Source organism: Mirounga leonina, unplaced genomic scaffold (genome assembly GCF_011800145.1).
Source record: "Mirounga leonina isolate KUSES-001 unplaced genomic scaffold, KU_Mleo_1.0 Mir_125, whole genome shotgun sequence".
Lineage (NCBI taxonomy): Eukaryota > Metazoa > Chordata > Mammalia > Carnivora > Phocidae > Mirounga > Mirounga leonina.
In genome coordinates, this window is record NW_023270305.1 from 48,873,929 (window position 1) to 49,017,114 (window position 143,186).

The 143,186-nt window shown below is 43.7% G+C and overlaps 3 protein-coding genes and 3 long non-coding RNA genes across 8 annotated transcripts; 4 read left to right on the forward strand and 2 right to left on the reverse strand.

Moving 5' to 3' along the window:
* The first annotated feature begins 7,642 nt into the window (after nt 1-7,642).
* Nucleotides 7,643-35,436, forward strand: RAB1A (RAB1A, member RAS oncogene family). The gene is made up of 6 exons (XM_035001417.1): nt 7,643-7,883; nt 23,344-23,416; nt 28,502-28,597; nt 33,061-33,156; nt 34,854-34,985; nt 35,193-35,436. Exons 1-6 carry the CDS (start codon nt 7,861-7,863, stop codon nt 35,388-35,390), a joined length of 618 nt encoding a protein of 205 aa, XP_034857308.1. The 5' UTR covers nt 7,643-7,860; the 3' UTR covers nt 35,391-35,436.
* A 1,422-nt stretch (nt 35,437-36,858) lies between these two features.
* CEP68 (centrosomal protein 68) lies at nt 36,859-63,096 on the reverse strand. 3 transcript variants are annotated; one of them, XM_035001416.1, is made up of 8 exons: nt 62,957-63,096; nt 51,808-52,201; nt 48,662-50,185; nt 47,159-47,281; nt 44,767-44,863; nt 41,412-41,584; nt 40,163-40,232; nt 36,859-39,080 (listed from the first exon to the last, which is right to left on the reverse strand). In XM_035001416.1, exons 2-7 carry the CDS (start codon nt 52,156-52,158, stop codon nt 40,209-40,211), a joined length of 2,292 nt encoding a protein of 763 aa, XP_034857307.1. In that variant the 5' UTR covers nt 52,159-52,201; nt 62,957-63,096; the 3' UTR covers nt 36,859-39,080; nt 40,163-40,208. The 3 variants fall into 3 exon arrangements, with proteins under 3 accessions (XP_034857307.1, XP_034857306.1, XP_034857305.1); XM_035001415.1 differs by having other exon boundaries at nt 36,860-40,232; nt 62,957-63,095; XM_035001414.1 differs by lacking the exons at nt 36,859-39,080; nt 40,163-40,232 and having other exon boundaries at nt 41,020-41,584.
* Nucleotides 63,097-90,152: 27,056 nt separating this feature from the next.
* SLC1A4 (solute carrier family 1 member 4) lies at nt 90,153-114,543 on the reverse strand. Its single transcript, XM_035001418.1, has 8 exons — nt 113,745-114,543; nt 104,590-104,632; nt 102,333-102,395; nt 100,807-100,973; nt 96,922-97,155; nt 95,554-95,748; nt 95,112-95,246; nt 90,153-93,042 (listed from the first exon to the last, which is right to left on the reverse strand). The coding sequence occupies exons 1-8, from the start codon at nt 114,269-114,271 to the stop codon at nt 92,808-92,810; spliced, it is 1,599 nt and encodes a 532-aa protein (XP_034857309.1). The 5' UTR covers nt 114,272-114,543; the 3' UTR covers nt 90,153-92,807.
* A 337-nt stretch (nt 114,544-114,880) lies between these two features.
* On the forward strand, nt 114,881-123,227 carry LOC118008054. The gene is made up of 4 exons (XR_004678551.1): nt 114,881-115,279; nt 118,073-118,193; nt 122,267-122,398; nt 123,146-123,227. It is a non-coding gene; the product is annotated as an uncharacterized LOC118008054 (long non-coding RNA).
* Nucleotides 123,228-123,645: 418 nt separating this feature from the next.
* On the forward strand, nt 123,646-126,967 carry LOC118008053. Its single transcript, XR_004678550.1, has 3 exons — nt 123,646-123,845; nt 126,076-126,163; nt 126,714-126,967. It is a non-coding gene; the product is annotated as an uncharacterized LOC118008053 (long non-coding RNA).
* Nucleotides 126,968-131,494: 4,527 nt separating this feature from the next.
* LOC118008055 lies at nt 131,495-133,779 on the forward strand. Its single transcript, XR_004678552.1, has 2 exons — nt 131,495-131,801; nt 133,301-133,779. It is a non-coding gene; the product is annotated as an uncharacterized LOC118008055 (long non-coding RNA).
* Nucleotides 133,780-143,186: the final 9,407 nt, after the last annotated feature.

Genomic DNA, 143,186 nt, shown 5'->3' on the forward strand with positions numbered 1-143,186 from the left:
AGGATCCAATCAATGAATATGTTGGATATTTATTAGGTATAAAGCACTGTGCTAAGTGGGGGAGGGATATAGAATTGATAAGGTGTGGTCCCTGCCCTCAAGGATCTCATAGTCTAGCTAGAAACCTAAAACACACACATAAAAAGCTATAACTAATAGTATGTAGTGCTGTCTAATAGAACTTCCTGCAATGATGGAAATGTTCTTTCATGTGCATTGTCTAATATGGTAGCCACTAGCCAATTATGGCTGTTGAGCACTAGAAATGTGGGTAGTGCAACTGAGGAACTAAACTGAATTTTTAACTGAATTTTAACTTATTTAAATAGCCATATGTGGATCAAGGCTTCTGAACTGGACAGCTTTGTATGAGGCATTACATGAGCACTAACAAAAGAGCTGAGGTAGGTAAGAGAGGACAAGGAGCACCCACTTCAGATTGATGTAGACAGGGAAGGCTTCCAGAAAGGTGTGTGATTAGAGTTCGTCCTTGGGAATATGTAGCATTCTGAGAGGATAATATGCAGAAGATAGCACTAGCTTCCAGGAACTTTCAGAGAGCACAACTGGGGGTACCAGAGAGTAACTATTGAACAGAGTAAAGTTTTATTTTGGTTTTCATTCATCTGTTGTGTTAAAAAGATGGTTGGATTTGATGAGGCAATTATCTCTCTTTAGTGCTCTGTGACACTTCTTCTCCAGGGTCTGAGCAAATAATCTTAAGGGCAATAGGAAGAGCACTAGACCAGGAATCAGGAGACATGGATTCTATTCCTGATGTGTCATTAACTCACACATGGGCTTAGTTTTTGTTGTTGTTGTTGTTGTCTAAAAAGGATCAAGGGTTCTTTAGTAAACATTCTCCAAGTTTCTGTCCTGTACCAGTGTTCTCCGATTCCCATCACATTTTAGTGGAACAGAATGGTGCAGTCCAATGTCACCCAACTTAAAGACTTGCTCAGGGTGGAGAATGGAGTTATTGCAAGTGGGGGTTGGGGGACGTATAGGGATGCAAGAGTCTACATCCTCTACACCATCCTGTTTTGGAGGAAGAAGGCAGAGGTGAAGGAGTGGAAACATCACCTCTAAAGTATCTCTCACCTTCTATAGGTTGGGAAAGGTGGGGAAAGTTGGACTAGAAGAAGGGAACACCTTAAACTGAAGTGGGGATAAGTTTAATGTGTATTGGGAGTATATATATGGGGTAAGGTCGGGTATGAGGAGGGGGTGTCTGGAGGGAGCAGGTGGTGGTAACTTGCAAGTACAAGTCCTGGAAACATTTTTCAACTTGACAATTTCTGCTAAGATTTTTCACCATTCCTGCCTACTATTCCCGCAGATCAAATATGGTACTTTAGAGTCATTGACATAAAGGGATGCTTCTTACACAACCACTGGACATCTTAAATTCAGGGCTCTGTCTTGACGAAGACTCTCTTTGACTAAACTCTAATCAGGCTCCTTTGAGCCCTCTTCTCAAGCAGGTCTCAACCTTGGCTTAGAAAAACTACAGACTCTCAACATAAATGATTTTGTCCATCCACATACACTAAGAGATTTGAACAAACACCAGGATAGTTTCTAACCACTCAAGGCCACATCCTTGGGACTATCCAGGCCCCGCTTAGTGCCTGCCTGAGAAAGCTCAATGCTGCCTGGAGAATTTGTTTGTTCTAGCCAAAACATGTTGGCAGGCAGAGAGGTCCCTAAACCCTCTCTTAGAGTAGTCACTTTAGAAAGTTTGCAATTGTAAATCCTTCCCTGCTTCCTGTCTCCTTGAAATGCAAACATTCTAGGAGGTAACTCTAATTCCCAGACCAGTGGCATTGGGCACCTTGCTCTAACTCACACTGCTGCTTCCTATCATAAAGATGCAAAAATTCTGTCTTCTAGATAAGTGCCAGTGAACAAACCCAGATGGCCTAGACACATGGACCAACCCTGTTAACACCTCTCAATGCCTTTTCCTTAGCACATGCCAGCTTTAAAAAGTCTATCTTTCATTTCAGTGACGGTGAGTTCAATTCACACTGGGGCTTCTTCCCTATTGCCATGGTTGTTACTGAGTGAAGTCTATTCTTCTTACCCCTTTAACTAGTATCTAGTTTTATCTTTTTTTTTTTTTTTAAGTCTACACTACTCAGTGCTCATGATGATAAGTGTACTCTTTAAATCCCATCACCTATTTCACCCATCCCCCCACCTGCTTCCCCTCTGGTAACCATCTGTTTGTTCTCGAGAGTTAAGAGTCTGTTTCTTGGTTTCAATCTCTCTCTCTTCCCTTTGCTCACTTGTTTTGTTTCTTAAATTTCATATATGAGTGAAATCGTATGATATTTGTCTTTCTCTGACTGACTTATTTTGCTTAGCATAATACTCCCTAGCTCCATTTATATTGTTGCAAATGGCAAGATTTCATTCTTCTTTATGGCTGAATAATATTCCATTGTATATTTATTCCACCTCTTCTTTATCCATTCATCTATCAATGACCACATGGGTTGCTTCCATAGTTTGGCTATTGTAAATAACACTGCAATAAACATAGGGGTGCATGTATCCCTTTGAATTGGTGTTTTTGTACTTTTTGGGTAAATACCCAATAGTGGAATTACTGGATCATATGGTAGTTCTATTTTTACTTGTTTGAGGATCCTCCATACTGTTTTCCACAGTGACTGCACCAGTTTGTTGTCCCACCAACAGTGCAAAAGTGTTCCTTTTTCTCCACATCCTTGCCAATACTTACTGTTTCTTGTGTTTTTGATTTTGGCCATTCTGACAGAATATGAGGTGATATCTCATTGTGGTTTTGATTTGCATTTCCTTGATGATGAGTGATGTTGAGCATCTTTTCATGTGTCTGTTGGCTATCTGGATGTCTTTCCAGAGAAATGTCTGTTCATGTCTTCTGTCCATTTTTTAATTGGATTATTTCTTTTTGGGTGTTGAGTTGTATCAGTTCTTTATATATTTTGGATACTAACACTTTATTGGATATATCATTTGCAAATATCTTCTCCCATTCAGTAGGTTGTCTATTAGTTTTGTTGCTTGCTTCCCTTGCTGTGCAGAAGCTTTTTATTTTGATGTAGTCCCAAAAGTTTATTTTTGCTTTTGTTTCCCTTGCCTCAAGAGACATATCTAGAAAAATGTTGCTTACAGCCAATGTCAGAGAAATTACTGCCTATGCTCTCTTCTAGGATTTTTATAGTTTCAGTTCTCACATTTAGGTCCTTAATCCATTTTGAGTTTATTTTTGTGTATGGTGAAAGAAAGTAGTCCAGTTCCATTTTTTTGCATGTGGCTGTCCAGTTTTCCCAATACCATTTTTGAAGAGACTGTCTTTTTCCCGTTGTATATTCATTCCTCCTTTGTTGAAGATTAATTGACCATATCATTGTGGGTTTATTTCTGGGTTTTCTATTCTGTTCCATTGATCTATGTGTTTCTTTTTATGCCAGAACCATGCTGTTTTAATTACTACCACTTTGTGGGGCACCTTACTGACTCAGTCAGAACAGTATGCCACTGTTAATCTCAGAGTTGTGTGTTTGAGCCCTTTGTTGAATATAGAGATTACTTAAAAATAAAATCCTTAAAAAATTTACTACTGCTTTGTAATAAAACTTGAAGTCTGAAATTGTGATACCTCCAGCTTTGCCTTTCTTTTTCAAGATTGCTTTGGCTATTCAGGGTCTTTTGTGGTTTCATATAAACTTAGAGCTCTTTTAGTTATGTGAAAAATGCTGTTGGTATTTTGATAGGGATTGCATTAAATCTGAAGATAACTTTGGATAGTATAGACATTTTAATGATATTTGTTCTTCCAACCCATGTGCATGGAATGTCTTTACATTTCTTTGTGTCGTCTTGAATTTCATTCATCAGTGTTTTATGGTTTTCGGAGTATAGATCTTTCACCTCTTTGGTTAGGTTTATTCCGAGATATTTTACTGTTTTTGCTGCAATGGTAAATGGGATTATTTTCTTAATTTCACTTTCTGCTGCTTCATTATTGGTGTGTAGGAATGCAACAGATTTCTGTAGATTGATTTTGGATCCTGTGACTTCACTGAATTCATTTCTCAGTTCTAGTAGTTATTTGGTGGAATCTTTAGGGTTTTCTGGATTTGTCTTTGACAGTCTTCTGTATGTGTGTGTGTGTGCACGTGCACGTGCTGATTCAGAAAGGGGACCATTTCTGGTCGTTCTAGTACTTCCACACCAGGGCAACTTTAATTCTGCCCTCAAACTGCACGGTCTTCCACCTGTACCCCTCTTCAAGGCTTTTCTCTTTTGTTCTCTGACTTTAACTGGGGCCTTGGTTTCCATGCTGGCAGGTAAACTGGATGTCTCTGGGTCACTTTTAGTTCCCCCTCCCTCACCCCCCTCCCCACCTTCAGGTTCTACAACCTGCTCTCTGGAATCTTCCCTCCTTTCCATTCTGGATACAACTACCCTAGGTCAGGACATATCATCTCTTGCCTAAGTGAATCTAATTACCTTTTAGCTAATCTCCCTACCTCCAGTCTCCACAGAACTCCACAGGGCTTCTTTTAAAACACTGACACACACACACACACACACACACATACATACATACATACATACATAAAACACTGAGCTGATCACCTCACTTTCCTTCTCAGAACTTTCCTTGGCTCTCTCCACAACCTACTGAATGAAGGTGAAACTCCTTAGAAGGCATTTGGGGCCCCCCTTACCTTACCTTAACCTAAACATCTCCTACCTTATCTACATGGAACCTGTGATCTCTGTTCCTTAAATACATGTGTATCCACACTTCTAGGGTTATGCTCACATTATTTTGTCATTCTGGGATATAAGGCTCCCTTTTCCCCATTTCTGTCAATGACCAGTATTTTATTTTTTTCAAGGCCTAATTCAGTATCACCTCCTTCATGAAAGCATTCCTAATAGTTTGAATTAGAATTGTTTTGTTCCTCTGTATCAGCTCATATCATTTTTGAAAGTCAGGTTCATAATTGAGGTATAATTTATATGCAGCAAAATTCACCCCTTTCAGGTGTATAGTTCTATGGGTTTTGACAAACAAAATATATAGTTGAGTAACTCACCATCACCACAATGAAGTTATAGAATATTTTAGTGAAACCAAAAAGTTCCCTTGTGTCTCTTTGTAGACAATTCCCTCCTCCCATTCCTAGTTCCTGGCAATCACTGATCTGATTTTTGTCCCTATACACTTCATATCATTTAAATGTATTTTTGCCTTTTCCCCTACAGGCCTGGCAGACTGAGAGCTGTAGTCACTCACCTTTGTATTGCTCATGGTTCCAAGCACAAGTTTCAAACACACTTATTACGTACCAGGTCATAAATATTTGATCAATGGAAAAAGGAAGAAAAGGAAGAAAGGCAGACCAGAAGAAAGGAAAGAAGGAAAGAAAAAAGAAAGGAAGAAAAGAATGAGCCAAAGAATAAATGGACAAATAGCCCTAGGAGAATTCTGATTCGGCAATGGGGCAGCCAACAGAGTGCATGCTAGTTTGATGAATTATTCTGAGTTATTAATCTGAACTCCAAAAACAGTTACTTTTAAACACCTATATAGTGAAGTTGGAAGCAGCAAAACTGACACTCTAGCTTGGGAAGGAAATCTTAATGTAAATCTTAATGTAAATAAGTTGTACTAGCAGGTAGGAAAGGACCACCCACCACTCCCAGGCTAAGCTGCCTCTGATCTCCTCACATATTACACCACCATAACTAAGATATGAAATGTTCTGTTCTTGGTATATAGCACATTCACTTAAAATTTCCAGGGGAGTTAAGGGAAGGAGAGAGGTAATGTTAAGTGCCCCAAAGTCATGGTGTTATATGCTTTGTATTGTTTTATTTTAATTCTTACAACTACTCTCTCACTGAAGTTAAAAGTAATTAGGAGGTAACTCTTTTTTGGGAAAGGAAATCGATAATTAAAGGAAGTTTAGGGGTGTACTTCCTAAGGGTAGAGACAAGTTACAAACTTATTTTTTAGTTCAGGATAAGTTCTTTGGAGATTTTGAGTTTTTCTTCTGTGAAATCACAGTAAGCAAGAAGGGACAAGAGTCCAGAGTAATAAACATTTTTTTTTTTTTTTGTCTATCATTGATACACTCAGGGTATTTCTGGTGTGGTGACCATGTTCATTTCAGAAGCCAATATAATGTGAAGGAACTCCAGTGTGCTGTTTGATGAGGTTGTCAACAAAGGCAGAATTTCGGGGTTAAGGAGTATATTTAGTAAGTGGGTAATAATAACTGCCTTCTTTCTATAGTATGGTGTCATGGTAATTTAAAGTCATTTTGCAATCACTCTTGAGAGATAATTTTCTTGGTTCTTAGAACAAGTTGGAAGATAAACTTTGGACGATGTATTATACTATGCCCTTTGCAGTTAAATAACCCAAGATAATGTGTTAAAGTTTAGTGGAAATTTAAATTCCTGAGCTGATTAAAGAGTGTTAAGACTATTAGGTTTTAGAAATGTTAATATTACTCCCAGAGTTTCTAGGCACTATGTAGTGATGAATTGCATGTTTCCCTCGCTTATTATTTTTCAATCTTGCAGAACAGTTCAGCATTAAATAACTAAAATTACAGTTCAACTTGAAGCCTGGGACCAGGGCAGGAAGACCTTGAACTGCTGGCTGACTTAGGGCTGCATCGCGTCCATGAAAAGTGGAGCCATTGAAAACTGTGGGATCATGATGGAAGTGCTTTTTCAGGAAGATAAATCTGGCTATGTGTGCAAATGGTCCGGGGCAGAGAAGAGAGAGGCAGCCTCCATTCAGAGGCTCCTGTAATATCCACACTGAGGTGATCAGAGCAGAGCTGGAAAAGAAATGGTAAAAAATGATAAAAGAAAATGGTAGTGTCTGCGACCAACACTGGACGATGACCAGATCCAGTGGGGTTGGGTGAGTAAGGAAGAGAACTGAAAGAACGGCTTCGTGTTCTCCAGCGACCCGAAGTTCTCAACAGAGGCCCCTCGACTCCTCCTCTGTCCTCAGCGCCGACGTACTGAGATCAGCTGGAAAGCTCAAGCTTCAGGCTGGTCCGGCCAGCCAAGGGTGCACAGGCGGAAGGACTGGCCAGGCGTATACTCCAGCTTGCCTTCCTTCCCCGCCTCCGCTCTCAGGCAGTCGCTCTGATTGCTAACCCTCTCTCCTCACCATTCGGAGTCCCCAGATCACCTCCCCCACCCCCCGCCCAACCTCAGTCCGCGGTCGACACCGCCCTCTGTTCCTCCCCTCCCCCTCCCCCTTGGGGCGCTGACTCGCCCGCCTGCCACGTCTCACTGATGACATCACCAGGGCCGCTCGGTCTTAGCCAATCCGCTAGGGGGAGTCCGAGCGAAGTCCTAGCCAGCGAGTCAGCGGGGCGGGGAGCAGGGAGGGGCAAGAGGGGGAGGTGAGAGAGTGGGGAATGGGGCGGGCGACAAGCTCTCAAATACGCATGCACCAGAGGCGCGAAGCTTTGCGGGAAGTTGAGTCCCGGCTGCCGCGTCGCCGTAAGTCTTCGGCGCCCACTGCGGTGTTCGAACTCTCTTTCCCGGCGTGCCGCGCGGTGCGGCCGCCCTCCGGGCTGTGTAAAGACCCCTCGGTCTAAGGCTTTCCTGTTTCCTGGTTCGCCGGCGGCCATTTTGGGTGGAAGCGATAGCTGAGTGGCGGCGGCTGCTGATTGTGTTCTAAGGGGACGGAGTGGGGAAAGACGTTTGCTCTCCCGGAACAGCCTATCTCATTCCTCTCTCTCGATTACCCGTGGCTTGAAGAGTCAGGGCGGCGGCTGCAGCAGCAAGGGCGGCGGTGGCGGCGGCGGCAGCTGCAGTGACATGTCCAGCATGAATCCCGAATAGTGAGTGCAGGACAGCACCGGTCGGCTGGGTCCGTGGGCCAGCTTGGAAAAGCTTAAGGGGAGCGAGGAGGGCTGAGGCAGGGGTGGGGGCCTCGGCCTCGGTGAGGTGAGGGTGGTAGGGCAGGAGATGCTGGCGGCCGGGAGTCGGGCCCCATTGTCTGACCGAGGAGGGGCGGCCGGGGGGAGGGGTCGGGCCGGAGGGGTGAGCCGCCCGGGCCTGGACAGGTCAGGTTGGAGGCCTTGAGTGCCCGGCGGGTGCGGAGGAACAGTCTTTTGAGGGGGTTGGGGCGTTTGGGAGTCGGTGGTGGGGCGGTGGGAAAGGGTAGCTTCACGCGGAGGCAGTGACTTTTGAAGGAAGACTTGTTTTTAAGGGGAGAGGCTAGGGTGGGAGAGCTCTCCTAGAGGGCACTGTCAGACCCTGCGCCCGCACTCTGCGGAGCTGTCAGAATCGTCTGGGTGGAAACCAGCTTTACTTGTAAATCTTGAGCTTGTTGGCTCTATTCTTTCACCCTCCCGGCCAGGTTGCAGGTAATATGGATGCTTTTCAGGACTGCGTGGGATTGAGGGGAATGAGTAGATGGTGAGAAGAGATTTTAAATTTTTAGTGGTTCTTTTTTTTTTTTTTTTTTTTTAAGTTATTTCCTGGAGTTCTTCAAGAACTCAAGGGGCCCATTTGCCTTCCTGAAAACCTGGGCATTTGTGAGAATTTTTTTTAGAGGACACTGAAGTCATTTTGTCTTCTGTAGGTCGAGAAAAAAAAAATAAACAGACCTCTAAGACGTAGGAACATTTTTCTGATATTATCAAAGTAAAGGAAGACTGCTGTCAAGTTGAAAGAAACGAACGGGCTCTATGATCTGTAGGTTTTGGGTTACCTGCTTGAATGCTCGAAAGATAGGGAGTGAGGTTCCATGACGTGTCATGAAAAGTTAATGCATTTCTTTTTCTTGCTTACTCAAGAAGTCAACACAGCATATGTGACACACCTGACACCTTTCCTGGGAACTGGTGTTCACTTTCCTTGGGAAGACTTCGTTGGGCTCCTCCTTAATGGACCTTTAAAATCCTCCTTCAGTTTACGTATATAAATTAATGAATGATTGGAGGAGATTTAATTGGTATTCCTCTTCAGCGTCAGAAGGCTTTGGGGGAGAGAGGGATTTTTTTTTAAGCAAAAATCAGTGTTTTAAAAGCTGAGTGTATTTGCTGCTTTGGTCAATTACTGCTAAACATTTCCCCTAAAAGGTCCACCCATCAGTTTAGCTGACTGTCATGTGTGTGTCACATGGCTCTTGCAAAATGCATTCTGACTTCCAGTTTTGTAATATGGTGGTTTGATGCTGAAATGTCCCCTTTTGCACTAAACAGAAGCCACTGTATTCCATTAGAATTTTATATACTTTAAGAAGTTGAGGATAGTGTTCTCATAGTGCCATATTTGCTATGTTGGCAGTTTTTAATTTCTTTATCAAGGACTCCCCAGGACAGAGTTGGTTTTGCATAATTAGGGAGAGTTGAACTTGAGGTCCCTAATTTGGTGGTTTTCCTGGCAACAATAAAGTACATGGATTTGCCACTTATGGAGACTTGTAAACCTCCTCTTTTCAGGGAGTTTCTTATATTTGCTACATATTCTTAGTATTATAAATAGATCTTTAGGATTAGTTGAACAGAACCATGACAAATTAGCCTCTGAATTTGTTTCTCCTTTTGTAAAATAGGATAGTAGGAGTCATTATTCCTATCAGGGTAGTTGTGAAATTCAAGTGTATGTAAAAGAAAACGTAAGAGCACTCTAGGTGGTATATGTCATTATCATATATGACATTCTAATAGTGCTAGGATTTAGGAATATGATCCTTACCCTCAAGGAGTTTATAATGGGATATAGAAAATAGATTGTTATATATGTCAAATACCAGTAGATCTAGTTTGTTCCACATGTGCAGGATGGATAGGAGCAAGAAGATTTCAAAGGAGGATGGAGGGCTGTGGTTGGCTAGTCTGGTTCAGGAAAAATTTATAGAAAGGAGACTTCTAAGGGAATTATTAGCAGATTTAGAGAAGTAGCAGGGAATGAGGAGGATTTCTCAAGGGGGAAGAAGGAAGAATGGTTAATAAATGGCAGTGATAGCAATTCTTAAGTATATACAGTGCCAAACCATCGGTTAGATTAATGACCTTAACAGAATCAAACCCAGACATCATTTTTATACTTCTTCTGCCATCGACTATGCCAGTACCAGGTCTACTGTATTTATATTCTAGACCGTGTCTATGAAATAGGAGTTTGGAAAAACCTTTGGAGGAGCATTACTGAAAATTATTTGGAGAGGAGGTGATGAATATTTTATTAGGGAAGGTCACAAGGGCAACCAGCAGGCAGATTTTTAACAATGTGACTTCAGCAGTTTTTTCGTTTTGTCTTTAATGAAGTTTGTTACCGTCATAAAAGTAATTAGTGAAAAATTGGAAAATAGAGAAAATGAAAAAAATCTTAGAGTTTTATCACTGAATACAAGTCCATTTACTTTAATACCTTGTTCTAAACTTTAAAATCTTAAATTTTTTCTTAAATTAAAACTTTTAATGGGTGAGTGCCTTTCATGATTCCATGATGTCTTAATAGCTAGCATTTATAGCTACATATATGTTAGGTATATTATACATTATAATACATGTTTGTTGTAGCACATGCATTATATGCTGATGTGATGTACACTAGATAATATTTAAAAGTGCAATCTAAATGTTCCTTGGTTTTGGTTTATCATCTGCTAATTTATTCCTTTTGGAAACATTTAGAACTCTTCATGGGTGCCACTGAATTTGGTAATGAAATGGGTTCTTGACAAAAGAGGTTTGGTTCTGTCAGAAAGAACAGGATTTTAGATTATTGGTCGACAAATGATTACCTGTTGGTAGCTTTTTTATTGAATGCTTTTACTTTATGGTCTTTAAATTGTAAGTTTGGTTTGGGAGTGAGGAGAAAAAGAAATATATCAGTCAAAGGTTAAATTTTAAGTTGTCCCTTTGACTACTTTCTATGTTATTTGGCTAAGCTTGGTTTGGGAGTGAGGAGAATAAGAACTATATCAGTCAATGGTTAAATTTTAAGCTGTCCCTTTGACTACTTTCTATGTTATTTGGCTAATATGAGAGAAATGACAACCCTGGATTATCTTTATGGTATAGAAATTAAGGGTAATGACTGACTTGTCTGAATTTCAAGTACAAACAAAAAGAAAAAGCAACTGGAAGTGGAATCTGAATAGTGGAAAAAGTAGATGGAAAAGATCAGAGCTTTCTTTTTTCTGGAGATGTGAAGAAAGATTTTGATTTTTCTGAGCTAGGTGGTGAAGCAGGCAGTGATTATTTCAGCATACTGGTTAAGAAATGCTTAACATTATTCTCATACCAGAAACATTTGTTCTAATCCATTAGCTTTTAGTGGATTTTTTAGTGTCAAGGAAATCATTTCGGCTACTTCATCTATAAGGAATGTGTTAATAAAGTATGTGTACCTATCATGGATATACCAGTTAACTATAATAGGAAGGACTATAGTAGTCTACTTGGATCAACTGTAGTTCTTTAATGCAGAAAAATTTTATAGTAAATGCCTTGTTTTTGTTTTGTTTTGTTTTTTAATATGGCTCCGGAGTGATGTTTAAGATTATGGCCCAAGATTTAATCAGTCTTATAAACAGCTTTTCTGTCATAGTAGACTTAAGGAACATTTGACTTTTTTTTTTTTTTTTGCTAGCACTGTGCTTTGAATTAATCTGTCTTTTAATATAAGGGTTTGAATGTAAAAGCAACTTAATCAGTCTTGTCAGTATAATTTCATTAAGTATGTCATAATTGGCTTTATAATTTTTATTTAGAACTTTTTTTATTAGAAAAGAAGCATAAATCAACTAAAAGTAAGTTGCCTTTTTGTTGGTTGTCTTGATGACTTTTTGGTGGTGTTGGTAGTGGTTTGAAAAATTCAGAAAATTTTAAAGAAGAATAATAACCAGTATTCTCACTATTGGGTATATGATTTCATAATGTCTGTAGAGAATCAGCAGATGTGATTCTTTGGGTAGTGTAAGTTTCTAGGAGCTGTACAGAATCTCCGCAGAATGAATCTTCAGAGTTTTGTGTGAATAGATGATCTTGTAAGATCATTTGAAGATAACTGAAATTTTGCATTTAAAAATTTCTTCTTTTTCATAATTACGTTAAAATGAGAGCTGTTGACAGTTTCTTACATACCCCAAATAAAATTTTTAAAGTTTAAAAAATAATGTTAAAGATGGAAGAGCTTCAGAATCAAATGTTCTCTTGACAACTTTAATTGACTTTTGAAGAGAATTTTGCTTTATAAGTGATTTTATTTCTTGGATAGTTCAGTTTTTTTTTATTCTGGAAGCAGTCTTAGTAATTTGTGGTCTGACATTTTGTTATAGTCACATCCTATTAGCAATCCCTTGTGTACATATGTTTTCTTGGCCACTTTTGACTATACGATTATGATAGTTTTACTATTTAAAGTTGTAATAGTTCCGTTTTTAATAAAGAATAGATTCCTTTTGCTAATGTTATCTACTTTTGTCTCTAATATATGAAAATATTTAAGGTCAAATAAAATCCTTCTTAAAGTTTTTTAGATTTTTTTTTTTAAGGTTTGCTAAAAAGTACTTTGAGTATTTGAAGATGAAAATAAGCCAAAAATGGGTATTGGATGCCAGTGCATGGGATATTTTAGATGTGTGCTTATCAGTTTTTTACCACTCTGAACTCGGTTTTGGAGTTTTAGTAAGAGTTAGTTAGGCAAGGGGTGCCTGGGTGGCTCAGTCATTAAGCGTCTGCCTTTGGCTCAGGTCATGATCCCAGGGTCCTGAGTTCGAGCCCCGCATCAGGCTCCCTGCTCAGTGGGAAGCCTTCTTCTCCCTCTCCCACTCCCCCTGCTTGTGCTCCCTCTCTCGCTGTCTTTCTCTCTGTGAAATAAATAAATAAGAATATTTTAAAAATAAAAATAAAAGAGGCAAAAATGCCTTTTTTTTTTTTTTAATCTTACAGGGAGAAGGGAGTGGTCAGACTATTCCACTGTTTTCCTGTAGAAGGTGGAGCTGGTACTGCTTTGATGTCTAGAATAGAATTTAGGGAAGAACACCTAGGTCTTGGCTTTTCTTTGGAACTGCTCTGTGAGTGTTTCAGATTATAAAAGGGTAATGGTGGGGTGATATTTGAAAAAAAATAATAGTTTTGAGGAGCAAGAGAACAAGTGTTGGTTTGTTGACTGACTTTAATAATTAAAGAAATGGGGTACAAAGGAGAAGTATGAAATGAAGCTTTCCTTGGTAGTTTTGTGGCTGGTTGGCTCAGGTGGTCAGAACACTCAGCTTTATTAAATCCAAGGTTGTGATAGGTTCTGATTAAGTTTAGTCTGTTCCTTGTTTGTAGATTGCTAATTCTGACAGGTAGTGTTAAGTGTAAGTGCCTTTGCTCACAAGGGGGAACACCTTCGGAAACACCGTTTTTTAATAGTAGCTAGTACTTTTAACAAGTGCTTACTCTGCTTGGCATAAGGTCTTCACACGGGGCATTTTATGCAGGCTGCCCTTCAAACTAGTGAGCTTTACAAGTGAAGTTGAATACATTATGTAACTGAAGTTTTCCAGAAACAGTGATGGATTCAACTTGTCTGAATGTATTTCCTTTGAATAACACTAGTACTTAAATGGAATTATTCTTTGTCTTTTCCACTCTGCCTGTATTGTCCAACAACTTGATTGAGGGCAATTACTCTTTTTTTTAAGTTTTTATTTTAATTCTAGTTAACTGTCATATTAGTTTCAGGTGTACACTATGGTAATTCAACACTTCTATACATCACTTGGTGCTCACCACAACAAATTCACTCCTTAATCCCCATCACCTATCTCACCCATTCCCCACTCCCCTCCCCTCTGGTAACTGTTTTCTTTATTTAAGAACCCATTTCTTGATTTGTCTCATTTTTTCCCCTTTGCTTGTTAGTTTTGTTTCTTACATTCCACATCTGAGTGAAATCATATGGTATTTGTCTTTCTCTGATTGACTTATTTTGCTTAGCGTTATACTCTGGCTCCACCCATGTTGTTGCAGATGGCAAGTTTTCATTCCTTTTTTATGGCTGAATAATACTCCATTATATATAAATGTATATTTTTTACATCTTTTGTCCATTCATCAGTCGATGGTCACTTGGGCTGCTTCTATATCTTGGCTGTTGCAAATAATGCTGCTGTAAACATAGGAGTGCATGTGTCCCTTTGAATTAGTGTTCTTGCAGTCTTTGGGTATATAGGCAGTTATTCTTAACCCATTTATGGTCATGTACCCCTAGGAGCATTTCATGAACTCTGTGGACCTGCTCCCTTTGTGCATACATGCTCATAACATTTTGCATAAAAGTGCATGCTGCTTTTTTTTTCCTGAGCCTATTCATGAACCTTAAGAATGCCTGATTTAAGGAGATTGAAAACAGAAGAGAATGTTTATTACCACTCTTTCAAAATGTGAAAACCTGAAAATGACAGTTTAATTTAAAATCTGGTATCCTGAACTAATTAGTTTTAAAATATGAGCTGTGTTTGGGCATGCTTTATTTTGATGACCTATTCTGTTCTTTCTTTTTTTAAAATGCTACCTTTCTGTTTCTCATTAAGTTTTTAATATATGAATTGTTTCCAAGATCATCGAAACAGAGGCATACTAAGTTGACAGAACATTAGCGTTCCCATTAAGAGCAATAGGTCATCTCTGTAGTATCTTTGCTACCTCAGAATCCATATGGATGTAGTTAGGGTAAATGCCTAGCCAAGTATAATATAGTCTTAAGCATTTGATGGAACTTATAAAAATAGTTGAATAGCTAGGTTTACAAAAGGACATTTGAAGCAACTTTGTGAAAGATACACTATGCATAATTATTTAATGCTTTATTTGTAGATTGGTAGCTAGCACCTGTCTTCATAAAGAGCAGTTGGGTTCATCACTTCCTAAAAGCTAAAGAAGTCGGAACTCTAAAATTTATCATGCTTTTTGAGCTGAGCTAACTTATTCTCTACTTAATGCAAATGTTCTAAATTAAACAGTGAATCACACTTTTCTTTATTTTTGGTTAGGTCCTGTGTGCTAGTTCATAGATGGTTTGATTCATTCTGATAGGTTTTATATGTATGACTTAACTTACTGATATTTTTATCATCTGAGTATATAAAATATATCATTGAAGGAATGTGGTGTGATAAAAAACGGCATTTGTAGTTACAAACCCTAGATTTAAGTTCAGACTGCCACTTACCTCTGCAAGTTATTTATGAGTTTTGAGCCTGTTTCTTTATCCATAAAATGTGATTAGTACCACCTCAGTTCTGAGTCTCCAGAGTAAACTGTACAGTACTATGCAGATGTTATTTGACATGTATATTCTAACAGAGGATGTTAGAATATATGTAAGTGGCGAGTGGTTTCAATTTTAAAGCTTTTCTCACACGTGATTAATCATCACACAATTATGTCTGTTTTTGTCTACTTTAACAATTTTTTCAATACAGATTTAAAAAAAAATCTTCCAGTAAATGCATACCTATATGTGTGTGTATACGCATGCATGCACATGCACACACACTCAGAGTTAATTTAACCTTAGAAGAAAGCTTGGTAAAGAAAACAGCCATCCCTTTCTCTGTTTTTTGATGTGTTTTTTTGATTATGAAACATGGACTCTGCTCCCAGGTCATTACCAATTAGTTAAGAACATGACTAATGCTTAAACAAGTATAATCAGTATCATAGTATTAGCACAGATTAAATCTTGTGATACTTTGAAAGAATAGAATCGCAAAATAGCACAAAAGATTTAGAGAAAAGGCCTATGATTTCTATCATTAACAGAAAGTTTTACTTATGTTTGGTTTAGCTGGAGAGTAACAGAGCACTGAACAGCAGGACCTTCCAGAACCCTTGGTGCTAGTTGTGGGATGTGGTCAACAATTAACAATTTGAGTTGTTACCACCAGCCGGAAATTTTATGTATGTACATTCTTTCTCTCAATCCTGTGAAGAAATAGTATCCTAGTTTTACAGATGGGGAAACAGAGGCAGAGAATAGTTAAATGGCTTGCCTAAGGGCATTCAGAGTAATTAGAATTGGAATTTTAACTCAAGGGCCTGTGATTTCACAGTCCTCGTATGCCGTTTTTAATTTACTGTGGTTAACTCTAGGAATTTAAAATTTGAGCCAGTTAATTAAGTGACTAACATTTCTGTGGTTAGTTTGTTTTAAAATTCATTATTAGAGAGGTCTTTTTAGAAACGTTAAGGGTTTGTGAAGTACATGTTACGAGGTACCTATTGTCTTTGACTTTCTCCTTCACATCTTGTGTTGGGTTGATATTTAAAGCTTCTTTAGGCTTGAAGTTAATTATTGCATCCATTCTCAGTTTTTCTACCCTCCTGACTGTTCCTGAATATTTATACTTGGGACCTTAAAAGTCGTGAATATCTTTCCGTGAGTAAAGCAAGTGAAGCAAAGAACTGACTTTCTTTTGCTGGAGAGGGCACAATTGCTGCAGACCCTGTTACTATTTTATGTGTTACTAGGCTTTGGGAGTTGTGACTGGTGTGATCATAGTACTTACAACTGTTAGTTGGGTAACTTTTAAACTTTTGCTTTAGATTACAATAGTAAACTCCTGTGATACCTTGTCAGCTATCTGAACAGAAGCTTTGGATAAATAGCTTCAAAGTTTTTGTCAAAGCTCTTGAAGGTTTTCATCAAGTTACCTTGCAGTTTGGAGAGAGGAAGGAAGAATAATAATAAAAGCCACTTACTGTGCTCCTGTAATGTGCCAGCAGATACTGTGCTACAGGTTTTAGAGGCATTATTTCTAATCCTGACAAGAAGCTTAATTGAGTGATAGAGGGTGCTAATGGAATATATTACAGATGAGGAAATTGAGGCTCATGGTGGTCAGTGAGTACCTTGCCTCAAGATCTGACAGCTAGTGTGCGATGGAATCTGGATTCAAATACAGGTCTTTCCAGCTCTAAAACCCATGCAGGCTTTGAAAGGTAGAAGAGGTAGAGGATAACACACCTCCTCCCTGGAATAGTTTTCAGCAAATACTTGTTATATAGGTTGTGAGACCATCTATCTACTCTCTTGTCCTCTTGTATGGCTTGCCACTTCTTTTAGCACTACCAAACTTTCCTTCATTTTCAGAATTCCTGCTTTGAATTTTTGGAACACTGTTCTAAACAGAGCTAAAATGGAACCTGGAAAAGTAATTGTCTCTAAATATCAAAGAAAAATGTGTAGCCTTAGTAGATTATGGGGGCAGTTTTTAAAAAATTGCTTGGCTATTTCCTTAAATTTGGAGGAATGACTCTTGTTTTCTCAGATTCTTGATAATTGATTATTTTGACTGTTTATCTTGAGTAACAGACTGCTTTTGTCCATGGCTGAAGGTTTATTTTGTTTTTTATTTAGTTTAACCCTTAAAGTAATACGTGCTTTATAAAATTCAAACAATGTAGAAACATGTGAAGGAACTGGAAACCTCTTTTCTCCAGCCTGATGGTCAATTTTGAATTGTTTTCTGTGGAGCATACTTAAAATGAGTGAAGAAGAAAAGTTGGTGTCAGACACAATTAACTGCAGCCCAGATTTTAATTAATCATTCCATACCCCAAAGTCTAATAGTGTATAGCTTAATAGTGAACTTGTTTGGCCACTATGTCATGATATCATGGTCATAATTTTGTTTTAAATTTTATATGTGAGCTTAGTTTTAGGCTATTTTCAAGTATGACATTTATAAAAAGGTAAAATAACAGGATTCCTTCATGCAAGTGAATTTGTTCCAGATGAAAAACAAATTTACTTTCCACTGAACTTTTAAAAAATAGTAGGCCTTTTCTAAGGTATATTTATATTATAGGTGACATTATGAAATTTGTATTTTGGGGGTACTGTGTGTGGATAAAAACAACTTTATGTTATAGTCCCTCCACTGTTTTATTTTTGTCTTTTCTTCCTTCCAAAGGGTGGGATGTTGAGAGTTTTGTTAATGTCAGTCAACTTTCCCTTAAAAAGTATTCACTGATACGTGAACTGTATCTGATAATTTAAATTTTATTTCATAAAAGAAAAAAATGTTTATTTTCATTTAATCCAAAAAGTTGACTTCATATACTTGTGGCTATATTGGGAATGTGCCAATGCTATTTGCTTATAAACGCAATCCTACTCTACCTACTTAGAAATCATTTGTGTTATGACAGTTATGCTGAACAAATTTGCAAAGGTGTTAAGTCTTTGAAAAATCCCTCTGATTAACACTTTTTCCTCATTTTTTTTTTTGTTATAAGAGTTAGAAGAGCTTACTGCAGACTTTGAAAAAAGTATAAAGAAGAAAATATCAATTGCAATCCTAAAATTTAGAAGTGCTCATTTTCCCCCATATTTTTTGTATGTGAAAATTAAAAAAAAATGTGAAATGGGTTATACTAAACAAAATGTAATCTTTTCACATAAGAGTGTTTCACATAGACAGTCTTTTTAGAAATTTTAGAATTCCCAGTAGCATTTTAGATTCAGACATAAGCAGATTCTTTCCTTACTACATATTTTATGTATGCAGTTTGGTAACTTCATGAGAAGGAAACCATTTTACCTAAGTAGAATTTTGAACCAAAGTTTATTTTAGTAACTTTTTAAAAGTATAATGCTTCATACTCACAATAGTGTCTTTTTTAAAGGTACAGAAAATTTTCTGTTAGTGCTTGCATACAAAAATGGTAGAGGTATCAAGATTATGTCCAGGGGCGCCTGGGTGGCTTAGTTGTTAAACGTCTGCCTTCGGCTCAGGTCATGATCCCGGGGTCCTGGGATCGAGCCCCGCATCAGACTCCCTGCTCCGCAGGAGGCCTGCTTCTCCCTCTCCCACTCCCCCTGCCTGTGTTCCTGCTCTCGAGGTCTCTCTCTGTCACATAAATAAATAAAATATTAAAAAAAAAAAAAAGAAAACAGATTATGTCCAGATCTTAAATAATGGAAATAAAGAATCTCCAATATTGCTAAAGTAGACCATGAATTGACTTACAGGAGAAACTGATAGCAAAAAATTTTTCACTTGCTATTATCTTTGATGCCCCACCATCCAGTTGTTAAAAGCTGTTAATTTCCCCAAACCTACCCCTGTCTAGCCTTAATCTGTGTCAGTCTTACCTTAACTTTCTTAGCTTTCTCACTGAATTATCTCCTCTTTAAATTAAAATGCTTGTGTTGTTATAAATTCAGCAGTTCAAAAGAGTTTTCCCTGATAATAAAAATACTTGTGCCTGAAAAGCAGCTATTAAGTTTTTATCTTATAGATTCCAGCATGATTTATGATTTGTTGATTTAACTTGAGAAAACACAAAATGTCTCTCTTATGTTTAAAAAATATCAGGAGCTAGCTTATCAAAGAGACTGTTGTTTTGTACCCATTTCACTAATGTCCTCACACTTTATTTTTTTAAACCTTTTTATTTTGAAATAAATTTAGATTTATAGAAGAGTTGTAAAAATAGTACACGAATTCCTGTATACCCTTCGCCTAGCTTCCTCTTAATATTAACATCTTTCATACCAAGGTACATTTATCAAAATTAAGAAATTAATATTGGTACATTATTAACTAAACTATAGACTTTTATTACAGTTTCTTCAGTTTTTCTGTTAATGTCCGTCTTCTTTTGCAGAATGTAGTCCAGGATACTACGTTGTATTTAGTTGGTTCTACGTGTTAGCCTCCTTCAGTCTGTGAGTTTCTCAGTCTCCTCTTTTTCATGATCTTGACACTTTTGAAGAGTACTATTAGGTATTTTGTAGAATGTCCTTCAATTTGGATTTGTCTGATGTTTTCTCATAATTGGACTGGGGTTATGGACTTTGGGGAAGATACTATAAAGGTGAAGCACTCTACTCGCCACATCATATCAGAGGGTACATGATATCAACATGACTTATTCCTGGTGATATTCACCTTAATCACTTGAAGTGTTGGCTGTCAGGTTTCTCCATTATAAAGTTACTGTATTTCCCTTTCCATACTCTTAGAAAGCAGTCATTAAGAGCCCACACTCAACAAAACGGAATTAAGTACATCTCCTAGAGGGAGGAGTATTCAGAGAATTTGTGGACACATGTTAAAGCCACCACAGTAATAAATATTTGGCAGGGACATACTTTGAGGCCATGTAAATATTCTGTTTTTCCTTAAAGTTTATTCACAAATCTTAGTATTCGCCGGTGGATTTTGCCTGCAGCAGTTCTTACTGTGGTGATCTATTAATGAATTTCTACCTAATTCCTTCTACACATATTTTTAGACTCCTGTCAGGAAGATTGGTCTCTTCTCCCATTTATTTATTTAATAATTGATACCAGTATGAACTCATGGATGTTTATGTTATTCTTTGGCTTATAACCCAATACGTGGTTGTTTATTTTGTGGCTTGAGTTATTCTGCCTTGACCAGTGACAGAACTTTCAGGTTGGCTCCTGTGTCCTTTTGACATGCCATCTCCCCATCCATTTTTCCCCCTGGTTTTTGGCCAAAATGTTAATCAAGGATGGCTGTAGGTCTTCTTTAGCTGTATCTCACAATGAGAGAATCTGATTAAAAATGCAAAATTAAAATGTTCTCTGATCTGTTAGCACGTGCTTTGTAAAAGACACAATGCTAGATTTTGGATACACAGAAGAATGAGTTGATTTATCTTCACACTCACAGATATGTCAGACATAAGAGTGGGGAAAAATAGATTCCAGGCTACTGAGGGGGAGAAGATATTCAGTGTCATAGTAAATTAGACATAGACATGAAAAAGACTAGAGGAAGTTCTGAGAACAGTGAATAGGATTTACTAGAAAATCTAAAGTAGAAGAGTGGTTATTACAGTTGTGAGTATAGATATCCGAACTAGAATAATACAGTTTTTTCACTTAAATTATATTGTAGACTGATCCAAGTTCTTGGGGAATAGAGGAAAAATACATTTAAAGTCTCACCATTTGCTAAATTATTCTTGACTTTATACCAGAATTCTCACCTTATGCTCTGTATTTTAAGATTTGCATATTTTTGTCAATATTTTTACTGTATTTTATAAATTATAGTTAGAGAAATATCTTTAAGCAGTCTCAAATCTCTGAATTCTCTTGAACATTCGGAATATTAATAACTTAGAAATAAGCTACTACAGTAGTAGGTAATTTTATTTTTTTATTTTTTATTTTTTAGTGGTAGGTAATTTTAAATGTCCCAATGCAAGTAACATGCTATTGATCACACTCTTCAGGTATGTTTATTCAACAAGAGGAAGAAATTTGTGAGATTGATTTTGTTTGCCATTCTCCTCCATGTCTCTTGTCATGTTAGTAAAGCTGATGGTTTGGGAGAGAACAAAGTAGTCTTTAGCAATAATTATCTCATTGCAGAGAAGAGTGCTAACTGTTCATATTGTTTATAAAGCTGTGAACCTTAAATTATCAAACTCATAAATGTTTTAAAATAACACTTTTTAAAAGTTAAAGTGAATGTGATAATTGAAAAAGTTGATTTTTAGAAAATTGACTATTAATTTCATTTAGACATAATGTAATTTGTAACACTTATTAGGAGGCATTCCTGTTTTTCTTTTTCCAGCCTTATGGTTACTCTGAAATAGAGAAGTTGATCTTTAAGGTAATGAATATTTGTGGCCTAGTGCTGTCCTTTATTGTTATGGGTTACAGTACAGCCATTTCAGGGGGTTTTATTGAGTGTTTACTGGATGCATGGCACGGTGCTCTGGGAGATTGGTAAATTCAGGGCATTTGTTGTGTCTACATTTCTGTTAAAAGCAAAGTAGTATTAACGGTGAGATTATTGTTGCTAACTGAAATGTAAATTGTTAACATGTACCATGTACTCATTGCTGATGTTCAGTGTTCATCATTCTTAAGAATTTATTTAGCTTTTCAAAGGAGGGTGTCAATAGTACTAAAGTCAGCAGCTTTACTGGCTAATAAAAGTTGTTTGGTATTAGGTATTATTTATTAAGGGTAAATTTTACAATTATTACCCCTTCCCCTCTCCTTTTTTTCTTTAGGATCTCAAATTGGAAAGGGTGTTATTTAGTTCATCCTGTGCTTCAGTCCCCTTCCTAATGACTTGTTTAAAAGCTGCTTATTTCCTTCTGTGATTTTTATTTTGTTGCTGACAAGGGCACTTTGGATTTTTTTTTTTAATTCTTTTTTTTTCCAGATATAATTAGGAACAATAAATGTATTATGATAACTTGGTAAACCTAGAAAAATTTTTTAAGTAATATGTATTACTATGTAAACCTAGGTAGCAGTTGATGAATATCCACAGAGATGATTACTTCTGAAAGTTCTATATCTTGCTTACATTTAAATAATGATAACTGTCATCTAAATTTAAATTGTGAGTGATATTTGGGTTTCATCTTAAGTTCAAATATCATTTTTTTTTAAATCACAAAGGACAAAACTGAAAATCATGAATAGATTTCCTTAAAAAATATGTAAATTCTCAATTTTGGGGTCCTTTTGAAATTACTTAAAAGAATACATAGCAGTGGTCCAAGTTGAAAAGGATCTGTGAGGGACTCCTTGGGAGGCCGTGGGCAGTATGTTGTCTTTAGGTCCAGGAAGGAATCCTGTTCTTGGAAGGAATCCCTGGGGCTGGTTTTTGAGTTAGGCCTGGGAGGTTAATATATGTAAATAGAGCCTAGCTTTCAGTTTCTGAAGAAAGCTTTAATACAAACTTAGAAAGTTGGTAAAGTTGTATGTTTATGTAAACAGCATTTGATTTTTACCACATCTCTAGTCTAAAATATTTTTTAATACAGGTTTTTAGAATTTAAATGATCCCCCCCCTTTTTTTTTTAAATGGGGAGAATTCCAGGTAGATGCTAGGAAAGGATCGCAAAAGCCCCTTCTTTGGAGGATTGCTATGAAATAATGATCTGGTCTTGGAATTTGAAGGAGAGATTTATGTTTCATTGGCAAGAACAATGGAAAGTTAACTCCCTGTATTCTAATACTGCAGAGGAGTGGAATTTATCTAGCATAAGTCTCTTGGGCTCTCCAAGAGTACACATTACTTATATTTTCTTTCATTCTTTCCTTGGAAGTAGAAGTTCATTCATCTCAAGAGATCATGGGTGGCATTGCTTACCTTTTACATAATTCTGTCATGTTTAGTGATTCATGAAAAGGGCTTCTGCTGTTGGTTGCAGTTTGGGCTTCTGAAGCCATTCATGGGCCTTTTAGAAGTCCTCGAGTGAGCTATTGTTGGCTATATTTTTGTTGTAGAACTTAGAATGAAGTATGCTTTTTATTAATGTGATCCTCTTTTTCTTTTTGCAGTGATTATTTATTCAAGTTACTTCTGATTGGCGACTCTGGGGTTGGAAAGTCTTGCCTCCTTCTTAGGTTTGCAGTAAGTTGAAATTGAAATGCCTTTAAAGAAATTAATGCTGTGTGTGTTTTCTAGGTAGACAAAGGATTAAACAATTTTATTCAGAATAAAGTAGTTCTTCCAGAATTTATATATTTAAAAGCCCCCAACTGTATATTCCCAGTGATATCTTGGACTCTTAAGTAGAGGACATGCTGTTGCTTTTAAAAGAAATTCAGCTAAGCATGATTATAAAGTTAGAATGTCTAATACTCTTGGTAGAGTTCAAATAGTTGGCCTGTGTTTAAGTGACTTGATGAAAAAATGAATCTTCAAGGAAAATTTTGGTAGAATAAAGGAAAAAGCCGGGCCTGGTACAAACTTTTTTTTTTTTTTTTGACAATGGCATACGTAGTGTTTTATATGCTGCACTTTATGAAGAGGTATATAACTTTAAACCTACTGAATAGAACCCACAGTCTCCTTCATAGTCTTTCTCAACTGCCTTCAAATTTAGCATGTTTTCCTTCTTGCTGTCTAGGTCATTGGTTCTCAGAGTATGGACCAAAGACCCTTGGGGATCATCAAGACTTTCTCAGAGGGTCCATGAGATTAAAACTTTTATCCTAATAATACTAAGCCATTAGTATTTACTAAGTAAGTACTTACTTAGTACTAAGACAAAAGACATTTGCCTTTTTCACTGTGTTGACATCTGCTCTCATGATGCAGATGCAGTGGTGGACAAAACTGCTGGTGCCTCAGCACCACATTAAGGCAGTGCTAAGTGCTGAACTGTACTCATAGTCATGGTATTTACCTGTATTTATTCACGGGGCGGGGGGGAGTTTTCACTTAAGAGTGTCTGATGAGAATAGTAAAAATGAATAATTTCTAAAAATCGTGATCCTTGAGTATTCTTTTTTAAATGTTCTTTGTGAGAAAAATGAGGAGTACATATAAAGCACGTGTACTGCAGACTGAATTATGTTGGTTGTCTTGAGGAAAATAAAAGCACTTGCATAGTTGAGTTGTGAGCTGAACTAGCAGCTTTTTTCATTTTTTAAATTTGTTTCTTTTTGTTTTACTTGAAAGAACAACTGACAAACTAGTTATGTATAATTTGATGGTATTGGGCAGACATTTTCTCAAATGAACTGAGACTATCATTTCAAGGAAAATATCTGATGGCATTTGCTGTCTGTAATAAAATTCAAGCTTTCTAGTCTTCAAGGGAAGATTAGAAGTTTATTTTTTTTTTTAAAGATTTTATTTATTTATTTGAGAGAGAGAGAACGAGAGAGAGCACATGAGAAGGGAGAGGGTCAGAGGGAGAAGCAGACTCCCCGCCGAGCAGGGAGCCCGATGCGGGACTCGATCCAGGGACTCCAGGATCATGACCTGAGCCGAAGGCAGTCGCCTAACCAACTGAGCCACCCAGGCGCCCAGATTAGAAGTTTAGAAAACTTAAAATTCGCCACTGTGATCTTGATAGCATGTCAGATACTTACTGTGACTTTTCTGATGAGTGACTGTATTAATGAATATCATTTAAAAAATGTATAATTTTTTTTTTTTTTTAAGATTTTATTTATGTATTTGACAGCGCAAGAGAGCACAAGGAGGGAGAGCAGCAGAGGGAGAGGGAGAAGCAGGCTCTCTGCTGAGCAGGGGGCCTGATGCAGCTTCAATCCCAGGACCCTGGGATCATGACCTGAGCCAAATGCAGACACTTAACTGACTGAGCCACCCAGGCACCCCTAATATAATTTTATTATATGTAACAGCTAGTGAAACCAAGGAACTACTAGAATAAAACATAGGTGGCTCTTTAATCTTGTGTGAAAATACTTTCTAACATGGAAATATATCAGGAAAGAAAGGATTGTTAAATTTGATTGCGTTAAAATTCATGTCAAGCGCATGAAAATGTTAGAAAACATGATAATAGCAAAAAAATATGAAGGGATGATCTTCTCAATATATAAAGCACACTTACATACTAAATAAGAAAAGGATGTTTGTCCTAATGGAAATATGGGCGAATAACCGAATGGGCAGTTCACAAAAGAAGAAACACAAATTGACAGTAAATATGAAAAGTTCAATTTTATTTGTAATTAAAGGACTTTAAAACTAGGTAATACTTAATTTTTATTAAATTGGCAAATATTAAAATCAGGAATCATCCCTATATTAAATCAGCAGTGCTAGGTATGTGGGAAGAATCTGGCATCTCTTGATGAAAATGAGTACAGCCTGAGGTGTCTGTGTTTCAAAGACAGTCTTCTCTGGGATGCTCGTTGATCTAAGTCATAGGTTTTCAAGATTTTTTATTTATTTATTTGACAGACAGCAAGAGCAGGAATACAAGTAGGGGGAGTGGGAGAGGGAGAAGCAGGCTTCCTGCTGAGCAGGGAGCCTGATGCGGGGTTCGATCCCAGGACCCTGGGATCATGACCCAGGCCGAAGTCAGATGCTCAACGACTGATCACCCAGGCGCCCCTAAGTCACAGGTTTTCAGTACTGCCTTCCCACACAGTAGAATTGCCTGGGAAGCATTTAAAAAATACTGATTCCTGGGCCTCTAGAATAGAGAGGAGCTGCACAAGGTATAATAATGAAATGTATAAGCTATGGGAGCACAGAAGGAAGAATCTCTAATTATTGGCCAAGAGTTAAAGAACGTTTGGACAGTCAGTATTGCCTGAGCTCAAAATCCAAGAATGAATAAAAATTGTGACCCAGGGGCTAGAGATTAGGAGGTATGCAGAAAGAAATACTGAAAATTTGGACAGAAGGAAGAGAATGTGTATTGGCTCAGAGGTATGCAAGTAAGGCACATTTAGGAACTTACAAAAATTCTAAGAAAGCATTTATAGTAAGTATTTCCAACAAAGTACCTGTCATGTGGGAGTGCTAAGTGAATGTTTATTGCACTCATTTTGTTCTCCGTCCTCTTTCTGTCATACCTGATACTTATTAGGCACTCATTTAGAAAGAAGTAAATAAGATTTATAAGAAATGAATGCCTAGTAATGGTGACCAGCATTTTGTCAAATTGCATTCAGTGCTTTAAAAATAATCCTTTTACTCAGTTATTCTGCATGTGCATAAATGTGACTATATGAGGAAGTCAACATGGCTACCTCTAGACACTTGGAACTCTCTGACACACATTTGACAATTTTCTTCGAACTTTTTTGTTTTAATTCCATGTACACATTACATTCAACATTATGGTGTCTTGCCCACACTGATTTCATTTCTTCCCGTTCTCTTTTTTGGAGTGTTGTAATGCGAATCCCAAATGTGTCACTTCACTCCTATATACTTTAATATGCATTTCTAAAAACTGGACATTTTGGGGGCGCCTGGCTGGCTCAGTTGGTGGAGCATGTGACTTTTGATTTCGGGGTTGTGAGTTCGAGCCCCACGCTGTGTGTGATTACTTAAAGTCTTTAAAAAGTAAATAAATAAAAACTGGACATTTTCTTATAAAATAACAATGCCATTGTCAGCTTAGAAAATAAATTTTGCTGATTGTCTCAGAAGTGTGGTATCACAGTTGTTTTGAATCAGGATTCAGACATGGTCTATACATTCCATTTGGTTGTTTGCTTCTTAATTTCTTAATCCAGAGTTTTTCCAACCTCCTTTTTTATTTATGTATTTTTCATGTCTTTTACTTTTTGCAGAACTTGGGCAGTTGTCATATAGATTATCCAGCATTTTAGATTTGTCACTTTGCTTCTTTGTGGTGACTTTAAACTTTTCCTTTATCCCTCCTGTTACTGTAATTGGAAGCCCAGAACTCTGCTGTTATTATGGTAGCTACTAGCCCCATGTGGCTATTTAAATTTAAATTAATTAAATTTGAATAAAATTTCAAATTCAGTTCCTTATTCTCACTAGCTAGTGGTTATTGTTTTGACTAGCACAGTTTATAGACCCTTTCCATCATTAAAGAAAGTTCTCTTTGATAGGGCTGCTCTTAATAGATTTAGGCCCATCTTTGTTGGCAGAGTACTTGCTAGGTGTTGCTTTGTGCTGGCTAAGATTATTCAGTGGGTTTAGGTGGTGATAGCTGATCTCTCCATTCACATATCTTTTCACAAACATTTTCACTTGAAGAAAAAGTTTTGTTTCCATTCTGAATATCCTAACAGATACTTGAGGAAAACAGGTGTAATTTTAAAAGTTTATCATTGGGTTAAACATTGTTCACACAAAAACTTGTGCACAGATGTTCATAGCAGCATTATTCATAGTAGCCAAAAAGTGGAAACAACCCAAATGTCTGTCAGCTGATGGATAACAAAATGTGGTCTGTCCACACAATGAACTATTATTCGGCCATAAAAAGGAATGAAGTACTGGCACATGCTGTAACATGAATGAGCCTTGAAAACTATGCTGAGTGAAGGAAGCCAGACGCAAAAGGCCACATCCATTCACATGAAATGTCCAGAATTTGCAAAGCCATAGGGACAGAAATTGCATTAGTAGTGGTTTCTGGGGTCGAAGGGGAGATGAAATGAAGAGTGACTGCTACTGGGTTTCCTTTCGGGGTGATAACAATGTTCTGCAATAAATAATGGTGACAGTTGTACAACCTTAGGAATATACTAAAAACTACTGAGTTGTGCACTTCAAAAAAGTAAATTTTATGGTATGTGTATTATATCTAAATTTTTAAAAGTCATAGCTAGGAAGTAAAAGTGACTCCTAAAAAAAAAACTGGAAGAGAATGACAGGAGCATTCCTTTGTGGTGAATACATGGGATGGAGGGTCAGGGGAGCAAGAGTTTTGCTGATTAGCAATTAGAAAAATCATTTGTAATCATTGAAAATATGAAACCTTTTTTGATATGATGTATGTAAAGAATTTGCCTAGAGATGTTTGGTAAAATTAAAGAACAGCTATTGAGAAAATCCTAAGAAGAAACTGCTATTAAAAAGTGTATTGTAATCAGAACATGAATTGAGTACTGGAGTGGGATGAAGTAGCTGTTCTCAACATGTTATGGCTTATAAAGTTTATCAACTTTGTAGATAAAATTGACATATTTTCATATTTCCTCTACTGAACATTAAGTTTATATGTTGACTTTTTTTTCCCTTCAGGATGATACATATACAGAAAGCTACATCAGCACAATTGGTGTGGATTTCAAAATAAGAACTATAGAGTTAGATGGGAAAACAATCAAGCTTCAAATAGTAAGTCATTTTTAGACTAGAATGTGTTTTGGAAATCATTTTGGTAAAGTTAAAATGTATTATTTACTTTTTAACATGCTAAAAGTGAAAGGATCTTAGGAATCATGTACTTGTGATAGAATGGTAGAATAAGAATTTAGATGAAAAATGACTTCTCTAAGATTACCTTCCTCGTTGAATTTTCTGTTCATAAAGAAATATGTGTTGTAAGTCATACTTGGTCCTAGTTCTTTCTCTTGTGCTTTTATCAGTTGGGGGGGGGGTCCTCAGTTGAAGTTTACCTTAATAGTGAAAGTAGATTGAGCATTTCCTGATGTCTTTTACTGTGCTGAATACCATGGCACATGAAAAGAAACCTTAGGGGAGAGGGTTTTCATGTATGTGGTTAGTTGAAAAGTTTTGTTTAGTTCTTTTGTATTTATTAGATTGTATGAACCAACTCTGTAGAAACAATTTTATTGGAAAGGAACTTAGCTTTTTTAACATGTTTTACAGCTCAGAAAACTAATGCCAAGAGATTTAATGACTTGCCCACAGTTACTGGCAGAACCAAGTGACTCACAGCTTCAGTATTTTGTGTCCCTGTGCCATCCTAGCCCCCTTATCCATTCCTTCCATCCCCAACCCTGAATTAAAAACAGGCAATTGTAGTAGTTCAGTTGTATCACCTTTATATGGGTTTGGGCACTACGAGTGTGGACATATCACTGGTCTTTAAAAACATTAATTTCTGGGTATCTTTCGGTATTGACTCTTTGTACAAGGTAACAGAAAACCAGTGACTGCTAGAAGGAGTTCTGGATTTGAAGTTAGGAAACTTGGATATGTTATCTTCACTCTGGTATTTACGAGTCAAAGAGTCATGTGTTTAACTTACTTGAGCCTTTTTCCTGGGACTCCATTTCTTATCTCTAAAATGAGCATGATGGTACTTGATTTACTAACTTACAAGGTAGTTGTGAGAACCAAATCCAGTAGCTCTCTGTGTGTGGATACGATAATGTATGTGAAAGCCTGTTGTAAACTTTTGGACATTATATAAATGTTACTGGTGATGTGACATACCCAAATAAATGGATGTTTGACAGTTTTTTGTATTTTTAGTTGCCCCATTTTCTCATCTGCCTTTGATAAGAAAAAAGAAGGTACATTACAAAAGAACTGTGGATCCATACAAGTGACCATACTTGATACTACAAATTAGGACTTGCAAGGATATAGTTACCAGAGATAGCTTACTTCTTTGAACCCGTGAACAGATTACCTTTCATATTGATTTTTCCCATTGTATGTAGAGTGCCAACTTTATACTTGGTACCACAAAAAATATTGCAAAAAAAGATGTACCCAACTGTCTAACCTAATTAGTAATGTGAAATGATTGTGTGTCATCATTGAGCTCATGAGATTTTAGTGTATATTTGTGAAACATCCATTTATTGTTACTTTCCTGTGGCTGGAAGGCATCTAACAGGTCAGTCACTCGGTCTTCCTTTCATCTTCAGTGGGAATTTCCTTTTGCTATCTGGTGCCCCTTTTTTTGAACACTTCTGGGAAGTTCACCATTTTTCAAAGCAGCTAGTTCCATTTATAAATAACTTCTGATTGTTAATTCTTTATATTGAGCTGAAGCCAGTTTCCTTTAATTTCTCTTATTCCTCTGCCTTTCGGAGCCGCCTAAACGCAATTAATTCATTTTCTGTTGGCAGCTTGCCCTTTAGATTGATCTTATCACAACCTTCTACTTCTGAAGTCAGTCATTCCTTTCTGGAAGCATGTTTCCAGAACCTTTTACAATTTTGGTCACTCTTGCACATTGTAGGAGTGCCTTTTATTAAAATGGGATACATATACAGTATGTATATGTATGTGATATACATACATATACATACTGTATATGTATGTATATGTAATCATATATGAGATAGAGTCCAGCCAGTGTGAACTACATGGGGTAAATTTTCTCTTGATTTGGACTTTGAATTTTTTTTCTCCCCTGCACTTCAGGATTCATCCCCTTTTCTCATAATTAATCCATTCAAAGATAGATGCAAGGTTATAGAGATGAAGGAAACAGAGCCCCCTAGAAAGAGATTCCATTTCAGTGGGAGAGACAAACATGGAAAAATCAGTTACCCTGTGATTATGAGGGATAGTGAGAATTAGATAAAAGGGTGATCAGTTAGAGAGGAAAGTACTGTTAGGATGAAAAGTCACAGGAGTTTTCAGAGCGGCAAGGAGAACATCAGAGATTTTACTCTTCGGATGCCTTTGCTTAGTCAGCTACAATTATTTATGTTAGCGTTTGTTCGGAAACAGTTTCTTCCTTTTCTTGTCTAATTTTGCTATCTTTGTGAAAGGGGTTGGTGGGTGGAGAAGGGAACTAATATTTTACGGAGCAGCTTCTGTAATCAGGCTAGACATTTTACAAACATTAGTTCATTTAAACCCCTTTAGCAATTCTATAAGGTGAGTGATACCTAGGCTCTGTAGTTGAGAAAACTGTTAGGTGACTCTCCCTAGTGTTAAATAACCAGGAACGTAGGTTTGATGTTTTGAAGTCAGGTTGCTTTGACTCCAAAGCTCATGCTTCTCCACGGATATCCTGAAAGACTTTGAGGCTCCTCACTTACACAGTAGATCTAAATAGTCTTCTGCGCTCTCAAGCTTAGTACTTTGGACAGAAAAGGTAATGAAGCTGTGGTGACTTGTTTGTTTGCTTTTAGATTAACAGTTAACATTTTACCTTATTTGCTTCATTCTTTTTTTTCCTGGAGAATGCTAAATTACAGACATTATATTTTACTCCAAAAATACTTTAGCGTGCATCTCTATTTTACTGTGTAACCACCATTTCACATCTAACAAAGTTGACACTAATGCCATAATATTCTCTTAATATCCAGTCTGTATTCAGATTTCCCCCCAATTGCAGTAGGGCTGGGTCTTTAAAAAAAAAAGGATGTGGTTTCACTGAGTGTTCCTGAACCTTTAGTTTTGCCATTTAAGACGTTAGTGGGGATCAATATATTCCAAAACTTTACAGTTCCTCCCTTTAGAGGCTGTTGGGGTCCCTGGCTGGCTGGGTCAGTGGACTCTTTTTTTTTTTTTTCATTTGACAGACACAGCGAGAGAGGGAACACAAGCAGGGGGAGTGGGAGAGGGAGAAGCAGGCCTCCCGCAGAGCAGGGAGCCCGATGCAGGGCCCGATCCCAGGGCCCCAGGACCATGACCCGAGCCAAAGGCAGACAGACGCTCAACGACTGAGCCACCCAGGTGCTCTGGTTCAGTGGACTCTTGATCTCATGGTTATGAGTTGGAGCCTCACATTGGGTGTGGAGATCACTTAAAAATAAAATATTTAATTAAAAAAAAAAAGGCTGTTGCTTTTTAATCTCCATTTGTCTTATGCATCGAGTCCCATTTTTTTGTGTTTTTAATGGTAACCATTGTGCTATTTCCCCATCAGTCTTATCTTTTACCAATCTCTTTTAGTGGGGTGGGTAGCTATTCTAATTACACAAATATTTTAAGAAGTTATTGAGTAGGATGGGCGCCTGGGTGGCTTAGTCGTTAAGCGTCTGCCTGTGGCTCAGGTCATGATCCCAGGGTCCTGGGATCGAGTCCCACGTTGGGCTCCCGGCTTGGCGGGTAGCCTGCTTCTCCCTCTCCCACTCCCCCTGCTTGTGTTCCTGCTCTTGCTATCTCTCTGTCAAATAAATAAAATCTTTAAAAAAAAAAAAAAAGTCATTGAGTAGGAGTAATTTAAACAAAATTCTCATTGCTTCTTTTTAAATCTAACAGTTGAGTTTGCCTCTTGATGTTTTTAACAATTTTTTAAACCCAGAATTTTAATGTTAACAACATAAGCATTTGTTTTCATTGCTTGAGCCTATATGGTTAAAGTGTGGTAAATGGATCTTAAAATGATTTTATGAAAGTATTTGGAATCATCTTTACATTGTTTTTCCTAGGATTGAGATAGTATCTAACTGAGATGGTTAAAGTACTGTCTTGACTAGTAGTTATGTGAATTAGGTCCTTTCAGTGCATGTGCTAGCAAGTGATTCTGTCTTATTTGTGAAAGTACACAGTGTTAATGAGGCATTAGGCCAGCAGCTTTCCTAATCAAGTCAACCTGTCTCTGCATTCATACTGAATGCCTTGCACCGTGCTAAGGGCTGTAGGGAATATGAAAAGTAAAATAAAGTTTCTGACTCAAAGAGCTTATTGGGAGCATTACAGCAAGCTAAATTATAGGCACTACCTTCTTTTCTGAATCTTCAGGTATTTGGCAATTACCATGCAATTTAGGAGTGTGAGCATTGAGGGTTAATGTTTCCATGTCAAATCCTGATAATTTCCAAAACTATGTAAATTTTAAACTGTTCTCCGTCTTCCTGCTCTTTCCCCCAACTCTTATTTAACGGAATTGTTTGGATTTCTTGATTGTTTTATAACAGTGGGACACAGCAGGCCAAGAAAGATTCCGAACAATCACCTCCAGTTATTACAGAGGAGCCCACGGCATCATAGTTGTGTATGATGTGACAGATCAGGTAAGTTCCAGGAGGGAATTGTGCTACTGTGGCAAAGTAGGAAGTTACTGTTTGATAAATATCAGATTCTTTGACTTTGCTTATATGGCATCAGTATTATACATGGCAGAACACTTTGTCCACTCCCAAATGTAAATGTCACATTAAAAAACATCTAAAGCAGTACTCTTTTTAAGGGACATTGATATTTTTCTTCCCTCCATTATTTGAATATCAAATAAATTGGCCAACCAAAATTTTGTATTATTTTCCTTTAGTAAATAGGAAATTTAGTTTTTACATATGCTTTCAAGGGACTGCTTATATTTATCATCAGAGTAACTTTTTGTTCATTTTGGCAAGAGTTCGTAGGGAGCTGTGGATTTGTTTAGTGTATACTGGGCTCTTGGTGCGAAGTATTAGCAGGAATTTGTTAATTAGACCTCTTAGTGAGATTAGAAGTCTCTGCCTATGGAGGATATGGTTCAGAAATAGGATGAGCTGGAGGAAGATTTTTAAGAGGACAGTGAGGGGGCACCTGGGTGGCTCAGTCTGTTGAGCTGCCGACTCTTGGTTTCAGCTCAGGCTCAGGTCGTGATCTTGGGGTCCTGGGATCAAGCCCTAAATGGGGCTCCCTGCTCAGCCCTCCCTGCTCCCTCCCTCAGGAGGGAGTCTGTTTCCTCTCTCCCTCCTCCCGCTTGAGTGTGCTCTTTCTCTCTAAAATAAATAATCTTTAAAAAAAAAAAAAAAAGGACAATGAGTAACTAAAGATTAGCTCATGTTGAAAGAATGTAGGGGGTATAGAGATAGTGTGAAGATGGTGGTCCAGGGGCCATGAATGTTCTTTTGATCAGAAAGAAAATTTCAGGATCCTTTTTTTCTATCAAAGAATGAAAGATAAACTTTGAATATTAAAATTTATTTTTCTGTGGCAAATGTTAAATCTCACCTCACCTAGGAAATCATAGCTAATTAGGAGATAATTAGAATCATAGACTTCTTCAGTCCGTGCCATTAGAAGTATTGGGTGAGTTATGTCAACAGGAGAAAAAAAAAATGCTAATTTTAAAAATCTCAGGTCATTACCATGGGATACTGAAGTATGAAAATTTTCCTTCCCTAAATATGTCTGTGGAAAAGAAAACAAGCATCTTTAATTTAGTAATTTAATATCTTTCGATATCTCGAGTATTAGAACACTTAGGCGCTCTTGTTCATGAACCAACATTCTATCAGATTTCAAAAAACAGGTTTTTATATAGGTGTGTTTAAATTGCATATTCCAGGGGTGCCTGGGTGGCTCAGTCAGTTAAGCATCTGCCATCAGCTCAGGTCATGGTCCCAGGGTCCTGGGATCGAGCCCCAAGTCGGGGTCCCTGCTCAGCGGGGAGTCTGCTTCTCCCTCTCCCTCTGCCTGCCGCTCCCCCCTGCTTGTGCTTTCTCGTGCTTGCTCTTTTAATAAAATCTTTAATTTGAGCTGTAGTTTAAAGATGAACTGTATTTCCCTCCCTTAAGCCTTCCGATTCTAATCTCTTTTCATATAGGTACTGATAGTCTTATGTCACTTCACTTCCTTCCCAGCACTGTAGTTATTTTGTAGCTAGAGTTGCCTCACTAGTTCTTCTTAGGCCAGGAAAGACCTTTGGTTTTTACGTGCTTATTTAGAGCAGTTGTGTCCAGAACTGTATGATCATTCTTAAAAATGTCTGTCTGCTTAGGAGTCCTTCAATAATGTTAAGCAGTGGCTGCAGGAAATAGACCGTTACGCCAGTGAAAACGTCAACAAGTTGTTGGTAGGGAACAAATGCGATCTGACCACAAAGAAAGTAGTAGACTACACAACAGCAAAGGTACGTCTCAAGTTTGATTTCCAAACTGAATGTGAAGGTGTTCGGTTTGGATGAAGTTGGGTACGGTCAGCGTACAGCCTTTACAGCCCGGGCAGTGTCTGTTTGGATTCAGTAAACTCAGGCCGTCCTCCCTCCCCATTTCAGATGATGGAAATGCACTAAGTGGGAAAACATGTTAGTGTTAATTAATCCTTACTGTTTTCTTAGGAATTTGCTGATTCCCTTGGAATTCCATTTTTGGAAACCAGTGCTAAGAACGCAACGAATGTAGAACAGTCTTTCATGACGATGGCAGCTGAGATTAAAAAGCGAATGGGTCCTGGAGCAACAGCTGGTGGTGCAGAGAAGTCCAATGTGAAAATTCAGAGCACTCCGGTCAAGCAGTCAGGTGGAGGTTGCTGCTAAAATTTGCCTCCATCCTTCTCTCACAGCAATGAATTTGCAATCTGAACCCAAGTGAAAAAACAAAATTGCCTGAATTGTACTGTATGTAGCTGCACTACAACAGATTCTTACCGTCTCCACAAAGGTCAGAGATTGTAAATGGTCAATACTGACTTTTTTTTTATTCCCTTGACTCAAGACAGCTAACTTCATTTTCAGAACTGTTTTAAACCTTTGTGTGCTGGTTTATAAAATAATGTGTGTAATCCTTGTTGCTTTTCCTGATACCAGACTGTTTCCCGTGGTTGGTTAGAATATATTTTGTTCTGATGTTTATATTGGCATGTTTAGATGTCAGGTTTAGTCTTCTGAAGATGAAGTTCAGCCATTTTGTATCAAACAGCACAACCAGTGTCTGTCACTTTCCATGCATAAAGTTTAGTGAGATGTTATATGTAAGATCTGATTTGCTAGTTCTTCCTTGTAGAGTTATAAATGGAAAGATTACACTATCTGATTAATAGTTTCTTCATACTCTGCATATAATTTGTGGCTGCAGAATATTGTAATTTGTTGCACACTATGTAACAAAACAACTGAAGATATGTTTAATAAATATTGTACTTATTGGAAGTAATATCAAACTGTATGGTGATAAGTATTGTTTTAATTCTTACGGTTCAAGGGAATTAGAGCCTTGCATTATACTCCGACCAGCCATGTGTGTGCAACCAGGGCACTGTAGACCTGTCTTAGAGCAGCATCCAACATGCTTTCCGATAATATACCCGGCAAATGACCCAGGGAGGCTTCTGTGCTGTGTTGGGATTTAACCAAGCTTAGTGGTTCAGGGAGACTTAAGTTGTATGGAAAACAAGTCTAGAATGTGTGCTATCTAGTCTGTTATCTCTGCTCCTTCTCTGAAACCATTTGAAATGGCTTCATCGGTCAACACTGTTAATTCTTCTGTGGTAGAGGTGGAAAGCAGGACACCTTTCCTAACTGGCAAGTGATGAGGCTAATGTGTGTGCTGAGACTGTTTTCCATGCTCTGAGTCACAGGTCAACTATTTCATCCTCCACAATTGTATAATTTAGGTTGGAGGAGAATTAAAGCATTAAAGTAGAAGGCAGGAAATTTACTATTGATTGCCCTAATTTTAGGAATTATATCCCTAAAAATTAACTGAAAACACAAATGCTAGGTGGGAATGATAAATGAGAAAAATGTATTTATTTCAGTGGAATTTTGCACATGTGAAGATTTTGTTAAAAGGACCTTAAAGATCCTAAGGTTTGTTTTTATTGTGGGAAACAAAAAATCTTCTGCTAACGATGACATTTTGAGGTGACAGAAGTCAGAGATTGTTTCCTTGGGGTTGAAATAGCAGCCCAAAACATTCTCTGCTTAGGCGCTTGGGATGTGGCTGTTGGCAGCACGTTTTATGGTGGGATCTTTAATCCAGTGATAAAATTTAAAAACAAGCCAAAAATGATAGGTTTCTTTATTTTCACTAAACAGGCAATTGAAATACATGGTACAAAAATAAGTGGTAAGATTATTGTAAAATGAAATGGACAGAATAAATATTCAATTTAATTTTCCATCTATGAGAATTTCACAATAAAATCATAGTTTACTTTGTATTATAGATGTGCTTGTTGGATCTATTCATCCTCGCATAAGGCAACTGAAAAATCCCTCAAGTTCCCAATAGTTACTTGGGTGAAGATTTTTTTTTTTAATCCTTCAAAGGTTTGGTTTTTGCCTTAATGGTACAGTATAAAGGGGGAAAGAATTCATAAACTATTTTCTAAAGTAGATGAATGCTACAACCGTTAATGTGATGCTGTGCACTTCAGTTTTATACAGCAAGCTGTTCAAACTGGCAGCTTATTGGTGAGTTAACAAGAACGAACATTACGTGAATTTATTTTAAGATGTAAGCGTATTTACATACTTACTTAGTTTTGAAAATCCAGTGTTCTTTCCCCCATGGCAGTCAAGACTGGGGCTTGTTACCGCAGGATGTTTCAGCATGCTTCCCTATTTGCTTTTTTGCATATGACAATAAATGCAGTTTTGAAAAAAATATACAAACACTTCAAGCTACTATGGGCTTTAATAATTTGTTCACTTAATAAGGGGAATTCCCACTTGTCATATTTTAATGCCCGTGGCTGCCGTGAATAAGCTTATGTAAGTGAAGTGTTCTGAGCCTGAGTGGTTGCAATCTCTGGGAGACCCTAATAGAACGATAGCCACTCTGGTCTGAGCAGGAACTTCCTGTTCTTTGACCTTTGACTGAAATTTCCTTTAGCATACATGTTGCCATTGCAGCATCTTGACATCATCCCTTCTTTATGTTCCCGTTGAAGTTTCAAAACAGCCCTGTATTGATACTATCTCCTATTTGCAGATGAGTCTAGCAACCCGAACCCAGGTCTTAGTACTACCACTTCCCTGTGGACTTCGATTCTGTTTATTTACAGGGACTACTAGGAAATGTTACTACAGGTAAACGTGGGATCTCATAACTACTCTTATGTCCGTGTAAGCCACTTCTGTCCTTAAGGCGAATGCGCACCAGCCCTGGTGCAGTGGCCGGCCAGGCTGTCTGCCCCTAACCCGGCTGTGGCTGCTCATGGACATGCTGCAGTGGCTTCCTAGGCTGAAACCATTTCAGCTGGAGTTTTAAGGGTGGTCTTAAACTCCTTATAGCACTGCTAAAGATAGAACTCTTCAGTGGCATTCACAGCGAGGTCCAGAGTACCCTCAGTCACACCTTATTTCAAAGGAGATAGATAAAAATATCTTAGATCATCTCTGTAATGAAAGTAGTAACTTTCTTGGGAAACCGGGTACTCTGAAATAAAATGCTCTGAAAATTCCTGTCTGTTGAAGCTGGTAATTATTAGGTTGGATGGGAACAGAATGGCATATTCAGCATTCACTTGCTGTGACATTGGCCAAGTCTGTTTCCCCGGGGCTGTCGTCTTCAGGTTTCTTGTGAATAGAAACAGGTCTATCAAATACTAGCAAATAAATGGGTTTAACGCCTCAGGGCTGTTGTAACAGTAGAAAGGCATGTACCAATTTATAGCCACATCAAAGAGAAGGTGAAATAGATCAATATAAGAACACAGGCCATTAGACATTTTTAAAGCATCTGTAGGTTTTTAAGAATATTTTACGTATGTAATTATTTGCTCTGGAGGTGTTTTGTTTTGTCCTGTCTTTTTTAAATCTCACAATGGAACTAAGATTAATATGGAGAGGGCAGGGTTGAATTCTAATCATGCCCTTGCTCATTGGTAAATCATACCATAGCAGCAGGCACTTGAAATAGTGCACTTTATATGGTTTACTTTTGTAGTTAATCTTTAAATACTAGATTTTAACAGCTTCTTTTCCCAGTGACGATAAAGTCAGAGATGTTAAAGCAGAAAAGTCACATTTAATAATAGGACTTTAAGTTCATATGGAGGTAGATGAGATAGTGTTATGATTATGTGGCCCCAAAACTAAAGTCCTAAACTTCTTTTAAAGAAGGTAATTTTGTATTAAATGTTTTGTTCTGAGGGGATGTCAGAAGTCTGCTCATGAGAATAATCGTTCCAATGTCACCTTCTTTAGGTTCAAGATGACTTGTTCATTTTTCTTTATAAACATGAGATCTTCCTTTCTTAAGAACCCTCCTCCAATGAGCATCTGGAAGGAGTTTGAAAAAAGATCTTTAAGTGCTTATCTCACATATATTTAAGTGTGAAGAATCCTTTTCTGAAGTCTTTAACCCACCATAATGCTAGAAATATATAGGGGGAGATGTGATTTCCCCTCCTTCCATGTTCATTCACACAAGAGAAATTTTTTAAAGGTGTTTTTTTTCCTTTTTTGCAGAATCTGTGGTTACCAGCAACAGCTGAACATTTTGCTTTAGAAAGCTACAAAACTGGTTGATCCATATAGTTTTTTTTTCCTGTCAAGGTACATGTCACTCCCAAGCAATGAAGAATTTCCCTTTTCTCCTTCACCACTGACAGCCTTAGCTTCTGTAACCAGGCTTCGTGACCCTATCCATGCCCTTCTCCTCCCTGATCTTGGAGACTAGGAATGGATTGATGCGTCCTCCTGGAGGTACCCTTTAGGTGTGGATAATCAGGCCATAGTCCTGAGGAAGCTCAGTGGCAGTTCCCTAAGTCTCTGACACATTTTCCTTTGACGTATTAGTTAGGCAGGCAGATGGAGCCCTCCTAAACCCTGAAGATAATTTAAAAAGTGTCCTAATAACCAAAAATAATTTGTTCAGAACTTTCTATTAATTTGGGGATTTAAAGTCTCTTCTAAAATCTTCAAGAGGGATTTATAAACCTAAGCTTAATTTTATAAAAAGACCCAAGTTCCTGGCCAGTGATTCATCTTTTTTTTTTTCAGTCTCTTGGGTCTTCTGGTATGCCTGAAAATACCAAGTATTTGGTACCTTCTCTCTCATGTGAACCTTCTTTAAAGGATTTCAGCAGGTGGACTATTTTAGGAGCTCTGTTTTTTTTAACTGGATTGGGGGGGATGGGTATGAAAGACCTGTAAGCCTTATTAGTCTTATTTTATCAAAAACTGTAAAGCTACAGGCTTTTGTAGAGAAGCACCAAAAGGAAAACCTCAGTTTGGAAGGATTCATTTTAAATAAAGAACAGTAACTCAAAAGCCCTTACTTCAGGGAAGAGAAGGGCATTTTAAAGCTAGTACATTACAGTTAAGTTTCCCCCTTGATTTGAGTGTTAAATGGCTCTTACAAGGGCTTCCTGAAAGTTTCCCACCAGCCAGGTTTTAGTCCACAGATTACATATCTGCTTGAGAAGATGCCTGAAAGAGAAAGAGAAACTTTTTTTTACAGGCAGAGTGCTGCAGAGGAAGAAATGACAACAATCACTATTCATTTTAAAACTAAAATGACTATTGCTCAAATTTCTTTGAGGCAAGTACAGGGACTCCCTCCTCTTGATATACCTTGATTTTATCTTTACGTTCTCTTGGCTACAGTGAATTGTCACCTAGAAAGTTTGAGAATTAAGCATCGCATTTTGGTTGTAGGAGAGGAAATTTCAGAAAAAATATGGTCCAGTTGCAGAATCCTACAGAATGTTGGGCAGTGGCGATCCCACATTGGGCACCCACCCCCTCTGCTCTCTTAGCTCTTCTTCCCTATCATTCCCTGTTCGACTTTCCCAAAGATCAAAAGAAAATTGTATTGTTAAGTCTCTAAGGCATGTTACCCCCGCCAATCCCCCTACCCCTTTTTGGAAGGCAGTCTGCAGAGATCATTGTTGGGAAGGGGAGGGGTGGGGACCTATCAGTAAGTGAGACTCTGTGCGCACTTGGTGCTTTCGAGTTGCTTGAAGATGGAGCACCAAAGGAGGTGGGCAGGGGCGCCTGTGTGGCTCAGTCGTTAAGCGTCTGCCTTCGGCTCAGGTCATGATCCCAGGGTCCTGGGATCGAGTTCCGCATCGGGCTCCCTGCTCGGCGGGAAGCCTGCTTCTCCCTCTCCCACTCCCCCTGCTTGTGTTCCCTCTCTCGCTGTGTCCCTCTCTCTGTCAAATAAATAAATAAAATCTTAAAAAAAAAAAAAAAGCTGGGCAAGAAGAGCCTACAGAACAGGGAGCCTGACAGGGGCCCTATACTGGAGAAGTTTACATGCAGACATTAAAAAAGTTTAAGGATAGAGGAGTTTTGCCACTGTTGTCTTGAAGGGGCAGAGAAGTGCGAGCGAGGGGCACCCTAGTCCTCGGACAGGCAGCAAGGGTGAAAGGAAGTCCCGGAAGGCACCGCAGTGAGCCAGCTCACCACAGGAAGACCCTCAACCTTCTTCCTGGCAATGGTAGCATCTCCCTTTTTGAGTGTCAGGGTCTTCTAGCATCTCATTTGTTTCAATAACTTGGTTCAACAAGCTTCTAAGAACTAGCCAACTGTTAGAGCAGGAGCTCTGTAGCCTAACTGGCACTGGGGTCCAAGGACAGATTTTCTTCTCTTGGGTTGCCTACTTACCAGGCGCATCCCCTTCACATCTGTGCTCTTGTGTGCCATGGGCGTCTTGTCCGGGATGAGGGTGCAGCCGGCCAGCATGTCCAGAGAAGCTAAGATAGCGTCATATAGGCGATCTGCATGGCTCTCCAGCTCACTGGGCTGCTTTGAGATCCTCCCGAGGACATCTTTTAACACTAACAAATGAGGTTCAAAGCAATTAGGCCAAAAAAAACCAACCCCAAAACAAAAACACAACATGTGATTGCATTTTCTAAAGAATCATAGAAGGGTGTAGCATTTTTACACAAAATAGGAACATGGCAATAATTTCAGGATGTCCACACTTTTTAACAAGTGACTCTCCAGGGACTGCTGTTGCACTGGGGGATCCATGTTAACTTCTGATTAGAGCTGAGAGAAGAATTCCGCTGGCTCCACTTTGGATTTACATAATTCACAAAAAGGCACAGAAGCATGGTTCTCTGTTGACTGGTGTAATCTGGCTTTTAGAGTTAAGACACAAGGCACACCCAGATCCTCTGGGGCAGGCTTAAAACAATATGCCGAGATTAGGACATTGGGTCCTGCTGTCAGGTCCTAAGAGCCTCTGTTGGCTGGGGAACTGGTACTTAGCAGGTATACAGGTAGCCTGGTAATGTATTCGGGAATGCTTGTGAACCCTTTTTGGTGAGTCCTCGAGGAACAGACTTCAAAAGAAAAGGATTTGAAAGCAAAGCTAAGACAAGAGGTGAGTGAGGCCAAGATTTCCTCCAAAGAGGAAGGGATGGACTAGGTTCAGAGTGCATCACAGCAGGCTTGTTTTTCTCTTAAAAACCTTATTTCCTTTGTTAAACACAAAGGCTGCTTTAGCTTCCTGAGCCTTTATCAGCTGTGTTAACACTCCGTCCAGTTTCCTGCTGCAGCTGCAACATCTGCCAGCAGCGGAAGGGAAAGGGGAAGCTGCCTATCGGTAGAGGATGCGGCCGAAGAAGGAAGCAGGTCTAGCTGTGGGGAGATCAGCCTCTAGGGAGGCCACAGCAGGGGGTGCCGCTCCTCTGCGTGGGCGGCCGCTGGGCTCTCCCCTCCACCTTTACCAGGCCTTGGCTCAGTCCTGTGTGTTCGTCAGTGGAATTCAGGGGACCTTTATTTTTGTTTCTGAACTTTTATTTTAGGATGTTAGAATATTTGGTGGGGGCCAAGTAAAAGGAAAGCTGGGCGTGAGAATGCAATCTTTCCCAGCCAGGCTTTGGTGTTTTAATGGAATACATGCATTCAGGAGCCTGGGTCAGCTTCGGGCCGACAGGTCCCAGTCGTGTGATCCAGCTGCATGCGGAGTTTGGGTATGAGAAAGGACTGGCAACGCGTGCACCGAAGCAGTGAAAAAGCCAGCTCTCCACGGGGAGGCCTCTGGCAGGAGGCGGAGACAGACACATTTTGGAGGGGCAGTGAATGTGGTTCTTGTTCCTATGGTTCTGCTTGTGGCCGGGGGAGAAAGCGGGCTGCAAAGCTGGGTAAGGGGGTGTGCGCTCAGGCTCGACCCATGCTGGCACTGTGCCCTGGAGAGAGTTGAACACTAGTGCATCTAGCGGAAGAGACCCTGTGAAGGTCAAGGGGAACGTGTGGTCTTCACACAACACCCAAGTTCCTGGTAGTCCAAGCAGAGGATGGCAGGGGCAATGAGTCCATCTCAAAGGGCCCGGGTACATACCTGAAAATCACAGGAACCCCCAAATGACTCTCAGGTTGAGACAAGGGCAAAGGGGGATGTTCTTTTTCCAGATTAAGCACTGAGAAGTTATTACTGGATTGGTTTTTGAAGGAAGGCCAAAGAACCTGTAGCTTTTAAGAGGCCCGTTGTTACAAGTGGCCTCTGTCTGGGCAGAGTTTCCTAGTATGGCGCGCGCTCCCTGCCTGCTCGGGCCCCCGCACCTCCAGACCCAGCAGCAGGGCAGGCGGCAGCAGGGGGCTGGAGCAGGCCGCCACCGCTTGTGGGCTCCAAGGCAAGTTCGCGACGCTGAGGTGAGGGTAATAACAGCATGCGTCTCACAAGGCTGTGATTGAACGGGACAAAAACCTGGTATGTTAAGTGCCTCAGCGCGCGGCATCTGGCGCACGGCATTCAGTACAACACGGATGTAATTACAAGTAGCACAAGAGCCTGACCTACCGAATTTCTGCCCCAATAAAACCCAAAAAACGCTCGTGCAAGAACCAAAACAAAGGCTTCCTGAGGGCAGGGGATTGCCAAGGGCTCCCCCAGTTCACACTGGATAACCACTGCCCGGCTAGAAAGTCCTTCGGTGGCTCCCTGTCCCACTGAAATCCCTCTGCCCGTTCACAGTTCTCAACCCTGGTCATTTTTCTTCCCAGGGGTATTTGGCAACGTCTGGAGAGATTGCGGGTTGTCACTACTGGAGGAGGTGGAGGTGCTACTGGCATCTAATGGGTGAAGGCCAGGGATGTTGCTAACCCTCCTGCAGTGTGGAGGACAGCCCGCCTGCCACAGCATCACGTGGCCCCAAACGTGGGTAGCGCCCATTGAGAAACTGCTCTAGGCCGCCTCGCTCGCACGCACCCAGCGCTTCTGGTCGGGCCAGCGCCACCTCGCTGCCTCTCAAGCCCAGGGGTCCGGCCCAGCTTTGCTTCTATGCTTGGTTTCCCGCAGAAGCCCCACCTCACTCCAAAACCACGGCAGAATACAGATGCGATCTTTTAGCTCCTGCCTGTTTAGTCTTATAGGAAATCAGGGGCTGCTTTGGGCAATCCGTCAGTTCTCGGCTTTAACCCAGCATTCTCCGGGCTCATCCTCCCTTTCCCACCTGCCCACAGCAAGGGCAACACCGATCGTGAATCCTCGCACCCTGCATGCTTAGGCGTACTCTTAAAAGTCCATGATTTTACATTTTCCTAAATCGGGAACCCGTCCTGCAAAATGAACTCTCAGCAGCTCCCTCAGAATGGACTGCTCTCAAACACCGAAACGGATGCTTCCTCCTAGCAGAACACCAAGCACATAACCAGAGAGGGGTCCAGCCTGGGAAAGGAGGGGCACCCCTGAGGGCCCCCTACTGTGAATAGCCTATCAGAGAACCGAGGACGACTGCATGAAAACCAGCATTCCGGCGCAGGTCAGTGCCAGGGGACGGTAAGAGTGTCATTGCAGGCTCGACTCCGCTTACCTTTCGGTGACCGGCTCACCATGAGGCTGCAGGCGCAGTGACGAGGTGAGGGCCGGCGGGCAGCCAACAGAATCTAAGGCGGTGGGGGGGGGAGGCGGGGTTGGCACTACTGGATCCTTACCGGTGACCCTGCGGCCCCTGACCTGCTGCTGGGAGGGAAGGAGTGCTGGCTGGATTCAAAACTTCAAGCGTCTCACCTGGGGTGTTATCCAACAGGCACTGAAGAAGAATCTCCCCTTTCTGTAAGACGCTCTCCGTCAGGGACTGGTGTTCATCTATATCTTTCTTAAATTGCTTAAAGCACATCAGAAAAGAAAGAAAGAAGCTTTGTTACTACTGTTCTGTAAAACTTACTCCAAATGATCCTTTGTGGAGTAGCTCAATTCCCCTCTACCCTGGAAGACAAACCTATCCCATTTTCAGAATTCCCCAAGTAAGCAGCACGTTAGTTTAACTTCACCTACTTTGAGCCCAGAGTAAATACAGACGCGATCCTTTTTTCCATTTACAGTTGGACAAAAGACGAGTTTTCTTTTCCCTGGGAGAGCCTGGTTCATGAACAGCTTGGGAGTCAGGGTTTCTTTATAAACTCACAAGGCTATGGGATTCTCAGAACACACTGTCTTCTGTTCTAACAAACCTGGTAAGAGCCACAGAGAAGGGCCCCCACCCACTTCTTCGCGCAGTGCCCTGCTCTGTGCAGACCGTGGGCCTCGGGGAGGCATCGGGGAAGCTGTGAGTCTCCTAAGTAGCTGATTTGTTTTCCCCTCGTGGGCCAAGCCTTGTAGTTGTTTTTGATGTTTCTTTAGCTGCTAAGATGTGTAAAGGCAAATCCATGACAACCTTTGGTACAGGGGACATAACTTGGTGGTTCACATTCTGGAGTTAGAATTTTACTCTTGGATTTAACTGTACTCCTGTCTTTAGTTTTCCTTTGCCCTAATACCTGTACTTATTATTTTATTCTTTAGTATTTTCTGTAGTTCATATGCTACCATAAACCCCATGTGTTAAGACAAAGCATATGAGACAGAGTCAAGGTTGACAATATGTGAACACACGGACACAGACTTGCTTATACGAGCTATCCTCTAAGCAGCGGTCAAGGTAGCTCACACATACGCATGCGGCATGCACCAATCTGTGTGGGGAAGGGGCTGACGGTGATCCCACATCGTGACACAGCTGTGTGGGTGACACAAGAGGGCGAGTCTTCACTGACTTGTGAGGATAACTCCCAGCTCAGCTCTCAGTTCTCCCCACAAAGCAAGAAAGGTGCTCTGGCTAGTCTGCAAGTTGAGGCAGAGGACAGAGTGAGGGATAAAACGGAGGGACTGGACTTGTTCTCCTTGGCACTTGCTTTGATGCGGATGCGGATGAGGCTGAGGCTGAGGCACTCTGGAGAGACCACCCAGATAGTGTGAGCACAACTTCCCGGCAATTTCCTTTCTCCCCACAGTGGTACTGCCCCTAAGCCTCCCAGGGGTGGGCCCTGCTCAGCTCTGCACACGCACTCGGAAGCTGCACACAGAGGACCCCATCGCACTCAGTCTTCTCTTTCCTCAAGCATACTCGGGGCAAGAACTCAGGGCACCCTCTCTCCACCGGGCAGAAGACAGCATTCCCACGAAGGTACCGCAGCTGGCCCGTCCAGGCAAGGCCCCGCCCCTGAATCTTAGCTGGCGCCACGTGGCCCTCTCTCCTGCCAGGGCGTGGGGCTGCTGGGGTACATCACATTCCCCGCTAAAGGCACTTGATTAGGTTCCAGAAATTCAAAGGACTATCTGAGAAAATCCTTTCTAGACGAGCCTCACAGGCTCAGACCCCACTTACTACCTGTGCTCCTTCAAAAGAGGTTAGAAATGCTTGGCCAACCAGACATGCTAGAGGGCTGTGGGTAGTTCAGGCAAGGCTGATGTTATACTGGGGGTGACTGTACTTCTGAGAATGAAGGGGAACCTACTGGTAACTATTCCAGAACAGCAGGCACAAACTATCACTCCAAATACACCTGATCTAAAGTCAAATTAACCAGAACTCGTAATTAAAGAGATTTAAAAAATAACAAGACCTTAATGAAAAAGAGGCAAAAAAACAAAACAAAACAAAACAAAACCCAAAACCCTCAACCCAAAAACCAAACACATGGAGAAGCAAATTCCAGTCAGGGCTGTCCAACGGAACTTTCTGTGATGATAGAAATGCCGGGACACTTTTCCAGTACAACTGGAAAATACGAATCTTTAATTGTACTTAATTTAAATAGCCATATGTGACTAGTGACTCGTAATAGTGCAGTTCTACACTTAACCCCTGAGACATCTGCAAAATTACACTGCAAATTCCCTTAAGTATATCTGACTGAGGATAAATATATTTTCTCCAAACTCTGCTTGGCCTGGGAAGTAACTCCTACATTTTAGTTTTTCAGCACGAAGAATCTGAAAAGGGCCTCTGATTAGATTTCAGGTAAACAGCCAATTGCGCCATAGCATACCGAGTATCAGTTATTTGAGCTTCTACTTTGTAATCAAGTGCTTAGCCACCACTCTGGTGAGAGAACGGCCATAAGCCAGGACCACATATTACCCGGTAAAGCTGCAGAGAAGACTTGAGACCTGTAAGATTGGACTTGGATGGAATCAAGTGGTCTGTAACGTCCGCTACGTTATGCAGCCAGCGGATCAGCTCTTCCAGCTGACAGCAGAATGTCTGTGTAGACAAATAAAATACACGGTGTTACTGAACGAACTGTGTTTTACATTTCAATCCAGGGGATTCTGGGAGCCAGACTGTGCACCTTTCCCGAGCGTTCCCTCACTTGAGGGGTCAGTCTCTTCCCTCCTCCCCTGCCTGTCCCCACCCCATGACTCCAGACCTCTGCGAGGGCAATATGGTTTCTGTCTCCCCTCAGCCTTTGTGACACCAAAAATGACAGGCTGAGAGCAGCCTGCCCTGCAAGTGGGGAGAGGAGCTGACGGGAGGACAGGGACTGGCCCAGAGGAGGCACGCCTACCATGGAGACCGATTCCTGGGTGAGTACCACTGCTAACTGTCTAACTGTCCCTGAGGAAAACAAAATAAATGACTATAATCTTGACTAATTTGAACCTATGGCAGGAAACAAGTGAATTAAAACTGCATGTCCCTGTTTTGCATTTTCCTCGAAGTATTTCAATCTTTTATCACAAAAGAGGCACATGCTAACATGCGCCCTACCTGCTTCACAGGACAAATAAAATCATACATGGGACATTGCGGGGCTGACTGAAGCCCTCAGATGCTAGGAAACGTCTGTCGTGCTGGCTCATGGGTCTCCCGCCACCTGGCCAGCCGCTGCACGTGTGCAGTGTCCGTGCGCTCACCCAGGACACGAGGCCGCGCGTGGACTGTGTGTGTGGAGAGCCATGTTCCCGAACATCCTTGTATCAGGGACTACGCAAAGCCCTTGGCATGAATTATTTCATGTAATCCACACAACATCCCGAAGAGGCAAGGCTCCACGTCTTACAAATGAGCAAACTCAGAAGACTGAGCTGCAATTCCAAATATGGCAGTGATTTGGATTCAAATTCAGATCTGCCTGATGCTGGCGACCCCGCTCCCCAGAGTGAATTCTACCTCCAGACAGTCACGCGTCTACGAGGTCTGGTGACCAAGATGGCTAGGACACAGTGCATCTAATGACTCCCAACTCTGCAGCTCCACCACTTTATCAAACTGAAGCTCTCAGAAGTCCTACAGTCAAGAAAACCATTTACCTTCGTTCAGTATTTCCTAAAGGCATGTGAACACAGACGTTTCTTATGCAGAATACCTCTTAATCCTCAAGGTCAAGAGGCCTAGGAAGCAGCCTTGAGTGGTGGTTAAGCTCAGGCTCCAGCCTTGGGTAGGCACCTTACCTAACCGCTCACTGCCTTTTCTCCAAACATGAATGACAACAGTAGTCCTCACTGGGCCGAGTGGTGAGAACCAAGTAAGAAGGCACAGCACAGTGCCTGGCACATATAAAGTGCTCAAGGTTACTACGTTTGATTCCATGCACTGGCAGAAGCCACACCTCTAGGCAAAGCCCCTTTAACGTAGGTTTACCTTCACACACTGCACGAGCGATTCTTCTCCCTGCTCTCCCTTCCCAGGAGGCTGCCCTGTGGCATCTGGGTCCAAGCACGCGCGCCGGTCCCACACAGCTGGCAGGGAAGAGCGTGTTCCCAGCAGACCGGAGACCCCCAGGGCCTGGCGGCTCCCCACACTGCTGTCCCCTGCACAGCCCCTTGCCTGGATGAAGGAGCACAGCAAACGGCGGTTCTGGCCCTCGGGGCCCCTGGGCCCTCTGAAGGCAGCCCCAGAAGGAAGCTGGCTTTGGCTCGAGTCCGACGGGAGGGAAGCTGGCTCATCACTGTCTGACACATCCAGGGAGGTCTGCCCTTTGGCGGCCCCAGTGGGCAGGGTCACCAAGGTGGGAATGGAACCTAGATATGAAACCAAACTAGAAACCTGCGTCAGCCGAGTGGGCAGGGCAAGGTACTCGTCATCACTTTCTACCTCCTCTTCTGATTTCCACCCAGACTCTGTGCAGGCAGGGTGCCAGACGCCCTGGCTGGCCCCCTTCTCTCTCTCTGTCCTAGGCAAAGGCCACCCTCTGTCCCATGTCCTCAGCTGGGGAGAACCCACCTCAAGGTGCTTGCCCATGGGGAGCCAGTCCTTCACACCCCTCGGGGCTGGCTCTCTGCTCTCCCAAGGAGCGTCCCTACTGCCTGGGGCTCTGGGGGTAGATGTGAGCTGGTTACAAGATGCCAACCCCACGCTGCCCTGCTTCTGGGGTACTCCAGAGGACCACCGCATAAGGCTTGGCTCTCTGGGCCTAGAGAATGGCAGGGCAGAGGCCTCTGCTGATAGGCAATTCTGAAAGCCATTAGTGGGTGACTTCAGGGTACTTGCTGGGGACACAGAAAAGCTATCCAGGTCTACGCCGGAGTCCTGCAGGACAGGGTCAGCCGGTATATGACTGTCAAGGTGCTTTGGGAGTTGAGGCTTGGGCCTAAGTGGGTAAGTATAGTCCAGCAGATCTTCATACTCTTTATTCGGGTTCCAGAGCGGAGAGTGGCGGTCGGGGGAAGGAGGCAGGGAGTCTGGTAGCACACAGGCCCAGTACTCGGCCTGGAAGGAGAGGCGCCTCCTGCCCAGCCCAGAAGCATCAACCCCGGGGGACGCGGGCTGTGGTGACCACTGGAGCCCCGGCCCTGGCCCCACCACGGAGGGGGCCGACTGCGGGACGACCAGCTCCAGGGAGGAGGAGACCTTGGCGATTGAGCAACGTGGAGGCTCTGCCTTCTCTCGGTGACCCTGCAGACTGCTGCCCAGGGAGGAGGCAGAGACGCTGCAGCTGGAGAACTGAGGAGCAGCGGCAGCCTGGCTCCCCAGCGGCCTCCACCTTGGCGGGAAAGGGAAACCCGAGTTGTGGGGCTGCTGGCTGAGGTCTAGCGCCCGCGGCGACTCAACCGGGGACGGGTTATCTTCGCTGTGGGCATCGTGTCCTGAGCAAAGGCCTGCGGCTCGGGGAACGCTAAGAGTCTGAGGTAGATCCTCTGAGGCAGAAAGCCTGGTCTCCTCCATCTGCAATGAGAAGAGGGAAGAAAAGGCACTAAGGTGAAAATAAGCAAACCACATTTCTTTCTTAGAGGACAACTGTGGAATTTTCCTTGGGGACCCAGATGATATTCTGGAGAGCTCTTGCAATCAGAGTCTGCCATCTGATGCAAGAACTAGACAGCGTGTGGCGAGGGGCCAGCACGACAGCTCCACGTGCTCCGGGAAGCCGACCGTCGTCCCCAAACCACTCCCACCCTCCCGTCTTCAGGCAAGCACACAGCGGCTCCGTCACGCCGGGGCTGGGGCACACCACCTAACCTCGGAGAAGCGTGTCCTGGGCAGGAGAAACCCCTGCCCCAAGACTCATCCACAGCCCGCCCCCTCTGCAGGTGACCCACCAGGCCCCACCTGTTCAGCTCATGCCTGTTATAAATGAACAAAGGGAGTCCCTCATCTCAGCCTCTTCAACTCATCTGTTCGATGAAGAACTTGCCCCCGAGGAAGGTAGGACAGCACGGTGGTTAAGGGTGTGGGCTTTGGAACCAGACAGACTTGATGCCAACCCAACTGCCATCTTCCAGATGGAGACTCTGGGCCTCCCTTCCCTCATCTGTAAAATGGGGAGAGTAATAGTAGCACTTCCTCGGGACATGAGGATTAAAGGAACTCAGGTGTGAAAAGCACAGGGTCAGAGCTCGACGAACAGGCACCACAATAATAAGCCCATTTGTGGTGAGCTCATGAAACAGCCTATTTCTGTGTTTGCTCATTTACTTGCTGCCTCACTAAATCTCGGATTCACAGGTGCCCTGGGCACCACTCCTGGCTCCCAGGCAGACGGACCCAGCTGCTGTTTTCTCCCAGACAGTCATACTCAGAGCATCCTCACGGGGCAGAACCGCGTGGGGGCAGCATGCAGCAGCCAAGGCCACAGTGATCCTGGCGCAATCAAAGCCTTTCCCATGGAGGGCCTTGGCAAGCAGAACATAATAGGATGTCAGAGTCGGGAAGGATGGATCATTCGGTCACCTTCCCAATTATACTGAGGGCCTGAAAGACTGAGGTCACAGAGCCAAGCACGACTGCTTGCTCCCTGTGACTTGACTAGGCCAGGCTTCCCTGCAGTCAGGGAGGCCCAAGAAATTCTACTTACCCAGGGACAGTGGCGCCCACCATGGGGGCTCTAAGGCTCTGTCAGGTTCCCTGGGTCCCAAGGGGATAGAGTCTCAGAGCTCGAAGGAGCCCACAGCCCTGCACCCTCCCTCCCCAAGTCTCGTCAGGGCCCCCCACCCCCAAGAGTTCAGATCACCAAGTCAGAAACAGGACACAGCTCCCCCTATCACAGCTCCATGGCCCAGCCCTCTGGGCACAAGGTCTTGGCCACAGCATCCCCAGTCTTCAGAAGGTCACCAGCCACACTCTTGAGGAACAGGAGATGCTGTGGACAGAGTCCCCCACTGGCCCCAAAGCCCAACTCTCCAGGTGAGCCTGTAAAACAGAAATCATCACACCCAGACTCCCCACCCCCCCATTCCCCTCCTTGTACAGGGGCTGGGAAAGCAGGTAAGATGGTAAGGAAATGCTAAAACATACTCCCAAAGGACCACAATAGTTACATCTACCGTCCCATTCGCCTTATTACCTACCTGGCTCCCCACAGAGTGCAAACGGTCTCTAGTCCCAGTGCCAGCAGGAAGGGGCAGGCAACCAAGAGCAAGCTTAGATCTACCAGCTCCTGGCTCCCTGCTGGTGGTGTTGGCCTGGGGCTGGTCGGCTCCAGAGAGGCTGGCGGCAGGCACAGACAGTCCCTCTGTCCCCCACACGGGGGAGGCAGACCCTGCCACAGCCTGGGCTTCCAGGCACGGGGGCTCCTCCTGCTTCCCGCCTACGAGCCCCGGGGCGTCCACCTCCTGCGCTCCGCAGCTCCGCCGTCCGCAGGATGGGGTCTTTGTGTCCGCGGATGCCTCCACCTCGGCCTTTTCTTCCCCCAAGGCCATGGAGACGTCCCCAGGTCAGGGTTCCCCTGAAGCCTGCAGCTCTCTACAAAATCGGAAGAGAAAAGAAAAAGATACATTCTCTGCATCTGTACCTAGGAAACCTTGCTTTTTAATGATTACAAGACAGACATCTGCAATGAAGGAAACCAGCAACAAAAAGAAAAGGTAACCTACTGAATGGGAGAAGATACCTGCAAATCATGTACCCAATAAGCATTTAATAACCAAATATATAAAGAACTCATACAACTCAATGTCAAAAAAAAAATCTGATTTTTAAAAATGGGTAGAGGACCTGAATAGACATTTTTCCAAAGAACACACACAGATGGCCAACAGACACATAAAAAGATGCTCAACAGCACTCATCATCAGGGAAATGCAAATTAAAACCACAGTGAGAGATCACCTGACATCTGTGAGAATGGCCCAAATCAAAAAGATAAGAAGTGCTGGCGACAAGGTGAAGAAAAGGGAGCCCCCTGTGCAGTGTTGGTGAATTACTGAAACCGCGCAGCCTGTGTGGAAGTGTGCGGGCTCCTCAGGCAACGAAAGCCCGAAAGCCCGCAGGACAGGACGCTCCAGCGCTTCCACTTGTGGACAGTTACGGGAGGAAAAGGAAAACACTAATTTGAACAGATCAATGCAGCATTATTTACCACAATCAAGATATGGAAACAGCTTAAGACTCTGGAAACAAAGAATGAAATCTTGCTATTTCTGACAACGTGGATGGACCTAGAGGGTATTATGCTAAGTGAAATAAGTCAGAGAAAGACAAATACCACATGTTTTCATTTATATGTGGAATCTAAAAATCAAAACAAAGAACAACAAAAAGAAACAGACGCAGAGAGAACAAACTAGTGGTTGCCGGAGGTGGGGGGGATGGGTGAAATAGGTGAAGGGGATTAAGAGGTATAAGCTTCCAGTTATAAAGTAAATAAGTCACAGGGATGTATAAAAAGTAAGCAAGCACAGTGTGGGGAATAAAGTCCATAATATTGTAATAACACTGTATGGTGACAGATGGTGACGATACTTACCCACTTACATTGGTTGGCATTGTGTGATGTGTACGACTGTGGAATCCCTAGGTTGTACGTGTGAAACTAATATAAATATGTCAACTATACTTCAAAAAAAAGGACGTTTTCTTTTTTTTTTTTTTTTTTTGGTCAAAGAAAAGAAAGAACAAACGGTGTTTACTTCCTCAGAGGAGAACACAGGTCTGGTTTTTCCCGGGCCCCGGAGTTTTCTGAAGGGGAAGGAGGAGCAGACCATTTTGTCCTCTGCTTTTACACGGCCAGCAGCAGCGCCAGCACCAGGGGCCCAGGCAGGTGAAGGCGGGTCCAGATCAGAGCCAAGGCGCAAAGCCGCACTTCCGCCCCGGCCCCCCTGGGGCCTCCCTGCACCAGCCCGGCCGCGGCCACAGTTCTGCTGCCGCAGCGCTCCCATCGGCAGGCGGCTAGGGCCTGGCCCTGACCTCCGTGCTCTAGGGAACAGCAAGGCAGGGCCTGCTCAGGCCCTGGCTGAGCCCAGGGTGTTCCTACAGTGACCGCTTTGCCTGCTGGAGGAGGCAGGATCCTCTCAAAACACAGAAACCCCACCTCGGGCTGTGGAGCTGGTGGCGACTTCTCATTCCAAGGGTGGCCAGCGACCGGAGAGAGGGCGAGCCGCAACTCTTCTCCCACTAGCCTGGGTTGTGATTAACTTGCAGCTGAGGGAAGCCATGGAAATCCGGGTGGATAACAATGGCAATGGCCACATAGCATGTGTGCACGGGACAGTGAGAGAGTGAGTGAGAGAGCACGCGCGAGCGTGCACCGGGCTGGGGGGCAGGCAGGCGAGGGAGAACCAGGGCGAGCACTCAGGGAGGGAAGAAGGAACAATGTGGGAGCTGGACCTGAAAATACAACCGTTCCTTTAAGAGTTTCAGGGCTAACAGAGACCCCTGCGGTCAGCCTAAGAGTACAGAAACAAGTACAGGCTGGGAGCACTGGGGGCTGGGGCAGGAGAGCTGGCAGGTGGGGCAAGAGCTTCGGGAGGATTTGGAAGGGGAACAAGGAAAGCATAGTGCCCGGGATTTCGGAGGCCACCTGGAATGCACTGGACCAACCTCAAAGCTAGAACCTGAACAAAAATAGCCTTGCTTCCGCAGAGACCAGGAGCTGAAGTGACAGCAAGAGGAGGTGCTAGGAGCAACAGGGAAGCCTGAGAAAGTGGGGCTGCCGGTGGAGAGGGGGCTCATCCTGCTCAGCTCGCACACTGGGGAACTGGGTGGGCACAACCACACCTTAAGAGCATCCCGTCCTGGAAAAGGGTCCTACTCTGTCTGCCTGGGCACATGAGGCTCCAGGCCCATTCAGAGGTGACCCCAGAAGAGCATACACACTTCACACGTACTCTCTTACTTCTCACAACCACTGCACGGGGTTTTTTGGACAGGTAACGTGGTTGAAATATAAAATGCGCTACAGATAGAAGTCTCCCTCTGCCCTTGTCTCCATCCCTCACTAAAACCAGCTACCACAGGGATGCCTGGGTGGCTCAGTTGGTTAAGCGTCTGCCTTCGGCTCAGGTCATGATCCCAGGGTCCTGGGATCAAGCCCTGCATCGGGCTCCCTGCTCAGCGGGAGGCCTGCTTCTCCCTCTCCCTCTGCCTGCCGCTCCCCCTGCTTGTGTTCCCTCTCTCTCTCTCACAAATAAATAAAAGTATTAAAAATAAATAAAACAAACCAGCTACCGCACACAGGGCATGCCGGGCACGTGCCCGGCGCACGATGTATACTGCGTGTCAGCAGGTGCCAATCAGCGTTGTGGGGGGGGGCACAGAAATCAGTGTAACAAGTCACCTTACAAGCCACAAAGGAATCCAACAGAGGGAAAAAAAAGCAGCCAATGTTTCAGAGAACAAAGGCAAAATATTTACTATTAGAAATTCCCATAAAAATAGGTAAAGAGTCTCAGTAATTTGTATGTCTCTTACCTCTTTTTTTTTTTTTTAAAGATTTTTTATTTATTTATCTGAGAGAGAGAATGAGAGAGAGCACATGAGAGGGGGGAGGATCAGAGGGAGAAGCAGACTCCCCGCCGAGCAGGGAGCCCGATGCGGGACTCGATCCCGGGACTCCAGGATCGTGACCTGAGCCGAAGGCAGTTGCTTAACCAACTGAGCCACCCAGGCGCCCTCTTACCTCTTGACGCATATGCAAGCAAACACAAAAATCTCTTTCATCCTCCCTCTTTATGTAAAAGCAGCACACTGTACAGGACATCCTGTTCAAAATGTTTTCTTTCCTTTTTTTTTAAAAAAAAGGATCTCATATACCTTTCCTCAGCAATACACAGAGAGAGTGAGCTTCCTTTCTTTCCTATTACTGCCCAGCACTGTATTCCGGTAGAGTGCCTTTTGGTTTATTTCACTGGTCCCTTACGGGTGGATACTGGGGTTATTTCCAGTCTTTCCTTATTGCAAGCAACGCAGCAAGGAACCACCACCAACCAGGCAGAAGCACACAGTGCACCCAGCCCTTGCGCACCTGCTAGCACGTGCACAGCATCAACATCCAGAAGTACAGCTGCGGAGGGGAAGGCATCTGCACATACTTTGCCTATGTTGCCAAATGGCCTCTAAGGGTGGCACCCATTTACACCCCCCCCCCAGCAGTCTGCGAGAGTGGGTTTCCCACGGGAGGCAGGTCCCCTTATCTCCCTTCACAGAGAGGGAAACCAAGGCTGAGAGAGATTCAAATCCAGGACGGTGTGACTCCAGAACCCGAGCTCTTCATGAACCATCAAGGGAACAAGTTACAAAGCAGATCAGCACATGGAAGAGGGAAGAGAGTGACAGGATGGAGAGATGAGTGACCAAGTCCTACTGAGACAGGTTTTCATAGAGCCACAGCCTCACCGTGTGGCTGTTTAAAAAGCTACACATGAAGATGTTTAGAAGCTGAGCCCATGAGCTGGAAAAGTGTAATCTGCAGCCCCCAATTTCTACTCTTGCTCCATTCCTAGAAACTCTCTCAATGGCTAGAGTCAGGCCATGATGGGTGGCTAATTCCCCTTTTACCCGCTCTCCTGTTCCCCTAAGGGGGGTGTGTGGTCTTACAACAGGGGCAGGAATAAGATGATGCTGGGACAAGAAAAGAGTGCAAACAAATGATCTCTTTGTTTTGGTGATGTAATTTTTAGGTCTTGTCGGGACTCATTACTCAAAAAAGAAGGTATCCATTTATCCTGCGGGGTGGGGAGTGGTGAGCTAGAATTATAAGCTATTTAGGAGACACCTCTAGGTAATTTTCAAGTGTGCATACAAACCTGAACTAGGTTAACACTGTCGCCAGAGGCCCTTCAGCAACCAGGTAAGATGGTCTGAAATAATGATTTTCATGGAAACAGTGCTTCAGAAAAGGCAGGTTTATTTTCTCAGTATGGATGAACAGTCTTCATAATCTTACTTCTTAATCTGCCTGACAAATCATGCCCCCCTCCAACTACACAAGTTAAGAGAAGACAGATACATGTGAAAGAAAAGAATTAAAAGAAGTCCATGAGGGCTCCTGGGTGGCTCAGTTGGTTAAGGGACTGCCTTCGGCTCAGGTCATGATCCCGGGATCCTGGGATCGAGTCCCACATCAGGCTCCCTGCTCCGTGGGGAGTCTGCTTCTCCCTCTCCCTCTGCCTGCCACTCTCCCTGCTTGTGCTCTCTGTGAAATAAATAAAATATTTAAAAATAAATAAATAAAATAAATAAATAAATAAATAAATAAATAAATAAATAATAAAAGAAGTCCATGAGAGCTAATTCCATGTTGTACAGAAGATGCTACAGAATACAAAGGGAGAAATCAACTGGGATAGAAATAATCAGGGAAAACTCCTTGAAGTGATGACTGTTGAAGGCAAAGCATTTTTAAAACATCAATCTTGATGAAGTGGCCTAACAAATGCACAAGTTTTAGATTTCTGGGGTTCAATCCTGTCTGCACTTGCCAGGTGGGCATCTGCATGAAGGCCCAGCCCTCATTTCCACAGGTTTAGATTTTACACATCATTCCTTCTAACCTTCTGGGGTGTGGGTGGAGGTGGGGATTCTGCTTGGACACTTCCAATGAGAAGCAGCTTATTCCTTTTCCAATGGACTGCTCCGGATGAAGAAAATGACTTGTGGTACTGAACCAACTCCCAGATCAACAGCTAACAGACCCTATCACTCTATGTGGGGCCTTCCTGCCCAGAGCTCACATATCTTACAGTGTTCCTACAGGCTAGTGGCTCTGGGATGGGCAGAGGCCTCAGCCGACCTCCTCCCTAACAGTGAAGTACCACAAGGTTGGAGTGAGGGCCTGCAAGTCTCAGAGCACAGACAATGAAGAGTTAATTCAACCCTCCACCTGGGAAAGGTCTATACACACTGGAACTGCCCTGTTCTTGGCCAAACCAAGAGACAAGCCATATAAGCTTCAGGATATCCTAGCGACCACCTGGACTTTGCTATTAAAATTCTCATTAGTCTCCCGCAGAGGCCATATGACCTGCCAGATATATATATTTAGGAGTGATGTAGGCTTGGCATCTGCTTGCCCTACAGTAAAAATATGCTCACACGTCACGTATGTGGCAAAGCTATCTCTGTAAGCCTGGACACCTGACCCGTCATGGTATCGGCTGCGCCCCGCGCGTGCGGCCCCCGTCACAGCTGCCGGTGCTCCCTCCCACTTGCTCCTATCCAGGAGGGGGAAAGGAGGGCTGAATTCGGGGAGAGAGAAAGAGAGAGGATACGCCTCTCCTAACTAAACCATTCGGAGAGGAATGATCAACCAGGGAGCAATCCTCTTCTGATCAAAAAAAGGACTATCTCCAGGATTTGTTAAATCACAACCTCCCTACGAAATAATCTGATTTATACCAGCTTTGCCAGGGATGCTGCGTTGGGGCAAGGCCCATCTCTGTCGCCAAGCACACAGCTGGCCACCTGTAGCAGCTACATGGGCCAGGTATTACTTCACAGAGCAAGCCCTACCAGTTCAGGGGCCAAATGCTTCAAACTCCCCGTGTTTTCACAGGAGCCCACAGGTACAGGTGGTGAACACTGCACACGTAGTGGCAGAATCTGACCAGAGAACCAGACAAAGAAGCTCTTAGTACTGCTCTTTCTCTAAAAACATGAAACTGCCCACTAGGAAAGGGGGAGGGAGCGGCGCAGGACCCAACACTGCAGCGTTGCTGGACAGTTTCTGGGGGAACTAGATTTATGGGAAAGAAGCTTAAAGGCAGAAGCCAATCCAGGCATGGGAGGCAGCAAGATCGGGGGTAAATACATATGCAGCGGAGGCCAACAAAAGGGACAGTCACAAGAGGCCAGGGCCTGCCTCAGAGTGGGATGGGTCCGGACTGCTGTGGCTGGAGGTGTGAGACTGGGAGGTCAACAGCCAAGAGCAACTGCCTTTCTACCTGCTCCCGCCCTGGCTATGGAAGCCCCCAAGCCCCTTAGTCTTCCACATCGGCCCTGTCTTTCCCTGTGGGGCAGGTCACTCTGAGCACCATGTCTACCTTTTTATTCGAAGGTCAAAGCCAAGTAAAAGGAAGAAGCCAAGTAAAAAGGAAGGTCAAAGCCAAGTGAAAAGGAAGAAGCTACGGAGGGTAGACATGTTTCCCATGGCTTGGTAATAGGCTGATGCCATCCTCAGAATGCTCCAGCACCAGCAGCCCCTTTCCTTCTCTTCCTGGGGCTACTTCCCTATGTTTTGCTTAAAGTCAGAGGGAATCCTCCAGCACCTGAGAAGGAGCCACTGGCTCCCTGTAAATCAATATAGGTGGGAAGGTTGCGGCCAGCCTGCTTCTCTTGCTTTCTCTCTCACTCACTCACTCACTCACTCACTCACTCACTCACAGGCTGGCGACTGACTGGGACCACCAGATAGCCACACAGCAAGGCCAGTCTTTTAACTCATCACGCAGGTCTTCAGAACGCCTTTAAAGAGATGTCACTGCCATATCTACAAGGAGCTTGGCTGAGCTTCCAGTCCCCTGTCCACTCAACTGCAAGCTCTCTGGCCTTCTTAGCAGATTGTCCCCATCCAACAAAACTCAAACTATGAGGCCACTGAGGACTTCACGTGTTAATAACCGTACCTTCTGTTTCCACCAAAGAGCAAGGCAGAAAAACAGCTTTCCTGTAATAAAAATCTCTCCTACTGTCTGAGCAAGCTGGCCCTGGAACCATGGTTGCAGTTCCACAAGCCACTGCTTGTTCTGTGCTGGATGATTTCTGCGAGGCAGTCAGGTTACATGTATGAAGACTGATAAGAATCTTACTGATAAGAATGCTGCTCACTGTACCAAAGGATCCTCTTTTGGAGAACACACTGGAGAATTCTCTGGTCTTGGTAACAAGTGCTTCACTGAACAGCCAGTTTGTTTTTACTTGAAAGGTACTGGCGAAACTGATAAAAATTTCCTCTTTGCTTTGACTACTAGGAAGCTCAGCAACAAATCTGCAACCCTACCCAACCAAAAAGCTTAGAACAGAAAGGCACTCACCTTTTGTACTAATCTTACCCTTGACTTCATCTTACTTTTCTTTCAACCTATCTGCCTCAATTACTTCTATTAAAAATCTTGTTATATGGAAAGTATCTTGGAATGATTTCTCAAATCATTTTTTGGAACAAAATATAAGAACTGTTAAAAATAGAGTAACATGATAAATAGAAAAAAAGATCATAAATCCAAGACTTCATTCCAAAACCATAAAAACAAAACCGTTTTTAGCAGTACTTCTAAAAACCAAATGCAGGGGCGCCTGGGTGGCTCAGTCGGTTAAGTGTTCTGCCTTCGGCTCAGGTCATGATCCCAGGGTCTGGGGTCAAGCTCCACGCCAGGCTCTCTGCTCAGCGGGGAGCCTGCTTGTCCCTCTCCCTCTGCCTGCTGCTCCCCCTGCTTGTGCTCTCTCTCTCTAATAAATAAATAAAATCTTAAAAAAAAAAAAAAACACCAAATGCAGACACTTGTGTTAGTACCTTCCTACTCAGTGTGAAGACCAGCAGCATCTGCATCACCTCAGAGCCTGCTGGGAATGTAGATTCTCAGGCCCCACCAGAGTCTTGGAATCAGAATTTACATTTGAGCAAGATCTCCAAGTGACTGGCAATGTTTCAGAAGCACCAGGTTAGTCAGTAAGCCTGTTTCAGCACACTGGAAAAAACTACTACAATGGCTTTACAACCATTCACTGTGGTTTGTTCGTATTTTTTTAAGATTTTATCTTAAGAAAGTAATCCCTACAGCCAACGTGGGGCTTAAATTTACAGCCCCAAGATCAGGAGTTGCATGCTCTACAGACTGAGCCAATGAGGCACTCCACTGAGTGACTATCCTATGCCAGGCACACTTGAGAAGGAAATTTATGGTCCTTGTCCTTAAAGTCTTTCCAACAGGACACTAGAGAAAGATCACACCTTGCAGCAGGTTTTTAACAGCTAATTATAGTATGTCACATCTGGAAAGGAGTCCCCAGAAAGAACCGTATTCCCTAGAAAGGATTCAAGATTCGTTGTAGCTACATTAAAAACAGAAGCAGAGACCAGAATTCTCCTGTGTTAGTTATAAGTGAAAAGAAGGCATTTGTTTTGGAGACTCCAAATAATTTAAGAGAAACTGACATGTCAAGGGGACCTACAGCTGGAAGGAAATGTACAACTTAGCCTGCTTCCTGCCCCCAGAAAGTGGTGCAGGAAAACCTGGAAGTGAGGCAACATCCCCTAGGGGTTCTATCTGCCACCTCTAGGTCTGGCCAACAGGGCTAAAGCCAACAAGACTTCTTCCACTTTTCACAATGTTCGTGGGTAACTTCAAAGACAGGAGACAGTTTCTTCATGAGAACAGATTTAAGTTTTAAGGAGAAAAGCCACTCCAAGTCCATCTCCACAAGCTCTGCCTCTCTGGCTGAACCAATCATCCTGAAGATTTGTTAGCAACAACAGGCCTCATCTGTTTCTCTGCTCTTACAGGACCATTCTGAGTGTCAGAGCACATCAAGAGTTTATCAACTACTACTGTAATACTTGGCCAAATTATTATCTGGCACTTAATCAATCTCTAGTGGGTGGTGAGACTCTGAATGAATCACAGATAATCTATGGAATACTTTCACTGTGGGGGGAAATCATGAAAGGCTTAAGGACTTTTTAAAGTCAAGCAACAGATAAGGACTAAAAGGCACATAGACCCTGAAAGGTCAAGTACTACACAGATACTTAGTATTAGTAAATCTATTCAAGTATCTGTTTATTTTTATCCTAATAACTGCTAATAGCTCCTGAACATTTTCTTTGAGCCACGAACTATGCTAAGCACTTTATATCAATATCTTTTTTAATCCTCAGAACCCATGGAGTAGGTACTACTATAACTCCCATTTTACAGATAAAGAAACTGAGGCACAGAGCAATTAAATAACTTATCCAGAGTTAGTAACATGACAGATAAAGCCTGTTATAACTTAAGAGAGCCAGAAGTCAACTGCTTCCCTAACCTGTAAAAATAATTGGTCCAACAAATTAAAGGAATGAAAATTTTTGTTTTGTCAACTTTTGGCTACACTACTTTTCTTGGTTTTGTTTTGTCTTGTTTTGGCTTCAGTCACTGAGTGTCTTGCTATGTTCCAAGCACTGTGCTAGGAGCTGGGGAAACCACAATACAATGCGATGTGTAAAAGCAGAGGCAGAAGAAAGTAGCCTAAAGGAAGACATGATTAATTAGCTGTGGGGTAGGGAAGAGCTTTAAAAGTTTTTCAGAAGAGATGAAACTGAGTTCTTTTGCTCTTTTCAGTACTGAGTAGCTTAGAACTGATCCAGGTGACGCAGAGAATGAGAATGAGAAGTGGTGACCTCTACTTCTTTTTAACCAAACCCTCGGCAAACTGACCTAGTACATTTTGTCATTCATTTTTACAACATCCTTCTCACCCTAGATCTAGGAGCTACTAGGGTATTTATGAATACTACCTACCTTTGTGCAGGCCCCACTCCCCACCCCCCAACTGAATTCTCAGTGAGGTCCAATCTGCTCTGGCACTGGCAGGTTTCCGCTCATTTTTATTACAAACAATACACCGAACCCAACCAAATAATTATGAAGGACCTGAGCATATATGTGCCCCTAGGCTGCTGAGAACAGTTCTGGTGATGACAGTTGGAAAGGGTGGCCCTTCTAGGCAAAAAAAGCAAGACATTTTGCTTTTTCCCCTCAGCAGCTGCTGCATTCACGGCACCAAGAAAGCATCATCCGTCTCCATCTTTCCCATGGGAATGACCCTGAGCTGGTGAGAGAGGGTCTCCGCGGCGGAGCTGCGCAAGCGCCTGACTCCCAGGGCCACTTGGCCCCCGGCGAGCGCGCAGGGTAAACAGCACACGCCCGGGGAGAGGCCGCGAGGGAAAGTGAGTCCGCCCGCGGCCGAGGCCGACCAGCCGCGCAGCTGCTCGGACGCGAGGATACGTGGACACGCGCGCCCCCCTCGGCCCGGCCTCCCCGCGCTCAGGCTCTTACAACCCCGGCCTCCCGCCTCCGCGCCCCGCACCCACCGTTCCGCCTGCAAAATGGAGGCGAAGGCACGAGGCGCCCCTACCCCCAGGAGCCCTTTGTGCCCTTCCCGACGGGGGACGCGGGGCCCGGCGACGCGCCCGGTCCGGCCTCGCAGACCCGGAGAGGCTGCTGGGCGGAGGGGGCCGGGCCGCGGGGGCGGGGGCTGCGGAGCCCCGACTCCGGCGCCCGCGTGCCGAAAGCTACCTACCTCGCCTCAGACGCTTCTGACGCCCCGACCGGGCCTGCGGCGACAGCAAGCCGACGCGGCGGCCCCGACGCGGGGGTCCCAGACGGAGACCGCGGCCCTCACGCCCGAGCCCGCTACGCCAGGGGCGGGGCCGCGAGCCTGCCACGCCCCTCGGGCCCGCCCACCCGTCCGCGCGGAGGCGGCCCTTGGGGCGGAGCGGTCATTCCCAGCCCTAAGACTGGAGGCTCGACCAATACGCGACCGGTTCCCCCAAAGGAGCCCACCCCTCGTGCCGTTCTGGCCTATGGGAGGCCGGATCTTCTTCGGCCGTCATTCCCTCGCGGTCCGCGCTCGCGGTTCAGGTTTGTCTGTTTCGGGCGAGCGGGGTCCTGCGAGAGCGTGTTGTCCCGGAGCTGTGCGGAAGGGCGCTCTCTTCTAGCGTGTAGATCGCACCCTGAGTCATGCATTCATTCGTTCATTTTGCGCAGGGCACGCGATCGCGTTCGAGGAGCGCCGCCACGGGGGAGGCGGTCCCACGGCCTTTGTGCATGTTCGCATCCGCATTCTCATCTAAACACGCAGGCGTGTGACCGAGGCGCGAACTGGTGCCACCCGGCACAAGCGCAGGAGGGGAAGGTCTCCAGGCCGAGGGGTTGGGGAAACTTCAGGGGTGAGGTGGGACTTAAGCAGTCCCGTAAAGGGTGGGTGGGGTGTGGGTAAGTGAGCCGGGAGCCGCTTAGGGGCTCTATGAGCAGCCAGGTCTGATGGGAAATCCGTGATGGAGTCCAAGGGGAAGAGGGAGCCAGCCTGTGGAAGGCTGTGATGCTTGTCCTTTTCCACCATCACCCCCGCCAGCAGTGAGACCTAGGAGTCTAATGACGCAGCTCTTAAGCGTTTACTGCCCAGCGGAATCCTGGGGCATAGAGGAACTACCACCAGGCTGGGGTGGGGAAGGGGGTCACACTGTAACCTGTGTTAGACCCGTTCCTCCTTTCTGATCCTTTTGCTCAGCAGCACTTTCGGCAATCTGGGTTACATCGAATGCCTCACTAGTTTATAAAAACAGGTCTGTAAAGGTCTGAACCCCAGCTGTGGATAGCCTACAAATTCCTTCTCCTGGAGCTCCTGGGCCGCACCAGTTTAGGACATAAAGACGGGTTTTCCTGAACCTGTCCTGATGGCTACAGGTTTTGTCTAAACCAGAAATCACAAACTTTTGACAGCAAAAGCAGAAACTAGCTCACAGATGGCTTTGTTTGGGCAGCACATTGATTTTATTTGCTTTTGTCTTTTAAGAAAAATTAAGTCCCATGAACACCACTTGTGTATTAATTAACAGCCAGCCTCTTCACACATTTGTTACCTGCCTGATATCAGAAGGCATTTGCATATGTGACCCTTGGTCTTCTCTGAGTACCCCAAAGACCTCTGGGAGAGTCACCTAGCCCCAGCGGCTGAGACTTGGGTCTTTTCCAGGTAAGACACCCAGCTGGACAGAGAACCGGGCCAAGTCCAAATAGGCAACCAGGTCAAATGGAGAAACAGGACACCAAATCAAAATGAAGGGAACTTGAGAAAAAGAAAAAAAAAAAAAACAAGGCCAAATAAATAAGGTCTCAAAAAGACAAGGAAGTTATGGGTGGTGGAATTTGAGATAAACAGACTATGAACAGAAAAGTAATTCTGAGTTTAGCAAAAGACCAGTATAGTCCACCCACTGCGTGTCAGGTCCCAGGTTAAATCCCCCCCACCTGCAGCAAGCCCATCCTTATCTCAACCAGTCCTGCACTACCCCTCCTTGGAACTCTGCACTGCTTGGTGTGTACCTTTTCCATGGCCTTTCTGCTCCATATGGTTTCCTCGTCAATACGGGGATAGGATGGATGACTCCCAAGGTTCTTTTCAGCTGTGACATTCTGTAATTTTCTGTTGAGCATCTTTTGTTTCTGCCTGAAAGTAATCTTTCCTTTGAGGAACTGCCTGAAATCCCCTGAAAGTTAGGGGAAAAATGGACCATCACCTACAGACGTGGGCTTGGGGGCAGATAAAATAATTCATGAGACGGAGCTGTCCTCTTTTGAGGAGGGGATGAGTGCATTTTTTGTTGTTGTAGGAGAGATGGTTGCATTGGACAGACTAAAGCATACACTATCATGGAGATCCTGTTGGCTACGCAGCATCTGAATATCCTTCTAATTTGCAGGAGCCTCCCCTACTCTCAGTCTTGGAAGGAGTCTGGGCCTTTCCTCCCACACTAGAAGCCAATGGGTCTAGTAGAAGCTGCACTAGAAACCAGAACTCTCCTTGCCTACTGGTAGCTGGAACACGGGCACATGACCTGGAGTAGAACAAGTCAGTGGTCCCACCAAAATTGAATCTTGAGTGAATAATATCACAAGAATTGAAAAACAATTCATGGTGGCAAAGTTCGCACATGTACCCTAACCAGAGTGTTGGAGTAGAATGGCTAGGCTCTCTGCCCTCAGGTCCACATCTGTATGTGATGGTCCATTCTTCCCCCAATTTTCATCATCATCCCATCTCAGTGTTGTAGTATGTAGACTACAATTAGAAGTAGCCATCACCGGGGGTGCCTGGGTGACTTAGTCAGTTAAGCGACCGCCTTTAGCTCAGGTCATGATCCCGGGGTTCTGGGATCGAGCCCCACATTGGGCTCCCTGCCCAGCGGGGAGCCTGCTTCTCCCTCTCCCTCTGCTTCTCCCCCTGCTTGTGCTCTCTCTCTCTCTCAAATAAATAAATATTTTTTAAAAAAAGTAACCATCACTCATATTCTTTAAATACAAAATGAAGGGAGATGAAAGGAAAGGACCATAGCTAAAGATCTACACTTATACATGACACAACAAGAAAAGAAACACCAGGAGAGACTACAATCCTCATTTTTGCAACTGGTCATGAAGCTTTATTGACATTTATGATTTCCCTTCTCCACTACCCATTCCAGGTTCCCCTTACCTTCAAGCTGGCCAGAATTCTTTACCCACTGGGGTGAACCAAATCTTCATGCTTGAGGAGTCTGCTTTGGTGGGACTGCTTACATGTGATATAGTACCTTTCCATTAACTTGTGTCTCTGGCATGGTAGTGATGAGGTGCCCTAGGAGACCTCCTGGGCTTCCAGTCATACTCCTCCTGCCATTCCCTCCAGTCTATCCCGTTGCTGGTCAGGACCAGTCACCAGCCAACATGATAGCCTCCAGCGGCATGAGAGGACCATATCAATCTCAGTTTCCAGTCAAGTGGAACTGTTAGAGGCTCTGCTGTGAGTACTGCACATAAGTATCTAAACAAACTGATGTGAGGAAAGGGAAGCATACATTTTGGAGGAGAATCATTAGGTATACTTTGAGAGGTGCCACACCTACTTTCACCAGCTGGTTCCCTGACATCTGCCTCCTGTGGAGGAAACTGAAGCGGCCCTTGGCTCAGAGTGTGCACTTCACCCAGAAGGACAATATGCAAATTCTCAGAGCACTGTCTCCCAGCTAGCACTTCAACTATTGTTTTTAATTACGTTTTTTATGTTATTAAATACATACACTTACTCTTTTTTTCAAATCATGTAGTACTATAAGACTCATAAGACAAAGGAGGCTACTGCCCTTAATCTCCTTTATTAGAGGCTTTCATTTTCAAATCTTTAACTTTCTCTTCTGTTATTTCCATATTTTTTAAGTAATGTACTTGTACATTATTTTTTAATTTATGAATATGAGACCTGATCTGCTGACTTTTTATTGTGTTGGATGAGAACTTAGCCCTATTTTGGCTCCTTTCTTATTTTCTTTCATCCACCTTATATTTGCTATATCACAATTTTCATAACTTAAGTCAGTAGACAGTTTTTATATCATTATGACCTGGTAAATATTGTTTACTGATGAGTTCTATACAATGGTATGTTTCCTTTCACTTACAGCTTTTTGTTTTTCCTGGGGTTAATGATTTTTTTTTTAAGATTTTATTCATTTGTTTGAGAAGAGAGAGAGCACGAGCAAGCAAGCGAAGATAACCAGGGTGGGGGAGGGGTAGAGGGAGAAGGAGAGGGAGAAGCTGACTCCCGGCTGAGCAAGGAGCCCCGATGCGGGGCTCGATCCCAGGAGTCTGGGATCATGACCTGAGCTGAAGGCAGATGCTTAACCCACTGAGCCACCCAGGCAGCCCGGAGCTAATGATTGTTTTTTACCTGCAAAGATTTCATTGTATCTGCCCTTATTTTTTCCATTAAGCATGTCATATTTGGGGGCACCTGGGTTCCTTCTCTCTCTGTGTCAAATAAATAAATAAAATCTTAAAAAAAAAAAAGCATGTCATATTTCTACCAGTACTTTGTTTTAAATGCTCACATTCATCCCCCATTTCCATTTTCCCCCAGAGGTTTCCTTCCTAAGAAATCATCCTTCCTTGCTGCCTTCTGAGCTTCTGCTGTAACGACCTATTAATTAGGCCTGCTACACTGTCATCTCCCCTCAGTAGAAACACCTGTTATTTCTGGTGCAGGAGGATCCAAAACTTTTTGGAATAAACAGAAAATGGCAACCGACATCCATATAAAAACTGCAGAACAAAATAATGAAAATGAAAATACAACCAAAAAGCAGTGGAAAACGGCATCACAGCTCTCTCAACATGGATTAAATATCATTTAGCAAGCAACAGCAGCTATAAAGAATATAAAAAGTCAGATATTTAAAAGCTCAAAGAAGAAAGCAACAAAATGAAGATTAACTGAATTCAGGAAAGGAAAAAATAGTCTGGAGATATGAAAACTAAATTATATGGTGTCTAAGGGAAAATAGGTTAGATGAAGAACTCAATAAAGGCCATTGAGAAAAAAAATTATTTTCTTTTTGGAAAAAAATTTAAAGATGGTCAAGAGAACCAAAAGTAAATTTGGAAAGGAAGTAAAAATATCAAGAAAAAGTGAGAGACCCAGAAGATAAAGAGCCAATGTATATATTACCAGAGTCCCCAAAGAAGAAAAACATACCAATAAAACAAAGCTATTATATAAGGAAATTTTTTTGAAATAAAATAAGACATGAATTTTTGGAAGGAACCAAAGGTACCAGGGAAAAAATGGACTCAATATCATTAGCCTGAGGGAAATATAAATCAAAACCACAATGAGGGGCGCCTGGGTGGCTCAGTCTGTTAAGCGTCTGCCTTTGGCTCAGGTCATGATCCCAGGGTCCTGGGATCGAGCCCCGCATGGGGCTCCTTGCTCAGCAGGGAGCCTACCTCTCCCCCTCCCTTTGCCAGCTGCTCCCCCTGCTTGTGCTCTCTCCCTGTCAAATAAATAAATAAAATCTTTAAAAAAAAAACAATAAGATTATCATTTCACATCCACTAGGATGGCTATAATCAAAATGACAGGTAATAACAAATGTTGGTGAGGATATGGAGAAACCAGAGCCCTCATACATTGCTACTAGGAAGGTAACATGCTGCAGCCACTTTGGAAAAGTCTGGCAGCTCCTCAAAAGGTTAAACATAGGCTTACCATATGACCCGCAATTCTACTCCTAGGTATATCCTTAGAGAGATTAAAACACATGTTCACACACATACCCGTACATGAGTGTTCATGGCAGAATGGTTTATAATAGCCAAAAAGTGGAGACAGCTCCAATGCCCATCAACTAATGGAAAGATAAACCAAATGTGGTATATCCATAAAAAGGAATGTTATCTGGCATTAGAAAGGAATGAGGTACTAGTGTGAGCCAGCACAACATGGATGAACCTTGAAAACATAATGCTAAGTGAAAGAAGCCATTCATGAAAGACCACATACTATGTGACTGCATTTATATGACATGTCCAGAATGGGCAAATATATAAGAACAGAGCGCATGGATGAATAGTTGCCTAGGCCTGAGGGAGTTGGGGGAATGGAAAGGGACCACTAAATGGGTAATGGGTTTTTTGCAGGAGGTGATGAAATGTTCTAAAATAGATTTTGCTGGTGGTTGCACAACTCTGTGCATAAACTAAAAACCATGAACAGTATGCTCTAAATGAGTGAACTGTGTAGAAAGTGAATTATATGCCAGTAAAGCTTAAAAAAAAAAAAAAAGGATACAGGAGTCAGCTTGAAAGAGTTTCTCACTGGCTGAATTTGGGACAATTTGCACATCAAAAGAATAATGCTAATTGATAATATAATAATTTTTAAAAGCGTGAATTCATCATAATTCTAAAGCAAAGAAACAGAACATAAAAAAATAGGGAGAAAAAGAAAAGTTCGTCTTTGCAGAGTGACAAATGTAGAAGGAATGATAGGTTAGACAATTAGCATTTGCCACCCCAAATATAATCATTAAACAAGTCCAGGATTACTCCTGGATGCTAACCTGCTGGGAAGAAGGTTGTTGGGGAACAGGATATTCACACAGACTCCCAGTATCCCCCCAAAGAGAATGAATGACAAGAGGGAAGTTATACGTTTATTAAAGGAGAAATCGAGCAGTTCCCAAACATCATTAATAAAGGCTTAACCAGACATGTGGTTCCTAAGTATTCTTTCCAAAATGGTTTAACCTAGCTTCCTGCTTACAAGTGGATATGGGGAGAAGTTAAACACCTCCATCAGGAGATAATCATCTCCACAATATGGGGCCTTCTATAAAGCAATTGGCCTGGACTCTCAAAAAATGTCAACAGTATGAAAAACCAGAAAGAGATGGTATTGGGGAGAACTGTTTTAGATGAAAAGGGATCAAATAGATCAAACAATCAAAAACAATATTGAGACCTCAACTGGATACTGGGGCAGAAAAAAAAAATAAAGAGCTATAAAAACACTTTGGGGAAAGTTGGGGAGAGGTGAGTGTGGGCTATAATAGATGATATTACAGCCCTATTGTTAAATAGTGCAACAACGCTGTGGTTATGTAGGAAAATGTCCTTATTCTCAGGAGATGCGTGCTGAAGTAATTAGATGTGAAATGTCTTCACACCTGTAACCTATTTTTGATTGTATGCTTATACACACACATGCGTTCATCTCTTTATATGTGCAGACTTTTTTCAGTACAATACAGTACTGTAAATGTATTTTCTCTTCCTTTTAATTTTCTTAAATAACATTTTCTTTTCTTTCGCTTACTTCATTATAAGAATACCGTATATAACACATATGCAAAATATGTGTTAATCGACTGTTTATATTATCTTCAAGGCTTCCCGATCAACAGTCAGCTATTAGTTAAGTTTTCGGAGAGTCAAAGTTATACATGGAGGGGCACCTGGCCTGCTCAGTCAGTGGGACATGCAACTCTTGATCTCGGGGTTATAAGTTTGAACCCCGTGTTGGGTGAGATGACTTAAAATCTTAAGAAAAAAAAGTTATACATGGATTTTTGACTGGGGGGGGAGGGTTGGCGTCCTTCAGCCCTACCTCGTTCCAAGGTTAACTGTAGCTTTGGCTACATCTAGGGGAGGAGGAGCAAATGTGGCAAAATGTTAACAATCAAGGAATCTGTGGTTTACAGCCTCTGAGACAGCAATTGGTGCATCCCACCTGCCCTCCTACAGTTCAGACCATTGCATAAGCCCTTTCCCTTGAGACCGATTTAGTGTTGGGCTTCTAGCAAATTGCGTGTGGCAGAGATGATGGGGTGTCACTTCTGTGGCTTCCCTCTTGGACATTCTGTCTCCCTCGCTGGCTCAGATGGAAACTGACTGCTGGGACCTGCCCCATGGAGAAGAGCTCCACGTGACCCGGAGACCTCAGGCCAAAAGCTGAAGAGGAATGGACACCCTCAGTCTAACAGCTTGTGAGGCACTGAATCCTGCCAGCCACCGTGGGAGTGAGCTTAGCAGGAGATGTCCCCCAAGACCTGCCCCCCTGTGAGACGGCAGCCCCGTGAACCACCCCCCCACCCCATGCAGCCTGATGGGGGACCCAGCTGAGCAGCGCCTGGGGTCCCAAACCAGGGAAGCTGCGGCACAAGTATTTGTTCCTTTAACCCGCCATGTCCTGGAGTCCTTGATTTCGCAGCAATAGATGCCTAGCTCACTAAAGAAGGGGTAGCTCCCTTGTACCCCTTCACTGTTCCCAGAGCTTTGCAGCTTTTCTACCACTGGGACGGTTTGGCTTGCACACTCTGTGGGTACCCAGGCCGCTGCATCCTCTGAAAGCTGCCGCGGCTGACATCAGACCCTGCTGCAATGGTCTCTCAACGAATTCTGAGTGTCGGATTCAGTGGCAGGATCTCCAGGGGCCCAAATCCCAGCTTCCAGGGTGTGGGGCAGAAAGTGCCTGGCTCTCTCAGCTTCCGCCCAGGATCCTGTGCCCTGCCTTCGGCCAGGGCTCAGGCAATGGGGGGTTCCCCTCAAACAGAGAGGTTATTCAGATGCTGGGTAGGCCAGAAAAAAGAAGGGGGGGAGAGGGGAGGGAGGAAGGGAAAGAGAATGAGAAAGGAAAAGAAAAAAAGATGGTAGGAAGAGAGGGAGGAGAGAGGGCAGAGCAGAGCAAACATCTAAACTTTCTTCTCTACTCCCCAGCTGTCTGGAAAGCTCACCTGCTGTAGGAGAGAATAATATCCACAGAGTTCCTGATGACCTAATTTATTATTTTTAAAAAAATTTTTTAAGGGGGATGCAAAGGGAGAGAGAGAATCTTAAGCAGGCTCCACACTCAGTGCAGAGCCTGATGTGGGGGGCTCGATCTCAAGACCCTAAGATTGGGACCTGAGCTGAAACCAAGAGTCAGATGCTAAACCAACTGAGCCACCCAGCCGCCCCTGATGCCCTAATTTAAATTCATGGGTCCTCATTTACGGTAACTCTGCTATCTATCTCCAGCTCCGCTTTTACTCTCCTGCCCGTATCAGCTCCCCCTGTCTGCGTCTCCAGAGCAGAGAAATGGCCGGATAGCTTGGCCACCATGTAATAGAGGGTGTTCTGGCTGGTCAGTGCTTTCACTCTAAGCAACTTAGAGGGTCTAGATTGGCCACTACCTCGGATGCCCTTGTGACTGGCTCCTTCCAGTCCATTTGTTTGCCTTTGAGGTCGTAACAGGACAACTTTTGTAAAGAAGCGCCTAAATTGGGGCCTTTGGCAGGCATTTTGAGGCTTCTGGAAGGGGCCAGTGTAGAGAGGAATGCTGCTTGGCTTATATACAGTGCCATCGCATTGACAGAAATAAGACAGGTGCAGGGGAAGCTGACTCGGGAAGAACAGCAAGGTTGGTTTGGGACAAGAAGTGAAAGGTGTCCAGGTAGCGCTGTCGCTTAGTCATTTGGAGATGTGGAGCTGAATTTCAGAAGTCAGGGCTGGAGATGGAGATAGGGTAGTTGGTCATATGGCCGAGAGAATTAAGGCTACAGACAGGAGAGGGACTTCCACAGGCATAGAAAGCTGGAAAAACCAAGTGCCACTGCTGTAAAACTATCTGTCCTTTCAACCGTCTTCACCAAAACTGCAGACATTTGCATCTAGAATAAATGAGTGGGGTGAATGGCTTGTAGAAACTGTGTGATGTCCAGACTCTCAGCCTCTCTGTGCAGCCCACAGACTTCATGTGTAATATTCATTTTGACGTTGCCAGCTCAAGCTTCTCAAGGGAGGATAATTTGTTGAGACACTAATGTGGGATTCTCCCCCATGTTTCTCTCTTCCTCCTCCAGCAGGGAGCCCTGGCGTTGGGCTTACTTTCCTCCAGGGAGGTCTGTGGCACGCTGAAAGAAATTGTCTACAGAGGGACCCCTGGGTGGCTCAGTCGTTAAGCGTCTGCCTTCGGCTCAGGTCATGGTCCCAGGGTCCTGGGATCGAGCCCCGCATCGGGCTCCCCGCTCCGAGGGAAGCCTGCTTCTCCCTCTCCCTCTGCCTGCTGCTCCCCCTGCTTGTGCTCATGCTCTCTCTCTCTCTGACAAATAAATAAAATCTTAAAAAAAAGAAGTTGTCTACAGCACACTTCCCTTCCTGCCTTTGTTTTCAAAAGCCGAAACCCCCTGAGGTGATTTAGTGGCCATCCTCGCAGGCAGAGGAGACCGGCAATGGCTCTGAGGGAAAGCGGAGCCAGCACTGGGGGCTCTTTCCCAGGCAAGAGGTCCGCAGGCTGGGGGAGGAGTCCAGGGTCCTGTGCCCAGCTCCCAGACAGCGCTCCAGGGAGGTGGCCAGACCTCAGAGAGGAACAGTGAGGAGTAGCCCCACCGTGTATCTGTATGTCCCTAAGGGTGGCATGTAGGCTCGTGAGCTCCTCGGACTGAGAGAACCTGGCAAACAGAGAGCGGGGCCTCCACAGTGACCACGGAGGACCTACCTGCTCTGCAGGGTCTTCCAAGGACCTCCCCAGGATGGCCTGGGCCACACTTTCCTTTTGGTTTAGAGTTGAAACGAACTAATTTACATCATTTATCCCATCATGGAGTTTTCAAAGTGTGGTAGAGGATGACTATTCCACATCAAAAATACTGCCCCCACTGTCTTTGTGCATTTAGCTTTTTCTATATACGCAGGATTCTTTCTTGGAAGTAGAGTCACAGAAATAGAATTACTGATTGACAGGGTATAGACACTGTTAAGGCTCTTGATACATGGGGCCTAAATGTCCTCTGGATGGGTTGTGCCTTTTCAGAGTTAGATTTTAAAATGAGGACCTTTCTCCAGTGGGGTAGCGTGCAGGAGGGACGGAAACTGTTAGGAGGCCGTTGCAGTATTTCACACGAGGGACAGGGAAGGGCCAAAGGAAGATTGTGACAGTGGGAAAGAGGAAAGGACATGTTCCATTGTCCTTTAGGAGGTGGGGTCAATAAACCATCTCCACATGTGGGTGAAGGAGAGAGAATAATCAAGAACACCTTACTGGTTTCCAGCTTCAAAACCTGGGTAGATGAAAATCCTATCAACCAAGAGGCAGCGAGGCTGGGTGGAAAGAGCCGGAGTCGTCCATCTGGTTGACCTAGTTCAAATCCCACTCCTCTACTCATTAGTTGTGTGGCCTTGGGTGAATTATTGAAACTTGGAGCCCATTTGCCTAGATTTCTTTATCTGTGAAATGGCCACAGTAACATTTGTCAGTCTCTCAAGTTATTGTAGGATTAAATATGAAAGCGTTTTTAAAGCACCTGGCCTGTTGTGGCTTTGAAGAAACCAAAGAAAACGGATAATAGCGATTGAAGAGAATGTAGAAACTTGGAGAATAAAGAATATAGGTGGTTCTTGGGCGCCTGGGTGGCTCAGTTGGTTAAGCGACTGCCTTCAGCTCAGGTCAGGGAGCCCGATGTGGGACTCGATCCCAGGACCCTCTCTCTCTCAAATAAATAAAATATTTTAAAAATAATAAAATAAATAAAACTGAAGTTGCTGTTAGGATTATAAGTCATACCTCCAGCTTTTTCGACATGCAGTTAGATGAATAATGCTGGTAACAGTGTAATTCCCATTAATACGGCATCTTGTTTTCTCTATCAGATAGCAGAGGTTTGTTGTCCCCCAGCACTCTGTACAGGAAAGATGTTGCCTTCAGTCAGGGCATTATTCATCTAACTGCATGTCGAAAAAGCTGGAGGTATGACTTATAATCCTAACAGCAACTTCAGTTTTATTTATTTTATTATTTTTAAAATATTTTATTTATTTGAGAGAGAGAGGGTCCTGGGATCGAGTCCCACATCGCGCTCCCTGCTCTGCGGGGAGCCTGCTTCTCCCTCTCCCACTCCCCCTGCTTGTGTTCCCTCTCTCACTGTGTCTCTCTCTGTCAAATAAATAAATAAAATCTTAAAAAAAAAAAAAAGAATATAGGTGGTTCTGATGAGGGATAAAAGCAGAAAAATGTTCGCCTTTAGCCCACAAGGCTGACTTAGAGCCCGCAAAGTTCCGACAAGGATCAAATACATACTGGTTGCTACATTCTTAAAGGGTTTCATGACTGCCTGTACATCTTACTGATAGTTAATATCAAGCTGGATGATAAGCACCAGAGAAATCTCGCGGAAGTAGTTTTATAAGTAGAAATTCGAAGAAAACATCTATGATCTAGTACTCCCTGCACATCCCATCCCCCTAGAGCACTAAGCATATAACCACCAGCTTTATACAGCAAAGGTGCAGCTCTTTGTGCCCACGGGTCCTGTCCCTGAGCTACGGAAATAAACTTACTCAGTTGCCTGGGACAACATCTCAAGAATTCTTTCTTGCCTGTTGTGCTCACGATCCCACAACAGTTTGAGGCAAATTTTGTTTAAGATGTCTGCATCAGATTCCTCACAGTAGCCTTTATTTTGGTCTACTTTTCTAAGAGACCTTGAGGTATGAAAAGGACTAGGGAAGAGGGGACAGTGATCCAGTTGCCCGGAGGGCAGTGGTGCAGTTCTCAAGTATGACCACAAGGTGGAATCCGTTTTGTCCCAAAGAGTTTCACAGACCGTGGACTGACTGGGTGCGACTGCAGTGTTCGTAGGCAAAACAGCCGCAGAGCGTCTTCTCTCTGCTGGAGCTGCCTTCCCCAGAAGCTCGAGGGCTGCAGCTTGGCGGGAGGCAGTCAGTTTCTGTTTGCACCCTTGGCCTGATCAGGAAAGCTTTCCCTCCAGGATGGCCACTGCTGTGTCTGACCAGGTTCAGACTCAACTGCAAAACTTAGTTCCATAAGAGCTAAGACTTTTGTTTCTGAAAATGCACTTAGGAAAAAGGGAACATTAAACAGAACTCAAGAGATTTCCTGGGGCTTTTTACTAAAGTTCATCCCCACTCTCCTTTTTTACCAAAAACACACACACACACAAAAACCAAAACAAAAAACAAGGACAATGACACATTTGAACAGGGCAAATCTGACTGAAGGCAACATCTTTCCTGTACAGAATGCTGGGGGACAACAAACCTCTGCTCTCTGATAGAGAAAACAAGATGCCGTATTAATGGGAATTACACTGTTACCAGCATTATTCATCTAACTGCATGTCGAAAAAGCTGGAGGTATGACTTATAATCCTAACAGCAACTTCAGTTTTATTTATTTTATTATTTTTAAAATATTTTATTTATTTGAGAGAGAGAGGGAGCATGAACGGGGAGGGGAGGGGCAGAGGGAGAAGCTGATTCCCCACTGACCTTCAGGTGAGTTCTCTTGACCTAGAAATGCAGCAGTTTCTTTGCTCCTCCAGACAGTCCCTAAAAATCTACTTCGAACTTCTCCTTTGCTCCTCCATTGCTCCTCTAGATGGGCCTTTTGGTGGTTGTGTAAGACAACCCCCTGGCTCATCTCTCTCGTTCAGCTACCATCATGTCCATGAGACATACTCTCGTGTTCCATGCCCTGAGAAACTGGGTATGCAGGGCCATCCATCCTCCTTCCAAAGCAGCTCATCAGCCCACCTCTGGCCTGTAGATTGCCCGAGTCAGGGGGAGACACTCATCCACTTGCCTCCATAGCTGCAGGGGACACACATCCAGCCCTCCAAGAACTAAGTGATGCCCCTCTCACTTAGCCTGGGTGAGGGCAGGCACCACCCTACCCCGCTAGTCAGGGTCCAGTCAGGAGACAGAAACCACATCAATTAATTTAACTGAGAAAAGTTAACATAAGAGTTGTTAACTAGGCAGAACTAAAAGGCAAAAGAACAGTAAGGTTTCGTGGAGATAGCACCTATCTATCTTGAGGGCTGGGAGCACAAAGACAAGCAGTTGGAATTATTTAATGTAGAAGCTTGTCGAGGGGCCTGCAGAGCTAAAACTCAGACTTCTTTTTTTTTTTTTTTTTAAGATTTTATTTATTTATTTGACAGAGAGAGACACAGCGAGAGAGGGAACACAAGCAGGGGGAGTGGGAGAGGGAGAAGCAGGCTCCCCGCAGAGCAGGGAGCCCGATGTGGGACTCGATCCCAGGACCCCGGGATCATGACCTGAGCCGAAGGCAGTCGCCCAACTGACTTGAGCCACCCAGGCACCCAAAACTCAGACTTCTGAGAAGGGGGTGCCAGCCAGCTGGCGCTGGATGCCTAAGGGGGTGTGATGACCTACCTCAGAGAGAGGTGGGAAACTAAACTGTAATCAGCTGATGCCACTGGCATGAACTGTTGCTGCCAAGCTGCAGAAGCATTGCTAGGGTGGTGGAGACAGGAAGAGTACCCAGGCGGGCAGGAAAAAGCCCTTCTTCGTCCAGCCTTGTGATCTCCTCTGCTGCCCCTACTGGCAGAGCCTAAATGCAGCCGCGGGCAAGGGAGAGACCCCACCTAGAATCCTGAAACCTAGTGCAGAGGGTGGGTTTGAAGCTGAGGGGCCACAGCTCAATGACTGCCAACCCCCTTCTTTATTACTCTAAAGAAATGCTCCAGAAATTCTTCTCTCCTCATTTCCAACCACCAGTACTCTTTGACAGTCTCAGTCTGGGCAATTTGTCTAATCTCAGCTCTCTGTTTTGAAAATCCTACAAATTAGTCTAACTCACAATTTATTTTAGTATCCCAATCTATTGTATGTTGGTGTCTCCACTGAAACTTCTAAGGTAATATCCATTACAATAATAATAGCTAACACTGAATGGGCATTTGCTATGTACCAGGCAGCATAAGAAATTCACATATTAATAATTCTCATTTAATCTCACCAAGAGTTTTATTATCAAATACTATTATTAGTATTCATGTACTTTTCAAATCCCCATTTTATAAATGAGGAAACTGAGATGCATAGAGTTAACTTCCTAAGGCCATACAACTAGCAGGTGATGGAGCTAAAGGTTGAACCCAAATAGTCTGGTTCTACAACTGGCATTCTTTTTTTCCATATCTTCTTTTTGCCTCTTCATGTCTTTCTATTCTTCTGCATGCTGTTCAGTGACCTTGGAAGCTAACCTGGATTACATCGGTGCACTCCCTTGCTCTCTGCCTTCCACTTGGGTTTGGCCCGTGTGGAGCACCAGGAGAGCTCAGAGGATGGCTGGGGTATTTATTAAGCTTCCATCTCTGTTGGGGTTCCCAAAAGATTGCTTTCAGCCCTCACCTGTGAGGTGACCCTCTCCATACAGCTCTTGCTGTCTCTGCATTCTGGTCATCAACCTCCCGGTAGGTCTAGAGTGGTAATGGCCCCAAGATACTTCACTGTTCTTGAGTTTTCCCTACACCTTGCCCCAACTGTGGATAGTCCATATATATATTTATATATATTAATTGCTCCTCAAATTGCCCAATTTGGCAGCTGTTTCCGGTTGGGACCTTGATGGGCTTTCCCCTTGCACGGTAGCAAAATGGTTTGTAGAAGTCCCAAATCATACATCTTCACACCACGCTGCGCAAGGGAAGGGACAAGTTCTCGTTTAGTGGTTTGAAAGTTTTAAAGGGCAAGGGGGGTAGGTGGTGTGGAGGACATATGGACTAAGACGTACCAATCAATTGCAGTGTGGACCTGATACAGACCCTAATTCAAATAAACCTTTTAAAAGTTACAACTTGTTTGGGGAGGCATGTTAATGATCAGAGACTGAGTAGGACTTTGCCAGCAATTTACAGTTGACCCTTCAACACCTTGGGGGCTAGGGGCACCAACCACCCCCCCCATGCAGTAGAAAATTCACATATAACTTTGACTCCCCCAAAACTTAACCACTAATAGCCTACTGTTGACTGGAAGCCTTCCCAATAACAGTCGATTAATATGTATTTTGTATGTTACATATATTACATACTGTATTCTTACAATAAACTAAAGAAAATATTAAGGAAGAGAAAATATGTTTATAGTACTGTACTGTAAAGAAAAAAATCTGCAGAGAAGTGGACCCATGCAGTTCAAACCCATGTCGTTCAAGGGTCAGCAGTGTTGAACAAAGGTTCACGGTGGGAATTTCACAAGCCAATAGCACACAGGATAATGTTTCAAGCCAGTAAATAACACACTCCAGACCAATGATAGATTAATCACGTAATTGTTCCAGGCAAGGAAAGACAAAAGGAGTAAACTCTAAATTTAATTGAGGTATATGATTATACTCAGCCCGTACTCAGGAGAGATGGTTTAACCAACCCAGAGCTGATGTCCTGCTGCCAGTGCAAAAGTGAAAATCCCCGGTTGCTAGGGCACGTTGCTGGGGACGCGGGCCGAGGATCTCCTTTACGGTTGCTGCTCAGCTTTCACGACTGGAGGAAAGAGTCACCTTTACGGCAGCCTTTACCAAGGCAGGAGCTAATTGCCCCAAGGTCTTCATAGAGCTATTTAGATCAGCAAAGTATAGTGGAGCCCAGACAAACACTCTCTGATAGTCCTCACAAACTCTTGGTATTTATAGCCTAACTTGCTGTAGTTGCTTCTTATGTCTTTATTGATAAGCCCCAGCAGGGGCCCCCTGCACTGAGCTCCTGAGCTCGTCTCAGTGAGAACAGATGATACCATCCTGACACAACTTACCTCATTCTTAGATCAAAACAACTTTACTTCTAAGAGATTTTTTTTTTTGGTCTTTGTCATAAGCAAGTGGATTAAAACAACTTCACTTAAGTCATAAACAAGTGGATTTGAAATCATATCAAACTAATACATATTGTAACTTTACAAAGCGAATGAAATTCGCACTGACCGGAGTTTGATTTTATTACATAATTACTGTTTATTTTTTTAGATATGATAATGGAATTTTGGGGATTTCTTTAACGAGTCCTTACCTGGGGGCGGCTGGGTGGCTAAGTGGGTTAAGCGTCTACCTTCGGCTCAGGTCATGATCCCAGGGTCCTGGGATCAAGCACCGCATTGGGCTGGGCTGAGCGCCCCTGCTCAGTGGGGAGGCTGCTTCTCCCTCCCCAGCCCTGCGCACGCGCACTCTCTCTTGCTCTCAAATAAAATCTTAAAAAAGGAACGTAAAAAAAAGAGTTAGAGGTAGATATATACTGAAATATTCATGGATAAAATTATATGATGTCTGGGATTTGCTTCAAAATAATATAGGAGGGGGATGTGAGTGGATATAGATGAAAGGAGATTGATCAATGGATGATGAACATATGGAGGTTCTTTATGCTCTTCTATTACTTTCGTGTACATTAAAAAAAAAACTTTTACTGTGGGAAATTTTAAAGAAAGGAAAGAACCCAAGGTAACAAGTTAGCAATTATTCCCCAGTCCCAGTCCCCCTGGCCTGTAGCCCATTAATGTGAAAAGATCCAAACTAGCAGTCTATTTGGCCAGTCAAGATTCAGTTTTCAAATTCTTCCTTAATAGAACTTTCAGGTACGTTTACAATACATTTACACTTAATTAACATCCTATTAATTCTAATGGAAATGAGATAGTCCAAATTTAATTAATCATTTATGACAACCGGAGAAGGCCCTTTAAGTTAAAATTATTTTGGTTAAACGTTTTCTAAAATGTCTGTATCATTTCCCAGTAAGAAATTAAGTTACTAACAATTGTTTTTCTTTTTTTTTATTTATTTATTTGACAGAAAGAGACACAGCGAGAGAGGGAACATATGCAGGGAGAGTGGGAGAGGGAGAAGCAGGCTTCCCGCCCAGCAGGGAGCCCAATGCGGGCTCCATTCCAGGACCCTCAGATCATGACCTGAGCCGAAAACAGACACTTAACCGACTGAGCCATCCAGGTGCCTGCAATTGTTTTTCTTTTTAATTTTATGACTTATTGTCGTTGTTAGGAAAGCCCAGGCACTGAGCTTGCTGTAATTTAGCCTAGGTTAAATTAATTAATTAATTATCTGGTGTTATTAGTGCTGATTCAAAAGCTCCTGAGACTTCTTTCGTAGATGGTGGTCTTCCGTGTTCTCTCTCCTCTTTGTGTCAGCCAGCTGGTCTGCTCCCCCACCCCATGTGATTGTAATCTGCTCTCTGCTGTCCCTTCTCCACTCCTCATGGCAGCCTAACAGGGTGCCCTGTTCACAGTAGGCACTCAATTAGCACTTATTGAATTGGATTAAACCTGGGAAGAATGGTAGGTTGCCAGAGGAAATCAAATAATTAAGCTCATTAAACCATTACCCTTAATTTTAGACACATCACTTAAGCTGCTGAGTATAGTTTGGGAATTCATACCTGAGTTCCAGATGGTTGAGGTTGCCAGGTATGTGGCTGCTAAGGTAAATGGGGGAGGGTATGGCTCTATTAGATATTAAAATGTATGTCTGCAGGCATGCATAATTGCTGCTAATTTGTACCGCAGGAAGAACAAAAGTAGCAAATTGGTAAAGGAGTTCTATTTCTACTTCTAAAATGAAGAATAGCCGTTGATTACCTTAAGTACAACTTCTACCTTCTTTGTAGATACCAGTGCATGAAAGTATGGTTTGTGAAATTCCACCAAGTTACTTATTGAAATTAAAACATTTTTATAAAAGATGAAATATATTGACTAAAACAAAGAATTAAGTAAATTATGTGGAAAGAAAAACAACCCATAATCTTCATTTAATTGGTCTTGCCTACTAAAACATTTGATCTTTATGCAATACATTTTAAGTATATCGTTAGTAGGCACTTAATTATTTCCCACTAAATCTGTTTTGCTCAGGCACAATACCTTGGAGTCCACCTAGATTCCCTTCGGTCTCATCTCACATCCAATCCATCCATAAATCCTACTGACTCTACCTTCAAAATCCATCTAGAACCAGCCATCTCAACACGTCTAACTGCCGTACCCCAATCCAAGTCACCACTCCTCCTCTCCTGAGCTTTGTTCTAGCTTCTTATCTGTTGTTTTTTTTTTAAGATTCTATTTATTTATTTCTTTGAGAGGAAGAGAGAGAGGGAGCATGAGCAGGGGGAGGTGCAGAGGGAAAGGGAGAAGCAGACTCCCCCATGAGCAGGGAGCCTGACATGGGGCTCGATCCTAGGACCCTGAGATCATGACCTGAGCCGAAGGCGGATGCTTAACAGACTGAGCCACCCAGGTATCCATTCTTATCTGTTGCGCTTCCAGCGACGGTCTGCTCTCCATCCATAGCCGAAGCGATTATTTTTAAGACAGTCTTCTATCTCTTCCTTGCTAGTTCCCCCCAGCAGTTCCTGTGACACATCGGTTCCCACTGCAGTCTACTTGTCTACACAACCTGGCCCCTACCTGCCTCTCAAAACTCCTTTCCTCCACTCCCCCTCAGCCACTCTGCTCCAATCACGTAGGCTTTCTTGCTGCCCTTTAAACACACACTAGATATTGCTGAATGAATGCAACACAATGGCTGCTGAATAAGTGACACAATAATTATAATCAGCAACAATTAGTACAGCTGCTATGCTAGCCCAGCCCAGGGAGATGCTCTTTTACCCAGCGGGTCTAAACTGGTGGTTCTCAGGCTTTACCTGGCATCAGGATCACCCAGGGTGATTCTCCGATGGCTGGCCCCACCTCTAGTTTCTGATTCAGTGGGGTTGGGGTGGACCTAAAAATCTGCATTTCTAATAAGCTCCTAAGTGATGCTACTGATGCTGGTCTAGGCACATGCTTGGCCTAAATATCCTAGCTTGGAAAGCCAATTGAACATTCTGAGCAGAAACTTAGCAAATGTTGTCCTGGGGTTCCTGTCTACTCTTTGGATGGAAATATTCATTGTGGAAATGAAGGGGGGGAACCTTGGACCTCATTTTTTGACACTTAGCCACAGGGTGGCCCCCTAGCTCCAGTGACTCCATTGGTCCCCAGCTGAGATGGTTTGGGTTATTTGGTGAAGTTCCACACCGTTTGTTTTTAAAAAGAAAGAGAAGGAAAAAAAGAAGAGAATTCAGTTGTAGGACCAGTAGTTGGCTGTTCACAAAAGAATGCCTCCGGAGCAGGCTGGTGGCTTCTTCAGCAACAAGCAGTTCTGGGCTCTGTTGGAAGACACCAGCATCCCTCAGGTGGAAATGACGCAGGTGAAAGTATGTTTGTAAGTGGGAGAAGGCATTAGTCAGAAGGTGAAAGGAGATTTCACTGTAGCCAACTAGCAAGTAGCATTCACAGGACAAATGTTGAGCTCTGTGTAGCCCGCGGCACCCTGCCCGTGACAGACCCTGCACAGACTCATCAGCCCCTGACACCCCTTCCAACCCCTTGCTACTGTGGTGAGGAGGGCACCTTCCCCTCAGCTGCCCTCCCCTCATGTCTTCACTTCTCTCTCAGCCAGATAAGCAGCTTATCTAATGACACTTTGTCCATCAGACGTATTTTTCAATGATATAGTTTTAGCGGGGGCACCTGGCTGGCCCAGTCAGTGGAGTGTGTGACTGTTGATCTCAGGGCTGTGAGTTCGAGCCCCTCACAGTTGGGTGTAGAGATTACTTAAAAAGAAAATCTTAAAAAATATATATATATATGTATGTATGTAGTGTTAAAAGTTTAAATGTGTTCTGTACATATGAATAGGCAACTGATCTTTTTTTCCTCAACAAGGGTCTCATTGAGGCTATAGGCTGACTGCTTTGGGTACTCCTGGTAATCTTTACTTCAGTTTTATTAAACTTATGAGACCTATGCTTAATATCACAAACATCATCACTCTCAATTCTGTTTTTCTCTCATTTGAGGGATAAAAAAGAAGTGCAAGTTCACGTAGCTGTAAAACAAATACTGCTGAACTAAGATGGTGACACCACAGAGATCCACTGGCTGGTGGACAGCCGCACCATGAGAAGGTTTGAAGTGTTCATTCACTCATACGAAAGTCTGCGTTTGTCATAATAGGCATTTAGGGAACTCCGGAACTTGTCTGGAACAGGGGCACGTGTCCTGGAAGTGGGGGCTGTGGCAGACCCATTGGCTCAAGGCCCATTCTAACCTCCCTCAGGTGTAGCTGCCTGAGTTGTGAGGGCTAGGAAACTAGAGACCCTTTCCTGGATTTCCTCAAAGCTCTGCCAAGCAGAGGCACCTGCGTGAAACTCGGACGGTGAGCCTGGGAAGGTGGAAGTGAGGAATACAGGGTAGAGACACGCCGGGAGGTTGCAGTTGCTGACGGGGGCGCGAGGTGAAGGGTTGGGTGTCTTTCCCATTAGGTGGTTCCTAATGTCCCAGGGGTGGGGTGGTGGGCAGTGGCCGTGATGCTACTTCTGTTAGAACAGTTCTTCTAGAACTCTGAACTCTTAGCTGCATTTTTACTGGCTACTAGCAACCTGCCTCTTTCCCTGTCCTCAGAAATTCTGTACACTCCTCACTAATACTGTGTAGTCAATGCTTTTTTGCTTTTCGTCACTACAGTGGATGCTGTTGTCTGCAACTTGGAATCCTTCCTAGTAGAGGACTCTACCCAAATCAAAGCTATTCAGCCCGGGCTCAAGGAGATACGTTGGGATATCATGCTCTTCAACTGCCCTGAAGTTGTGACATGTCTCCTGTTACCCTTTCTTCTAGTTACTGTTCAGTTTCCATCGCGACCTCTCATGTGCTCTGATGTTTATTAGAGGGGTTCTAGCTCTCCATACCCGACTGCCGATTTTCGTCTTGTTTCTTCATCCAGTTCCTCGAAGGTGTTCATCTGGACATCCAGCTGGGCTCTCTTCCTTGGTGCTTCTGTGGCACCTCCCACCCTGTCACTTGGATGTCTTGAGAGCTGTTGTCATGAGAACAAAAACTACCATGGGGAAGTACACACCCTGACTTACATGATTCAAAATTAACCCAAGTGCTCCTTGATCCGGGGCTTACAATAGGGCATGCCATGAGATTTCTCACTGGCTGAGGACACAGGATAATTCTCCAAACACTGGCTAACAGGTATTATTTAAAAAAAGAAGAAGAAGAAAAGAAGAAAATCTATGTTAACTCTTCTTCAATACTGTAATTCCTCATGTGAACGGCACTATCAGCTTTGCATGGAACAATACTAAATGTAGTATACTTTTATTGTACAAAAAGGCAGATGGCAGGAAGGTTGAATATAGGTACTAATAGCTGCCTAGAGAGGCTTTGTGTCAATAGCACTAACTAGATAGTGAAAGAAGGTATGTGTGCTAAGAAAAGACATAAAGTGGCTAGCTCTGATTCTAAGACCAAATGCCAATGTGTGTGTGTGTGTGTGTGTGCAGGGGGCGTTCCCCACACCACCAAGCACTTCCCCGTGTTTACCAGCCTGAAAGCTCTCAGCTCTCTGAATCTTGTCCTTCTGGGCTTTTATGCAGGCTTCGTTACATAGGCAAGATTAATTAAATCTCTGTCCATTGGTGATCAATTCAACTCCCAGCCTCTCCTTCCCAGAAATCAGGGGGTGGGACTGAAAGTTCCAACACTTGATTCATGATTGCTTCACCTGGCAACCAGCCCCCATCCTTGGGCACTTTCCAAAAGTCACCTCGTCAACATGAACTCAGTTGTGGTGGAAAAGGGCTTATTATGAATAACAAGATGCCCGTTTTATTTCTATGGCTCTGAAGTTATTTCAGGAACTGAGGACAAGAGACCAAATATTATGGTAAAAGATGCCCCCATTGCTCTTACCGCTCAGGAAATTCCAAGGTTGTGGGGAATTGTGAGCCAGGAACTATGGACAAAGACCAAATACATATTTCTTACGAATCACCATGTTGCACTAACCCAGTGGTTTGCAGGCTTGGCTGCACATTAGGATCATCTGGGACTTAAAAAAAAAAAAGAGTAAATGATCAGGTCCAAGTCCAAACCTAGACCAAATGAATCAGAATCCCAGGGTGGAGCTGAGGCTTTTTTTTTAAAGCTCAGGTGATTCTAATAAGCCCTCAAGTTTGAGAACCACTGGGTAGGGCTTGCTACTTTGCCACATTTATCCTTGTGATGAACGTGGCTTTTTCTCCTCTCTCAGCAGGTGTCTGAGGACTTGAAGATGAAGTAATCACATAGGTTTTTCTAATAAGTCATATTTTTGAGTAGGGGCCAGCTTCCTATTCCAAGACCGCCTGTCTTACACAGATCAGGCCTGCTTGGTGTGGATGGGACCTAGACACTGGTGGAGGGAGCCACCCAAGCATGGTCTCCATGGTGCACAGTGCTGGTCTGCTGGAGCAGTGTCTGAGGGCTGAACAAAAACAAGCAGTGGGCTGGATTTAACCTGTGGGTCACGGTTAGCTGACCTTTGCTCTAGATGGCCAAGATGCAGTTGGCTGAGAGAATTTCCGATGGGATGTAGGACACCTAAGAAAAGACAATGATCATCCAAAGCGACTGGTGGCCACTGCAGAGTTAGGTCTCCTACCAGGTCCTACCCCCCACCCCCATTTGTTTTCCTAATGAAGTATGACTCACGTATAGAAACGTGCATGAAACCTATGTGTACAACTAAGTGAGTTATGGCAAAGCAGACGCCCATCCAGTCAAGACATAGGATATTGCCAGCACTTCTAGAGGCCCCTCTTACCCCTCTTCCAATCACCAACCCCTCTCTCCGCCTGCAGAAGGCTACTAAACTGACTTCTAACTCTATACATCAGTTTTGTTGGTATAAATGTAATAATACCATATACACCGTTTCACTCCTTGGTGTCTGTCCTTTTTCAGTACTGGCCATTATTGCTCTTGTGTTTCTGGAAGGACTGAATGTAATGCATCACCACTCAGGAGCTCCTGGGGCCACCCTTTTGTCATGAGATCGGTTCTCTTAGAGGGGTTTGGCTGGAGGTAAGTGGGGAGCGGGGGGCTATGAATAATCCAGCCAGCCTGCCCAGGGTGCTCTGCAGACTAGAGAGACAAAAGGTACGTTGATGCTACAAAATGCTTAGCAACAGACCCAGATGCCTTGTGACAGGCATGCTAGCAATTGGGAAAACCAGCCTGACTGGTAAAGTTGATGAAGCAGGTCCCTCTTGACCTCAACCCTATTGCCTCTGAGATTCATTAGTCTCCACTTATTAAAAATAATTTTTTAAGAGATTCATTTATTTATTTGAGAGAGAGAGCCTGAATGGGAGGGCACAGGGGGAAAGGTAACAAGCAGACTCTATGCGGAGCGCAGAGCCCAATGCAGGGCTTGAATCCACGACCCTGAGATCACCACCCGAGCCAAAACCAAGAGTCAGATCCTTAGCCGATTGAGCCACCCAGGTGCCCCTAGAATTTTTTTTTTTTTTTTAACAGGGCATTCAACATGCTTTGAGTGTGAGTCCAATCTTTTAACTGCAACTCACTTCCAGATTCGGGGCTGTCATGCAGAATTGTGAAGCACTGCCCAACTCCAGGGAGCATCATTTACATGGAATACAATGGAACCACACTGTGCAGTTAGCAGAATGTTAGTAGAATCGGTTGCCTGAATCCAGACCCCATTTTCATTTAGCCAGTGGTCTAGATGCTTAGGCCTTCATCAGGTATACTTGTTTGGGGAGAGGTGCTTCAAAGTAATTAGGTGTTCCCATCAACCAGAAATCTTTTTTATTTTTCTTCCTTTTTTTTTTTTTTTTGGCCCAACATGCTAAAATGAGTGAGTCTTATTTAATGATTAAGAAGATCTTATGGGGGCGCCTGGGTGGCTCAGTTGTTAAGCATCTGCCTTCGGCTCAGGTCATGATCCCAGGGTCCTAGGATCGAGCCCTGCATCAGGCTCCCTGCTTGGCAGGAAGCCTGCTTCTCCCTCTCCCACTCCCCCGCTTGTGTTCCCTCTTGCTATGTCTCTGTCAAATAAATAAAATCTTTCAAAAAAAAAAAAAAAGATATTATAGGATCTCCTTTGGGTATGTGTGGGACGAATGGAGTGTAGTGGGAATGTGGGCAGTGATTACATTTTGAACCTCAATTTTCTTTATCTGGGATGTATCTATGAAAGGAAACATCTCTACCTATAAATACAAAATGTCTAGAGTAGGCAAATCCATAGAGACAGAAAGCAAATTAGTGGATGCCAGAGGTCCTAGGTTTCTTTTTGGGGTAATGGAAATGTTTTGGAATTAGAATGTGGTGATGGTTGTGCAACTCTGTGAATATACTAAAAAACACTGAATTGTATACTTTAAAAGGGTGAATTTTATGGTATGTGGTTATTTTAATAAAACTATTATATTTTTTAAAAAGTGAAGAGACACTGCATCTTTACTGAGCTCAGGACACCCTGAAACTATTTTTTCAAAGAAGGAAACCTTCTGAGCTTTATGCATGGTTTTCCTTTTCCCCTAAAGGCAGAGCTTGGGGACAGTTGTGTCCTAGAACCTGGGGCAAGTTCACCTGTTACAGACCACCCGAGGGATCCCAAGGCTCTCATCTCAGTCTTGTGTCTTCCTCTAAATAATCCTACATCTGCTAAAAAACTCAGCCCAATGCTCTTTTATATATTGTTTCTAAGACACACAATTCAGGTTTGAGACTCTGATTTGAGAAATTTTAGGATACTCAGTGCCATTCTCTGAAACAATGAAAAGCCAGTGAGGACTCATGGCTGTCTTTCTTTGAGAGGGGGAAGTTTTCTTTCAAATGACTTAAGATTCTCCCTCTTGCTATGTACTCACTTACTGGCAACCCCAACTAAAGGGCACTGCAGGTCAAAGGCCCCGAGATTGGGAGGTAGGCCAGAACCCCCACACCTAAGCCTGCCTGCACCTTCCCCGAGTGTGTTGAGGAGGCATGGAGCTCGACCAGGAAAGCAAATTTCCGTCTGGACGACAGGGTGTTGCCGGCATCCTGAGTGGCAACTTGGAAGGATATAGCTAAAGAGAGAAAGAACGAGTAGAGCACTTCTTCTGTGAATAAGAGACATTCGAGTGCATCCTGACAATTGTTTACAGGGCTGGTTCTTTCTAAGCAGTTATCCAAATATTTTTAGAACACATGTTCGAAATGACAGCTTCAGACAGTGAGAAAGTGGGATATTCCCCAGCCGGGCTCCTCTACTCTACAGCCACAGACCCACCAGCTGAAAGAGATCATCCTATCTCCTCAAGACAGCAAGGGATCGAACGTGAGCATGCCACTTGCTGGGCCCGCACATAAAGGGACACAGGCCGGTTGGGAACCTTTCCTGCCATTTTGTGTCTCATCTGAGCGCCAACACTACCACAGCACATGCCATGTGAGCACTTTGTGTAAATTAACTCCTCTACTCTTCACAATAGCCTATGCCCCTCGTAAGATTATTGTCCCCATTTTAAAGATAAGGAGGCTGGCGTGCCTGGGTGGCTCAGTCGGCTAAGCGTCTGTCTTCAGCTCAGGCCCTGTTTCCAGGGTCCTGGGATTGAGTCCTCGTTGGCTCCTTGCTCAGCAGGGGGTCTGCTTCTCCCTCTCCCTCTGCCTGCTGCTCCCCCTGCTTGTGCTCTCTCTTTGTCAAATAAAACCTTATTGAAAAAAAGAAAAGGTAAGGAGGCTGAGGCTCGGAGGGGTTGTTGCGCCTGCGGTCTCAGAAAAAGCAAGCAACAGAGCTCGGAGGGAGCCCAGACAGTGCACACTCCTTGCTATGTCACTCATGTCCTCCATGGATGCTGTGGGAAGTGCCTCCTAGCAGGCTCAGGTGACCCCACAGAACAGCACACTTTCCGCTCCCCTGGGAAGAGGCAGCTTATGGGATTGCTCTTGATTTGGCTATATTAAAAAGCTGAAGCACTGAGTACCAGCCTCAACCTTCAAACACTCTTCAAAACCGAGAAGCAAGACCGCTGTCCTCCAAGGTGGGAATCTGGTCATTAGTAACAGGCCCCATCAGGCCCTTGGTCTGTGTAAACAGCCCTTTGGGGCTTGTCCAGAAATTAAAACCGGTGTCTGTATGATATGAAGAGCTGGAAATGTCCAGGTCAGAATGGGACCTGTTTCTTCAGAGGCCCCAGAGCCTGGAAACTAAGGCTTCCAGTGTGAGCTTGTCGGATAATCTTTTATAAGAGGCTTCTAAATTCCCTAATTGTGCTGGAATGTGGTGTCACTGAAAATGAGATTATATAAAAGAATGGGCTGGGTGTGGTGTGGATGATGGTGGAGGCCTGGGCAAGTGCCCCACGCAGGGACTTTCTCAGTAATTCTATGGACTAGGGCATTCTTCCAGCATCACTCTTGGTTCACAGATGCTCAGTTAAGGCCTGCTGACCTAGTTCTAACAAGACTTAATTTTAGGAAGGTATGTAGCAAAACCACCACTTTTTCATGAGCCCTGCCAGTGCTGACTAGTAGGCATCCAGAAGCAGCTGGACACTCACCTTCCGTGAGCCCCATCAGTGACTGCCCTGCGGCAGCTTGGCCCACCCGAGCGGGTCTACCCCGCTTCAGGGGGTCAGGCTGGCTAAAAGCGGCGAGAACAAAATCCATTCAGTCACCCCCAGGTGATCCCCTAGAAGGGCTCCATCGATAACTGCTACTTCACAACACAGGAATGGAATAAAGGAACGTGCAGATCCTAGTAGAAATATTGTATTCATTTTGAGGACTGCTATGTTTTAAGGCAAATGTCACGCACACAAAAAAGAGATGAACAGTATTGGAACAGTATTTATGACAACACGTTAGAAGAGCGGGGAAGACAGCTTCAGACAGTGAGAAAGTGGGATATTCCCCAGCCGGGTCCCTCCTGGTCTGATTGCTCCTACAGACTGAAAACCAGGGAGGCACAGGGCACCTTCTTCCTCCCAGGGCAAGGGGAGCCATCGTGGCGGATTCCTTACAGAAGCACCTGCCCCAGGCCCCGGCACTCTGCCTACCGCCTTGCCGGCTTCAGGACAGAGGAGGCACGCTCACTGGATGGGCAGCTCTAATTTTTACGTTTCGTGGAATTTACTTTTAGACACAGGAAAATCAATTTGCAGAAGCCACAAACTGTGGTTAGTTCACCTCTATCCAAATTCAAACTTGCTTGGATTGGAGCTAAAACAATGTGGATACACACATGCATACACGCATTTGTGTGCATATAGAACCATATCTATATATGTGTGTGTGGAAGAAGGAAGGATAAGATCTACCAAAGGCGAAGGCGGAAAAGTAGTGAATGTTCATTTGCAATTTGGGATCAAACAATGTGATTGTTTCCCCTTTCAAAATAGAAGGGGATCAGCGAGGAGCCAGAGGGTCAAGGTTTCCAGGCAGCTCTCAGCTCAGTTCCTGGTCCCTCTTGGCCTCACAGGGGATGGGAGCGGCTTGGCTGGTTTAAAGAGGGGCCTTCCCACTGGCCGGGCCAGCTCTGTGCCCATGGCTCTTCCCCACTCCTTCCACTCAGGCACACACCCCCAATTTTAAAACGGAGGAGCTTGACTGCCTCTGTCCCCGCCTGCCCATTCTCAACAGTACGGACACACATCTCCAGGGCGTCTTCCCCCTCTGCAGGGTATGGGGGACAGCCATGCCACAGCAACAGGGAAAACGAGAAAACACACGAGGCCAAACACCAGGAGCTGTTAATGGCCCATTGTGGGGTGGCTGAGCCGGTGCCTGGGGTCTGGGAGTCACAGGGAAGCCAGGGACCCGGAATGTGCTGCAAGATGGGGTGGTCATTCAGGAACACCTGACCAACATCAGGAAGAGGTCGCACTTGAAGCTAGCAAACACCTACAAAGAGAACAAGTGGCAAGACCGAGTTGGTAACGCACCCAGAGAACCAAGTTCTGCTCAGAGAAGCTGTCTTTACCGGGAGCATGAGGCCTCCGTGAAGAAAGGTATCATTTGGGTAAAACATAAGAATAGCAAAGGGGTGTTAGCACTTGATATCCAAGAAGTGAAAGGGGTGTTTTCATGGATTCACTCAGTTTGCCTCACCAAATCCCTCTGAGGTAGGTAAGAGGCAGGTGACAACAGCCCATTCTACAAATGGGGTAAAGTGAGGCCCAGGACTCGCTGCAGGTCACACCATGGAGAGAGTAACAGCCACAGTGAAAGAGCATTCTTGTGCCTTTTGGTCTTCCTGTCCTGGCAACACCGGTCTTCTTGAAAAAGCCCCCTCACCTAGATTCAGACCAAGTCAGCAGGTATCTGCAGGAACGGGGACATTTGGCTTACAGTTTTAAACTCTTGATCTACTGGCAGGAAAAGAAACCGAGCCCACAGCAATCAGCCAAAGCCAGGGGACCTGGGGACTTGGGAATGGGGGCAGCCCACCCCACCCCAATTAGTGAGTGGCTTTATGTGTTTTCATTTTTGTTTTTGTTTTGCACAGTGCAGCATTTTAGGGGGCTAGGTGAATTCTAAGAATGGATTGATAAACCAGCAGGTCCTGAACGTGATGATCATGGAGGAAGAGGCCCCTCTCGGGCCTGTTGCCAGATCAGATCAGAGTGGATGGGGATAAAGCTACAGTGTTGTCAGAGGCCAGGTCCTGGAAGCAGAAAACTTCCGTGGGGCTGGGACGAGACTGAGGACGACTGTGTGTACCTCTGCGTGTGTGTCTGTCCTGACAGGGTGCTTCCCTTACCCTTGCCGGCTACACCCCTCCCCCCTTTCTCTGACCTCAGCATTTAAACTGTTTATTTCATGCCATTGACCAGAGACCCCCACAGTGCTAAGGCCATCTGGAGTATTTCTAACTGGACCACGTGCAGCGCCTCCAAGCCTACCAGCAACCGGTGAATCAGAACCAGCCACACCTCCAAGTTCAAAATCTCAACACCTCGAGTTGCAGCTCAGTGAATTCCAGCCAAGGGTAAGAATTTGGGAATTTTTCCAATTACTCTGGCTCACGAGGCAGCGTGACAGAGGACTGTAAGCCCCCTATGTCTGCCCAGAAAGCCCCCGCGCGCAGTGAAGGGCACATGTGCGTTGTTCCAAGCGCTAACCCACCCGGTCCCTGGGAGCCCACACCACCCCCAGCCTGCAGCTCCAGGACGGGCTTCCGAAGCACACGCAGTTGCACCTGGGCATGGATCAAGCCATATGGCAGAGCGTCCTGGTCTCCGGGAACCAGTTCCTGCTGGGAAGCCCAATGCGTGCACGGAGATGCAATCCTCGAACCGGTGACTGGGCCAAAGCATCGCTTAGGGCTAAGAGTCGGTGAGCACGGTGCCCACGCCGGCTAGCCGCCCTCCCACGGCGGGGCGCTACCGCCCGGGGGGGCCAGCCCGGAGCCAGCCCCCTCACAGAACCGACTCCTTGGATTCCAGTTCGGGGGCGCTGACTGCGGGGCCAGCGGGGTTCTGGTGCGTCACCAGGGGCGACGTCTCCTCCTCCGATTTGCAGTTGGGGACGGCCTCCACCTTCACTTCGCTCAGCTCCTGCTCCCCTTTCTTCATGGTCTTCTGGTTGAGGTGGTGGAGGATGCCCGCACCCAGCGCGTCCCCTTCCACGTTGACCACCGTGGTGGTGCGGTCCCTGCGGGGGGAGAAAAGGCAGGCGTGGCCGCGGGTGCCGCCCTCCTCGTGCTACCCGGGGCCAGGCCTCACTGTGCTCTAAACGGAGCTTCTTTCGGGATTTCTTATTCTCAGGAAAGCAATAGACCCTGACTGTGGAAAACCTGGAAAGAAGAGAAGCATAAAGAAGAAAACAAAAGTCACCCACCCACACTTCACGACTCCCAGCGAATCTAGTAACATCTTTCTATGTATGTATTTTATGTGGAATAGACACCATCGTATGAGAGTCCCGCGTAGCTGGGATGCAGAGTGTAGACAGGGTTTCGGACCCAGCTTCTCTCCTGCTCAGCAGTACGCTGGGGGAACGCCCCTTCTTTTTCTCGCCCCAGCACCGTGTGTCTGCTCAATGTTCAACTTCGCACGTACTCCATGGCAGTTGGCAAACACCGTCTCATAGCACTGTCCTTTCCAGGAGCTTGTCTTCCCACAGATTAGTCCAATCACCACCCCATCTCTCCTGGGGCTCAGAGCAAGTACAGTGCCCGTTTTGGGGCAAGGAGTGAACTCGCCTGCGTGCACCGGAGAAGCTGAGGGCTGTGCAAGCAGAGGCCGCGGGGTGGTGGACGGCTCATGTGACTTCAGGTCTCTCCTGGGCAGTCTGCCTGGTGCCCTGTTCCTGACTAACTGCCTCTTAAGGGCCTGCCTTCCTCATGCAGAGGCAGCTGGCTGAGGAAGCAGACGGGGCCTCTGACACTCCGCTCTGGTCCTGTCCAACTCACCAGCTCAGGGACTGAGTTCCCTCTGATGAGCTGTGTGGACAATGTGGGTCTCTGCTGCACATTTCACCCTCCTTGTTCTGAGGAACTGTAAGGATTCTGAGAATTCCTTTCAAATTTCCAGGGCTTACACAAGAAGTTGGAAACCACCATTCCCAACCACAATGGGCAGAGCCACAAGCCCAGTGCCAGACTCCAGCATTTAGGTGATGCCGTGCCTGGCTCTGGCTAGCCTGGCCGGCAGTGTCTTTCTTCACTAATGTTTACTGAATGCTTTACCACAAGCCTGGAACTCTTCTATGCACTGTGGATATGCTAACTTAGTTCATCTCCAACACAGCTCTGGTGTAGCTTCTATTATTATTCCCATGTGACAGGTGAGCGGATCAAAGCACAGAACAGTTCCTATCACACAACTAGTAAAGCTGGGATTTGAACCCACGTACCTGGGCTCCAGGGCTTCACTTTCTTATCCATATGCTCTACTGTCCAACATTAGTACCTCAGGTGACCTTCCCTATATAACAAGTACTGTTTACATCTAAAGAAGGTATCACACAACTCAAGGAATCCACACTCAGAATCAACACTCACTGTCCTATGCCCTTATAGGAGCCCTGGTGATGGTGGCCTGAATCACACCTCCTACCTAACTCCTCTTCCCCAATCCACTCACATCAGCTGGGTTCATCTTCACTTCCCTCGCCGAAATCACTCCTTGCATGTTCCAGGCCAAGGACAATCATCCCCAAAGGCTCACTGCTCCAATGGCTATGACCCCTATGCAGCCAACAACCTCCATTAGACCCTTGTCCTGCCTGTGCCTACCCTGGGGGCCCAGCCTGGGTCTTGGACCCCCGTTTTCCTGGATGCTCAAACCAAGTTCTCAGTAATGACATTTCATGGTCATTCATGGCCTTTGACTCTTACCCTGTTTAATTTTTCCTAGCTCTAAATTTTGTCTTGCTTGGGACACCTGGGTGGCTCAGTCGGTTAAGCATCTGCCTTTGGCTCAGGTCATGATCCCAGGGTTCCTGGGATCGAGTCCTGCATCGGGCTCCTTGCTCAGTGGGGAGCCTGCTTCTCCCTCTGCCCGCCACTCCGCCTGCTTGTGCTCATGCTCTCTCTCTGACAAATAAATAAATAAAATCTCAAAAAAAAAAAAATTCTGTCTTGCCAACTCAATTGTAGGCTCCTTCACAAGGCATGTTTGAAGTTTCTCCGCATACCCCAGACCCAGCAGGGTGCCAAACTCCTAAGGAAGTCGACACAGACTTGCTTTTATTCAGTGCCCTTAGGACTTGCTACTTACACAATCCAGTCCACAGCCAGGATCAGAGAAAGGTCATGAGTGGGCAGCCCGATGGCCTCCAGGATAATGGCGATGGTGAGGACCCCTCCAGCTGGCACGCCGGCCGCGCCGACACTGGATGCTGTGGCTGTCACTCTAGGGGACGGCACAGAAGACTAGCCATTGACACAGAGCACGGTGTGAGCACAGAGAAATGCAATATGGCAGCTGTGGCTTAGAAACTGAAAACCACACAACCCTAGGTGCTGCTGGCTGAGCCCTTCAGAGATGATTCACTCTCTTCAAGTAATGAACTCACGCTGTCATCTCCAAATGGGACCCCCCCCCCACCCAAGTCATGGTGAGGTTGGTATTCATGGGGTGTTTCAAAGGAAATCACACATATAACGAAAAACCTCTGAAGTTTTGACCCAGACCTGAAGATGAAGAATAATGAACTTACAGAATCGTGAAAATCTGTCCTGCTTTGAGCTCGATGTTGTTGAGCTGGGCAATGAACACCGCGGCCACACACTGGAAGATGGCTGCCCCGTCCATGTTCACAGTGGCCCCGATGGGGAGGATGAACCTGCTGACCCTCTTGTCCACACCGTTGTTCTCCTCAATGCACTTCATCATGGAGGGAAGGGTTGCTGAGCTGGAAAGGGAGAAATGGCCAACCATGACAAGAGTCCTTCCCAGCCTGGCTAAGAGACTACGCAGCTCAGACCCAGGAACAGAGCAATTTGCACCATCCCACTGTCTGGTTTTCTTCCCTTGAAGAAAGAGAAAAATTGGAATTGTTTCAAAGCTTCTGTCACAATGTGAGGTAATGTCAATCCCCAAAGTATTCAATATCTGACTCCCTAGATTTACCTGTTATGTTATTTACCTGGATACACCTGTTCCAAATATTTCAAGAAACGCCACATTACCTCATGGTGCAAAATGGTCTCAAGACAGCAAAGAACTATTTATTCTACATGCGCATCTCCTCTCTTGAATTGTTCCCCCCAGAAGTCAAAGGCAAACTATGACTTTTTTTTCCTTTTAGGCCAAGAAGTAGCAAGGGCTGTGAGAGCCTGAAGAGGACTATGTTCCTGGATAACTGGAAGAACAAGCCCTGCTCTCCCCAGCTAGCCCCGCGGGTGGCTGCCACAGCTGAGAAGCAGATTTGTTTCTAAGCCAGAGAAACTTTCCTCACTAGTTCTTTTTACCATCACCACCTTATCATAGAAATAGCCATTCAGGATGGGAGGAAACATGCAGCAGAGAGGCAAAAACCAAATGTATGAATGCAATGTGCAGCCATCCTTTGAAAGTTTTCTTTTACTTGGAAAGCCCAATTTTTTGGAAGCATTTCCAATAATGACAAGGTGCATCTTTTGTATTAATTAGATAATCCCACAATACTGTGGACTCCCAGAGAGCTAAGCACCCATTCCTCACCGTGATGCCTTGGTCTTATTTTCTAATCCATATATCCAGAGGGAGAATTGGGCAGGCATCATTCTAGAAACTTCCCTGCAATGCATTTTGAGGTAAGTGGTTGCCTTCTTTCACTAATTAGGGTGAAGATCCACAACTGAGTTAAATAATGATCTGACCTCTAAGGAGCTTGAAGGAGAAGGGAATGAGACAATCCCCCATTCTGGCAATCCCAGAGACCCACTTCCATAAAAGTGTGGGCTGGTAATTCAAAAAACCAGACAAGACCAATTTATAGTTTTCAATAAATCAAAATACGCCAAACGCTGGTTGTGCAGCTGGACTCAGCCGGTCCCACAGGACTATGACTCAGAGCAGCCGAGGGCGCCTGAAACCGACTCACCTAGAGCAGGTGGCAAACGCTGTTGCAAATGGCGTGACGAGGCCCAGGAGGAAGCTGAATGGGTTTTTTCGTGTGAAAACAAAATAAATAAGTGGCAGGACAATTCCTCCATGAATAAAATGGCCCAATATAGATGTGAAGATATATTTTCCAAGGCTGGTCACCAGCACGATGATGTCCTTCATTTCCAAAATCTTGCTTCCAACCAGGAACATGATGCCCACGGGTACGTACCTAGAGCGTGAGCACAGGTACCTGTCAGTAAGAGTGATGTGATGATGGGACCGGGAGACGCAGGCCCTTCTTGAATACACAACACAAGGACTTTCAACTAAGTGGTCTTCATTTCTCCCTAGGATTGGGAGGCACCTGGCTGGTTCAGTCAGTACAGCATGCAACTCCTGATCTCAGGGTGGTGAGTTCGAGCCCCAAATTGGGCGTGGAGCCTACTTAAAAAAAAAAAAGAAAAAAAAAAGTTCTCTCTAGAATGATCCTGAGGAATTGAAAACGATGGGCCCATTTTATAGGCTGTGAAACTGAGTAGAATAAACATGATAAATCACCATGGGTAATAGAGTCAGGACCAGAATCCAGATTTCTTTCTCCTTGGATATATTATGTTCTTAACACAAGGATGCTACCAACCACATGGGCTCCAAAGTGAAAAGTCGAGGAACTCCTCAAGATCAAAGCCTCTGGGACTGAGAACTTGACTTTCAGCCTTGGTCAGGCTTGTTCTGAGAACTTAGAAACACAAAAGACTAACACCTATTTTGCAGAATTGCTGTGATACAGAACTGAGCCAAAGCTGGGACTTTTGTTAAGTTTTAAATTCTCTGTGGTTTGGAAAACATGATTTCGTGGGAAAAAGTCATTAACAATGACCCTCAGGGAACACTCCTCGAACGTGGAGATTTTTTTAATGGCGAGACGGGAAGAAGAAAGGGAAGGAAGGAACTATGGGAGCCACAAAACCCCAAAGTCAGCTGTTTTAAATTAAAATAAATTTAGGAAGAATTTTATAACCATTGACTTTATTTGTAAGTTTCAATTACATAGATAATAATATCACATAGTTCAAATTTGAAAGGGTTCAAAAGGGCGAATAAAGTCTCCCTTCCACATCTGCCCCCCAAGTACTGAGTTTGTTTCCACCTTTACCTTATTCTTTTTAAATATTAGCCTCAAAACTGAAATACTATAGATTATCTTGCCATTGTTCTGCTGATGGACCTCCAGACTATTCCCAGGTTTTCATCATTATAAACAATGCTGCAAGCAGCCTCTTTGTGCCTACCTGCCTGTGTTATCTAGGTAGAGACACCAAGAAGTAAAACTGCTGAATTATGGGGTGTGCATATTTTAAATTTTAGTAGATATCAACAAATTGTTCTCTAAAGTAGCTGTTCCAATTCATATTCCCACCAGCCGTCCAGGAGAATCATCTTTTCCCTGAACCACTGGTTCTGACCCAGGGATGATTCTCCCCCTGTGGGACATTTGGCAATGTCTGGAGATATTTTTGGTTGTCATAGCTTTGGGGAGGGGTGTCACTGGCATCTAGTGGGTAGAGTCCAGGGATGCTGCTAAACACCCCAACGTTTGCTCAAAACTATCCTCACTCTTATCAACGCCTAATAAAACCAAACTTTTCATTTTCCTAATCCTAGTAAGTTGGACATCCCTTAAAATGTTTATTGATCATTCAGGTTTCCTCTTCTATGAATTGCCTGCTCACATACTTTGTCTACTTTCTAATAGTATATTCAGTCTTTTTTCTTTTTCAACAACCAGAACTCTGCATTAGTGCTTCTCAAATGATCTTTGGTGTATTTCTATCTAGTTGGTCATGGACCATATTCTTATAAAAGACAACAGAAATAAAATATTAGAAAAGTGATCAGGTGCTTGGATGTTGCAGCAATATGAAATTGCTATAAAAGTTTCTAAACACTTATCCTCAATTTCCCTATAAATCTCACTGCAGCCAGAAAAACAGTTTGTGAACTTGTACCAGTCCTCTGGAAACTAGGTACCTGAGATGTGTGTGTGTGTGTGTGTGTGTGTTCATATATACATTATATGTAAATATATATAAATTTTTTTCAGTGTCTTCTTTTGTTCAAGGTATCTTTTGCATGCAAACATTTTATATTTTGATGTAGTCAGATTTGGCAGCTTTTTATGGCTTGTACTTTTTGCATTCCATTTAGGCAGAGTTTCCATACCCCTATGTTTTCTTCTAATACTTTTAGGGGACCCCCCTCCTCCTTTCTTCCTTCCTCCTTGGATGGTTTAATGCATGGGTTAGCACCCTGAATTTTATTGGAACAACCACATTCATTCATTTATAAATAGTCTACAGTTGCTTTCATTCTATAATGGCAGAGTTGGTAGTTGTGACAGAGACCATATGGTCTGCCAAGTTTGCCGAGCCTGTATTTAATCAACTGAGGCATTATTTCTGTGAATAGTGCAGGATAGGCAGGTGCTTTGACATTACAGTAGGTAATTAGCAAAGGCAAGATAGCAGAAAGAGCTGCTACTGGAGATCCCTCTCAAACCTGGTTGAGATCCTTTAACCAGGCAAGGCATTTTAAACCCTAATTCTGTGTGAGATGCACTTGCTGGGCAACAGATCTCCCACTGCAGTCAAACACACAGCAGCAGGATCTGCCTTACTGAACACCCACTTATATAACTAGTACATCGAATTGAAGGAATGACTATAAATTGGTTTTCAGATTGAAAACAAATGTCTTAACATCGCAACATCACTTTCTTGCATAATTTCCTTTAATCCAAACTTTGGGAGGATTTTAGACTTAAAAAAATAAGGGAAAGGGAAAGAACCTGACACGTGATGAAAACACTTTTTCCTTTCTGAAAATATTTTTCTCCCCAGAACAACAGCAGTCACATGAACAGTCATGTTTGCAATGATGGAGTCAGACTCTGGAATTTTTGATTGAGGAAGATAAACACCACTAGTGGGGGCTCTGGACTTGGCCTCCCCTTCAATTCCAAACTTTACTACCAAATTCCAGTCTTCTCTCCTAAGATCTGCCACCCCCATGCCATCTGATAGAGAGAAGTTGTGGGATAGTTAAGGGTTGACGATAAGGAAAATGCTTCATGTATGAAAGGATAAACTACATTTCTGGACAATGTACCAGTAGAAGCTAAAACCCACAGAAGTTTGGTTCAAGTAAAACAGCAAGATGAAGCTTATGAGGGATAGGCACTGGAATTGGTATGATTTCTGAGAAGTCACTTTGAGACCTCTGGTCAAATTTTTACTTGTTAGCCAGAAATCAATCCAATGTTTTTTATTAAACAACTGTGCTTTTATTGATGTTACATAAAGAAACATTTATGTGAAAAGAGACCATTCCAAGTTTATATATGCATGGGGTGAAAATGAATTTGTCTTCCATGCTGTGAAATATTATAGGAAGGGGCCCCTTTGAAGCTTGAAGTCTACTGTTTTAAGATAAATAAGCTTTATTTTATGCTGCAGGTAGCACAGTTATGGAGTTCATTGCCCCACAAGATGATATGGGCATCCCACATGCTATGGATAATGGGGGAAACTCATAAATAAATCACCAGTGATAGAACCATAAGGCGTCCCTGTGGGTGTTGAAGAAGGGACTGGTAACTATGGCACATGCCTGATTCTCTGAGGTCCTAGACAAGAGGAGAAACTGTCTCCACCTCCACAACCCCCTGTATCACTGTATCAAGTTTGGCCCATGGTGCATCAACCATAGGCGAAGCACTTAGCCGGGCAGCCCCACAGGGGTGACCTAGGACAGCAGACTTGGGTTCTTTTCTGGATGGCAAAAGAAATGAGAGGGAGAGTAGCAGGCGGGCCAAACTTACCACATAATCCACGACACCAGCACCATTGTTGCCTCATTGAAGGCATTAAAGAAACGGATGAGTTCTTCTCCTTCAGAGCCGAGTTTCTTTAGGGCCACTCCTAACACTAGGGCAAAGAGGACCAATCCTAAAATGTTCATCCCTTCGATCTCGGTGCCAATGGGAATCTGTGGGATCAGAGGGGACAGAGGGTCTAAGTTTACAACAGATGAGTGAGAATTCAAGTAGCGGTTGGACAATCACTTCAAAGGGTTGCTTTTATTTTATTTTATCAAGTAGCATTTTCAACTCAGGACTTGAACTCATGACCCTGAGATCAAGACCTGAGCTGAGATCAAGAGTTGGATGCTTCACCGACTGAGCCACCCAGACGCCCCCAAAAGGTTGCTTTTAAAAGAAGAGCTGGTTAATATAACATTGTATGTCAACTACACTGCAGTAATAAATACAAAAAAATAAATTAAAAAAATAAAAGAAGAGCTGGTTGGTGAAAAGTTCCTTCAGATCGAGAGTCAATGATTTTAACTGTGCCTCCCAAATGTCAACAAATCTTGTTGCTAGACTGTTACTGTGGCCTCCTAGCTGACAAATTTCACAGAAGATTTTCAGGATATTCTTTCCTGAGTCACTGACTTAAAATAAAATATATGGATATACTATATTCCTTATTTTTTTTCCATAATGCTCAATCTCACTACTACAAGCATACATTGGACAAACGTATTATTCCATCAAAATACATGAAATTCTGAACGGGAAACATGTATCAGCATGGTAAAAAGAGAAAGAACATTTTTACCATAGATCTGAGTTCTAGTCCCAGCTCTGATATTAAATAACTTCTCTGACCTTCAGGTCCTTCATCTGCAAGAGGAAGTGATTTGGACTAACTAGTAGCGTTCGACTTTTTTTTTTTTTTTTTTAAGTACAACTTTTCCTCAAAGAAAGGCTGGTAGAGCTCAGAGCCCCTCAGCCCTGAGAAGCTGTATGTGTGGGGATGGGGAAAGGGCGAAGTACTTCCTTCTTCCCATGACAGCTCTGTAGCAGCACTGAATAATCCTTGATTATCTTGGTCCCTCTCCTTGTCCTTCCAGCTCTATCATGAAGGCTGGGACCTTACCCAGTGTCCAGCCGATAATGGCTACTCAAAAAATATGTGTGAGTGAATGATGGCTATAGTGAGTTAAGCCCCTGAGACAAGTTCTATGTGTAGAGATAGGTTAAATCACCTATTAGTTATATTTCAGGATAGCAGAAGGGGTGTTATAAAAGATTTTTTGAAGAAAGGGACATCAGTTCCAATTTGATGAAATGGATCTGCTAAAGACTGCAATGCTGCAGAGGCTGGCCTTGGGCCATGTTGGTAAATAACCCAAGGAGCAAGCCTAATTATGTTCTTCAAATAGTTCCTTCAAACCCCAGTTTTCAGCCCTGCTGAGAGGATGCATCTTGTATGCTCCTTCAATTAAAAAGCATTATTTGCTTTATAAGTTACTAGCCACAAGTGATCTTATAAAGAGCTTTACCTTCTCATGGGTTACATTTCCAGAGCTCGTGTTGTGGGTCACCTCTCTATAATCAGTTGCATACTGGGAACAAGAGAAAGAAGAAGATGCTGTCAGTTCACAGGTGAAGGCCGACCAGAGAATCTGAGAGGACTGCTGGACCTCTTGCTACTCTTCTTATTCACTCTGAGCGTTCTGGGAATTCCTCACTTGGTTGGCCTAACTAGGGCCTCTGAGAACCGTACAAAAGTTACTTAAGACCAAGGCAGCATACATCCCAAGAGGCCTCTGAGTTTTTTAGGGACCCACACCATTAGGGGCAATGATTTGGAGGAAAAGTTCTGCACAATTTCATGCTGATAGTTTGATATTTCAAACACCTGACACTTTGAACTTCGGTATTAATTTCATAATGTCGAAGTTCACTTTTCAATGTGTCATTTTATTTTCATTCATATGTTTATGTTCCACTTTGTTCCAGAATTTATTTGAGCTTGACTGCTTTTCAGCATCTACTCCTTTTTTCTTTTTTTTTTAAAGATTTTATTTATTTATTTGAGAGAGAGAGAGTGAGAGCATGAACCAGGTGTGGGGGAGGGGGGAGGGGCAGAGGGAAAGGGAGAAGAAGACTCCCTGCTAAGCAGGGAGCCCAATGAGCGGTGATCCCAGGACCCCAAGATCATGACCTGAGCCAAAAGCAGACACTTAACCTACTGAACCACCCAGGCGCCCCTCAGCATCTACTTCTAATCGGCTTGACCTCCGCTCTCCAAAGCAAAGGATGTGAGGCAAGATGGCATTTTTTGGCTAAGTCTTGTGGGAGACTCACTTATCAGAAGTGAAATGACTCTCCAAACTTGGGTCCTACAATTGACTTCACATACTTTTGCACAATGCATGCAGGTGTCTCCCTATGGCAGAATGCATGATTGAATGGAGTTTCTTATAAAATGCCTTTCCTGACCCCTTCTAAGGACACCTGGCTCTGAACTGTCAAGAGGAACCCATTATGGGGTACTGCTTTGTGCCTGCCTTTGATGCGGCCTGGTCTCTCTCACCTTTGATTTATAAAGCTTTCAGACAAGCAGAGGTGTTCAGCTATCCTGTGATTACAGGTGACAGGGGAAAAAAACCCACCCCATGCCTTCTGTGATAGGCACTGAAAGCCCCATAAACCTTTCGTTTTTTTCCTACCTCACATTATATATATAAACCACAGCTGTACTTATATGCAGATTTTAAAAAAATATTTTATTTATTTATTTATTTGAGAAAGAGAGGGAGCGCACGAGCAGGGGGGAGGGGCAGAGGGAGAGGGAGAAGCGGGCTCCCTGCCGGGCTCGATCCCAGAACCCCGAGATCATGACCTGAGCTGAAGGAAGCCACTTAACCAACTGAGCCACCCAGGCGCCCCGCAGATTTTTTTTTTTTGGAAAGATAGAGAGGGAGAGGCTGTAAATAGAAACAGAAAAGTCTTTGCTTGGAAAAGGCAATGAGATTAGTCCATCTAATCTAGACCTTTATACTCCTTCTCCTCACATAGCATGGCTACAGGGACGTTACTTGCAGTCTTGCGAAAATTAGGAAAAACTAGAAACAATCTGAATGTCTATCAATAAGGAAGTGACAGAATAAAATTATGATATGCTCACACAGTGGAATAGGGCCATTAACATTATGCAGAAGGGTATTTACCGACATGAAGAAATGTTTATAATACGCCGCCTTAAAAAAAGAGGTTAAAAACAGTATGTGTAGCATGTATACATCCTAACAAAAGGTGTAGTACAATTGTTTTTATTTTTAAAACACGTGTGGCACATGCAGAGAAAAACATATCTGAAGGATGTATACCAAAATGTTAATGGGCATCTCTAGGTAGTGATTATGAGTGATCTGTAATTTCTTCCATATTTTTGCACTTTTTAAAAATTTTTTTACATGAGCACATATTACCTTCATAATCAGAAAAAAAGATAAAAGTATATTTTTAAAAAATTCTAAAATATTTAAGGGATCCCCAAAATGTTATTTAAGAGTCTTTCTCAGGTGATATGAAAGGATGGTGGAACCAGTGGGATATTTTAGAAAACCTTTTTGTTTTTTGTCATTTCGTTTGTTTTAACTCCAGGGTCCCCTCTACAAAAATTTAGGCCAGGGTTACCAAGTTTTGTTAACAATACTACCCCTCTCTGACCCACCTTACCTAACTCCATGGCATCATTTATACACCACCCCCATAAAAGTTTCTTATTTTTTGCAAAGCATCAAGCCTTACCGTACGGAAAGCGGCAACCACAAGATTTGAGGGAAACAGGTTTCTGTTGGAAAAGAAAGCACTTTGTCAGTGTTCTTAAAGTTCAGCAAAGTGTCCACTTTCAGATGCCCATTCCTGACAGCCTAACACACAGTGTTCCCTCTCTGTCCAGCAGTTACTGTGGTCCCTGCTTGATCCAAGCACCCAGCTAGGGCTCGGCTGCCGGGTCACAGTAGATACTCGGCGTGCACCGGTTTTTATCCTTACCTCCATCATGGTACTCCAGAAAAACTGCATCACTTCCCCTAGAAATTAAAGCCTGTCGCAGCGGTTTTCAACAGTAGTGGTATTGCCCACTGGTGAAATCCAAGGGAGTGTTTTCATTGTCAAAATAACTGGGGGGCATTCCTACCATTGGGGAGTGTGTATAGGGGGGAGTGCCAGGTCCCAGCCATTCATTCTACTGAGTGTGGCCCTCACACTTTCCAAATGTCCCATATGACATACCTGTAGATGAAAGCCTTATTTATAATTACCTCAGCCTAAACTCATTCCAAAACAAGGTTGTTGTTGTTGTTTTTTTTTTTTGCACAATTTGAACATACACTGAATTTTCTAGGAATGCAATTACTGTGCAAAACGTGGAATAAGTTTTATTTTGGTTTGTTCAGAATGTTTCCAAAGATTGTTCATCTTTCAGGAAAATCACATCACCAATGGCAAATTGTAGGATCTGGGTCCTTAATTGCACACACCACTATCAAGTACCAGCCCGCATTTACAGCTGTCTCATTAATGGTGAATGTAAATTCAGAAGCAAACACCTAATTAGGATCTTTACATATTGAAACACATCATTTTTTATTATAAATTACTCTCCTTTTATCTTTCTGTTGAGTCATATTGATGCTTTGAAATTGAAATGAACTGAAATTCTATTTATGGATTTCATTTCAGGATGAAGGATTTTATAAAGTATTTGTTGTAAAAGGAGGGCAATAGGACTGGTCAAGTTAAGCTAGATTTTGAAACCAAAATCTATTCATGTGAACAGTTTTTATTGAGGGCCTCCTTTGGGTCAGGCTCTATGCAGGATGCTGGTCTTGATATATAACAAAATCCCAGTGATGGTCCATTTGTAAAAGACTGAATCATCCTTTACAATTATGCCAAACTTATCCATTAATACTTACTTCTGTGGCTGAGTTGTTTATCTAGCACTAGAATCTCTAGGCAGCCATTTGCAGTGCTTTTTGTTTCAGAGGTAGGTAGGTCTGACTGCAACCCAGCTTGGCAAGCAATCTAAGACAGACTCCTGGTAGTTACACCTTGTACGATACCTTCCCCTTGAGTGGTGGGGCCTATGACTTGCTTCTAGCCAACAGAATTCAGCAAAGGTGATCGATGTCATTTTCATGATTAGGTTACATAAAATTGGGGTTTCCTTCTCGCTATTAGACTTTCTTTATTGCAACTCATTCTTTATTAAAACTCATTGAACTGTACACCTAAAATAGGTGCATTTTATTGTGTTTAAATCATATCTCAAAACTGCGTAAAAGGCTAAAAAATAGGATATAGTACTAACTGCAAAGAATTTACAACCAAAAAAATACATACGTTCAAAGGGATGACTGAATTTTCTATAGCTCAGCTCTCAGATATTAATCCCTGGGAAGGCACCACCTGGGGGCAGTGAGACATAGCTCATGCATCCACAAAATCATTCTCCTTTTTCTTGTTCCTCCTGCCCATACATACAATGGCAAGGAGCTGAGGCTGTGGAGTAAAGTAAAAACACTTCTCTGCACCATTCACAGATTGTGCCTCTGGTGTTGTATCTAAAAAGTCATTGCCATAATCAAGTCAAAAAATAGGCAGAAGACATGAACAGACACTTCTCCAAAGAAGACATACAAATGGCTAATAGACACATGAAAAAATGTTCATCATCATTAGCCATCAGGGAAATTCAAATCAAAACCACACTGAGATACCACCTTACACCAGTTAGAATGGCAAAAATTGACAAGGCAAGAAACAACAAATGTTGGAGAGGTTGTGGAGAAAGGGGTACCCTCTTACACTGTTGGTGGGAATGGAAGTTGGTACAGCCACTTTGGAAAACAGTGTAGAGGTGCCTCAAAAAATTAAAAATAGAGCTACCCTATGACCCAGCAATTGCACTCCTGGGTATTTACCCCAAAGACACAGATGTAGTGAAAAGAAGGGCCATATGCACCCCAATGTTCCTAGCAGCAATGTCTGCAATAGCCAAACTGTGGAAAGAGCCGAGATGCCCTTCAACAGATGAATGGATAAAGAAGATGTGGTCCATATATACAATGGAATATTACTCAGCCATCAGAAAAGATGAATACCTAACTTTTACATCAACATGGATGGGACTGGAGGAGATTATGCTAAGTGAAATAAGTCAAGCAGAGAAAGTCAATTATCATATAGTTTCACTTATTTGTGGAACATAAGGAATAGCATGGAGGACATTAGGAGAAGGAAGGGGAAAATGAAGGGGGGGAAATCGGAGGGAGAGATGAACCATAAGAGATTATGGACTCTGAGAAACAAACAGGGTTTTAGAGGGAAGGGGGCTGGGAGGATGGGTTAGCCCGGTGATGGGTATTAAGGAGGGCACGTACTGCATGGAGCACTGGGTGTTATACGAAAACAATGAATCATGGATCACTACATCAAAAGCTAATGATGTATTATATGGTGACTAACATAACATAATAAAATAAAATTTAAAAAAGTAAAAAGTTATTGCCATATTGAAGGTCATTTAGGTCCTCTACGTTTTCTTCCAGGAGTTTTAGAGTTTCCCGTTTTACATTTAAGTCTGTGACCCATTTTGAGTCAATTTTTGTGACGGGTGCAAGGTCTGTGTCTAGGTGTCAGATGTCCAGCTGTTCCAGCACAATTTGTTGAAAAGATTATCTTTGTGCCATTGTATCGCCTCTACTTCTTTGTCAAAGATCAGTTGACTATATTTACACAGGCTCTCTATTCCGTTCCATTGGTCTATTTGACTATTCCTTCACCAGCCACCACACTGTCTTGACTACTGTTGTTTTATGTTAAGTCGCATATAGTCGGGTAGTGTCAGCCCTCCAACTTTGATCTCCTCTCTGCAAGCTTCTTATTCCTCTTCCCTTTGGCTTTTAAACACAGACGCTGCTGTGAATGAACTCTGGCTTCCTTACTCCTGAGCTCTCCTGCGTTCAGGCATCAGCTGTTTGTCATGTAAGCAGGTTTGCCTGCCCCTCAGAGCTCTGTCTTCAGGCACTTTTCCTAACTCCTCACATTCACACAATAACTCCATGTGCTTTCAAAATAAGAAACATTTGAGCTGGAAGAGATTTTAGAGGTGGTCAAGATCAACACCCTCATTTAGCACATGGGGACACCAAGAACCCAGAGACATTTAGCTGGTACATCTCCCATTCATGCTCCACCTAGACTAACTGTCCAATACGGTAGTCATGTGGTTATTGGATACTTGAAATATGACTGGTGCTACGGAGGATCTGAATTATTTTATTTACATTGAAATGTCTTAACTGTAAACACTTGTGGCTAATGTCTATCATACTGGACACTGCAGATCTGGAGTTTTGAGATCCAGAGTCTGGGAGTAAGAAGGACCAAATGGTCTTTCCATGCTTTGCCTCTCCACAGTACCCAATTTCACTGGGCATTAGGGGGTATGAGAGGAGGCCGAACTTCTGTTAGTGGTGGTATACACACATGCGGCTCACACAATGAAGAACTTCAAAAATGTTCCTTCTTTATACATCTGGTACTGTTTGCTCTTCTGATCCTATTTAAATGTCAAGGGTGGTATGCATTTCCCTGTCCTATATGAGAAGAATGGAAAACAATTTACTTTTGCTTAGGTATATTTTTTTGTTCCAGAAATATTTCCTTTTATTTAAGTTCAAAAATTCTTTACTGAATTTATGAAAATTTCAAAGACTGTTCAGAACAGGATATTGCACGGTATGTACACCTGCTAAATATTTATTATCCTTAGTGTTTATTGTTATAGAGTTGGTTAACAGGGACATGCCCCTTCAGATCTTGGTACCCCCCACAAGGCTGGGAGCAGAGGAAGGGTTGGGTGTAGTGGGCTTATACTCTGGTGACAGTGGGGGGCAGGGGAGTAATCTACCCTCTTTTGAAGGCCCATATCCAGTTTTAGATTCCAGCTGGAAAGGTTAATGCCAGGCCCCTGAGGTGGGGATTTTCGGGGAAATAAGATTAAAAACAGCACCAATCCTCTGTAACAAATGGCCTGAGGACTATCCCTGAGGGGCTGGGACACTTGAGAATATTAGCAAGACACTCCAATATTAACTCACTTAATCCTCATAACAAATGTAGGTAGTAGACACTATTATTAGTCTCATTTTACAGATAAGAACACTGAGGCATAGAGAGGCTTAAAGACTTGTCCATACAGCTAGTAAGTGGTAGAGCAGGATTCAAACTCAGGTAGTTGACCCCAGTGTCTGCTTTTAATCCCCCCCCCCCCATGCCGCCTCACTGGGTGTATGCTCTTTTCAGTCTCTGAACTATTCAGGTAGTCTCCTGGGTGGCAGAAGGAAAGGTGTCAAGGTAAAAGCTTTTATTATTTTTTTAAATAACAAGCTGCCACTTTTTCCCTTTAGTGACTAACTAGGCTGAGAAACCTCCATAAATGGATCCTTGTTAGATTTGCTAAGAGTCTTCTTCTTGCCTATAGAAGAGAGACGTAGGCATATGCCAAACGGCCTGCCATGGCCAACATTTAAAAGAAATTATTCACTATTCACTCCCTTGACTACGATCTAGGGGCTAATATTAGAGCTCGGCCTCCTACAGGTTTCTTTGAAGCTATTCAAGAAGTGTGTTCTTTGCAGGTTGAGAGGCATCATATTCACACCAGTCCTTGACCAGGCAAGTAAGTCCCTCATGCTTCCCTCTGTGAAGCGAAAGGCTCAAAGCACTGTCCACTGTTGAGAAAATGAGCACAAGAAAAAAATATAAAACCTAGAAAACTGGGCAACAGGCAAAATCTCATTTGTGTCTACCAGGCAGGCACAGGGCTGCATCCTGCTAAGCTTCTGCAAAAGACAGTGGCCTGGGGCCAGAAGGAGCCCTCGGCCCCACCCAGGAGCTGTCCTTACCTGCCACCTTTGCAGAGAAGCCTCTGGTTTTCCATTTGAAAACTACAAATTTTAACACCCACGGGAATGTTAGAAGCCAGTGGTCTCAATCCTTTCCACTTATAGCGGAAGAAAATTGAGGTCGATGGTCAGCTTTGGAGACCATAAACATGTAATGCAGGGGGCAGGAATGCAGAAACTGGAATGTCAGAGAGGGTAGTGAGGATTTCTGCTCCCTTTTAGAATGGAAGGCTCTTCTGTGTTCCGTTTTGACTTTTCTACATTTTCCAAAATTCCCACGTGTTGATTTTTTTTTAAGATTTTTATTTATTTATTTGAGAGAGAGAGCATAAAGGAAAAGTGAGAGGTAGAAGCAGACTCCCTGCTGAGCAGAGAGCCCGACGCAGGGTTCGATCCCAGGACCCTGAGATCATGACCTGAGCCGAAGGCAGATGCTTAACCGAATGAGTCACCCAGGCACCCTCCCCCTTTTTTCCCCACAGTGTTGATTCTGTTAGTCCAAAACATAGTAACTGTTCACTTCTTTTTCTCCAAGTTCCATGTAGTTCCCAACACACCTAAAAACATTAGCTTCAAGTCATCCTGAGCTCCCCCAAACATTCCCCCCGCCATTTATTCTCTTTTCTTTTAGACTATGAAAAGAGGGCCATCCCTGTAAGTTCATGTGAAACAAACACAACTTCCCGATAGCTCTGTAATCCTGGCCCATTCATAACCAGAGTAAGCACAGAGTGGGCCAGCCCTGGTCAAACAGCTTTACAGACATAACTCATGTAACCCTCAGAACAATCTTCCGAGGCAGGTACTTTCATGATGCCCGTTACAGAGATGAGGGAGCTGAGACACAGAAATTAGGGACATGCTCTAGGACTCCCAATCAGTAAACCTTGTTAGGGACCAAGAAGTTCCATAATGACTGAGTTCCTCGTAACCTGTTTCAGCGGCTCTTTGGTGCCGAAACCATTTCATTTTGGATGAACAGTCACAGCTCAATCACTTGGGTCACACCCAGTTCTGAGAGTCCTGTACTGTTCTGAGTCTCCAGGCATAAAGCTCTGGGCTGCTCAGGAGAAGACCCGCACTCTCCCACCTGCTAGCTGCTCTCCATCACCCCTTCCCAGCTCTTGAAGGGCCTGCTTCCAGCACCCGTGGTTCACACACACTCCCTGGCCTTTGTTATTTCTAATCCACTGTGGCTTGGGAAATCAAACCACTCAGCAACGGCATTCCGAAAATCTTCTGAAAGTTACACTGACTATCTATTAGCTTCATTTCTTTTCTTTTCTTTTTTAAGATTTTATTTATTTATTTATTTATTTGAGAGAGAGAGAGAGAGAGAGAAACAGCATGAGAGGGGATAGGGTCAGAGGGAGAAGCAGACTCCCCGCCGAGCAGGGAGCCCGATGCGGGACTCGATCCTGGGACTCCAGGATCATGACCTGAGCCGAAGGCAGTCGCTTAACCAACTGAGCCACCCAGGCGCCCCCTAGCTTCATTTCTTTCTGACTTGTAGTTCCGTCTTGAGAAAAATTAGACACCGGAGCAGAGAGACCCTGAGGCACTGCACCACCAGCAAAGCCCCAGCAGCAGCTGCGCTATATTATCAGAGACTGCTCCCACTCCTTTTGGGTGTTTTGAGTTCTGGGCAGTTACCCGGTGAGGGCCTGTTGGATAACTGAGGTGTTTGTCAGCGTTCTCACTTCATTCAGTGCCCACAGGCAGAAAGGACTGCGCCCTGCCCTTACCAAGGAATGTGCCCAGAGTCCCATAAAATCAGTATCTGCGGGGTTTCTTTGCAGGAAGCAAATTTAAAACTTTGACCCAGGGACTCAGGAAGCACTTAGACATGGCTCAGAACTCAGTTCCCTCTCACAAGCTCCTCAACGTGAGGGCAAATCGGAAGAGCAGTACACAGGCTTTCCTTCACTGGACGGGGCTCAGGTCCTCTGTTTAGAGGAAGTGGGCATCTGCCCCGACCCAAATCATATTCTTACCTGATTCCCTTTTGGCCCAGAGCAAACATTTCTGAGATGGCGGACTGGACCAGCAGCATGGCACCATTACTATGGCATATTGACTTGGGGGAGGGGAGAGTGGGAGAAGCAGAACCCCGAACTGTGGGGCACAAGACCCATAGTTTTGCTAATCCTTCTTTCAATAAACCACTCTGTGACCTTGAGCAAATCACTTAATCTCTCTCTGCCTCAGTTTCCTCAGTCGTAAAACAGGATCATAGCACCTGCCCTACCTTTATCTGTGAGCAGCTGGAGGCTGGCTGTGGAAGCATTATGAAATGCTGCGTATTCCCAACAAGCCACGACAAAGGTTCTCTTAGTCCTTTCCTGCATCTGCAGCCCAAGTCACTGAAAAGTCTGCACCCAGACAGACCACTAAGCCATGATGCTGGGTCACCATTCGCTTCAGAAGCAGCAGCTGTAGGGGCTTGGATCTAAAACTAGAAAACCACGATCAAGAAATAAGATGTCCCTTCTGAGACAGATGGTAATAAAGTAACCCCTCACCTTACCTTGTGCCATTTGGGGGCTACTGTCCCTCTTTTGGAGATAAAAGAATGCTACTGAGCCTCCCTCTGGGGTACCACCAGCAGGTCAGAGCTGGGCATCCATACTCCCTTCCCTGGGCCACTGATCCCTGCAAAAAAGAATCCTTTAACCCCATAACCACCTTCCCTCCTGGGGAAAACTGACTGATACACTGAATGTAATAAGCCCAAAGCACTCTCAACCTCAGCAGACTTTGTTTTCAGCACCCACCTAAAAGTCCCAAAACTTTAAGGATCTCAGAAGACCAAATATCAAGTTGCCAGATACCAAAGACTGTGATCACATCAAAGTCCTCTTAGGCCATCCCCATCTGCCTTTTTGGTATGAACTTTTTGGTCCCCCTCATTGGAGGTTTTTGGGCTGGTTTTGTGTTTTGTTTGTTTGTTTGTTTTTTCAATACAAAAGCCTTGGACTTTTTATTGTTGTTGTTGTAGTTTCAAATGAACACACACTCAAGTGGCAGACATTCATCACATTTTCCAGAGGGAGAAAAGCAAATAGCAGGAAGTCAAGTCACTTTGCCCAGGATTTGCTGTTTTTTGTAGCCTCAGCCAGGAGGAGCTTTGCCTCAGTGACTCAAGACAAAACATACCTCCAAGGTTCCGAATCCAGAATTTTCGGAAACCTGGAGGAGCCAGCTGAGCTCCTCACTCAGCTGAACCTGGCCAGGACGGTAAATGCCTCCAGGCTGCAGTTCTCCCATCTGTGAACTCTGGGCTAATGGAGAAACCAAGAGAGGCTGAGGCTTTGGATAATCCAAAAACAACATTGCATCTCAAGGGATAAAATGCAACTTCTAAGAATCACAAAGAACAGGCAAAACTCCTTCCCCTCTAGAACTCACCCTTCCAGAAATAAAGCTCCTTGAAACCCAACAATACTCTACAGTGATCCTGACTATGGGGTGGAAGCAACTTGTCCCAAGCCCCCCGGAGAGCCATGTTTCTGGGCAGTGGGCCTCATACAACTAACCCCAGCCCTGTTATCCTTGGGTCCTCTGATAAGTCTTCAAAAATTGCTACCTTCCTCTCAGCCGAAGGGCTGAAACAGGGAAGGCCAGAGATTACAGGTGAGGATGATACAGGCAAAATTTAACTAATGCTCCCAACAGCTTTCGGGGACCGCGCCGAGAAAACAGGGTGAAGATAATGGGGTATGGTTGGAACGTTCCTACTGGTAAGGGCGGCCGGATGGTACAAGGAGTACAGTACAGGTGGGACAGCTGCTCTTCCCTAACACTCCCACCTAATGGTAGGGCTGGTTCATCACCAGCAGCCAATTAAGAATGAACTCTTAGCAGTGTATGAAGGTGGTGTGTGTGTCCGTGTGTATGTGTGGGGGTGGGGGGAGGAACGCACTGGAATGCATTAGAGAGCTTGTGTCCCTCACTGTGCACTTGGCGGGGGGGCGGGGGGGGCGTTACCTGGCCAGGTCGAGGAAAGAGTCCACTGTCTCTTTGGGGACCGGAGGGGACCCCGACTCCTCCAGCCCCAGGTCACTGGACTGGAGGGTCTGCGCGCCAGACCCAGGCTTGATGATGAACGCCAAAGCGACAGCGAGCGCCGAGGCGCCAAGCGTGGTGAGGCCGAAGTAGGCGATGGCGATGCCGCCCAGGCGCCCGAGAGAACTGGCGTCGAGGGAGGCGGCGCCCGACACCAGGCTGCAGACTACCAGCGGCAGGATGATCATGCGCAGCATGCGGAGCAGCATCTCGCCGGGGAAGGACAGGTAGGCGACCTGCGTGCGGGTGAGGCCAAGCCCGCGCAGCGCCGCGCCCAGGCCGGCGCCCGCCACCACTCCGGACACGGTGAACAGCACCAGCGCGTGCCGCCGTAGGAAGCCCGCGCAGCGCCGCGCGTGTCCCACCGCGGACCCGGGCGCGCCAGGCCCTGCTGCAGGCCCCGGCTGGGCGCCGTCCAGGTAGCCGTTGGTTTCGCTACTCTTCTCCATGGCGCTGCTCGCGGCGCCGAGCTGGAGGAGGCGGGAGACTTGGCTCTGGGATAAGCCGGGCTCTCAATGAACGGATCAGGCAGAGCTGGCGACGTCCGCCGGTTGCGCTCCGCGGGTTCTGGGAGCCGGCGGGCGGGGAGCTCCCGGCGTGGGTGCAGAAGCAGGTGGGAAAGGGCCAGGAGAGACGCGGGAGAGCAGGCTGGAGCCACGGCCTGAGTGGATCGCGCCGCGCCCAGCCTTCCCACAGCGGCCACAGGCTGGAGATGATGCAACGCGGGAGCCGCCAGAGAGGACGCAGATGGGAAGAAGGGAGGGAGCCGTGAGCAGCCCGAGCCCGCCCCCTTCACACCCGCCGCCCCGCCCCCCCGCGGCTTCGGCCAATCAGCGCCCGGGAGCCGCCGCCGCGCGCCCCTCGCCCTGGAGGCCGGCGCGGGGGGAGGGGCGGCAGGGCTGGGGGCGCTGCCAGGGACGCTGGGGCGCCGGCGGAGCCGGCCAATCCGGGCGCCCGCAGCCGCCGTCCGGCCCCGCTAACTGGGGCGGGCTCCGGGTGACCGCGACGGGGCGCGGCCTGAGGCACGGCCCGGGCTCGTTTGCACCTGCCGGGGCCGCTCGGGCCGGCCGGGATCTGGGCCCTCGGGGTTAGAGGGCCCGAGAGAATGTGGAACCCAGCCGCGTTCCCTGGCCTGGGGATTGGGGGAGGGGAGAGGTTCCCGCCCGGGTTGGTGCCTTCGCCCCCGCGGTCTGTCCGAGAACACACCGGCCTCTGTTGCAAAAGGGCCGCGCGCGGTGAGGCATCCCACACCCCCTCACCCCCCCATCCCCCGACCCGGACGGTTCTCCGGCCGCGTCCTCCTCCTGCCTAAATCCCCTCCTCCAGGAGTCCTGTAGGATAAAGCACGCCAGGGTGCCCAGCGCAGGCCTGGCCCTGAGACGGAAGACGGATGATGGGTGGATGAATTAGAAAAGCCTTATCCCACGTTCGATAAGGGCTGTGACAAGTCTTCACCTGTAAGTGAAACCGGGGTGGCACCAAACCCAGCGCCCGGGCTCGCGTGCTAGCGCTCTCCAGTGCAGGGGTCTTAAAGCCTCCCGGATAGGCCTTCGGTTGCCCGACAGCTGTCTGCGGGCTGTATGTAGCCTGAAGACGCAAAACTCTTCTAGAATCAACAGCTCTCTCGCCACCACTTGCAGTTGCATTTCTACCACGTAGTACACAAGCCACTGGATTTTTTTTTTTAATTTTTTAAAAAGATTTTATTTATTTATTTGACAGAGAGAGACACAGCGAGAGAAGGAACACAAGCAGGGGGAGTGGGAGAGGGAGAAGCAGGCTTCCCGCTGAGCAGGGAGCCCGATGCGGGGCTCGATCCCAGGACCCTGGGATCATGACCTGAGCCGAAGGCTCAAATTTAACAGCTGAGCCACCCAGGCGCCCCCAAGCCACTGGATTTTAACCTCTTCCATCTCTCGGCCCCCAGCCGTCGCAGGAAAACTGTACATACAGTGGTTTAGCCAGCCTGCAAAGATGGTTTCTTAATGTTAACACTCAATTCATTTCCTTTTTATTTCAACTTTTATGTAATACCTGCTCTGGCCATGGCGGATATATGAGAGACCTCTGCAGAGTCGTTTTACTCTGTCACATGTATTAGTTTTTTCATATTTTCTCATTCTGCTTTTGAAAGGAATTGGTCTTTTAAGACTTCTGGGAAAAGGGAGTCTTCTTACATGTGGCTAACCTGAGTTAAGGAGGAAGGCAATTACTCTAGATCTCTTGCTGAAAAGGAGGCATCTTTGAACATGTCATGACAGATATTTATACAAATCCAAATGCCTTCCTAAGGAACATTAAGGAGCTGTCCAAATTTTGAGACCTGGGAGGATTTCCTTGCTTGAAGCCAGTCAGCCAGCCATTGGCTGGGGTTTGTAGGGGTTTTTTTGACGGAAGGAGGGGAGCATGCGAACATATTTTTATGTTTTCAGAACACAGTTTATGTCTCTGTGTGCACTGAAGAAAGGATTTTCTACAGACAGACTCTCTATTTTGCCAACCAGCCCCTCCCCTTGTTTTACCCAAAGGACTCTCAAATCATGCTCCAGAAATGAATTTTCAATTACCTGCTTTAGATCTCCACCTGAATGTCCTGCAAGCATACCCACAGCACATCCAAAATCAAACTCATGGTGGCATTCCTCAAGGCTTCTGGACCCCCTATATTTGCTAACATTACTAACATTAACATTATTGACCACCTAGTCATGTCTGTATGAAGCCTCAGGTGACCTAACATTATTGACCACCTAGTTGTCTCTGTATGAAGCCTTTCGTTCGTCCTTCTCTAGTGTCTCTTCTCATCTGATCAATTGCCAAGTCCTACAGACACTCCTTTCAGAATATTTATCACATCCACCCCTCCCATCCATTCCCACTGCTGCCATTCTGGCTCAGTTCTTATTTCCTCACTTCTTACCTCGGCTATCAAAATGTTCTCCTAATTAGTCTTCCTATCTCCAATGCTCTTCTTGTTCCAGCCATCCTATATTTTGCCTTGCCCCAGGCCAATCTTCCTAATGCACAATATACATGTTAGGATTAGGTTCCACTTTTCCAGTAGGAAAAAAAGAAGGAGCAGTGTCCTCTCCCTTTAAGAATATTTCCTAAAAGTTGTTCACGCTATGTGCTTTATATTTCATTAACCAGAATTTACAACATGACCTTACGTAGGTGCAAGAGAAGTTAGGAAATGGAATCTTTATTTTGCACAGGCATATCCCCAGTTAAAAATCGGTGCTTCTGATGAATAAATTGTGGGAATGAAAGGGACAGTGTAAGGAATATAGTCAATGATATTGTAATAGTGTTGCATGGTGACAGATGGCAGCTATCCTTGGGGTGAGCACAGCTTGACATATAGACTTGCTGAATCACTATGTTGTACACTTGAAACTAATGTAACACTGTGTGTCTGCTATACTTCAATAAATAAATTAATTTTTTAACAAAAGATTGGTGCTCTGTTACTAAAGAAGCAGGAAAGAATTGTATTCTAGGACATACCACTTCCTTCATACCACTTCTTGTTCAAAAGCTTTCAGTGGCTCCCACTGAATTAAGAATACGCTCTTCATCCTGGCATTCAACACCTACCAGGATCTGGTGTCTCTTCCCTCTCCAAGCTTGTACCCTCTAGGCATGCTACAAACATGGGGCTGTGTGCTGTTTCCACATTTTCTTGCCTCTCCATACAGTCCCAGTTCACTTCTCTTGCAAAGCCTTTCTGAAGCCCCCTTGCTCCCACCGTGCTTGCTGCCCACAGCTTTGTGCAGCCCAGAGCTGTGTTAATAGTTAACCCTCCATTGGGAGTGACGAACGACCTGCCCTGCTGGCACTTTCCCTGGACATAAGTGGTGCCGAGTGGGAGAGCCGTGTTGTGGGCACCTTATGCTGTGCCTAATGTTTGAACTAGAAACACTTCTCTTTAAGTAGGAGCTGGTGTCTGGGGGCCTCTTTCAGGGACTGGCTGCCCTGGAGCTGCTCTCCCTCCAGGTGAGGCAAACCAAGAGACAGGTTATCTGCTCATGGCCTCCCCAACAGTTGCTGAAGTGTTTAACTTTCTGCTTTCTTTTTCTCCTTTTTTTTTTTTCTTAATTCTTCTCCTTCTGCACTTCCATTACATTTCTTTTGTCTTTTCATAATTTTACACGCCTCCTCCTTGTTGGTATTTAGTACAAAAAGTCATTGATTCCTGTATTTAGACACCTCCCCCTGCAACACTTACATGTGTTTTCTCTGGATTTTAGATGTATAAGTACCAAATTACAAAATACCTTACAAGTGGTCCAGTCTGATACCACTCGCCATCACCACCACCACCATCGTTTGATGCTTGAAACTCTCAATAGGTGGAGTAAGTACTGTTCAGTAAGTATTTCCTCTCTTGTTTCTCCCACTTGGATTGGAGTATATTTACTCACCTTTTTGATTTTGAGCTTGACCATATGACCTACTTGGCCAGTGAAATAAGAGGATGTGAAGCAAGCAGAGGCATCGAAATGTTTTGCAGAGTTGTTCTTGGACTCCTGCTTACGTGTGAGTCAGCATGCCCCAGGTAGATGCTGTCCCTTTAGCCTGGCAACAGAACAAAAGGTGAGAAACATGTCTGAATCCAGCCTGCCCCTGCAAACCCAACTGCTTTGCTACCTAAAGAAGACATCCCAGGAAGCCCATGGGCCCCTAAGTGAGAAAAATAAAATGCTATTGTTGAAACCTACTGAGATTTGGAGTCATGTGTTATGCTGTATCATTGTGGCAATAGCTGAGTCATATAAACCCTCTTTTCAACATCTGTTCCAGTTATCTATTTTTATTGAACAAACCACTCCAAAACATAGCAGCATAAAGTTACAGCCATTTTCTTATGCTCATGATTCTGTAGGCCAGAAATTCAGGCTGGAGCCTTAGCTGGGTGGCTTCATGACTGGACATGGCTGCACTCCACCAAAGCCACATGCCTGGCTATCTGCTGGGATCCTCAGTTCTTTTCCACATTGTGTCTACTGAGGCTGGAATGTCCAAGATGGCTCTTTCATTCGTACCGCGGGTGCCTGGACTATTGTGGCTGGAAGAGCTGGGCTGGCTGAGCATCTCTCTCTGTCTGCCTGTAGGTCTGTCTCTCAGTGTGGCTAGCATGGAATTCCTTACCACAGAGTGATCTCAGTGTAGTCAAACTTCTTATAGTGGTTGACTTCCCTCAGAGGGAGTGTTCTAAGAAATCTAGGTAGAAGCTGCAAGACTTCTGACCTCGCCTCAGAGTGTCCCTTCTTGCACACGCTGGTGGTCAAGCAAGTCACTAAGACCAGCCCTGATTCAACAGAGGAGAATTAGACTCCACCTCTTAAAAAGGGAGTAGCAAAGAATTTGCTGCCATCTTTGATCCACAGTAACATCCTTAAAGCTTACATGTGTGTGCATTCTATATCCACACACATACGTCATTGCTCCCACAAATGCCCTCACTCTGAGGTCTCTTTGGACGACTCTGTTAGAAAGTTCCTTTGGCATCATTTAGTCATGTTCTTAAAACCATGACTGCATCATCTATCATGTAGAAGAATTCATTTCCCTCACTAAAGCAATGCTATGGATTTTTTTATTTAAGAAGTCGTAAGAATGGTGTCTTTCCTATATTGTCAACAATGACTGTCTATCACTCCTAATATGCTTATGTATTGGTGAATACTTTGTATAGTACATGCTTGCAGACTTCTGCTAGTAGAGAGATATTCTCAGTTCTGATTTCACATCTGATGCCAGTTCAGTATTTTCCATATTATTTCACTAGAATGATAATGGCATCACTAGAATCACATAGCAGGAATTATTTTCTGCCATGAATGGACTCAAAAAGGAAAATCGTATCCCACAAAGGCCAATTTGGATTCTAGAGTACTTCTTTACCTTTACTGAGAGATGCCAGATAGTTTAACAATTATACTTAAAAAGTTAAACTTTAGGGGCGCCTGGGTGGCTCAGATGGTTGGGCGCCTGCCTTCGGCTCAGGTCATGATCCCAGGGTCCTGGGATTGAGTCCCGCATCGGGCTCCCTGCTGGGCGGGAAGTCTGCTTCTCCCTCTGCCTCTGCCTCTCTCTCTCTCTTTCTCTCTGACTCTCATGAATAAGTAAATAAAACATTTAAAAAGTAAATAAAAAAAAAGTTAAACTTTAGCCTCATTCTTTCCATTTTAGCAAAACACAGCTTTGTAGAAAATGCAATGTGATTTTTAAAAAATAATATTTGCCTTTCAAATAGATCAGATTACTTAGCAAACAAAGCAAGTGAGGTGAAAATCCAAAATAATAAATAAATTCTTTTCCTTGCACGGTGGACGAACTTCGTGTGCAGGGCATTGTGGCAGTCAAAGCACTGGTGACTTCGTAATCTGTGCTCCTTTCTCAAGGCATCATCTCTACCCGCCAAAAAGAAGGCAAAGAAAAAAGGGGGCCGTAAAGAAGCCCCTAGAACCAAAAGGTCAGGTGCACACTCAGATAAACACTGTGAGTCAACACTAAAAGGGAATTTGGTCAGAGTGGGAGTAAAAGGCAGAATGAAACAGAAATAAGTCTGTTTCTATGGTTTTAGAGAGGAGCTAAAGCTACGTTAGCTGACGTGTGCTTCTTAGAACAGTGAACTGGGAGCATCAGAAGAAATGAGTACAAGATGGGAATATAAGTTAGTTTGGTGTCTGTGTTTTGTGGGCAAGGGTTCTGTGGGTAGGAATTTAATTCATTGACACAACCAGATGTTTACTGAGTTGCTTAGTGAACGTTAATCACTCTGCAAGGTCCATTGAGTGAAATACAAAGAAAGGAGTATGGATTACTTGGGGAGCTGATCAAAGTGCATCTTCCTGAGCCTGGTGGATGGCCTAGGAACCTGCATTTCAACAAGCCAACCTCCTCTCCTGCATTACCCCACCCCACGATTCAATCAAAGAATATTTATAGGGACATTGAGTTAACAGAGTTTGAATTAAAGAGAAATCCAAGAAAAGGTCTAGGGCTAGGCCTTCAAAGCCTATCAACCAAATCCTTCTTCCTGAGGAGGGATCTTCCTCCACTTAAAGGGTTAACATCCCAAAATTGAAAATATTGTAAGTTGAAAATACATTTAATATACCTAAACTATGGCCCAACATAGCTCAGCTTAGCCTGCCTTGAGCGTACTCAGAACATTTGCATTAACCTATAGCTGGGCAAAATCCCCTACCACAAAGCCTATTTTATAATAAAGTGTTGATTATCCATGACATTTATTGAGTACTGTACTGAAGGTGAAAAAAAAAATGGAATGATTCTATGGGTGTAGACTGGTTGTAAGTGTATCAGTTGTTGACCCTGTTGATTGTGTGGCTGACTGGGAGCCGGGGCTGCCACTGCCCAGCATCGTGAGAGAGGATCTTACTGCATATCACTAGCCTGGGAAAAATATCCAAATTTAAAATTCAAAGTACTGTTTCTACTGAATGCACATCAATTTCACACCATGGTAAAGTCAAAAAATCATAAGCCATACCACCTGTACAATTCTGAGAAGCAAGGGGAATTAGAGGAGAGGGTGGTTAGATAGGGTAGAAAAGAAATGGACATCAATTAGAATGGGTTATGGTTCTCCCAAGAATTTAGTTTAATTTAATTTAAGCCTGGCCCTAGAATTCTCTGAGGTCTGTTTGGGAAACAGTGGTGGACTTCTGAAAAGATAATTAACCTTACAAGTAGAACTCAGTGGTCCCCAAACTTGACTCTCATCAGAGTCATCTAGAAAGAGTTTAGAAAGAATAGATTCCAGGGCTCCAACCCTGGAAATTTTATTTTTGTAGCTCTGGGGTAGGAGCCAGTCATCAATATGTTTTTTATTCTTCCAGCTAACAGATTAATCAGATATAACAACCAAATCCAATGGAATCTGAATTAAAAGAAAAGCAAAGTATAATTTTGAGACCATTGGGGAAATTTCATGTATGTTAAACCTAATGTGGAGTTTCTTAGATGTAGCAACAGTGTTCTGGATAATAGGACAGTGGCCCCATTCTTGGGAGAGTGCTGAGAAGTATTTAGGGACAGTGTCAAGGTGTCTGCAAAGCATTCTTGGATGGCTTGGCAAAGGGGAAATGTGTGTACTTATACAGAGACCAATGCAGTGGGGGAGGCAAGATGCTACGGCTGGCAAACGTAGGTGAGGAGTATATGGGTGTTAACTGTTTTGTTCTTGAGATTTTATTCAGGCTGAAAAATTTTCAGAATTATAAAACATTAATTATTTTTACAAGAGAGAATAAATGGGGGGGGGTGCGTGGGGTTGGAAGGCTCCATTCTTGATTTTGTTGCACAAGAGATTTGAGAAACATTACCAGAAGGAATGGGTTATAGAAGTTTGAAGCAGTGAGAGAGAGGTCACTGTGGCCTACAATTGAGGTTCTCCACTCATTTTCTTCTAGGACACACGTGACAAATGATGTCTATACTCAGTGCCCACAGCTATGGTGAACCTAGGCTTAGATGTGATTCCTGGCTACTGACCTGAACCACAACAGATTTTCCTCCTACTTAAGAAAGAATGTTGCCTGCAAGTAAGTGATGTTATCATATGGATAACTTCGAATTCATTCAAATTTATTTTAAAAATAATCATGCCCGAACTTCTCTATTTTTGTGTGGAAGGGGTTTGAAAATTCAACCAATCACTATAATGCACAAAGAAAATATAGATTACTTGCTATCTGTAGTTGATCTAATCTTTGTCCTGGGCAGTCACAGCACTGGGTCATCGAGGTGGGGGGTGGGGGGCGGGGAGAAAATGGGCCTTAACTTGGCAATGAATGTCATGGAAGTTTTTCTCCAGTTTAAATAGCTTCATGTGGATAACTCAGAGTCTCCTGGTAAATACTCAGCATTTCAGACTTCTTCTCTATCAAGTTACTCTACATTGATGTGGTTATAGAAAATTTTAAAAGAGGTTACAATTTTCTTTTTTTTTTTTTTTAAGATTTTATTTATTTATTTATTTGAGACAGAGAGAATGAGAGACAGAGAGCATGAGAGGGAGGAGGGTCAGAGGGAGAAGCAGACTCCCTGCCGAGCAGGGAGCCCGATGCGGGACTCGATCCTGGGACTCCAGGATCATGACCTGAGCCGAAGGCAGTCGCTTAACCAACTGAGTCACCCAGGCGCCCAAGAGAGGTTACAATTTTCTATAAACCGGGAAAGAGTGGTGCTTCACCACTAGGGAAAATGCACAGACATTGTAGTAGATTCTGAAAATAGCCCCATTCTTCACCTTTCCCTGTATCCTAACTTTTTGTTATGTTACTTTTCAGGGTCCTCCAACTCAATCTGCCCTCAGCCATATGATTTTCTTCAGCCAGTGGGTATAGCTGACCCAAGGCAAGCAGAGGTTTGAAATACGCTTACACAGGGCACCTGGGTGGCTCAGTTGGTTAAGCGACTGCCTTCGGCTCAGGTCATGATCCTGGAGTCCCAGGATCAAGTCCTGCATTGGGCTCCCTGCTTGGCAGGGAGTCTGCTTCTCCCTCTGACCCTCCCCCGTCTCATGCTCTCTCTCTCTCATTCTCTCTCTCAAATAAATAAATAAAATCTTAAAAAAAAAAAAAAAGAAATACGCTTACACGTTAGGCTTTTCTCTTGTGCCATTGCCATCAGAACATGCCTGCAGGGGGAGAGAGACACGTGGAGCACAGCTGAGTCCTCGGTCATCATAGCAGAGGTCATCCTGGATCAACTACCAGCCCGACTACCCCAAACATGGAAGCAGACCCAGCCAATCAGCAGAGCTGTCTAGTTGCCCGCCCCCCACCACTCTGAGAAATGTGAGCAGTAAATACCATTGTTGTATGCCATGGAGGTTTTGTGGTTCTTTGTTACAGTGTTAGTCCAAATCCACCACGAAGCAGATGCCGAGATGGAATAAAACGTACAAGGATTTTATGCAGGGAATATCAATGCAAGAGAAAAAAGGGAGGAGCGAACTGAGCGCCAGGACACCTGTCAAAAGGCAATGTGAGTCTGACCCAAATGAAGGAAGGAGGGAAGGAAAGTTGGGTAGACATGTCTGCCATGCAGTCTAAGGAAAGTTCAACCTCAGCTGTCAGAGGAGTCTCGAGCCTCCTAGGAACAGGTCTGCCTTAATATGCCCACAACACTCAGCCATTGGCTGGGAGAAACCTGGGGGAAGCATGGCCTTGGCACAAAATGGGCAGTGGGTTTCAGAACACACTAATTGGCCAGTTAGACAAATAAGTCTGCGAGGTTTTTTTCTCGTGGCTGCCAAAATCACACAGCATTATTGTGGGAAGACTTAACGGATAGAGGCATGCAGAAGAGCAGTTCCTAACGTGGGTGGTACTGCCTCCTAGGGGGAGTTCTGGAAGTGAAGGGGGGCATTTCCTGGCTGTCATGGTGTTTGAGGGGGTGCTACTGGCAATTAGCAGGCATGGGCCAAAGATGTTTGATATCCTGTAAATCCCTGGACCGTCTTGCACAACCAATCATCCTGTGTCCTTCACAAAGTTTCGGTGTCCTATATGATATCCACAAGGGGAAGAAGCTGTTGAAAATGATCTCAGCCAAGAACCCAATACTGTTTTAGACAGAAACATCAAATATTTTTTGCTCACTACAAATATGCACTGTGTTTCTGTGATTACAATTACTGTGGATTATGAAGAAAGATGGCTCTGTTTCAAACATGACTAAGTATTGGTGACCCATATTAGGAAATCATGCCACCAAGCAACATTACTTGTGGTATTTGAGTCACCAATACAATGCTCCTGAGACAAGCTACGTTTATGGCTGTGACCACCATGTGCAACGTGCAAACGTTTGATTATTTCATTATATTCCCTGTATGATCATTCCCAGGTATTTACTCACAATAAAATATATATTATTTCATTATAAGGATTTTCCTGAAGCTATGTGGTAGGTGAACTTTATTTTTTTATTTTTAGAATGAGAGAGAGAAAGGGGGGAGGGGCAGAGGGAGAAGGAGAGAGAGAATCTTAAGCAGGTTCCACGCCCAGCGCAGAGCCCCACATGGGCCTCGATCTCACAACCCTGAGATCATGACCTGAGCTGAAATCAAGAGTCAGATGCTTAGCCAACTGAGCCACCCAGGTACCCCTATTTTCAAACTTCATTTTTGGCTGAAAGAAAGTGCTAGGTCTGACCTGGTTAAGACCCACTCCTGTAGAATGAGGATCAAAAAGCTATATAATAATTATCAAAGAGAAGGGAAATATACCCATGTTCATAGCAGCATTATTCACAATAGCCAAAAAGGTAGAAGCAACCCAAGTATCTATTGACAGATAAATGGATAAATAAAATGTGGTGTATATATGCATATACATAACAGAATATTAAAAAAGCCTTAAGGGGTGCCTGGCTGGCTCAGTCGGAAGAACATGTGACTCTTGATCTTTGGGTTGTGAGTTCAAACCCCACTTTGGGTACAGAGATTACTTAAAAATAAAATCTTTAAAAAAAAAAAAAAAGAGAGAGAAGGAAATTCTGACATAGGCTACAACATAGATGAACCTTGAAGATATTATGCTAAGTGAAATAAGCCAGTCACAAAAGGACAAATATTGTATGATTCTGCTAAAACCAGTTACCTAGAGTAGGCATATTCATAGAGACAGGAGGTAGAATGGCGGCTGCCATTGGCTGGGGAGAGGGAGATCGTGAGTTATTGTTCCACGGGTACAGAGATTCAGTTTTGCATCATGAAAAGAGTTCTGGAGATCAGTTGCACAACCGTATGAATATACTTAACACTACTAAACTTAAAGATGGTAAATTTTATATTATGTATATTTTACCACAATAAAAAAAGAAAGAAAGAAAGGGAGTATAATTTCAGTCCCCAGGTCAGACCCGGGGTAAACTATAAATGGATACTAGCCTGTGATAGTGTCCATTAATGTTATACTGATATTTAAATACATAGTTTCATGTAAATGTGTATACATATATATTCGATGGCATATCAAAATTGATAAGAAATATGACACATGGAGAACTGGTAACTCAGGAAATATTTTCTACCAGAACAAGATTTTTTTTTTTAATTTTATTATGTTATGTTAGTCACCATACAATACATCATTGATTTTTGATGTGGTGATCCACGATCCATTGTTTTTGTATAACACCCAGTGCTCCATGCAGTACGTGCCCTCCTTAATACCCATCACTGGGCTAACCAGTCCCCCCTCCCCCTCAGAACAAGATTTTTTAAAAAATTACTGAAAGAAGTTGGAGTTTAACTGGAAAGTCCCGGTGACCTCATGATCTTTGTGCTGTTTGTCCAGGTATTGTTGCCCACATCAGGCCCACCCTTCTCCGCTGCTGGGGGTGTTGGGGCTGAGCCACATTTTCCACATTTCCCACATTCCCTTGCCAGACTGCTCCCTATGGTTCTGGGAGGCAGTGGTGGGAAATGGGAGGGCAGAAGAAAGGGGGGTTCTCCTGCTCCTCCCTCCCATTGGGAGATGACTGGCAGCAGCAGACAGCTCTAGCTCCAGCTTCTAGCTTCTCTCCATGGTCCCCGCCGCTGTTCCCAGTCTTGCACAGCCCCTCACAGGTGCTCAGCAACCGGAGCTCCCTCGGAGCTGCACCCCCTCAGGGAGGATGGAGCATGCACCTGCAGAGAGAGCTCTGGGCCTCAGCCCTGCTGAGCCCTCCTCAGAAGGCTTGGTTTCTAGAAATACCACCTCTTCCCATTTGCTCCCCAGCCCAGCAGTAGCTGCTAGGTTATTAATCTCTGGTTTACCTCAGCATCCCTTTTTGCTTTCACTCCTCCCCTCCCCCGCCGTTATCTAACACCTTTGTAATCAACTGCCTGTATTATCTTTCATCCAGTGGGAATTCCTACTGTGATTGCTGTTTTCCTGCCTGGATCCTGACTGATGAAATCTTTGAAAGATGTACCACATCTGTCAGTGAAGTGATCTGATAGTGATGCTGTGTTCCACCTGTGTTCCTAGGGAACAGTCTGCTAGGGATCCCTAGAGCAGCAAGATTTTCAAATACTCTAATACTATTTTCAAAGTTGTTTGTTTGTTTGTTTTGAGAGAGAGAGAGAATGAGTGAGAGTGGGGAGGGGCAGAGGGAGAGGGAGAGAGAATCCCAACCAGGCTCCACATTCAGGGCAGGGCCTGACATGGGGCTCGATCTCACTACCCTGAGATCATGACCTGAGCTGAAACCGGGAGTGGGATGCTTAACCAACTGAGCCACCCAGACGCCCCTCTAATATTATTTTCTACTAAAAGGAATCAGGGCTCCTTGGAGAGTGGCTGACTTTATGACTCTCTGTTTGGAGCAGAAAGTAGAAATGGGTTGGAAAATCTCATTGTTGCGAAAAAGCAAAAATGCTTGCAGAGATTTCAGGAATTCCTATTGGCCAGACTATAACAACTTGAGCATTGAAAAGAAAAAAAAATTCTGTGCAAAACAAGAGTACATAATGATACTCAAAAAGAAACAACTAAGGGGTGTCTGGGTGGCTCCGTTGGTTAAGCGGCTTCCTTCAGCTCAGGTCATGATCCCTGCTTTGAGCCCTGCTTTGGGCCCCCTGCTTGGCTGGGGGGGGGCCTTCTTCTCCCTCTCCCATTCCTCCTGCTTGTGTTCCCTCTTTTGCTGTCTCTCTCTATATATCAAATAAATAAATAAAATCTTTAAAAAAAAAAAAGAACTAAAATATAGTACATTCAAGGAAAAGGCAATTCTGAGTCTCAAATAGTATTTGTAGAAAATGCTCTTTATGCTAATGCAAACCATATACACAGTAGCATCAGATTTAGTTAGCAGCTAAGCACCATCAGGAAAATCCAGGAAGTAGAATTCAGCTTAGCCCCCAAAAATACTTGCTTGGGACAAGATCACCCTGGAAAGAGAACTTTGATCCTGTGCTTCAGTCCCAAATCGTTAATTCAGGTATTTGGTAATTCAGCCAATTATTTCAGCAAATATTTATTGGGTGGCTATTATTCTAAGCACTATTCTAGGCATCTGGGATGCAACAGTGAAGAAAAAAACAACACAAAAACATCTGTCCTCCTGAAGCTTACATTGTAGCTAACAGAGGTCAGTATGCAATAAGCCTAATAAAGCAGTAGACTCACAGTAGGTTAGAGCACGTGAACGCTGTGGAACAGGGTGAAAAGGATCCAGAAGTGGGCAATTTGCAGTATGAAGCTGGAAGCCCTCATTGTGAACATGAGATCTGAGCAAAAACCGGAGGAGATGAGGAAGTTAACCAAGTGGGTATCTGGAGAGAACATTCCAGGCATGGAGAATGGCCACAGCATTCCCTAACTTGGGAATGCACCTGGGGTGTTCAAGGAACAGCAAGGAGGCCAGTGTGGCTGGAGTAAAATGAATAATGGAAAGTGACAGGAGCTGTGGTCAGAGAGGTGTTGAGAGAGCTGCCCGGGCAGGGCCTCGTGGGGCACGACCGTGACTTTGGCTTTTATTGGGAGATGGAGAGCTGCTGCAGAGCTTTGGGGGCATGATTCAGCTGGTTTAAAATGACCTGCTGTGTTAAGAATAAGACCGTCAGAGGACCAAGAATAGGAGCAGCGAGGCTTGCTGGGAGGCTGTTGTAATTACCTGAGCGTGAGGTGATGGTGGCTTAGTTCAGGGCAGTGGTACAGGAGGTGGTGAGAAATGGTTCAAATCGGAATGTATTTTTGAAGGTAGCACCAAAGGCATTTGCTAATAGATTAGACACAGGATGTGAGCGAAAGGGAAGAGACAGGGATGACTCCGAGTTTCTGGCCTAAGCAATTAGAAAAATGGGACTGACATCCACCTGAGCTGGAGAAGGTTGAAGGCAGCAGGATTTTTAGGGAGGAAGATAAGAAAATCAGTTGTGGACCTGTTAGGTTTGAAATATCTATCTAAATATCCAGTGGAGCTGCTGAGTCAGTATCTAAAGTTCAAGAGAGAGGGGTGGACTGATAAATACTAGTCAGGATGGGCAAGGCTAGGCTGCTGTAATAAACAATTGCAAACTCTCACTAGATTAACACAACAAAAGTGGATTTCTTGCACTGAAGGGCTCTGCTCCATGTCCTTTTCACCCTGGAATCCAGACTAATAGAGGCTTCACTACTGGGACTGTTGTTGTGGCCAGAGGGAAAAAAGAGCTGGAGCCTCACACCAGCAATGAAATGCTTCCACCTTGAAGTGGTCCATACCTCCCACTCACATTTCCTTGGCCAGCGTAAGTCCTGTAGCCACAGTTCACCTGAAAGGGGTGAGGAAGTACAGTTCTCTTGTGTTCCTGGAAAAAGAAGACCCGGAAGTATGGGTGAGCAGCATTAATGCCAACTAGAGCTGAAGGTATGCAATAGGGAGTCATTGGCACAAACTTGGCATTTAAAGCCAGAGGACTGGATGAGACAGCCAGGAGTGATCACGGATAGAGAAAATGAGAAGTCCAAGGGCTGAGCCCTGAGGACCACCAATACCCAGATAGCATTGACTTCAGTCAATATAACAAGCCTTACATGGCAATTTTCCTTGGTTACAGGAGTAATTTGCTACTATAGGATGAAGCAATGAATCAACAACATTGATACCTTAGTGTAAATTGTGCTTAAATAGTACAACACCAAGTTTTTAAATTGTTGTGCGGCTCATGTATGGTTTGTTTGTTTTGATGCTTTAAAGTGATCAAAGTTAATCTGATTTCTTTATGAAATTTGTAAATCTGCTTCAATTTATGAGCCACTTGAGTAATTAGGAAGATTTTACTTTTTAGATTTATCAGTCTGCTGTTTGGTGTTTGAAGTTCTTGAGAGAATCAGGTATGTTATATTTGCGACCGTGGTTTGACATCTCTAAAGGAATTTAAGGACTCAAGTTTGTAAATGTGTTCAATGTTTAGGGAAAAATTAATCTTTCACATGTATAAACTCATTGAGAATAAATCAAAGAGAAAGTGAAAGTGAGTGTTTTTCATTTTAACACAAAAATTACGGAATTTATAAATAAAAAAATCTGTATGTTGGGCTTAGAGTCTTCAGGAAAAGTAGGTTTATAGGTTTATAAGCTAACACAATATTAATGAAAACACAAGTAACATCCAGTGTTCTTTTTTTTAAGATTTTATTTTTATTTATTTGAGAGAGAGCAAGCGAGAAAGAGAGTGCACGCACGTGGGCTCCCGCATGAGTGGGGGAGGGGCAGAGAGGGAAGCTGACTCCGCACTGAGCAGGGAGCCCAACTCTGGGACCATGACTGGGCTTGATCCTGGGACTCTGGGACCACGACCAGAACTGAAGGCAGCTGCTTAACTGACTGAGCCATCCAGGCGCCCCATAGTGTTCTTTTTGACAGAAAAAAGACGTGGAGGCTGAAAACCCAAGCAACCCTCTTCCTCCTTCGGTGCTCCTCGCGTGTGGAGGGAACCTAGTGATCCTGTGGTGATAAAGGGGCCTCTTGGGCATGCACTGCTCCATCTCTGAGGGTTGTCTCAGGGCTAATGTCCAGTCCCTCCTACCTGTTCATAGCTTCCACTGTTTTGATAGGCCTATCCTCTATCTTGATGGGTGTATGTCTTTTCTAATGGGTTGGGACTGACTGACTCTTCAACGTTTTGAATATTGTTAGTTATTTTTGATCATGGTCAAATTCCATGGCCATTTCCTTTGGTCTCAAAGTCACCGCAGCCTGAAGTTCTTTATCCTGACCTGAGGTCTCCTTTGGACAGCCAACTCTCCCAGCACCCCTGAATGTGCTCATAAGCATGTGGGGACTTCTGGATCCCTTGCGCTTCTGGGAAAGAGTGAAGCAACAGTGAGATCTTTTCGGCCAGGACTGTGTTTTATTTATCCACCTTTTCCCAGCACCTTGCAGGTTGCTGAGAGCATTATAGATACTACAATACAGTATGGGGACTTGTTGAGCTGTGTGGCAGCATGGAGTAGTGGTATGGTGATTGCTGAACTGTGTGGAGGTATGGAGTTCTGGTTTGTTAAATGGTATAGCATATGGAATGAGGAGTCAGACTGTGTTTCTGTCTTTCCTGGCTATTTATTAGCTATGTGATCTTGGGCAAGTTACTTAACCTTCCTGTGCCACATATAATCATCTAGAAAATAGAGCTAACAACCACAATGTGTTGCTGAAAATTGCATGAGCTACATACATAAAATAATTAGCATAGCTCCTGGTACATTGTAAAATGCTTAATAAATGTTGCCTAAAGTAATAATTACACAACATATTTTTATTACTATTTTGTGTGGTCTAGGGCAGTTACTTGAACTAGTTAATGTATCAGAATAAAGAGAAAAGAAAAACAACACTCAAAATCCTAACTCCATCCAAGGAAAATGCATTTGAATTCTTGTCTGTTTATTGCAAGGAAGAATCCAGCAAAGCCTTGCAGTGTAACAGAGAGGCAGGCAGACATCTTCTGGTGAACTTGGCGAATGTAAATCCTTTTCTTTTTTCTTTCCCTTGTATTCTGGCCTGGCTTCCCTGGACTCTTATTGCCTCTGAGAGTGCTGGGGGGTGTAAGTCACCACCCTCAGGAAGGCACTTGCAGAAGAGAGGGGGTTGAAAATCCAAGCCCTACCATGAAAGGTCATCTCCAGTGAACAGGAAGAAGACTGGGCACTTGGCCGTGCTTGGCAGCTGACCTTGGCCCTTGGCAAGCCTCCCCCACGGGTTTGGCATGCTGTAGAAGTGGGCAGGTCATCCTGATTCCTCTCAACCCTGTACCTCCTCCCATGCCCAGGGCTGGTGTGAAGGTCACACATCTCTCTTTTGAATCATCTCTGTGTTTAGGTTGCTCAAGTCCAAGCTAACTGGGACCACTGACTGTTCTAAACTGAAACCAGACGTTCATTTTGATGTGAGAGACAGAAGGTTCCATTTAGTGGTATATGAGGAATGGTTAAATTTGTACAGGAGTCAAGGTCAATATCAACAGTGGTAAGTCATATTGATAATATATACCTTTTTAAAAAGATTTGATTTATTTGAGAGAGAGAGAGACAGAGATAGTGAGAGAGAGCATGAGCAGGGAGGAGAGGGAGAAGCAGACCCCCAGCTGAGCAGCAAGCCCACTGTGGGGCTTGATCCCAGGACCCTGAGATCAGGACCTGAGACCAAAGCAGACACTTAACCGACTGAGCCACCCAAGTGCTCCGATAATATATACATTTAATGCACTTTACTTCTATGATTTTCCTTCCTGAAATCCATAACCCCTGTCTAATCATGTGAAGAAGATCAGACAAATCCTAAAAGAGGGTATCCTACAAAATACATGACCAGTACTCAAAACTGCCAGGGTCATCAAAAACAATGACAATCTGAGAAATTATCACAGCCAAAGAGGAGCTTAAAGAGACATAAGGACTAAATGTTGTGTGGCGTCCTGGATGGGATCCTGAGCAGAAAATGACATTAGGTAAAAACTAAGGAAATCTGAATACATTGTCAGTATTGGTTCGTTAATTGTAACAAAAGTACCATTCTAAAGTAAGATGGTAAAAATAGGGGAAAGCGGGTGTGGGTGTATGGGAACTCTGTATTACCGTCACAGTCTTTTCTGTAAATCTAAGACCACTCTAAAATTAAAAGTTTATCTTAAAAATCCTGCCAAGGAGAGGTCTGCAAAGCAACACCTTAGCTCGTTAACTGTGGAAAGGGGGTGCTGCCACTTTGAAGCCCTACTATGTGCAGGGTTAGGGATTAGAGAGATTGGAGTAGATAAAACAGGCGTCCTGCCCTAGCAGAGTGTTCAGTCTGGCAGGGAAGGGCTTTGTATACTTTGGCATTGCTGGAATTTCTCTCAATGAACATGACCCAGTTTCATAATCTGATTTTTTATGAATAAAAAAATGTAGTAGGAAGCCGAATAAAAGTGACAACTAGCAGGTTCTCCTTATGAATATTAACCTGGATTTTCTAGGCCACACTGACTCTTATTCTTGGACGATGTTTTTTTGTTTTTAAGTTTATATATTTTTTCTAGTAATCTCTATACCCAGTGTGGGGTTTGAACCCATGACCTGAGATCAAGAGTCGCACACTCTTCTGACTGAGCCAGACAGGTGCCCCTTGGACATTGATTTTTAAACAGTTTTTTTATGTTAAACTAGAAATCTTACCAGTTTAGGATAGAGTTTTCCAAACTTCCTTAACCTTGACCACAGAATACACTGAAAAGGATAATATATTGTCGGAATAGCAGCAGATTCTACAGAAAGCAGGGGGAAAGGGTCTCGCAGAGGAATTTCCTTAAGGAAAAACCTTCAAGCAAAATGGCTTTCTATTTTTCATATTCTTATAAAACTTGTAAAGTGATTTTAATATATGTTGTGTCTTTTCTGTGTTTTAACTTTTTGTATATTTTGTGTCTTTTATATTGTGTTTTAAGTATTGTATGTCTTTTAAAAAATCACCTATCTTTCTATTGGGAACAGCCTTGCTGTGGCGGAGAGTCTACCAGGTGCAACCCGCAGCCTCTGGTTTCAGTGCAGCATGCTGTGGAAAGCCCCACCTTGGCCAGATACTTTGGAGCAAAGGCAGTAAGGATGTCAGCTATATGTTGGGTGATATTTGTGTCCTCTGAAATTAGGCTACTCCAGATCATATTCCTTGTTTCAGCTCAGGCAACACACACCTAAATTTTTTTTTTCTTTTAGTTCAAGCTCAGTTTGTTTATCTTCACTTTAAAGTATTCTCAATTTGTGTTAGGTTCAGATACCATTTAGAACCCCAAGGCCCTTCTTTGCATTTAAAGCTCTCTTATTTTGGCCATAGATTAGAGTTAAACATGTTAGTACTGTATAATTGTTTGCTATTGAATAAGCAGTGCTTAGTAACATGAATATATGCTGAAATTATGTGACCAGGGATGTGACATTTATGGTAATCAATCAATAAATGATGTACATGGGCATACAGTAGGATTATGTTTGCCTGCATTTAACAAGAATCTGACAATGGTTTAACTAAATCATTTTTCCCCCATACCAAGAAATCTGGAGGTGAGCAGACCAGAACTGGTACAGGGACTCTATGATGTCATGAAAGACCGAAACTTTGTCTCATTCCTTAGGTCACTATCCTTAGCATGTGACTTTTGTCCTCATGGTCACAAGGTGGCTGCTGCAGCTCCAGATGTGAAGTCTGGATCTCAGGCAGGAGAAAGGGCAAGGACAAAAGGCAAAAGTTGCAAAGCAGCTGAGTCTTTCCCTTTCATCAGGAAAACATCTTTCCAGAAGCCCATTTAGTAGACACATTCTTACATCTCACTGCATCCGCCACACTCTTTTACGTGGCTGCTACTAACTGTGAAGGAGCTCAGAAAAATCGAGTCTTATAGCCTGAGGCACCCTGAACAACACGAGGGTTCTACTGGTAAGGAAGGCATTTAGAGTGCGTGTTGTGGAGGCAGTTTCTGGGCATGCGGGTATGAGCTTACGTGTCAGTGGGAAAATGCTGCCCCTCCCTCAAAGCAAAGAGCAAATGTCCTCCAGGGATCGCTCCAGCGGAGTGTGCTAAAGGCAGATCATTAAATAATGATAGTTGTTTAGTTGATTTTTTATATATATGTTTTTCTAGAATAAATTTTGGTAGAAAAATAGCATCAATATAAATTATTTTCATGGAACATCATTAAATTTCTTCAGAGCACAGTTCAGGAAAATTCTGGCCTAAGTCATAGAAATAACTTATTCCATATGACACATACAGTTTACATTAAGAAAACTGAAAACTTACCTCAAGATTTCTTTAAAGTATATCCTCTCTTAGATTAAAATTTTAACTTAGTTTAAAATTTAAAAATTGATTTCAATTTCTCAGCACCAAACCTATTTTATCCTCTTTAGGACTACAGATTTTCATTTCCAAATTCCAAATGGATAAATAGTAACACATTGCTCACTTCCTGGGTAACTCTTTTAAAAACAGTAATGTGTGCTTGATAATCTGAATCTTTTTTAGTCTCTGCTTCATGGTTTTGACATTCTCCCAGTTAAAGTCACAAGTCTTCTTTTACTCTTTCTACTGACACTAGTCCCTGTCCTGAGTGAAATTGATCCTCCTTTCTTACACTCAATTCTGACTGACTTCATTTTTAAGATAGAAATGATCATGTTATGAAAATAATACATGCTTATTGTAAAAAAAACAACACATGTTTATGTCTTAGCTAGCACAAGCTCCCTCTCATAGATAACTGTTAACTCTCTTCCCACACCCCTCCCTTAATCTTCATCTCAGAAGTAGTATCTGGTAGGTGGCTCTAAGATCTGGGCACGCTGGCCCCAGCCCCTTCCTCTTTTGCGGTAGACCTGTGTTCTGACATCTCTGCTGTGCAGAATAAAGCATTCCCCCAGCTGGGCCCCAGACTGGGGAGTGTGTCTAATTCAGAGATTAAGCCTTCCTAAACCCACTGGCCACAGACTTTAGTCATGTTATCTTAACAGCTCTACAGACAATAAGAGTGATATTTTCATTTCCACCAGCCAGACTCCTGTGTCCGCATCTCAAATAGTTCAAAACTCAGGAGGGAGGGGGGAAAAAAAGCATTTTTTTTTGACTTCCTAAAACCCTAATAATCTTTTTTTTTTTAAAGATTTTATTTATTTGACAGAGAGAGACATAGCGAGAGCAGGAACACAAGCAGGGGGAGTGGGAGAGGGAGAAGCAGGCTTCCCACTGAGCAGGGAGCCCGATGCAGGGCTCGATCCCAGGACCCTGGGATCATGACCTGAGCCGAAGGCAGACGCCACACGACTGAGCCCCCCAGGCGCCCCAAACCCTAATAATCTTTATCTATGTGTTAGAATGTTCCCCATCCTTAGGCCCAGACCAAATGCCATCCCTCGTACCCCTCCTCCTGAAAGCGTACACAACCTGCCCTTGCTCCGGACTCTTTGATGTCCTTGCCTCACTGGTGGGCACTTGCCAAGTTTGACTGGAGAGTGAGCTCTGTGCTTATTCCTCACTGCTACATAGCCTAGGTTGGTCTCAACTTCAATGGTTGGGCTTTAAGACAATCTAAATTTCCTTTTTACATTCTAATGCACACTCCTAAATGGAGGGTTATACACCAAATTCAGACTCTCATGCATGAGCTGAGAAAAATGCACATTTCCAGCATCACACAGTAGATTTGCTTGCTAGCCAACTGCTCTGTTCTGTAGCTTTATCACTTTTGTCAGTGTGACAGTTTGGGGATAATTATTTAAATATTTTATTATATTTGCAGTGGTTCTTTTATAAAACAAATGTAAAGTGGAAAATGAGAATGCTCATCCTGGTGATCAAAAATAAAGAGCTTAGACTTGATTCAGTTAAGGCAACGATGGAAATCATTAGGCATGCTGAATGCCAGGAATAGTTAACCTCGATTTGGATATTTGTTTTGTTTATGGTAGTTGACTTTTGTATTTAACTGTGAAGGAAAGGAGCAAAATGGAAAAAACATGTATAACATAGTGTATCAGTCCAGGTTCTCCAGAGAAATTGGCCATGTTTGTATCACCCCTTAATTTAGGATTGAATGGACCAGGGACGTCACCTGACCCAGGGTGGGCCAAGCAGCTTCCCTTTCTTCCAAATATGGAGCTGGGAGTGAGAGACTGCAAGTTTCTCAACATGGGAGTATAGTTTGGTGAGTGAACTTGGGAGCTACGGAGAGAGGAAGGCAATGAGCATATTCCATTTTGTGAGACTCAAGAGACAGAGAAACCAAGCTGTAGTGACAATGAGGATGAAACAGAATCACAGAGAAATGCAGAGACAAAGAAGAGTCCCAGTGGCTCTCCAGTTCCTGATTCTACTCCTCCCTGAGATCTCTCAGCATTCCTGCCCTTGGGTTCTGAGATATATCCCTGCATCTTTATAATGTTCCTTGTTTGCAATCACAGAGTCTTACTCCCAAAGAGTCTTAACTAAACACCTATAATAATACACACAAAACCAAGAAAGTCAATGACTCACCATATTCTTTTTTTATTGTGGTAAAATATACAAACATTAAATTTACCATTTTAGCCATTTCTGAAGGGTACAGTTCTGTGGCATTAAGTACATTCTCACTCTTCTACAACTACCATCCATCTCCAGTTCTTCTTGACATTTTCTTAATCAGGATCCTCCATGACGTAAGATCCTTCATATTGTAGTTTATGAGCATGAACTAAGGTGGTGCCATATTCCAGCACTTTGAGATGGCTTTGGGGCTCATTCATTTTAGTTATATTCCTACTTTGAATTTATTGTCAGGGGACTTGTTTCTTCCTCATAATTTTAGAGTTTAGAAAAATATACTTACTGAAGGGTTCCAGTTAACTGTGCTCATTATAAAAATTTGGGCTGTTTGATAAAATTCAAGCAGACACTTGCTTTGATTTCATCCTTTTGCTAAACATCACAAATAGCTTTACACCTAGACCTACATTCATATGATCCCCATTTTACATCATACCTTCCCCCAAGAAGTTTATAGGCAGTCCCTTAATATAATAAAATTTAAATAAATAATGGAATTATTTGTTAAAGATCCAAAATTAATGCATGGAAGGCACAGAAATACATTACACACGTTAGTTGGGATATGTGCACGGCTACATTTGTGCTTCTCATATGTTCACCTCTTGCAATATACTCTATCACTTCCCAACTTTTCTTCTTCTAAGTTATGGGATTTTAGGCCTCTTAGGCTAACTACTTAATTTACAGGCTTCTCAACTTTTTTACAAGATAGGTTCACAATATGTATGAATGATATAGGCAGAGAGGTGCTTCTACCGCTAGGAGAGCGGAGATGGGTCCATGGCACAGCCTCTGTCGAGAATTACCGAAACCTCAACGTTGTTGTTGAAGCAACAGCAATTCTCTAATGGAGTGACTTTTGATTCACATAGTGAATTTTTAGTAAAAATGTTGCCAACTTGTTATAGCAAGCATTTGGAGAGTGAGCGTTTCGTATGGTGCTGGGGACATAATGATGAAGAGAAACAATGGTTTCCCTCTTTGAGCAAAGCTTCTCCATTGGACAGATAGCTGCTGGCCTCCATTCTGGACCTGCCATGTACACTGGGCTCTTTTCAGGGGCTAACTCTTAATCCCTGGAAGGATTATGGACACTCCCAACCCTTTTGCTCACAGAGTTTGGCCAGTCACGCCACAATGGTCTCATTTCAGATGCAGACATCCCAAGTGTTTCCTCCCACAGGTCCACAGAGAAATGTCCACAAGGGCTTTATCTTTTATCTTCACTTGGGCACTTCCATGAAGTACCAGCAACAGAAAGGAGTTAATTCACTAAATCATTACAGAGGCTAGTAGTATCTGAGTGTGGGAGGACAGAAATGATTAAGATTTGGGACACTGACCTCTGAGGGCTTGCAGTTTAGAGGAGTCGTAAGAGAAATTCTGAAGACTCAAGCCTTTTGTCTCCTGGGAAGGCTGTACTCACCATATAATACCTCTCATTCATTATGTGTTAAATAATAACTATGATTTAATGCATAATCACTATAAATAATCATTATAAAGAATGCATTGCATTCTTTGTAAAAACAAAACGGAAACTCTTGGGCTCACTGTTTCCCATAAGAAGCTGCATAGTGAGGGAGTCCGTACCTTGATACGGCTGCTTCAGTTGGCCTCTGGGGGTAAGGGGCTGTGTGTGTGTGCTTGGGGAGGGTGGCGGGATCTTCCCATTCCAAGCCTGTAGTCTGTGATCTGGGTGGATGCCTTCCTCTCCTTTCTGGAGTGGGAAAACTGCGAGGTGCTGTGCAAATGGGTGGCTTTGGCAGCTTCTCCTGGTAAAGAAATCAATGGTGTCTGTTTTTTAAGGCTCACTGAGGAATAAATTGTATCTATGTTTCTACCTGCCTCCCCACCCCCATGCTATGTCCTGGAACTAGCAACTTCTCTTGCCTCATGGGGCAATTAATAGGCCTTTGTTTTCTAAAGCTCAGGCATGTAAAACTCCTAGAATGAAACATATACAGTAAGCTCCTTGACATTGGTCTTGGCGATGATTTTCTTGATCTGACTCCAAATGCAAGGGAAACAAAAGCAAAAATAAACAAGTGGGATTACATCAAACTAAGAAACTTCTGCACAATGAAGAAATAGCCAACAAGACAAAAAGGCAACCTACTGAATGAAGATTTGCAAATGATATATCTGATAAGGGGTTAATATCCAAAATATATAAAGAATTCATATAATTCAATAACAAAAAGAAACAAAAAGTCTGATTAAAAAATGGGCAGAGGATCTGAATAGACATTTTTCCAAAGAACATATACAGATAGCCAACAGGCACATGAAAAGAAACTCAACATTCCTAATAACCAGAGAAATGCAAGTAAAAATCACAATGAGATATCCCCTTACACCTGTCAGAATGGCTACTATCAATAAGACAAGAAGTAACAAGTATTGGCGAGAATGTGGAATAAAAGGAACCCTCGTATACTCTTGATGGGAATGTAAATTGGTGCAGCCATTATGGGAAACTATATGGAGTTTCCTCAAAAAACTAAAAATAGAAATACCATATGATCCAGTACGTCCATTACTGGGTATCTACCCAAAGAAAATGAAAACACTAATTCAAAAAGATATATGCACCCCTATGTTCACTGTGGCATTATTTACAACACCCAAGATATGGAAACAACATAAACAACCTAAATGCCCTTCGATGGAAGAATGAGTAAAGAAGATGTGGTATATATACACACACGCTGGAATACTACTCATCTACAAAAAAGAATGAAATTTTGTCAGTCGTGACAATATGGGTGAATCTTGAGGGTATTAGGATAACTGAAATAAGTCCAACAAAGAAAAACAGTACCACATAATTTCACTTAAGTATGAAATATAAAAAACAAAACAAACAAAACAAAACCCAGATACATATATACAGAGAACAGATTAGTGGTTGTCAGAGGGGAGGGCCGTTGGGGGCAAAATGGGTGAAAGAAGTGCAAATTTCCAGTCATGAAATAAATAAGTCATGGGGATGTAATGTACAGAACAGGGAATATAGTCAATAACATTGTATCAGCTTTGTAAGGTGCAGGTGGTAACTAAACTTATTGCCCTGACTATTTGCAATGTTTATGAATGCTGAATCAGGATGTTGTACACCTGAATATAGTAGTTTAATTATACCTCAATACAAAAATAAAAATAAATAAAAATTTAAAAACAAAAATACCCCCAAAGGTACCCACTAAGGAATTATTTAAGTGTTAAATAATTAGGTAATTGGGGCGCCTGGGTGGCTCAGATGGTTAAGCGTCTGCCTTCGGCTCAGGTCATGATCCCAGCGTCCTGGGATCGAGTCCCGCATCGGGCTCCCTGCTCCTTGGGAGCCTGCTTCTCCCTCTGCCTCTCTCTCTCTCTCTGTCTCTCATGAATAAATAAATAAAATCTTTAAAAATAATAATAATAATTAGGTAATTGTTAAATGCTTTCTATGAGTGGTTCTAGACCTCAGCTTGCATCTAAATCTCCTGGGGGGTTTTGCTAAAACTCAGAATTGCTGGACGCTATTCCAGAGTTTTGGACTTAGCAGGTTTAGTTTGGGGTCTGAATATTTACATTTTTAAGTTCTCACGTGACGCTGATGCTTGCTGGTTTGAACCACACTTTTAGGAACCACTGATTCGTATTATTTAGAGCTCCGTGTAGGTTGTTGATAAGTGTTTGAGTGTTTTTAGTGATTGAGAGGATGTTGGTTGAGGTTTTTTGTTTGCTTGGGAATGCATTATTATTTTCCCCATTTTATAACTAATGCAATATAGACATTTGATATCCTAAAATCTCCAGCATATTTTTAGGAACAGATTAGATTCAGGTAATCTGTTATGCCTGTGCTGCCAATTTGAGACCGCCTGGGGAGTTTGTTGGGAGCCACCTCTGGCCCAGCAGGCCCACATTCAGGACGGGGTACCTTCTGATGGGTGAGCCGTGCTGGGAGAGAAGAGCAGCCTGAAAGGGATTTCACAGCCCTGTGAGGAAAAGAGACAAAAGCCCCTGAATTCTGCTGCAAGGCTAAAAAGCCCTTTCATTGCTAATGAACACAATTTGGAGAACTTGGCTGGGAGCCTGGAGCTGGGGGAGCAGAGCCATGGGTAAGTTATTAAGTGCCCTACAAAAGTTCCCCTGGGCAAGTTAGGGAGCCCAGGCTTGGCTATTGGATGGTGTCAATGGAAGGGACCGGATGGCCACCAGGCCCTCGGGGGGACCCAAGGTGGTGTCAGTATCCCAGCCTGGAGGGGGGGCATCAGGTCAGTGTCGTTTGGGATGCCAGATAGGGATTTCAACATTTTGCAGAAATGGAGCAGGCTAGGGAGTGTTTATTTGCCCAAGGAGTCAGGAAGCCTCACCTGTCTTACCCCAGTAACATTTTTCCAAATTTGCCACCTGCTTCTTCAGTCAGGTCTGGAAACTCAACTTTCTACTTGGTACTAAATCAGGAGATCCGTACATTCAAGTTTTTCCCAGCCCATGAGAGGAGCTTGATAGAGGTTCCAGGAAGTGAGATCTGGACCTTTCCACCTCTGTGTATGTTTCCTTCAAGCCTGCAACATTCATGCTGATGCTTCTCTCTCATATTTATTAGTTCTTGGTCTGCCCAATGGGGAGATGGGACCAGGAATACCTGTATCTAATTGGCATAAGGGTGCTGTGGAAATCATTTCATTTGAAAGATGAATGAATGAATTATTGGAATATTGATAAAGAGTAGAAGTCTTTGTGTTTTGAGATTATTTGTAAGAAGTTCTGAATTCCACAAGGGCGAGGGTTTGTCTGATTTTTCACGGATATCCCCAGCTCTTAGCACAATGACTGACACATCGTAGGCACTCAAAAAAATTGTTGAATGAATGAATGGGAAAAAGAAAAAACATAGGACCTGGGCGCCTGGGTGGCTCAGTTGTTTAAGCGACTGCCTTCGGCGCAGGTCATAATCCTGGAGTCCCCGGATCGAGTCCCACATCAGGCTCCCTGCTCAGCGGGGGGTCTGCTTCTCCCTCTGACCCTCTTCCCTCTCATGCTCTCTGTCTCTCATTCTCTCTCTCAAATAAATCTTAAAAAAAAGAAAAAAGAAAAAACATAGAACCGTAGAATCTTAAAATCTTAAAATCTTAAAAAAATCTTAAAAAGAGAGAAAAAAGAAAAAACATAGAACCATGGAATCTTAAAATCTTAAAAAAAGAAAAAAATCTTAAAATCTTTAAAAAATCTTAAAAAAAAGAAAAAACATAGAACCATAGAATTTAACAACGGGAGGGGTCCTAGGGTCAAGCTCAGATCCTCTATTTGTAAGGTTCATATTTCTCCTCACACCGCAGTAGGCTCGGGAGTCCAGCACTGGCAGGCCTCCTCCATGGAGCAACTCAGGTCTCCCATTCACATTCTCTCACTGCTTTGCATTTTGAAGACAAATAAATTAAGCTCTAATTATTGGCTCCTTTGGCAATGAAAAAAAAAAAACTATTCCAGTCCAGCTCTAAGCATGACGTGTCTGGTCCTATTCACTTGAAACAAAACAAAAACCCCAAACTTGGAAACTTTCTTGGCATTCTGTGAAAATTTGAAAACACATATCATCTGTGAACACTTTCTCAGTCACAGCTAAAGCCAGCTTGGCCTCCCAAAGCTTCTCCAACATCTCGGGCCCACCGGCAGGTCAGCTTCCAGCTAAGATGATCTGGCGGACAGTCATCAATGGGAAAGAACTGGAGAGGCCTTGTGGTCTCTTCACTCTAGAGGTTACATGGCTTGCTATGGTCACCCAGCTGTCCAGAGGCAGACCCTGTTCATGTCCTAGCCCAAGGGCACTTTATAGAAAGGACACTGCTCATCAGCTGACCTGGACAACCTTCAGACGGCAGGGCCGGTGGGCAGAGGGCTATGGGTGGCGAAACCCGCCGGCTGTGGCCTAACGGCTGGCAGGGAAGTTGCACACAACCCCCCCCTGCCCCCCAGCCTCTGACTGCCCTTCCTCTTCTGGCTGCGGTACTGTTCATGTGGCCACCCCTGCCTGCTCCAGAACCTTCCCTGGCTCTTCCCTCGGCATCGGAGCCCTTCTGTGTGTTTGCGCGGGCAGCGGAAAGGCGCAGACACCCTTGTGTCGCCTGTTAACAGTGGTTCCCTTGAGTGGTGGGATGGGAGGGGGCAGATGGAGACAATTAACTTGTCCTGTACCCACCTCTGTGTTGCCGGACTTGTTACGACCGGCATCTACGACACATGCCATTTTAAAAAAATGCAATAAAATTAAAAAGCCAGTTGTAAAGGATGCATACGGTATGATAT

What these genes read in the sequence shown, in the direction of transcription:
- SLC1A4 (XM_035001418.1), bottom strand. Translation starts at nt 114,271, where the DNA reads ATGGAGAAGAGTAGCGAAACCAACGGCTACCTGGACGGCGCCCAGCCG. An exon ending in TGGTTGCCGCTTTCCGTACG is followed by an intron (nt 102,396 to 104,589) that starts GTAAGGCTTGAT and finishes TCTTGTTCCCAG; the next exon opens with TATGCAACTGATTATAGAGA. An exon ending in GAAATGTAACCCATGAGAAG is followed by an intron (nt 100,974 to 102,332) that starts GTAAAGCTCTTT and finishes CTGATCCCACAG; the next exon opens with ATTCCCATTGGCACCGAGAT.
- CEP68 (XM_035001414.1), bottom strand. Translation starts at nt 52,158, where the DNA reads ATGGCCTTGGGGGAAGAAAAGGCCGAGGTGGAGGCATCCGCGGACACA. An exon ending in CGCTCGTGCAGTGTGTGAAG is followed by an intron (nt 47,282 to 48,661) that starts GTAAACCTACGT and finishes TTGTCTACACAG; the next exon opens with ACATTCTGCTGTCAGCTGGA. An exon ending in CCTGTTGGATAACACCCCAG is followed by an intron (nt 41,585 to 44,766) that starts GTGAGACGCTTG and finishes CTCATTTGTTAG; the next exon opens with TGTTAAAAGATGTCCTCGGG.
- RAB1A (XM_035001417.1), top strand. Translation starts at nt 7,861, where the DNA reads ATGTCCAGCATGAATCCCGAATA. An exon ending in AAACAATCAAGCTTCAAATA is followed by an intron (nt 28,598 to 33,060) that starts GTAAGTCATTTT and finishes GTTTTATAACAG; the next exon opens with TGGGACACAGCAGGCCAAGA. An exon ending in TGTATGATGTGACAGATCAG is followed by an intron (nt 33,157 to 34,853) that starts GTAAGTTCCAGG and finishes CTGTCTGCTTAG; the next exon opens with GAGTCCTTCAATAATGTTAA.